The 144179-nt window shown below is 42.8% G+C and overlaps 6 protein-coding genes and 2 pseudogenes across 7 annotated transcripts; 2 read left to right on the top strand and 6 right to left on the bottom strand.

The window, feature by feature from the left end:
• Nucleotides 1-42863: 42863 nt before the first annotated feature.
• LOC130890447 (olfactory receptor 4C15-like) lies at nucleotides 42864-45793 on the bottom strand (annotated as a pseudogene).
• Nucleotides 45794-45931: 138 nt separating this feature from the next.
• Nucleotides 45932-46856, bottom strand: LOC130890446 (olfactory receptor 4C45-like; annotated as a pseudogene).
• A 5857-nt stretch (nucleotides 46857-52713) lies between these two features.
• On the bottom strand, nucleotides 52714-54593 carry Ubd (ubiquitin D). Its single transcript, XM_057751950.1, has 2 exons — nucleotides 54574-54593; nucleotides 52714-53250 (listed from the first exon to the last, which is right to left on the bottom strand). The coding sequence occupies exons 1-2, from the start codon at nucleotides 54589-54591 to the stop codon at nucleotides 52783-52785; spliced, it is 486 nt and encodes a 161-aa protein (XP_057607933.1). The 5' UTR covers nucleotides 54592-54593; the 3' UTR covers nucleotides 52714-52782.
• A 10595-nt stretch (nucleotides 54594-65188) lies between these two features.
• Nucleotides 65189-74273, top strand: LOC130890450 (olfactory receptor 2H2). Its single transcript, XM_057794362.1, has one exon. It carries the CDS (start codon nucleotides 67053-67055, stop codon nucleotides 67980-67982), a length of 930 nt encoding a protein of 309 aa, XP_057650345.1. The 5' UTR covers nucleotides 65189-67052; the 3' UTR covers nucleotides 67983-74273.
• Nucleotides 74274-74410: 137 nt separating this feature from the next.
• Gabbr1 (gamma-aminobutyric acid type B receptor subunit 1) lies at nucleotides 74411-103094 on the bottom strand. Of its 2 annotated transcripts, none has more exons than XM_057794360.1 (23): nucleotides 102849-103094; nucleotides 102348-102588; nucleotides 101501-101755; nucleotides 100583-100768; nucleotides 99500-99520; nucleotides 98120-98280; nucleotides 95162-95296; nucleotides 94677-94847; nucleotides 93643-93744; nucleotides 93297-93362; nucleotides 92628-92819; nucleotides 86597-86839; nucleotides 85741-85804; nucleotides 84524-84601; nucleotides 81762-81912; nucleotides 81166-81298; nucleotides 79945-80061; nucleotides 79755-79862; nucleotides 79092-79185; nucleotides 78364-78491; nucleotides 76786-76914; nucleotides 76509-76652; nucleotides 74411-75878 (listed from the first exon to the last, which is right to left on the bottom strand). In XM_057794360.1, the coding sequence occupies exons 2-23, from the start codon at nucleotides 102427-102429 to the stop codon at nucleotides 75705-75707; spliced, it is 2934 nt and encodes a 977-aa protein (XP_057650343.1). In that variant the 5' UTR covers nucleotides 102430-102588; nucleotides 102849-103094; the 3' UTR covers nucleotides 74411-75704. The 2 variants fall into 2 exon arrangements, with proteins under 2 accessions (XP_057650343.1, XP_057650344.1); XM_057794361.1 differs by having other exon boundaries at nucleotides 101501-101704; nucleotides 102849-103093.
• Nucleotides 103095-119400: 16306 nt separating this feature from the next.
• Mog (myelin oligodendrocyte glycoprotein) lies at nucleotides 119401-136210 on the top strand. The gene is made up of 8 exons (XM_057794490.1): nucleotides 119401-119623; nucleotides 121541-121888; nucleotides 129049-129162; nucleotides 131597-131617; nucleotides 131947-131967; nucleotides 134460-134576; nucleotides 134860-134880; nucleotides 135355-136210. Exons 1-8 carry the CDS (start codon nucleotides 119428-119430, stop codon nucleotides 135366-135368), a joined length of 852 nt encoding a protein of 283 aa, XP_057650473.1. The 5' UTR covers nucleotides 119401-119427; the 3' UTR covers nucleotides 135369-136210.
• LOC130890515 (histone H3.3A-like) lies at nucleotides 122697-123475 on the bottom strand. Its single transcript, XM_057794491.1, has one exon. The coding sequence runs from the start codon at nucleotides 123411-123413 to the stop codon at nucleotides 123003-123005; it is 411 nt and encodes a 136-aa protein (XP_057650474.1). The 5' UTR covers nucleotides 123414-123475; the 3' UTR covers nucleotides 122697-123002.
• Nucleotides 136211-136391: 181 nt separating the features above from the next.
• Nucleotides 136392-137756, bottom strand: LOC130890444 (zinc finger protein 57-like; the record flags this gene model as incomplete). The annotated part of the gene is made up of 1 exon (XM_057794358.1): nucleotides 136392-137756. A coding segment is annotated over one exon (807 nt), but the record flags the coding sequence as incomplete, so codon positions are not given.
• Nucleotides 137757-144179: the final 6423 nt, after the last annotated feature.

Genomic DNA, 144179 nt, shown 5'->3' with positions numbered 1-144179 from the left:
GGGAAGGTAGGTCAGAGAGTTTGATCCTCAGAACACACATAGAAAGACAGATATGGAGCGATGCAATCTCAGTGCCCCTAGTGAGGCAAAGCAGATAGAGACAGAAAGACCCAGAAGCTCCAAAATGTGTTAACCTGGTGTATACAGAGCATCAGCCAGAAAGTACAACAGACACCCTGCCTCCTCACAGGGTGGAAGGAAAGAACAGACTCCTGAGAAGTCCTTAATGTTCCTCTCTCTCTCTCTCTCTCTCTCTCTCTCTCTCTCTCTCTCTCTCTCTCTCTCTCTCTCTCCCCTGGCTCTCTCTACCCAAATCCCACTATCTCAGAGAAAGAGACATTCTTCCAAAGAAAGATGTCAAATCTCAGGTCCACATTCTTGATGTTTTTGGCTCCTCCCCTGAAGTTTGAAGTTGTCAACATCACAAGACCCTGACTAACAGGTACCATAATTGGGGACAATCTTTGGGTGCTGAAGGAGTCACTAGGGAGTTGCTTTGCTCAGCAAAAATCTGGTATTTTACTTTTCAATTCGGCTTGAATTAATGCTTTGGCGAAGAAATCTATTATTGGGTAGAGAAAACCTATTAACTTGGTGTGGTCATATGCAAACCATAGCAAACCTGTACCTACACACACAAACATACACTCTTGTATATATACATATATATAAACATATATATATAACAGTTATACATTAAAATAGACAACTATTAAAACATTCGGGTATTGTGCATATCCTCTAAGTACCACACGGTATCTCACTATATTTGAATTTCTGCAAAAATATACCATCGTGGGAATGGAGAGATGACTCAGAGCAAAGAGCACTGGCTGCTCTTCCAGAGGTCCTGAGTTCAATTCCCAGCAACCACATGGTGGCACACAACCATCTGTAAAAAATCTAGTGTCCTCTTCTGTACTGTAGGATACATGTAGGAAGAACACTATATACATAATAAATAAATTTTTTTTAAAAAATATGCCATCAGTTTTTTTGGTTGGAAAGAACTGAAATTCATTGATCAGTTACATAGGTAGAGAAGCCTGTAATCAATTAGCGATATCATCTGTCTCTGCTGAGGGTTCCCTACTCCTAGGTTGCATACGGCCAGTTTTTTGCCATGTTCTTGGGTAACTTAAGAAGTTAAAGGCCTGTTTTCTAAATGGACAAATATTACTTGTGTTTTCCCCAAAAACCTTGTCACCCACAAAAGACCCTACCTCACTCTGTGACTTCCTTGACAGTCAATGTACACAATCCCGTCCCTTGGGTCATCCCGGTTTGGATAACCTTCAGTAGTGCTTGAGGCCTCAGTCATCCTGACAAGAAAGGAAATGCCATGGATCATTCATTAGCATACTTTATTACTATGCCAATAATGACAATCAGGTCTATACTACTGTGAGGTTTTGGTGTTGAAATACTCATGTTTGAGGCAAGTGGGGTATGAATTATATGTGAATAAATAATAAAATAAACACAATCACACACATTTTCATGTAGACAACAAGTATTCAGACCATAATGATTTTGGCCCAAGTGTCTCAAATTTATGTCACTCTCATTTTGTAAAAGAGATTCATTCCAATAAAAAGAAACAAATCTTTATATGTTTCAGCATCAACCTAACTTGAAAGTTAAAGTTCGATCTGAAAACCATCTAAATCAGTCGCCATCTGTTCTTGGATAAATTGGGATTACACCGACTGGGAACTGGTGTAATCAAACCAAGATGGACACGACCCGACATCCCAGCACAGGAGCAGTATGAATGAAGGAAGCAGTAATGGACTCTGAGCAAGTCCAAGTGCAGACTCACCTTTATTGACTCAATTCTTTTATTTTTTAATTTTATTTATTTATTATGTATACAGTGTTCTGCCTGCATGTACACCTGAAGGCCAGAAGAGGGCACCAGATCTCATAGATGGTTGTGAGCCATCATGTGGTTGCTGGGACTTGAACTCAGGACCTCTGGAAGATCAGTCAGTGCTCTTAACCTCTGAGCCATCTCTCCAGGCCTATTGACTCAATTCTATGCCCTGTGAATTCAACAGAGCAGAGGCCTTGCCTTTGAAGCTAGGTGGAATGCTGCCTTGGTGTCTCTGGGCAGCCCTGTCTCCCAAGGCAGTTTCAGGTCATAGTCCCAGCTCAGTAGAAACTTTATTCCTTGGTCATGTACCTACAGCCATCTTGGAGTAGATGTAAATTTTTGTTCATCTATTAATCTGAAAGCTAAGTAAATCCCAAGGTGGCCTCCTGGGTGGGTTTTGTGGCTCTCCAGGGGATCTGCTGAAAGCTTCCAGTGGGAGACATCTGCATTGACCCCCAGGAGCTAGAAGACGCTCCACACCCCCCTCCCCCAGAGCTCCTTGGAGCGATACCTGGAGCAATGCAGAAACTCAATAACAGTACAGTGAGCTGAGTAATGATGAGATTGAGGAGGGCTGGGCAGAAAGGTTCAGGCCCCTTCCTTTGAAACAATTGTCATGCCCTGGCTGCTTGAGGTATGATGTGTGTGGCAATGGTGAGCATCCCTGAGAAGTGTGTAAGGTCATTTCTGAAAAGCCACTAGCCCACACTTACTAATAATCTCAGCATTGGACAGCTGACTGACCACACTTTTCTCATTTTTTGTACTATTAAGCTAAGAACCCATGTCATATTCTAATTAAGAACTCTGTCTTTGAGTGTTTTTCTATCTTTCTGCATTTTACTATAGATGTTCAGGAGAAACCTGAAACGTTTTAGAAACATCTTCATGCAAATATCCAACCCTTTATAACTCTGAAGGCTAATACTCAGAAAACATTGGAACACAGGAACAATGCAGTCAAAGTCATTTGACTCTGTGTGACAGAACCTTTCCAGTTCCCAGTAATGTGCTCCTCACCTGCACAGCTTCTACCATCCATGTTTCTGCCCACAGTCTTATCACCAGCATTTGGACAGTCTGTAATGTGATTGATTCCTTGCGCCTTTCTCCGTCTGTGTGAATCTGGGCCCATGTTAGAACTTCCCTCAGTGGTCTGTCCATGGAGAGGTATGTTGTTCACAATAGAGTAAAACCTTGTCCTATGTCTACATATTAACCCAGTCTCAAAACCACTCTTAGGCTTTGGGGTTCTGGCTAAACAACATTCTCACTCCATGGTGCAGGTTTCTCTTTCTCTCAGATCATTTGCTTTAATAAAATATTATAACGGGGTGGTGTGTGTGTGTGTGTGTGTGTGTGTGTGTGTGTGTGTGTGTGTACACAGGCATTTCTCAAAGCTCTGAAGGCTGGGTCATTCAAGTGCAAATGCCTGCATATTTGCTGTGTCCTGAGGACCTCAGTCCTGGGTCATAAATGGCCCTCTCCTGTGATTATTTTATGAGGCCCCTAACAGCGTTTAGAAGGTCTCCACCCCATGACCTAAAGACTTCCCCAAAGGCTCCAACTGTCCCCACATTGCCCCCAAATTAAGATTTCAGCAGGAGACTGGGAGAAGCAGCCCCGTCACACCACAGCCACTTCTTGGATTTATCCATGGAGAACTGGGAGAACAAGAGTGACTCCTCACCCCTGTCAGCCTCACACTCACTGAATCCACACAGCTCACACACCTACAGACAGATGGAAACCATTCCTTTGAAAAGTTAATTGCATGCCGTTTCAATATTGAGACTTCTTTTTTCAATTTACTTTTAAGACAGAGGGATAGGAAGCAGAGGGTATAATCTTTGAAAATATAATAAAAGGGTGGTTGTGAAATTTTTTATGAAAATATCTCATATCACGTAAATAGAGGAAAGGACTGTGTGAAAAAATATTAAAATATTCTTTTACTTAATGGCTGTTCTTATGTATCTTCTGGGTTGTACCAGGGTCACAGAGTGAGTATTTTCTTATAGATCTAATACATCAATTTCTGATGACACATTCTTAGGATGCAACTAAATATAGAACTATCTATGTTCACAATAAGGTCACTTTTCATAAATCTGTAAAAACAAAACAAACCTGAGGATTATTTACATATGCGACAGTAAACACTGCCAGAGGCAAACCTTAGTTACACCATTGCTAGTACTCTTAGAGTGTTCTCCGCAGCTGTACCAGGAAACTACAGATTGGGTAATTTATAAAGAGCAGATATTCATTCAGTTCATAGTTTTGCACACTGGAAATTTCAAAAGCATGGTGCTGTCATCTCAGGAGAGTCTTTGTATTGTATCACCTCACTGCCAGGGCAAAAGGTCAGGAGAGGTCAAAGGTGGGGCAGGTAGTGAGGGCGCTCCTTCCTTTTTTGGTAAATCCAACCCCTGCAAGAGTATTCTTGAGGGCAGAGCTCTCTTGATCAAATCAGCCTTCTCTGCCTCTGTCCAAGTCTCAGCACGTCCAGGCTGGGGATGAAGTTTCCAACACAGGAATGTATGGAACACTCAAACCCTAGAAAACTCCTTTTCCTTCCAGGAAGGAAAAGACTCCTTAAGCATATGATTCTATCACTGCCTGGAAGCTGTTACCATTTCGAAGAAAAGTCACTCTGTAAATGTGCAGACAACTCAGCAAATGCATGGGATCTGCTTTAAAAAGGTATCAGCAAGTAATGAATTAAGGTTCAGCCACAATAGTGCTGTTTGTTAGTATAACCTACTGGGGCAAATGTTATCTTCATTTTACAAATGATGATGCTGAGACCATTAGCAATTAAACAAGTTGCTCAAGACAGTTAGCATCATATGGGCCAAACTCAAACTCAAATGCAGGAAATGGACACATTTGAAGGGCTTGCTGACTAGCAGCACCTTGCCTGTGCAAGCAAGAGTAGCTGCAAATCGTCTTATGAGATTTGTCCACTAATGCATGGCTTACTCTATAGAAGATACTGTCTACAAACTTGGAGCATAGTTTTTAATTCTTCTTTAGAACTTCTAAACCTGCAGGTTGTAGCATCCATAAAGGCTCGAAACAACGTGAACATAGTCTGTCATGAAACTGCTAACCTACAAAGAAGTTCATGATTGTTTAAGTAATTGGGAGAGGGGTGTGAGAGTCAATTGTGTGGTTCTTGAACATTAATCTGTCGAGGATAGATAGCACTGTGCTATTTCAAAAGGTTGGACACATCTGAATATGATTTCTTTTAGCAAGCTGAGGATCTGGCATATAAAACGATTCCTAGTGGCACTTAGAGCCCCAAATTTCATACACTAAAACATGAAACAGACACCAGATGTGACTGCAGCAAGTGACTTAGGTATGAAAACCTTTCATTTCCTTTGTATTTTAGTCAAATTTGAGAAGGGTGTTTAAAATTGTCTATGTTTCCTATAGGTTCAACTGAGGAATCCAGAAGTTTCGGCTTGTTTTCTTAAGTCAGATCCTGGTTTAGCCAACTATTCACCTGCTGCCCGATACTTGGGTTCTCCCTAGATAAATTACAATAGTGTTGTCATGTGCTGTTTTTGTTGTTGTTGTTGTTGTTGATTTTGTTTTTTGAAACAGGGTTTCTCTGTAGCTTTGGAGCCTGTCCTGGAACTAGCTCTTGTAGATCAGGCTGGCCTCGAACTCACAGAGATCTGCCTGCCTCTGCCTCCTGAGTGCTGGGATTAAAGGCGTGCACTACCACTGCTCAGCTCTGCTTTTGTTGTTGAAAGCAGACTCCTTTCCCCCTCCTCCAGCATGCTCATTTCAAATATCCTCCCTTAGAGTGTAAACTGTTTCTGAAACAGGGCACTGTTATTCATCCTCACAGCATCAAAGGGTCTGCTGTGGGAACAAGAAGCCCATCCATGAAGGGACCAATGTGCTCTGCCCATCCCTCAGTCCAGAAACCCCGGCCTGATTGTTTAGGTGGAATTCCCTCACTAGTTTCTGTTGGATGTGGCAAATGTCTATCTTGATGGCGTCACTACTGTTTGCTCTCTCAGTCAGCTTACTACATCTTATCTGATAGATGTTGGATGTGACCCATTTGGTGATTTTCTACTCTCTTTCTGCTATTAGTTGTTTGTTCTAACATTTTTACTTGGTACACACTTAAAAAAAAACTTTGAGACTGAAAATATACTACTCATATATACTCTGTATTGGTTGGCAGATAGGACCTACTAAAATGAGGAAACTCAAGGTAACAACAGTAACAGGAAAAGAACTAACAACAGAGGTAGAACAAAAATGGTGTGATACAGTAAAAATAACAAAAGACAAGATAGGGTATATGAAACCAACAGACATAAAAATGGAATTAACAGATCCACAGTTGCTAAATCCAATTCTAGATAGGGCCCCCAAGAAAGAAATACCAGCAATATTGGTAAAAACAATACAAGATATTGATAAATATAGATTAATGGGAAAAAGGCTAGCCTTGAATATTACCAGACGTAGGGCAGACCTGGCCAGTCAGCCACAGTCTGAAGTCGTTCCCTCTTTTCCAGTAAGTACACTAACAAAAAAGACTCCTTTATTGGCAAAATTAAAAGGACAGTCATGGTGGGTATCCCTATCAGGGGATGGACCAAATATAGAAGATACTGCACCACATAGAGGTGAATGGGTAGAGGAGCTAAGACCATTTACTCCAGGGGAGTTAAGTGAGTTAATATGAGAATATGCCCAAAATAGCATGAAAGATGCCACATGGATAGTGAAACTGTGGGAAAAAGGTGCAGACACAGTTTTGTTGACAGAACATGAAATGAGAAAAATCCATAATATAGTAGAAAATCCGAGTATAGCAGAAGCTCTAGAGCATTGTTTGAACATAAGCCAGGGTGATACCCACCCCCTATTAGACTGGATTACAGCAGCTTGGAGACATGAATTCCCTACTATGGATCTTACCCAGTTTGAAGCAGCAGGTAAATGGATGACATACCAGGAAGATATAAAGCTAGCAAGAAAATTAGGCATATTGTATTTCATAGACAATGAAACAAACACACCACAGGCAGCTCCACTAATTCCACAATTTAAGAAAATAATAATTAAGAAAGTGCCACCACACCTCAGAATGAGTTTAGCAGGACCAATTCAAAATTGCCAAGCAGTGGCAGAAGCCAGTAATTTTTTCAAAAACTTCAGAGAGATGGATAATGATAAACTACTGTCATTTCCAGGCAGTAAGAAACCAAGAGGATTTTTGCAAAATATAATAAAAATTAAACCTCTTGGAAAGGCTAGAACAGGGCTTCCCATAAGACCTAATCAACCATAGAACCCATGGAGGGCTGTAGTAGGACAAAGAAGGAAACCATTTCCACAGAGACCTTTTTTAGGGTACAACAGAGGACCAGCAAATACTGGTCCTCGCATACAAATTCAACAAAACAGATGGCAACCAGACAGGAGCAGATCAAAACCCATACCAAGGGGGAAAAACAGGTGGCAAAACAGGTGGCAGAGACAAAATGCCAAACCCAGGAACAGCAGCCTCTAAGACCAATGATAAACCTGCCAGTAGTTAAAAAAGGAATAATAGTACCAACAAAATGGCTTTTAGATACAGGAAGTGAAATAAGTATCTACACAGAATTTACAGATAATTATAAAAATAAAAAACAGATTAGAATACAAGGAGTTAATACAGAAAGAACAGTACCAGTAATAGAAATAATTATTCAATGTTATGATGTTAAGCATAAGATAGAAGTTGCTAGTTTTTCCACACCACTAAATAGTTTAGGAATTAAAGAAATTAGTAAACTATTCCCATTATTCTTGAATCACAAGTCCATAAGGAAAAACTATGTAAATTTAGCAGAAGTAAAAATTAAACCAGTAAAATTACCAAAAATTCCTCCAACTTTTACAGCACAATACCCCATAAAAGGAGGTATGGCTGAAATTTCAGATATGGTCCAGACTCTTTTAAAAGAGGGCATTATAGAACAAGCACAATCTTTTAATTACAACTCACCAGTGTGGCCAATACTGAAGCCAAATGGAAAATGTAGATTTACAGTAGATTACAGGAGGATTAATGAAAAATACCCCAAAATGCCAGGTATTCTACCATACGTAGAAGATATTTTTTTACAAATAAGACAAAATACACCAAAATGGCTAGCAACAATAGACTTGACTGATATGTTCTTTCAGATACCATTGCATACCAGAAAGCCAGGAAAATACAACATTTATGTGGCAAAATAAAATATATAGATTTAAAAGATTGCCACAAGGATATTTAAATAGTCCAATTATAGCACATGTAACACTGATGACAACATTAGAAACATTACCAGAAGTTAAAGGTAAAATATTATCATATGTAAATGACGTATTAATTATAGCACAACTAAAGGAAGATGCTACAGAAACATTAAGAATTTTAGTCCAATATTTAAGAGATAATGGATGGACAATCAATATGGATAAGATACAAGGTCCAGCACAACAAGTGAAATTTTTAAGAGTCCATTGGAGCACTGATGGACCTAAAATACCAGACAATGTCATTGATAAGATACAATACCTAGAACAACCAAAAAATAAAACTGAGGTACAACATATTATAGGAATCTTTGAGTATTGGAGACAACACATTCCTTATTTACATCTTATTTTACAACCTTTATATAAAATAATAAGAAAATCAGAAGACTTTGTGAGGCAAAAAGAACAGGAAGAGGCATTAAAAACATGCCAGGAATATGTTAAGGAATTTAGTAAATTAACATTTATACAACCAGAACATACAGTAATATTGTATATCTTATATTATCAAGGATATGGCAATTAGAATTTTTTTTTTTTGGTTTTTCGAGACAGGGTCTCTCTGTAGCTTTGGTGCCTATCCCGGAACTAGCTCTTGTAGACCAGGCTGACCTCGAACTCCCAGAGATTCGCCTGCCTCTGCCTCCCGAGTGCTGGGATTAAAGGCGTGCGCTACCACTGCCTGGCCAATTGGAATATTTTTACAAAAACAGATAAAACTATTACACCAATAGGTTTTTATAGTAGATGCTTTCCCTGGTCTGAAAATAAATTTAGTTTATTTGAAAAAACTATTTGGACAGTATATGAGGCATTAAGAACAATACATTCATTTTTACAAAATAATGCAATAATCATAAGAACAATCACACCAATAATGGACTGGATTAAGGCACAAGGAGAAGCATGGTCAGGATTACCAATGGACGGTAAAGTCCTACAATGGAAATGGTATTTACAAGAATTTTTGAAAAATAACCAGATATCCCAAAAAGGAAACATACCTGACATTTCAGAACAAATTTTACAAAAACCAACATTAAAATTGCCAGAAATAACCAAAACCCCTGATACACCAAAGCCGATAGGACTGTGGGGGACAGAAGAATATAAACCAGGGATGATAAATGTGTGGTTTACAGATGGATCCTCAATCTCAAAAAATAATATTATACATTGGAAAACAGCAGCATATAGACCCAAAGATGGCACAATATTAACAAATAGTGGTATGAGCAAGTCAGCACAACATGCAGAAGTTACAGCTGCAGCTCTAGCTATAGCGCACTCTCAAAGAGAAAAACAGAATATTATACATATATTTACTGATTCTTGGTGTGTAGCCAATGGTATAGTGATTTGGTCAGGGAAATGGAAACAAAATAATTGGAAAATAGCAGGCAAAGATATCTGACCCAAAGAAGCACGGATAGAAATGGCAGAAGCAGCAAAAACGATGAAAATCAGTGTTACATGTAGATGCACATACAGGTAAAACAGATGAAATGCATAAATATAATGACACTGTAGATAAGCTGGCAGCAGTGGCAATTAAATTAAAGACAATTTAAAAAAACAATACCCCAGGAAGGAAACAAAATAAAGATAAAACGAGACTGGATTAAAATCTCGAACCCAGACCTAACTAAAGAGGTACACCCACAAGAAATTCTAAAATTACCTGAAGAATTGGGATAATAGGAACACATGCACTAAAACAATGGTTTGACCAACAAAATATAAAATCAAGTTGGTCACAAATCAAATCAGTAATAAAATTTTGCAATAATTGTCCATCACAAAGTAAAACATTTACACATAATTATAGAGGTACAGTGGGACCTAGATGGTACTTTAATAAAATAGTACAAATAGATTTTATAGGCCCACTAACAAAATTTAGGAACAGATATACATGTACAATGGTAGATATTTGTACAGGTCTGGGGATGGCAAAAGACGGGCGTAAACCAGATCAGAAAACATGCATAATGACAATATTAGCATAGACAGCAGCATATGGACAGCCAGATATAATACAGTGTGATCAAGGCACACATTTTACAGGAAAATTAACGTGATTGGCCAAACAATTAGGAATACTATGGGAATTTCATCAAGCCTATACACCCACAGCAGCAGGAAGTATAGAAAGATTTAATGGCTTATTAAAAGCACAACTGGTGAATAAAGAGCAACCACTATGGAAAGCCTTACATTTAGCAGTAATAGAATTAAATCAAAGACCAAGGCTAAACGGACAGTCACCAATACAGGAAGCCATTCATAAAATATATAAGAATAGAATATCCAAGCCGGGCGGTGGTGGCGCACGCCTTTAATCCCAGCACTCGGGAGGCAGAGGCAGGCGGATCTCTGTGAGTTTGAGACCAGCTTGGTCTACAAGAGCTAGTTCCAGGACAGGCTCCAAAACCACAGAGAAACCCTGTCTTGAAAAAACAAAAAAAAAAAGAATAGAATATCCAGAAGTACCAGATAACTAATTAGACCTAATCACGCCATTTACAGGAACCCAAAAAACCAGGAAATATCACCTGCAGAAATAATAACAGAAGGGCACGCAAATAACCTGTGGATATCACAAGGTAAAGGTGACCTAAAATTGGTAAGGTTAGAAAATCTTGCATGAGGAATGGGATGCAAATGGCCCTCATGGAAAACACAGTGCAGGGCACTTTACATGTGCCTGGCACTGTGCCTAATCAGCATATACCTGGTGATACCAATAATCGATGTAACTCTAAAAGGAGAATTATGTTTGAATATATGCAATCATTCAATAGAAATAAAGGGAGCAAAACAGTACATGCAAAAGATTTAGTTGTAAACATTATATTTGTTGGTGGCATTGTGTTGGCAAATAATTATAACCAGCACCAACAGTATAACAAAAACAAGATTACAAGAAGTAAGGAGGATAGCATTACTCTTTTTCAGGTGCCACAATAAGAAGAAATGGACCCTCTAAAAGGAATTTGGACCTACTAGCTAAAGGAGGTATTAGAAGAGTAATTTGGCATTATTATAATAAACACTGGAGTGCACTTGTGGACTTGTTTGATAGAATGAGAATAGATAGAGGAACAGATAGAGATAGATGTCATTTTGTAAATGTAAATATAATATGATGTTTTTAGGAACTATGAATATTAAACAACATTTGATGGCATGCTTACTTAATCATATAGTTTGGCACATGAAACATGGAGTAAAAGAAAGAGGGCATAAACACCCATTTGATCATATGCTTCTTAACTAGTCAGTTGCTTTCTTAGTAAAGGAAGTTATACACATTATGAATTAATCAGAAGTCTGATAAGACATGATAAATGGGGAGCATTTGCATTACTAGAAGGAGACTGGTATAGTGAAATAAGTAAATTGGATAGAATTCATACACCTAAGAGCTTAGAAAGTTATTGCATCAGAGCAATATCAAAAATATTTTTAGGCCGGGCAGTGGTGCCACACGCCTTTAATCCCAGCACTTGGGAGGTAGAGGCAGGCGAATCTCTGAGTTCGAGACCAGCCTGGTCTATAAGAGCTAGTTCCAGGACAGGCTCCAAAACCACAGAAAAACCCTGTCTTGAAAAACCAAAAAAAAAAATATTTTTAGAAGATACGCTTTTTGAATATTGTGCTTATTTGGGCTGGTAGGATAGATATAAAACATGGAAGAGTAGGAATTGCAGGGTTATTAGCTTCATGCCCATAAAATGCGCACAAAACTGCCATAAAGGATGCACCCTACAGAGTATACCAGCATGCACACCTGGAGATTGGAATTTAAGATCAGTAAATGACCAGATGGCCTACATAGCATATAGAAGATGACCGATAGCCTATGTAAATCCTCAGGCCGGCAAGCCTCATAGTGACTCCTTTAATGTTGACAACATGTCAGAAGTCAGGGCATGGAATGTAATGAGCATGGAAGCAGATTCCTCTGAATGAATAAAAAAGGGGAATCTGTAGTGTAGATAGAGCAGGAAATTTATAGAATAAGAATGAATGTAACTTGGTGTAATGAAGAAGCATTTCTTCTTGTGTGTGGTATGGATAATTACTAAGGTGAAATATTAAGAGAACATTTGCCCGCTTGAAAGCTGCCACATCCATCTGGCCCTGTCAGATGTGGGGTCTGCACCCAGCAACCGTAGTAATGAAATAATCTTGACACACAAGAGGGACCCCAACCCTTCTGTGGCCAGTCGATACATTCTGAAAGGGAGAGTATCTAGTCTGTTCTCAGGAGACAGACCTTCAGTGTCCACTCTCAGGGAATGAGGATTTGCATTCGGGATACAAGACGTTAAGTATCTGTTTTTGGGAGATGAAGCTCTGTACTTGGGAGACAGAGCATTAAATGTTTAGACAAGGCATTTAATATTTCTGCCTTTCGGGAGGCAGGCTAGGAGGATCTCTCTTTCCATGGAGGCCTGATGCCAGAGCCATTGTGAGAAGTGAGATAACCATCCTGCTTCAGCCACCTCTTTTAAGTTAGTTCGAAACTGCCCCTCATTTGATCCTTCTGATAACCAAGTGTCCTAGGTTATCAGTATCAACTGGCCACAGAAGGGTGGGGGTCCCTCTTGTGTTGCAAGATTATTTCGTTACCACGGTTGCTGGGTGCAGCCTCCCCATCTGGCCATGGGGATGTGTGGCAGCCTTCAAGGGGCAAATGTTCTCTTAATATTTCACCTTAGTAATTTTCCACACCACACACAAGAAGAAATGCTTCTTCATTACACCAAGTTACATTCATTCTTATTCTATAAATTTCCTGCTCTATATCTACACTACAGATTCCCCTTTATTTATTCATTCAGAGGAATCTGTTTCCATGCTCATTACAGTCTGGTTACTCAACACTCTCTGGGGAGAAGAGCACAGAGCCCTCATAGATATTACTCAAAAGGAACCTGAAGCTGAAATCCCCCAGCTCATAACAAATATCAATAATTGTTTGGCCTTTTGTTTTAAATAAGGAATTTTCTTTTTCTTCCCTTCCTCCTGACATCTTTCTCTTCCTCGTCTTTATTTCTAAAATTGTTGAGGTTTCCACATTTGTAGTGTTCTAAAATTTCATAATGATATATAAAATATTTAATTTGTACTTACTCATGTTGGTAGCGGGTCATGTGGCTGCAGGCAGCAGGCCCTCGGAGCAGCCAGTCCCAGCCAGAGATGCTGCAGTTCCCCTGAGCGGTGGCTAGTTCCAGGAAGGGAGACACATCTGCCTCTCTGGGAGGCAGAAGCGAAGCTGCCCCTCCAGGAGGCAGCCGGAAAAGAGCGGGAAGGGCGGGAACTGAGAAAAGCGCGGGAAGGGTGGGAACTCGGAAAAAGAGCGGGAAAAGCGTGAACTCAGGTCAGAAACTGAACATCAGCCTGCCTCAGTGGATGGCGGAGGGAGTGGGCGTGGCTTGCCACATGGCCTGCTTCCACCTTTGGGGACCCACAGCATTTCTGCTGCCACCAGGGATCTTGCAACAGATTTTTTAAAAAATCATAACACTATTTATTACAAAGTTCCACTGGCGTTTGTTCAACATTCTCTGAAACTATGTGTTATTTCCATTTTGGGATACTTTCATAAGGTATTTATACAGAGACTAATATTCTCTTTGATTTTTCATTCAATTTTGGCATTCTTAATATTGGGAACAGGACTTGCCAGGTAGAATAATTGTATCTATTCTTTCTCACCATTTTTTTAAACTTTTTTTTTTTTTTTGGTTTTTTGAGAAAGAATTTTTCTGTAGCTTTGGAGCCTATCCTGGAACTAGCTCTTGTAGACCAGGCTGCCCTCAAATTCAGAGATCCGCCTGCCTTTCCCTCCCAAGTGCTGGGATTGCCTGGTCCTTCTTTTTAACTCTTGTAGCACCATTGCATTATGGTTTATTGTTTTTTTAAAAAATTAGCAGACACCATTTTGATTTCTCAGTCCCTTATATTTTGTGTCTCCTTCATATTATCTCATGTATATTTTTAATGACTTGATATTTTCAGGGTATTCTACACATTTTTTTAAATTTCCTTTTTGAGAGAATTTTCACAGGAGAAAATTCTATTTCTGTTGGACAAAATTTTTTCCCATTTTTTTCCTTGTTTTTATTTACATCTCTCTCCTTGTAAGCTTTCTTCAAATGACAAATGAGTTCCTCAATTCAATAAACAGTTATCTGACCCTTGAGGCCTGAGTTCAATCCTCAAAACCCCTGTAGTGGAAAGAGAGTGAGACTTCTGCAAATTGTTCTTTGACCTCCACATGTCTGTAGAGGTGTGTACCCCTGACACACAAAAGGCTTGTAAGTTTTTAAGTCTATATGCTGAGGCAGATGTAAACCGCTCTCCACATTGGTGAGGTTTATCGGCTGGTGCAGAGAGGGTGCTGCAGTGTGAAGATCTGCTCTACCTCAATCCCAACCTGACCTCCTGCTGACTGTAGAGGAGGCAACCCTCTCTACAGGGAAAGGATACTAGGGAACCATGTTTCCTGAAGACGGATTTAACACCCACAGGGAGTACATGGGGCAGGCTCCCATAGTGCTCTGCTTGATCAGTTCTTATTTCCCATCACTCGCCTTCCATCAAAATACTGAAAATTCAAATAATTTCCTGACTGTCTACATGTTCCATCTCTTATGATGGGACATCGTCTTTTAAACATCCTTTACTGATGTCATGCTACCACATACTAAACCAGAGAGAAAATGAAAAGAATCCGTACTTAGACTGCATTCACTTCCTGAAGTTTATTGCTAGTACATTCTACATTAGGACATTTTGTATCCTTTATTACAATTGATGATTTGATGTCTTTTTGACTCTCCAGGCATGATTTTTAAAATGTTTTTAATTTTAACTGGCACATAGTAATTGCCCATAAGGGCACAGCTTGACATTTAAATACATACATATAATACACCATAATCACCTACAACCCTGGACACTGAGGTTCTGTGGGAACATTCTACATGTAATCTTGAAAATTCTCTAGTGGTTTATTATACAAAATCCTGTAAAATGCATAATTCAAGCATGAATCTAACTATTAAAATACTTAAACAACAATACATCGAAAGTCATCTCACCAGCTGACTGACGTGGTTGCCAAACAAAATTAGTAACTAGAACTGGGTTGCTAAGAGCAACAGAATTACTCATTCCTTGGAACACTTTGAGAAGTTGCCCCAAAATCTCCCCTCACACAGACCCTTTACTGAACTAAGAGAGGTGCAGTGTGCTCTGATTGGCTTATACAATCTGAAAGCTGGCCTCTGTAGACTGGGCCGATGAGAGATCCCCCAACCTCACAAGTCCAGATGGGGACCTGAACACACACACACACACACACACACACAAACCAAAACAACAAAACATCAAAAGAGGTGCTGGGAAAAGGAATGCTGAAGAGGTAACCAAAATATTCATTTATCTTCCACCTATTTATAGCAACTAATTAATTAATGGTGACATATTCAGGCTGCTGCATTACAGAGAATCACAGAAAGTATTTAGTTAACGTCACAGGATCAGTCACGATAGTGAAAAAGTCTGTTAAGACAGTGACCTTAGATACAGGGCAGGATCATCAAGAGGGAACTAGATATGTCCACATCAAAATTTGCTAAAGAATTTCTGTAATGGAGTGTGACACTGTACTTTCAACTTGGAAGACTATTGCTATGCAGCTGCTTGCTGGCAGGACCTACTCAGCCCAAGAAGAACTGAGAAGCACCCAGATGCCCTTGCTTGGTTGCAGGAAAAACTAAGAAGCACCCAGATGCCCTTGCTTGCTGGCAGGACCTGCTCAGCCCAAGAAGAACTGAGAAGCACCCAGATGCCCTTGCTTGGTAGCAGGACCTGTTCACCACAGGAAGATCTGAGAAGTACCCACATGCCCTTGCTTGGTGGCAGGACCTGCTCAGCCCAGAAAGAACTGAGAGGCACCCAGATGCCCTTGCTTGGTTGCAGGAAAAACTAAGAAGCACCCAGATGCCCTTGCTTGCTGGCAGGACCTGCTCACCCCAGGAAAAACTGAGAAGCACCCAGATGCCCTTGCTTGGTAGCAGGACCTGCTCACCCCAGGAAGATCTAAGAAGTACCCACATGCCCTTGCTTGGTGGCAGGACCTGCTCAGCCCAGAAAAAAAAACTGAGAAGCACCCAGATGCTCTTGCTTGCTGGCAGGACCTGTTCAGCACACAAGAACTGAGAAACACCCAGATGCTCTTGCTTGGTGACAGGACCTGCTCAGACCAGGCAGGACTGAGAAGCACCAGGGTGCCCCTGCATACCTTACCCTCAGATCCTGTACTTAATTTCTCTGCATCTATTGTTCTCATTACTTTGGCTCAGTAATAATGGCAAACATAGGAACCTAGATGACACAAATTAATTTTAATACACTGCAAAGAAAAGAAAGAGGGGATGACAATCATCCTATTTGGAATTGTTTTCTCTTCATAGATATAAGCAATTCTGCTACTTTGGGCTGTTAGAAATACTATATCCACATTTGCCTTGCTTTTGCTTCCTGGGACACAGGCTGTTTAATCTATATTTGGATCTACAGTATGATTAATATCACACATAGTACATATCCTGGATTCTATCACATTTTTGTTAAAATTATTCACAAATTTACACTTCTAATTGTAGGCATTTTTTTGAAAAGAAAAATACAATCTAACATAAATAAGTATGCCTGAAATTATTAGACTCTTTTGAACTCCCACTATGAGTTTTATACATTCTAATTATTTTCTGAAGTGTATCTGCTTATATTTTTGCAACATTTCCATAAGCTGGCATTTTGTATTTTGATATGTTTGTCTGAAATTTAAACTTGACTTCTGCCAGTGAAAAACAAAACAAAAAAACAAACAAAAAAACTCTGAAGACAACAGTCTCCTCTTATCGGATATTACAGTTGCTGCTAATAGCTCATGAAATTCAACCAATCATACACAGTGACAGAGGGAGAGAACCAGACAGGAAGACCATGTCAAAACTCTGCAGAACAGAAACAGAGATCCTGCAAAGGAATGCCTTCTGGGGATCATACAAAATTTATAGCACCAAATAATCTGTAAATAGAGACAAAAAAATATTTTTTGTGAGACACTGCCAGAAACTTTCACATGCATCTTTATGCTAGGCTCCTCAGTGCCAGCTCTGTCTGGCAGTCCAGGGCACAGAAGGCTGTCAGCCCAGGCACTGGGGGAAGATGACTGTTGGGGTGGGAAGGGTAGATTTGCTGCTCTTTCTATTTGCCTAAGAGGAAGCCTTGTGCTCAGCATCTCCTAAAGCAAAAGAAGAGAGATGAAATCTCTAGGCACCTCACTGCTGCTGCCTCTCAAAGATTTCCTGTCAAAACGAGCCTATAAGGGGAGAAAGGTTTTCAAAAACATTTTTTTTAAACCTGGCAGGATTTCCAAGACTGGCAATGAAAAGAGTTTGAAGGTTCTGTCTTCTTTAAAGTTGGGGGTTGAAGGAGAAGAAAAAGAAGGGGAGAAGAGCTGCCAATGTACTAGTTCTGGTTGTGTTTAAAAATAAAAGGCAACTGAGCCATATAGCTGGTATTATTTTTTTTTTTTTTTTTGGTTTTTCGAGACAGGGTTTCTCTGTGGTTTTGGAGCCTGTCCTGGAACTATAGACCAGGCTGGTCTCAAACTCACAGAGATCCACCTGCCTCTGCCTCCCGAGTGCTGCGATTAAAGGCGTGCGCCACCACCGCCTGGCTTATAGCTGGTATTACCATAGCATACACAGGGGGGAAAAGCAGCTTTGATTGATGCTTTATTCATATTTTATAGAGGTACTTATTTTTTTTCATCTGTTCAAATGCAGAAAGTGACCTTGATTTTCCTCCCCCTTAACTGAAATACAGAAAGTGTGTCTGTTGTAACTTGGTGGCTTGTATAGGCAGTGACAGCACAGGCTCCCTCTTACCTGAGGAAAGGTTAGCCAATTCTTGAGGACAGTACACAAACACCATTCCCCATCCCCACACTATGCACTTGAATAGTACAAAAGCAGAGAAGTCTGTTGAAAATGATTCAAAAGCTGATGATAAAGAAGTAACTCAAAGATGTCTTGGAATGGGACTCCCAGGGTGATCTCTGATTCCAACTCATTCACAGTGTCTCTAGTCTTCCTAAAACTGTATTGTTAGCCAAGTAAAAACTGTATTCTAATGAAGAAAAACAGGAATACTAATATGAAAATCATAGTGCAACCTCACCTCTCTGGTATTTTCTAGAAGAGCAGAGGTCAGAAGTCCTAAGGGTAACAAAGAGCACAACAATTGATTTTTATGATAAAGACCCTAAAGTCATCAAGAAAATGTTAACTCCTGTTGGCCATGATATGATATTTCATATCGTGCTATGATATGAAAACATTCCATACATCTAAGAGCCATTTTTCATGAAAATGTAGCTGTCAAAAATGGGACCATAAATATGCTTTTATAATCTTGAAATGTTCCATATGGAATGCACTTCATCCCACCAAATAGGGCAAGTGAAGCTCAATTATATGTTGGAATAAGCCATAGTCATTTTGGTAGATTTATTTCATATTATGATGTATTGCTTTTCCCACAGTTAAAATTTGAAATGTAAGGACTTTAACATGAACATACATGTTAATACACTACATAACACCCCACCCCCAAAAATGTTTCTTTTCCAAAGCAGCACAGCTGTGTAGAAAACTGACAAGCTATGGACAATGTAGGGCTTCATAACGGAGGAAGAGGGTACTAACTCACTGAATCCCGGCAGCTATAATAAGGGTTTTTCTGAGGACAGGAGCTTGTGAGGAAAAGAATGACAGATTGTCATGGAATCTCTTAGGTATCAAGTACAAGGACATGAGTGAAAACCGGAGATGACTCAGCTGCATATAGCTGTACGTATAAGCATATACTCTGTTCCTTAGAAGGGACTTGGGCCCTTGTGAAATAATTTCAGACTCTCAAAACCAACTTCATTTATGAGAAAACACTATCTTCTACTGTAACATCTGGACATAGCAATATTTTGCTAAGCACCCACATTGAAATACCTGTTATGACATCTATGAAAATCTAACGGCATTCAAAACAAACAGTACAAAATAATGTGGGGTACAATTGCTGGGTGTCATAATCAGAGCTGAGATGTCAGCAAGGACAACTGTGAAAGAGAGAACATCCTGTAAGTTTAAGTCAGCTAAGGCTGGAGAGCATGCTCAAGCCAGAAGAGCACTTGCTGCTCTTGTAGGGGACACACATTCAGTCCCCAGTACACATGTGTGCATTAAAATCTGCTGTAACTCCAGTTCTAGGTGACCCAATGCCTTTTCTGGTCTCTGTGAGCTCCCGTACATGGCGCACAAATACACACTCAGATACACATGCAAACACATAAAATTAATATTTAGTCAACTCATTTTCTAGGTAATAGCATCCTCATACACTGAAATATGTGAAATAGTACCCTAGTACTATTTCTTAGTACTCCATCTACAACACCATCTATAAAGAGGATGGGTGTGAAAATGAAAAGTTTAATTCATTGAGGGCTAAGGTCTGAGAGGGGTAAATGCATTAATGGTATCCCAGGAGATAGCTTTAAGGAATTGGAATCATGATAAACATGCCTTTGACTGTTTCTCTTTTTATGGCAAAGGTGGTATGTTAGATACATGTTTTCTTTAATTCTGATTACTACTAGAGCCACATTTAACTCTCCTCATGCAGCACTGTCAAAAACTAAAGAGGCTAATGTGCGTACCTGGACAGTGTGTATACTGGATCTGCCAAGTCAAACCAGAAGGGAGGTAGAACATCCTCCTGGTGTCCATTTGGAACCTTAATTCTTTCTCTTAAAGATTTCCTTGCTTATTTATTTTTAATTATACATATGGAGAGCAGAGACTTGACATGTGAGTGGAGGTGTCCCTGGAGGCCAGAGGCACCAAGTGTATGAAGCTAGAGTTGTAAGTTGCCCATGCCAGGTACTAGGAATAGAACTTCAGCCTTGCAAAAGCAGTAGAGCTCCCAACCCCTGAGCCTTTTCTTCAAATTCTAGATCCTTATTCTAAATACTAAGGCAACTGTTGGAAATTGTGTGAAATATACATGTGTATACTTTTACCATTTGTCTCCTAAAATTCTAAGTTTAGGAACAAAAGCTGACAGTAAACCAATACAGATTTTATAGATAGCACAGGCTTAATAAACAGCTAAAACATCTTCAGTTTCCATCAGCAGAGATTCCCAGCCCCTCTACACCTAATGTTGAAAGAAGAAAGAGAAATCAAGAGATGTGGCTTTGCCAGGTATTGTCAGTGCTTTCTTCCTCTCATTGCTCAGCCCAGAATTAATGAAATGTCAAAACCTGGCTAGTGGAAGGATCCCTAATTTTCCATGTAATGAAACAAAAGAATCTAAAAGCCACATGCTTCTCCTTTCATATAAACAGAAGACAATAAAAAAGAACATATTACACTCAGTATCATGGGACCTGAAATAATTGCAGGAGGAGGAAGGTAGTGGATGCAAGGCTCAGTGGACCCTTTAATGAATAGTAGTAAAATATTCTCCTAGACAAACCGCGTTCTTCCTACGTTAAAGATGGGAAACAGGCTGTTTCTAATCAAACTCTTGTAAAAGGATCAGTGTGGACTTTTCCCCCCACTGACTTAATATCAACTTTTGGAATTAATTGGGCTTCGTCAGAGGATGTGTGCCCACATCACAATAGCCTTTTTGATTTTCCTGGCACTTCATTTGGGATCAAGAGCATCCCAGGGAATTTCCACATTCACCTGACATCAATTTCCCTTCTCCTGCTGATATCCATTTCATGTCACAATAATTAACTTGCAGCTATTACAACCAAGTTTCATAATTAACATTTTATTTGTCAAATATTTTCCTTGCATATATTTACTGTAAAAATCTTACGACCATTAAAAAAATCCTTTCACTTTATTCTCTATAATCTTGTATAAGAATTAATTACTGTGGAAAATTTAACTACCTATGGATTTCAATTTTGTACATATTATTTACTGTTTTGATGAATCAAGTAATAATAGGAACTACATTCCTTAAATTTAAAGAATTCAATATACTTTCAATTCAACTACTATCTCATCTATCTAGTGGAAAATTGTAAGTCTCATACTATAATCTCTTATCACTTTTGATTTTGAAAAATCCTATGGATCTACATTGTGTAAATGTGAAACCCTTAACAAAACAAACATACAATTATTTAACATTCTCAAAATCTGGAAGAAATGTTTGATTATAAATTCTGACCTGTTTGGAATCTGACACACATGTGCACGTGTTGAGACTAATCTCCCTCACACCATCCATTTCATCAATGGACAATAACATAATAAAGTCTTAAGAAAGATTTTGAGGTGGCTGGAGAGATGGCTCAGAGGAATAGAGCACTGGCTGCTCTTCCAGAGGTCCTGAGTTCAATTCCCAGCAACCACATGGTGGCTCACAACCATGTGTAATAAGATCTGATGTCCTGTTCTGTACTTCAGGATACATGAAGAAACCTATATACATAATAAATAAAAATCTTTAAAAAAAAAAGAAAGATATTGAAAAGGATAAGCTCCCTGCTCCTCTGAGCTGGATGCCTAACTGACAGCCAATTTGAAAATAACCTATAAACTGACAAAGTGAAAGAATTTTACATTACAGATGGTAACTTTATTTGATCAAATGATAACCTAAAATTACAATTTTACTTTTTTTTAAAACACAGTTGTCAGCTGAAGAATGAACAACCTCTGGGCCCTAGCTTTATTTTTGTTTAATGTTTATTTGGGTCCTAGACCTTTTTTTAAAAAATGGCTGTTGCCGGGCGATGGTGGTGCACGCCTTTAATCCTAGCACTCGGGAGGCAGAGGCAGGTGGATCTCTGTGAGTTCGAAAGCCACAGAGAAACCCTGTCTCGAAAAACCAAAAAAATAAATAAATAAATAAATAAAATAAAAAATAAAAAAAATAAAAAATGGCTGTTATCTGGGAAATAATAAAGAGGATCCCTTCTCTTTCCTGATTTAGTTTAATATGCAGTCACTAGATAACAAATGTAATAAACATTCCAAAGTGTAGCTGAGTCAAAGGTTATCCTACACTTGAGCAGTCAGTACTCACTGTCAAATGGACATACAATGACATACAAAATTAGGTAGTAGAGTACCTGATTCGTAGCTACATAGGAAGATGAAGCAGAAAGATTTACATTTGGATGCTGACCTGGGACACCCAGTGAGACCGTTCCACAAAAAAAAAACTATGCCAAGATTATATATATAATATATATTATTATATTATATATTATAATATAGTTATATAATATTCAGACACACAGAATAAAAATAAATAAATCTTTGACTCTCTATCTCTGAGGGATTCCATGGTTGAAGTGCTGTAGGAAAGCAAGAGGCCCAAGTTTGTATCAACAGCAGCAGCATCAATGCCCAATACCAATGCCCAATTACAAGTGCCAGCCTTCCTGTAATTCCTGATTCAGACAGAGAAGGCCAAGGGAAAGACCAGAAGCAAGCTGCTTATGGGGACAAACTGAATCAATGAACTCTGGCTTTGTTTGAAAGACTCTGTCTCAAGGAAATAAGGTGGAAGAAGAATATAAGACAATTTCAAATGACACCTGTGTTCTACAAGTGCACATGTGTGCATATTCACACACACACACACAAAGAAAGAAAACCATACTGAAATTGGCATACTTATAGTTATGTAATATAGGGGTAAGACACTCGTCAGAAAAATGTATATGCCATTAAGCCTGATAACCTGAATTCTTTCCCTGAGACTTCTAAGGAGCCAACAGACTTCAAGTTTAACTCTGACCCACATGGATTTCGAGCCTTGGCAAACAAACATACCACACACAATAAATAAAAGCTACTACATGTAGCTAAATACTAGGCAGATTCCTGATTGTATAATGTGAGATGGCTATGCCCCCTATGTGAATCGTATAGAATGGTGAGGTGCAGAGCCACAGCTAAGTGGAAACTCCCACCACCATGAACAGCCCCCATAGTCAACCATAAAAGGCATAAGAAATATAAGGCTAACAGTACTCATGAGGACTGTGAAGCAAAACAAAGCAAATGAATAACAAGAAATGAAATTTAATTTTCTCCTTTGTGGACATATTTAGTTATTTGTTTATTTCTATATTGTTTTTATGTTTCCAATACAGGATTTCTCTGTGTAGCCCTAGCTGTCCTGTGTTCTACTCTGTAGACCAGGCTGGCCTACAACTCACAGAGATTCGCCTGCCTCTGCCTCCCTAGTAATGAGATTAAAGGCAGGCACTACCACCTCCTGACTCACATATTTGTCAAACCCATTTTCAAAATATTTTTATTTTTTAGAGGAAAAAAATCAACATTGTAAGTTTAGTGAGGTTTGTTTTCTCTCTCTCTCTCTCTCTCTCTCTCTCTCTCGTTCATAAGTGAAGGGGGGTGAGAAATGCATCTGCCAAGTAGACTTTTTCCAACTCTTCATTATTAAACAGCAATTTTCATCAGATTTCGAATGTCCCTATCAATAGCGAGGCTGTGGGAAGATGATACAACTAATATACTGCTGCTAGACAATTAATGGAGTCTGCCGTCTCAAGCCAATATTGGCTGGCTCCATGGCTCCTCTAATCAAATTCCTCAGCCTTCAATGCAGCAAGACTGAGTTTCTGTGTTAATGCTATAAGGCAGCGACGAATAAACACAAATGGCGTACTCTTCTTTAGTAGTCACAGCCTCCCACATGAGTCTATGTAATTAGGAAAAATTATGAATATAGCAGATTGTTAATCAGTATATTTACATGGCTCATATGAAAGTATTTAAATTCTCGAGCACTCTAAGATTTCCTTCAAATAATATCAACACAAGGACAATACCTGTATGTGTGTTACCAGGTCTGTGGCTTGGTGTGTTTACAGTATTTGCTTGGAGAATTGTTCTATGACAAACCCTGCTACAGCAAAAGCTGAAGACACACACACACACATTGTTATCCATATCTGCTTTGTCCATCCATATATAAAATATAAGCGTGGAGTCCACATAATCTTTTTCTTTATTTTTTTTTTTTTTGGTTTTTCAAGACAGGGTTTCTCTGTGGTTTTGGAGCCTGTCCTGGAACTAGCTCTTGTAGACCAGGCTGGTCTCGAACTCACAGAGATCCGCCTGCCTCTGCCTCCCGAGTGCTGGGATTAAAGGCGTGCGCCACCACTGCCAGGTAAGTCCACATAATCTTAAGGAAAGGGCCTATTCACATGCACACTAAAATGCAACCCCAAATTCAAATAAAAGTGAGATCTATTAAAACGCAACAGCAAGCTCGTCACGTGACACAAGTTTATAAAAAACTCATTGCTTGCTGCACCTTATGCTTTGCACCAACATAATAGTGACTTTTGACAAAACACACTGAATAAAAGATTGATAAGTATAACGGATCTCATTTGGCCAACAAACCATAGCTCTTCTTTGTCTGCCTTATGCACAGAAGCAAAACAATGGTAATGCTTCAGCATTTCAGTGTTTTAGTGACTCGCTATACTTACTTTTTAAAAATTATTAAGAGAAAAAGAATAGCAATTGACTAACAACAGTGTGATTTGTCTTACTCCCTGACACTCATGCAAACAACAAAATTACACATATATTTATAGTATCTCTGTTCATATGCAAAGGGATGTATGCCTGTACTTTCAAGGATATGTTTGCAGATGATATAGAAGAAAATTATGAAGATGACTTTTTAAGTAAAGTAGCTTTTATTTCATAATTAAAGGCATATCAAGGAATGGCAATGGCCTAAAGATTTCAAAGCAGAGAAGTCTGACCCTGAAGGAAGAGCTTGTAGGTCTTGCAAGTAAAAAGGATGCAAATTTTTTTTTAGTTTTACATATGAAAGTCTTTTTTATTTATTTTTATTCTTTTTTTAATTAAAATTTCCACCTGCTCACCGTTTCCCATTTCCCTCCCCCTCCTCCCACATATTGCCCCCTCTCCCCACTCCCCTCCCCCTCTCCCCACTCCCCTCCCCCCTTCCCCCTCCCCTCCCCCTATCCCCACTCCTCTTCTCCTCCCCCCACTCCATTCCCCCTCCCTCTCGATACTGAAGAGCAGTCCAAATTCCCTGCCCTGCGGGAAGACCAAGGTCCTCCCACTTCTATCTAGGTCCAGGAAGGTGGGCGTCCAAACAGGATAAGCTCCCACAAAGTCAGTTCATGTATTAGGATCGAAACCTAGTGCCATTGTCCTTGGCTTCTCATCAACCTTCATTGTCCGCCATGTTCAGAGGTGTCCAGGGAGATGTCCCCAGCTGGTACCTTGGGCAACTGAGGAGAGGGAACCTGAAATGACCCTATCCTATACTGATGAATATCTTGCATATCACATTAGAACCTTCATCTGGTGATAAATCGAGACAGAGACAGAGACCCAATTTGGAGCAACGGTCTGAGCTCTTAAGGTCCAAATGAGGAGCAGAAAGAGGGAGAACATGAGCAAGGAAATCAGGACCACCAGGGGTGCACCCACCCACTGTGACAGTGGAACTGATCAATTGGGAGCCCACCAAGGCCAGCTGGACTGGGGCTGAATAAGCATGGGTTGAAAAAGGATGCAAATTTTTAAGAAATCCTGGCAGAGGGCTGGAAGAGCTGGGCTAGGAAGCAGGAAAGTGGTCCTTTTATCTCTATAACCTGCACCCCCTCTTTTACCTTCCAAAGTTGTCACCATGGACTTGGGACAACAATCTGGAGACTCCCGAAGCTGTCTTTTCTCCTAATCTATTCTTTCACATAATTAATTGCCTGACTCATTTGTCCTCTGATTTTATCTGAGAAACTGGCAGGTTTCACTAATTTATACAGTTACCACATATCAGTGTTAAGGAAATATTTCATTTCCCAAATGAAAAGCAAACACTCAGAGCACAATAAGAAAGACTGAGACACTGGGAACTTAATGAGCTTTGCCACTCTTTGAGTCGATGCTTTCAAAGCCCTTAAAAAGCAAAGGCTTTGGCTCTTATTGTGCTGAAACTGAACTGAAGAAATGTTAAGCCAGGTGGTGGTGGCGCATGCCTTTAATCCCAGCACTTGGGAGGCAGAGGCAGGAAGATCTCTGTGAGTTTGAGACCAGCCTGGTCTACAAGAGCTTGTTCCAGGACAGGCTCCAAAACCACAGAGAAACCCTGTCTCGAAAAACCAAAAAAAAAAAAAAAAGAAAAGAAAAAGAAAAAAAAGAAATGTTAAGTGTTTTGTTTATTTATTTGGGATGTATTCATCCTTTTCTAGCAAGTCAGTAATGGGACTGGGAATAAGAGACAAAATATTCTGATTCCTTATTCTCCTCCCACCCACTCACCTTGCTTAAATGACCATGGTAGAAGTTAATGACATTTACTGTTCTAAACCAGGCATCATCGTGATTTCCCTAACAGATCCACAGAAACTTAGCAGCAAAAAGAAGTAAGGAAGAGAAGGGCTTTAATCTTCTCAGTTTCTGACAGGGTGGACTTCTACAGAATATCTTTTCTGACATAACCTCAGGGCTATGAAAGTCTAACCTCTTCAGGGGCTGGTAAATGCGGAGCTGGGACACACTGCCACATTGAAAGCAGCAGCCAAGTCAAGCTTGCAGATTCAGGAACGAGGTGCGCCAGGGGGCATCCACCAGAGTCGAGTTACCCATTCTTTAGTACTGTACGTACAGTCAGAAATGAAGTAAGCTGGACTGGAGAGATGGCTCAGCCATTAAAGGCTAGGCTCACAACCAAAAATATAAGAAATGAAGTAAGCTGCATTGTGAGAATGGCTTCCAGCTAACAGTGGGCTGGATTTTCTCTGGAAAGGGTGTATTTGAGTAATAAATTATATAAAAAAAATCTCCCACTCTTACTGTTAAAATGCAGACACAGGATCTGCATCCTCTGATTCCCTAAGCTCACACAGGCCTCTGTTGAAGATGGTCTCTGATCTATTCTGGATAGTTACAAACATGTTTTCCGACATACCTGAATGCAAATGAACTGGGGCAAATGTCCAGAGCTCGGCCTGGACAGTCCCTCGCTGTTTATAGAACTTGGCAAGGTGAAGACCTTCACATTTGGCTTAATTCATATAATAATAATAAAGTATTTGTTTCACAAATGAAGTAAAAAAGGGAAGATAGATTCTGGGATGGCAAGTAATACAAAACATGTGTTCCTCTTGAACACTCTGCAATGAATCTTCCATTTTAAAGGACTGTTTGATCGAGAACAAGAGCATTTTATTCTCTGATTTGTTTCTATTCATTTTTTAATGTTAGAAGAACTATGGAGAAAAAAAAGCTAAAATGCTAAATACATAGCTAAGTAATTAGTATATTTTAAAACAGAAAACAAAAGGCCGTATTTGCCGAATGTAAGGGCATCTGATGGGATTTATTTTCAGTTGTAGTTAAAATACACAACTTAAACGCCAGAAAAGTAACTTTGTTAATGGTTTAGCATTTTGTGAAACAGATACTATATCATAAAACCAAATTAATGGGATTTACTAAAGCCACAAACAGATCTCTTTGTTCCTGACATGAAATTTAATCGGTATGAAGCTTTCAAATTTGGACCAATCTGAAATTATCTGGTAACAAATAAGTGGGATTTTTTTTATTATTAGTTGTGTAAGTAAGAAGCTACCTATGTTTTTAAAATATGGGGGAATCCTCAAACTAGGAATAAAATTGACAAGATTCCAAAATCCTGCTCAAGGCTGTGGAAGAAAATTAAAAAAAAAAAAATGAAGCGAAAGAATGTGGGAAAGAACACAAGAACTAGAAAAGCGTCTAGAAGCTGCAGGTTGATCTTTCAATGCAGAAGAGGGGAACACTTAGAAGAGATTTCCTCCAGTTCCTTGAATCTTGTGTCCTCCCTAATGTAATTCACCTTCCCAGGCTCACATAATCAGTTTCCCAAAAGGAAAAGAATGACTTTAACTGTGAGACTCTGTTGCTGAGAATCACTGGAGTAAGAATACATATGGATTTTACTTATTTTTTGGTGTCACAGGCAGGCTGGCTATTTGTACTATTAGAAAAGAGACAGTTTGAATGTACATAAACTCATGCTTTTCAATTTTGAGGTTTACTTAAACATAGCTATACTCTGTTTTCATTTACATTTCTATATTTAAAAAATTCCAGATTTTACAGGAGAATTAGTCTCTACAAATTAGCCTTACGTGTTAAAAGCATTAACACATAAAATTCGACACCCGCCTTGTTCACGGAGGACCCGAAGATACTAAACTGTTTCCAGCTTATGGAACAGGCGCACAAATCATTGAAGCAGCAGCTTTAACAACGTTCCTTGGAGCCTTTAGCCCTGTTTCCTATATACCAGTATCTCTCTTTCCTATCACAGACTAAAACAAAGAAAGCGTGCCATCCACAGTACTTAAAAAGATTGATACACTTAATTGTTAAAATGCTGGAACCAGAATAAATAGCATTCAAATTATATTAAAGAAGAAAGTAAAAATCATTCGACCACACATCTCTCCAATGTATCTGAAAGGCAGAGTACATTACTAAGGAGTTCCTCTTTCTAAAACCCTCTATACCAAGCCTACACCAGCACGAAGGATTCTCTCTCAATTCTGACTACTTTCAACAATTGGTGGGTTTCCGGGGACGGGGAGGTATGGTTGTTCGTGTTTAACAGACTTCATTTCATGTAAATCTCAAAATTATTAAACCCCAAGCCTAAACACATTAAAGTCTGATTTGAATGAAATCAGATATTGTCTGTGCCACAGAAAAACAAAACATCTTATCAGAGTATCAGATATTAGCCACCCGCCTTGTTCGCGGAGGACCCAAAGACACTGAACTGTTTCCAGCTTATGGAACAGGCACACAAATCACTGAAGCAACAGCTTTAAACACATTCCCTGGAGCCCTTAGCCCCGTTTCCTCTACACCAGTATCTCTCTTTCCTATCACAACAAATTCAAACAGGTAAACGGGTCTCATCCACCTTAAAGACCAGTGCACTCTAGTATTGTTTGTTGCTGACACCTGGTTTTGCCATGTATCCCTTCACTCTGGGGACACTAGAAGCAGGTTCGCTTCAGCGTGCAAAGGAACCAGGGCATACCTTCCTTCCTATGTATGAACATTTGACCGAAAGTAAGAAACAACACCCCGGCACCTTGTCATTTCAATTCTTCACACTTTGGTCTGTATGTGTTTTGTATCGCAACAAAGACTTATCTCCCCAACCCTGCCACAGGATAATTCTCTGTGACAAAGCTCAGTCTGAGACTCCAACCATTTGAAAAAAGGCCAAATTCCCAAAGAGAAATGTCATGGTCACAGCCATTAATACGGGTCCCAATCACAGGGAACCTATCAGAGTTCAGGATGACCAGAACTGGGCAGGGGAGGCCCCAGAGGCTTTGGCAGCTCTGTAATGGGATTTGGTGTGAAGAATATGTTTCTAAACCCTCCAACAGAGACCGCTATGACATGTTCATACTGCCAATATTATGAACAGTCTGTTCTCCCCCCATCCCTCTTTGGGGACACCTATCCACAACTCTCATCCACTTATTCATTTATTTCCAGATAATTCTTAGGAATAGCCCTTTATAAACTACAAGTTTCCCATTGTTGTTTCTTTATGCCATTTCCTTTATTCATACCTTTGACCCATATAATTCTACCCACTCAAAGGTTTTCTCCTTCCTAACTTTGCATGAACAGCCTAACTAGTCAGTTCCGAAGCAGGGAGAGTCTGAAGTGTGTATACTTAAAAACATACTGAAAGACTGAATGGTACTAAGGTGTCACGGCCATGTGGCAGACTCAAGTCCAAAACAATGAACTCCGGCTTGAAAGTAAGACCACCTCACTATGAGGAAAAGAATCAGAGAACTGAGACTCCCGGGAAAAGATGTTCCTTACTCAATACCGTTGTGTATGCCTGAATGATTATCAACTCCAGATGCAATATGTTCACGTTAATAAAAGAGAAAACTTTAAACATCTCAAGTATGAGAATAATGAAATCTACCAGTCCTCATCTCCAACATTATAATCAAAAGAGTCTGCGAATACTTTCCAGTGTTATTTCTACAAAATCATGTTTCAAAATCACAAAGCTTCCACGGCAGTAATTAAAGGTATAACTTTTGCATTTATTTTGCAATTTCTGTCTCTGGAGGCTAATTTAGAATACTTCTCCACAACAATATAAATTTCTTTGTGCCCCGTCTTACATGATTTAAAGCTAACATCTAGGTTGCCCTGCTTTCAAATGTAGATCTTTGCCTTTCTAAATCTTGCTTGCCAGTAGGGCTGTGTAGTGAGTGCATTTACAACCTCTTACACACTATTTCCAGCTACCTCTCATTTGTACCCACACCACACTAAGTGCACAAAACATCAGCAACAGTACTTCAGTGTGACTAATAACATCTCTATGTTTAAAAGTTACAAAAAAACTAAAAGCAAACACCCCACTGAAAAATCCCTTGAGACCATCATGCAAGCTTCAAAAATACTCAAGGTAGCCAGGCGGTGGTGGCGCACGCCTTTAATCCCAGCACTTGGGAGGCAGAGGCAGGCAGATCTCTGTGAGTTCGAGACCAGCCTGGTCTACAAGAGCTAGTTCCAGGACAGGCTCCAAAACCACAGAGAAACCCTGTCTCGAAAAACCAAAAAAAAAAAAAAAAAATACTCAAGGTAGTCTGACTGCTTGAATCAGTAAAAAGGGATTGTTTGAGTATATGGACTTTATGAACAGTAATTAAATCAATTTCTACCTATGGTAGTTGTGTACAAACAACACCATGAGATCAGAAAAGAAAAGGGTGGCTAGACATTAACCCCACATGCTCCTATGTGGAGAACTCATTTCAACATCTGTCTTACCTTGGGAGCAGTACAGTAGACCAGGAATCTGTAGGGGACTTTGGTGACTCTGACGGCCTTTCCCTAGGACTGTGGGTGAAAAGTAGCCTAATTAGCATATCCTTTTGCATGTAAAAACAGATACAAACTGTAACAGGAGGCCAGGCCCATCTTAATTAACATTTCAAATCAAGGACTCTGAGCCGCTATTTTAGGACTGGGGAGGGGGACACACACACACACACACAACATGCACAAACCCAGTAAAACAGCAACAACAACAACAAAGGAAGGCAACTGACTGGATGGGGTAAAGCCAAGACTATGGAGGCCTAATTTACTGAGCATTATTAGACAAAGTTTTTTTTGAAAAGGATAGCAAAGAGAGAAATGGATTTCTATACAGAGTGATGAGAATTAAGAACCTAAGCTCATGTCTTTTATAATGGGAGCAGCTGGGTCTCATTTTATTTTCCTAAGTAGGTTATTCTACAGTGAGAAATCAGACAACAGCTCTAATAGCGGCTACTTCTGATGTCTTGCAGAAATACTCGTACCATCCTTACACATAACCACCTCATCCAGAAAAAAAAGAAACATCTTCCCTTAACCCTTTGAATTGTTAACGTGCTTATCTATAAATGGTATGAAATAGGAAAGCACTGAATAATTGGAATCATTAAGTGTATCTATACAGAAATCAAACTGGATTCATCAGATCCTGAAAGGCTTTGTTGGTGTTTTTTATCTCTAAGTGTTTTTGTTCTATTTTCCTATGCCCAAGGAGCCTCAGAAGGAAGAACCTGGAATGGTCTTTGAGTCATCAGTCAACTTGAAGGGAAAGGAAATACTATACACCAGTCATTGACATAGCATATTACTGTCCATGTTAACATAGTGTATTCCTGTGCCTTCAGTACCAATCAAGTATAGATTATTGTAACTTTTTCTTTGTTGTAACACATGTTTTGAGCCAGGTGGGATATGAATTATACATTAAAAAGTAACCAAAATGTTTGTCTCTGAAGGTTTGGAACTTCTAAATGTTTTACTCTGGGTCTGATAAGCCCACAATCATAAACACAGTCACTACCCGAGGGAATAGTCCTGGAGAGAGCTTTAAATTATTCAGTTCCCATAACAAATTTAGCTGCTCAGGAGTTTCTCCCACCCGATCTTATGGTGATCATAATTCAGACAATTTATAGATTGTGTACTATAGTCAAAATTATAAGAACACAATGCCTTTAGTTGTCTTTAGTACGAACGATGGTCACAGTCCCTGCTCACACACTGACAATACTGACACCAAATGATCTTGCATATTTTGCTAAGATCACATTATTGAAGAGAGTGCTTATGCCAGAAGGGCTATTGAGCGTGCTCCAGCTCACCCTCTGGAAGGATAGAAGCTGACAGACTCTGAAAACACAGAAGGTATCTACTCCCTTCGCTGTGCCTCTTATCATCTCCAGTTCCAGCAGAACAGCTGAAGCAGGATCTTAGATGCAGGCATTTCTTTGGATTACCAAATTGTAAAGAACAAGAGTCTAGATGTGACTCACACCTGCCAATGTGCTTTTTGGTCATTACTGTACTGTGACAGGCATTCCTCCCTATGTAGAGGGTACGGTCTCAAAAATCTAGTCAATCACTGAACCATTATGCAAATTTTCATGCTAATGGTAGTATTTGTCTAGTATTGTTGATTGTCTCATTTAGTTATGTTCCTTAAGAAAAATGTATATGAATGCTTAATATCCATGAAATCATGGTTTAAACATGTTAGACATGGCTGGGAAGATAGGTCAGAGAGTTTGATCCTCGGAACACACACAGAAAGACAGATATGGAGCGATGCAATCTCAGTGCCCCTACTGAGGGAAAGCAGACAGAGACAGAAAGACCCAGAAGCTCCAAAATGTGTTAACCTGGTGTATACAGAGCATCAGCCAGAAAGCACAAGAGACACCCTGCCTCTGAACAAGGTAGAAGGAAAGAACAGACTCCTGAGAAGTCCTTAATGTTCAGCGCTCTCTCTCTCTCTCTCTCTCTCTCTCTCTCTCTCTCTCTCTCTCTCTCTCTCTGTCTCTCCTCCTGCTCTCTCTGCCCAAACCCCACTATCTCAGAGAAAGAGACCTTCTTCCAAAGGAAGATGTCAAAAGCTCAGTTCCACATTCTTGATGTTTTTGGCTCCTCCCCTGAAGTTTGAAGTTGTCGACATCCCAAGACCCTGCCTAAAGGGTATCATAATTGGGCACAATCTTTGGGAGCTGAAGGAGTCACCAGGGAGTTGCTTTGCTCAGCAAAAATCTGATATTTTACTTGTTAATTTGGCTTGATCTCTCTTAATGCTTTGGCAAAGAAATCTATTATTGGGTACAGAAAGCCTACTAACTTGGTGTGGTCATATGCAAACCATAGCAAACCTGTACCTACATACACAAACATACACTCTTGCATATATACATATATATATATATATCAATTATATATTAAAATAGAAAACTATTAAAACATTATGGTATTGTGCATATCCTCTAAGTACCACATGGTATCTCACTATATTTGAATTTCTGCAAAAATATACTATCGGGGGGATGGAGAGATGGCTCAGAGGTAAAGTGCACTGGCTGCTCTTCCAGAGGTCCTGAGTTCAATTCCCAGCAACCACATGGTGGCTCACAACCATTTGTAATAAAATCTGGTGTTAGCTGGGCGGTGGTGGCGCACGCCTTTAATCCCAGCACTTGGGAGGCAGAGGCAGGCAGATCTCTGTGAGTTCGAGACCAGCCTGGTCTACAAGAGCTAGTTCCAGGACAGCCTCTAAAACCACAGAGAAACCCTGCCTCGAAAAACCAAAAAAAAAAAAAATCTGGTGTCCTCTTCTGTACTTTAGGATACATGTAGGAAGAACCCTGTATACATAATAAATAAAAATCTTTTTTTTTTTTTTTTGGATTTTTCTTTTTCTTTTTTTTTTTTTTTTTGGTTTTTCGAGTCAGGGTTTCTCTGTGGTTTTGGAGCCTGTCCTGGAACTAGCTCTTGTAGACCAGGCTGGTCTCGAACTCACAGAGATGCGCCTGCCTCTGCCTCCCGAGTGCTGGGATTAAAGGCATGCGCCACCACCGCCTGGCAAAAATCTTTTTTAAAAATGTGCCATCAGTTTTTTTGGTTGGAAAGAACTGAAATTCACCAATCAGTTATGGAGGTGGAGAAGCCCATAATCTTTAGCTATATCATCTGTCTCTGGTGAGGGTTCCCTACTCGTAGGTTGCACACAACCAGCTTTTTGCCATGTTCTTGGGTACCTTAAGTAGTTAAAGGCCTGTTTTCTAAATGTTCAAATATTACTTATTTAGACTCTTCCCCAAAAACCTTGTCACCCACAAAAGACCCTACCTCACCTGTGACCTCCTTGAAGGTCAATGTACCCAATCCCTTGCCTTGGGTCATCAGGGTTGGGATAATCTTCAGTAGTGTTTGAGGCCTCAATCACCCTGACTAGGAAGGAAATGCCATGGATCATTTATTAACATACTTTATTACTATGCCATCAATGACAATCAGGTCTATACTACTGTGAGGTTTTCTTTGTTGGAATACTCATGTTTGAGGCAAGTGGGGTATGAATTATATGTGAATAAATAATAAAATATACACAATCACACACATTTTCATGTAGACTACAAGTATTCAGATCATAATACTTTTGGCCCAAGTGTCTCAAATTTATGTCACTCTCATTTTGTAAAATAGATTTATTCCAATTAAAAAAAAACAGTCCCCAAATCTTTGTATGTTTCAGCCTCAACCTAACTTAAAAGTTGAAGTTCAATCTGAAAACCATCTAAATCAGTCTCCATTTGTTCTTGGATAAATTGGGATTACACCGACTGGGAACTGGTGTAATCAAACCAAGATCGACACGACCCGACATCCCAGCACAGGAGCAGTATGAATGAAGGCAGCAGTAATGGAATCTGTGCAATTCCAAGTGCAGACTCACCTTTATTGACTCAGTTCTGTGCTATGTGAATTCAATAGAGCTAAGGCCTTGCCTTTGAAGCTAGGCAGAAAGCTGCCTTGGTGTCACTGGGCAGCCCTGTCTCCCAAGGCAGTTACAGGTCGTAGTCCCACCTCAGTAGAAACTTTATTCCTTGGAGTAGAAGTTTATTTTTGTTCATCTATTAATCTGAAAGCTAAGTAAATACCAAGGTGGCCTCCTGGGTGGGTTCTGTGGCTCACCAGGGGATCTGCTAAAAGCTTCCAGCGGGAGGCATCTGCATTGACCCCCAGGAGCTAGAAGAAGCTTCCACACACACACCCCCAAAGCTCCTTGGAGCTATGCCTGAAGCAATGCAGAAACTCTAGAACAGTACAGTGAGCTGAGTAATGATGAGATTGAGGAGGGCTGGGCAGAAAGGTTCAGGCCCCTTCCTTTGAAACAATTGTCATGCCCTGGCTGCTTGAGGTATGATGTGTGTGGCAATGGTGAGCATCCCTGAGAAGTGTGTAAGGTCATTTCTGAAAAGCCACTAGCCCACACTTACTAATAATCTCAGCATTGGACAGCTGACTGACCACACTTTTCTCATTTTTTGTACTATTAAGCTAAGAACTCATGTCATATTCTAATTAAGAACTCTGTCTTTGAGTGTTTCTCTATCTTTCTGCATTTTACTATAGATGTTCAGGAGAAACCTGAACCATTTTAGAAACATCTTCATGCAAATATCCAACCCTTTATAACTCTGAAGGCTAATACTTAGAAAACATTGGAACACAGGAACAATGCAATCAAGGTCATTGACTCTGTGACAGAACCTTTACCAGTTCCCAGTAATGTGCTCCTCACCTGCACAGCTTCTACCATCCATGTTTCTGCCACACAGTCTTTTTGTTTTGTTTTGTTTTTGTTTTTTCGAGACAGGGTTTCTCTGTAACTTTGGAGCCTGTCCTGGAACTAACTCCCTTTGTAGACCATGCTGGCCTCGAACTCACAGAGATCTGCCTGCCTCTTCCTCCTGAGTGCTGGGATTAAAGGTGTGCGCCACTACCGCCCGGCCTGCCCACAGTCTTATCACCAGCATTTGGACAGTCTCTAATGTGATGGATTCCTTGCGCCTTTCTCCGTCTATGTGAGTCTGGGCCCATGTTAGAGCTTCCCTCAGTGGTCTGTCCATGGAGAGGTATGCTGTTCACAATAGCGTAAAACCTTGTCCTACGTCTACATATTAACCCAGTCTTTTTTTTTTTTTTTTTTTTTTTTTGGTTTTTCGAGACAGGGTTTCTCTGTGGCTTTGGAGCCTGTCCTGGAACTAGCTCTGTAGACCAGGCTGGTCTCAAACTCACAGAGATCCGCCTGCCTCTGCCTCCCGAGTGCTGGGATTAAAGGCGTGCGCCACCATCGCCCGGCTAACCCAGTCTTAAAACCACTCTTAGGCTTTGGGGTTCTGGTTAAAGCAACATTCTCACTCCATGGTGCAGGTTTCTCTTTCTCTCAGACCATTAAGAATGCTTTAATAAAATATCATAACTGGGTGGTGTGTTTGTGTGTGTGTATGTGTGTGTGTGTACATGCATTTCTCAAAGCTCTGAAGGCTGGGTCATTCAAGTGCAAATGCCTGCATATTTGCTGTGTCCTGAGGACCTCAGTCCTGGTTCATAAATGGTCCTCTCACGTGAGTATTTTTTTTTTTTGGTTTTTCGAGACAGGGTTTCTCTGTGGTTTTGGAGCCTATCCTGGAACTAGCTCTTGTAGACCAGGCTGGTCTCGAACTCACAGAGATCCGCCTGCCTCTGCCTCCCAAGTGCTGGGATTAAAGGCATGCGCCACCACTGCCCAGCCTCACGTGAGTATTTTATGAGGCCCCTAACAGCTTTACAAGGTCTCCACCCCACAACCTAAACTCTTCCCCAAAGGCTCCAACTTCCCCCATTGCCCTAAAATTAAGATTCCAGCAGGTGACTGGGAGAAGCAGCCCCTGTGGCTTGGGTTTATCTGTGGAGAACTGGGAGAACGAGTGACCTCACCCCCTGTCAGCCTCACACTCACCAAATCCATGCAGCTCACACACCTACAGACAGATGGAAACCATTCCTTTGAAAAGTTAATTGCATGCCGTTTCAATATGGAGACTTCTTTTTTCAATTTACCTTTAAGGAAGAGGGATAGGAAGCAGGGGGTATAGAGTTTGAAAATATAATAAAAGGGTGGTTGTGAAATTTTTTATGGAAATATCTCATATCATGTAAATAAAGGAAAGGGCACTACTTCCCCAGCCAGGTATCTTTGGACCTGGAAGCCCTGGATGAGGTGTGCACCTTCCCAGTCCTGGCACAACACAGCCTGTCCTGCCCTGGGGAGGCCAACCATGGATGAGTAGGCCCAGCTTCCTCAGGATGTCACCACAGGGCCTGGCTTGCCCTGGGGAGGGAGACTGTGGAAAGAGGGCACAGATTCCCAGGCCTGGCACCCCAAGGACTAGACTTCCCTAGGGAGGCCAGCTGTGGATGATGGGGAGCAGCTTCCCCACCCTGGCACACCAGGGCTTGGCCTAACCTAGGGAGGCCAGTCGAGGATGAGGGGGCACAGTAAACTCTTGAACCACTCCTGGGTCAAGGAAGATAGAAAGAAAGAAAGAAATTAAAGACTTCCTAAAATTCAACAAAATGAAGACACAACATACCCAAACCTATGGGACACTATGAAAGCAGTGCTAAGAGTAAAATTCACAGCACATAAAGATAGTGGAGAAAGCTCACACTAGTGACTTAACACCACATATGAAAGCTCTAGAAAAAAATGTAGACAGGCCCAGAAGGAGTAGGAGATGGGAAATAATCAAATTGAAGGCTGAAATAAATTAAATAGAAACAAATAAAAAATACAATGAATCAATGAGACAAAGAGCAGGATCTTTGAGAAAATCAACAAGATAGACAAATCCTCATGCAAACTAATAAAAAAAGCACAGAGAGAACATCCAAATTAACACAATCAGAAATGGAAAGGGATACCTGACAACAGACACTAAGGAAATACAGAGAATCCTTAGATCATACAACAAAAACCTGTATTCCACTAAATCAGGAAACACAAAAGAATTGAACAATTTTCTGGTTAGATACCATATACCAAAATTAAATCAAGAACAGGCGAACAATTTAAAGAGACGTATAAACTCCAAGGAAATAGAAGCTGTCATCAAAAGCCTCACAAACAAAAATATCCCAGGGCCAAATGGTTTTATAGTTACCCTGATACCAAAACCTCACAAAGACTCAACCAAGAAAGAGAATTACAAACTAATCTCACTCATGAACATGGATGCAAAAATACTCAGTAAAATGTTGGCAAACCCAATCCAAGAACACATCAAAATAATCCTTCATGATCAAGTCAGCTTCATCCCAGAGATGCAGGGATGGTACAACAGTCAAAAATCTATTAATGTAATCCATCATATAAATAAACTGAAAGAAAAAACATATGACCAACTTATTAGATACTGAGAAAGCATTTGACAAAATCTGATACCCCTTCATGATAAAGGTCTTGGAGAGATCAGGGATACAAGGAACATATCTAAATATAATAAAAGAAATATACAACAGCCTGACTGCCAGCATCAAATTAAATGGGGAGAAAAAGTGATTCTGCTAAAATCAGAAGAAAATGAGACTGTCCACTCTCTCCGTATCTATTCTACATAGCTCTTGAAGTTCTGATAGAGCAATAAGACAACAAAAGGCAATCAAGAGGATTCAAATTAGAAAGGAAGCAGTCAAACTTTTGTTATTTGCAGACAATATGATAGTATGTATAAGTGACCTCAAAAACTCTACAGGGAAACTCCTACAGCTGATAAATACCTTCAGTGAAGTGGCAGGATGCAAGATCAACTCAAAAAAATCAATAGCCTTCTATATACAAATGATAAAGGAGCTGAGAAATAAATCAAAGAAACATCACCTTTCAAAATAGCCAAAATTACATAAAATATCTTGGGGTAATGTGGAGACACAGAACTGGCTTAGAGTGCAGGCTCCTCCTGGGACAGATGAGACAAAATTGGGAAATGGTTGTTTGGCAAACCAAGCATAGATGAAAGCAAACTTTCTCTGCCCGTTTCTCAAATGTTCTGTGAGAATCTGTACCCTGGATAAGGAAGTGGCCTTTGAGCTCAGTTCTTCACACTCTACCAGTTACAATAGAGTGCTTTGTTTTTGTATACTTTCTGCCTTGTTTCTATGTACTTTTTATTTTTATTACTGTTATTAATTGAGGTATTGTTTCTTGCAAGGAGAGGCAAGAGTTTCTCATGATCATGTACATGAGTAAAGGGGGTTTCAGAGTTGAGGTAATGCTTTTTAGACTGTATAAAAAGCCATACAAAATCAAGCTTGTTATGCAGTTGTTGACAACCTACCTGCATCCCCTGTGTCCTGATTTGCACAAGACCCTTACCCAAGAACCCCAACACACTAGACGTTGACATATGGCACCCAAAGAGGGACCCTGAAGAGGAAAAGTTAGGACGGGTCAGAAAACATTAACCAAGTAAGTAATCTTTATTACAGGGTAATGGGACAAGCTAAATCTTCTCCGTATCTTGCTATACAAAAACACTTAATAAAAACTCATAGTGTTTCTGTTTCTTTTTCTGACTTAGAAATGTGTTGAAGTAGCCAGGCGGTGGTGGCACACTCCTTTAATCCCAGCATTCGGGAGGCAGAGGCAGGCGGATCTCTGGGAGTTCGAGGCCAGCCTGGTCTACAAGAGCTAGTTCTGGGACAGGCACCAAAGCTACAGAGAGACCCTGTCTCGAAAAACCAAAAAAAAAAAAAATGTGTTGAAGTAATTAAAGAATATAATCCTTGGTTTCCAGACGAAGGCACCTTAGATATAGATACTTGGCAAAGAATTAAAACTAATGTTGAAAAAGCTGTGAGACAGTGTGAGAAAATATCTGTTCGTTTATGGTCTATATGGTCTATGATTTTTACTGTTTTCAGAGCTATGATGGAAGAGCGGTTAATGACAGATCTGGGAAAGGAGGTTACTCCACCCGTAAAAAAATTGAACATGGATCAAAAAACTAAAGAGCAAATTGTGGAGGACCAAGAAAGCTTAATCAAAACAACTAGTTTGGATTTGCAATCAGTTTTGGAGAAACTTAATGGGCTAGAAAAGCAAATGAAAAAAAACGGGCCGCTGAGTAGAAACAGAAAGTAGTGTCTGCTGCACAAGTTATGACCATGTCTAAACAAAATCTAAAAAATCTTTTGGAGAGCCGGGCAGTGGTGGCGCACGCCTTTAATCCCAGCACTCGGAAGGCAGAGGCAGGTGGATCTCTGGGAGTTCGAGGCCAGCCTGGTCTACAAGAGCTAGTTCCAGGACCGGCACAAAAGCTACAGAGAAACCCTGTCTCGAAAAACCAAAAAAAAAAAAAAATCTTTTGGATTTGGCTTATTTGTCAAGGGGATCAGGAGTTACATAGCCCTCGATCTCTTTCTAAAATTGCTCAGGTAGAATTAAAATTAGTTGACGGACATATTAAAAAATGATTTTTTTGAGTAGAGTACAACCTAACATTCCTATTAAATTATTAATATTGGATACTTTTCAATATCCTACAGGTATTTTAGCTCAAGGTATTTTTCCCCTTCAGTGGATTTACAAAAACCATACATTTTCTAAAACAGTAACAACTTATGAAGAAATGTTATCCTATATAATTCAAGAAGGGAGACGATGTCTTACTTTGTTTGACAGGTCTAGATTGTTCTGCTATAATTTTTCTATTACCAATTGAAAAAGCTGAATACATGTGTCAGCTTTCAGAAGCTTTACAAGTTTCTTTAGTTTATTTTACTGGAAACTTTGAATATCATAATGCCAAAAGCAAATTGTGGGACTATTTACAAAAACAAGAATTTGTAATCCATGATATTGTATCTGTCAATCCTTTACCTGATGTATTAGCTATTTTCTGATGGTTCCAAAACTAAAAGTGCTTATGGGACAGAATCTAAGTACTGGGTAGAATTTACAGATTGTTCTTCTGTACAACAAAATGAATTGTATGCTGTTATTAAAGCCCTTCAAGATTTTCCTCAAGATCTAAATATTCAGCTTATGTTGTAGGAGTTGTACAAAATATTCCCCTATTCTTATCAACAGGGTGAGTTCTCCATCATTGCCCTAGGCTAGTTCATGCTATATAATAGGGAGTAATGGGTGTTTCTGATTCTCCTGCTTTCATGCTCTTAGAGATGATTCACCCACATCTATACCACCAGGACTAGCACAACTATGTTGTCTATGCAAGGAGCAGGGGCTGCTCTCCAAAGTGCTACAGCTAGTGAGGGTCAGGGACAGGTCTCCAGTTCATGTTCTCTCCAGGATTGGTGGGATGGTAGAAAGATATGGGAGAAGATACGGGAATGGAAATAATAAGAAGAATATACTGTCTGAAAAAGTCACTTTTCAACAACAACAGAAAAAGACAAGATAAATACAGTACAGGGATAAATAAGCTCAGAGATAAATAGAGATCAAGATCTGTTACAACATCTCTGTATTTCTAAGTTCTGGAGTCTCAGGATGTCATTTAAAAACTTGCTTTTTCTTGGAATGATTTCAAATGCACATTTATTTTGCCAACAATTTTTAATGAAACAGTGTTAACAACAGCCATTCAAATAGTTAAATGTTCTCAAATATTTAATTAAATAAATGAGAGGATAAAATTAAACTGGCTTGCCGGGCGGTGGTGGCGCACGCCTTTAATCCCAGCACTCGGGAGGCAGAGGCAGGTGGATCTCTGTGAGTTCGAGACCAGCCTGGTCTACAAGAGCTAGTTCCAGGACAGGCTCCAAAACCACAGAGAAACCCTGTCTCGAAAAAAAAAAAAATTAAACTGGCTTTAAAAAAAACAATGTTGACTGGTATTTTAAGAGTGATGGTGTGAACTCTGAAACATAAATTCTCACTCCCACTATTGATGTCCACTGTATCTAAAGATGCCATCACTTTACAAGGAGTCTAGAATAAAGTATTAGCCCAAGAAAGCATTGATTTCTTTATTTTTTTGATTGAGGTTTCAAGGGTACTTCTTTATGTTGGTGTGTATGAGGTATGTGCATGTGAGTGTTATAAAACATGTGAGTTTGCCGGGCGGTCGTGGCGCACGCCTTTAATCCCAGCACTTGGGAGGCAGAGGCAGGCGGATCTCTGTGAGTTTGAGACCAGCCTGGTCTACAAGAGCTAGTTCCAGGACAGGCTCCAAAACCACAGAGAAACCCTGTCTCGAAAAAAAACAAAAAAACAAAAAAAAATGTGAGTTTATGTGAAAGATAAATAGTATATATGACTATTAACATTGATACAGAGCCAAAAACAGTCAGTTGCTATGAATATCTATTGTATTCTACTACATTTCCTTAAAACAAATCTCCATTGAACCTTGAAATCACTGTTTCTCAGATAAATTCACAATGAAGCAAAACTCTGGGATCACAAATCTCCTGTGCACCAATACTAAATTAAAAATGTGCTTCCATGTTAGTAATAGCATGAAGGTTTCTGGGAAGTAATCTCAAACCATCATGTTGCCATTGTAAGGGTCCTTACCCAATAAAAGTGGAATATTTTAAAATTTATCAGGAACCACTGTAAATGTCTTCCACATTTTTCTGATGGCATTCATCATTTCCTTGTTTCTGAAAGTATAAACCATAGGATTGAGCAATGGTGTCAAAACATTGACAAATGTAAGTATATTTTTCTCAAAGGACAATGCAGATGTAGGTCTTGCATATATTAATATACATGGGACAAAGAACAAAAACACAACTGTAATATGGGATCCACAGGTGGAGAGAGCTTTATATCGACCTTCAGAACTGTGGGCTCTCAGAGAAAACAATATAACACCATAGGAGACAAGCAATAATGAGAAGATTATAATACAAATAGCCCCACTGTTGGCAAACACCCAAAGGACAAAAATGTGTGTATCACTGCAGGCAAGCTTCAGTAATGGGAACAAGTCACACATGTAATGGTCAATAATATTGGTTCCACATAAAGGCAGTTGCAATGTGAATATAATTTGTATGACAGAATGCAAAAAGCCTCCTGCCCAAGATACCAACACTAAAACACCGTAGAGCCTTTGGGTCATGATGGAAGAATAGTGAAGAGGCTTGCAAATGGCCACATAGCAGTCTTAGGCCATGGCTGCCAAGACAATTACTTCTGCCCCTGTGAAGAAGTGTACTGTAAACAGTTGTGTCATGCAGCATTCAAAAGAGATCGTCTTCCTTTCATAAAAACAGTCTATAATTATCTTGGGTGTAACAGTAGAAGAAGTACATTGCCGGGCGGTGGTGGCGCACGCCTTTAATCTCAGCACTGGGGAGGCAGAGGCAAGCGGATCTCTGTGAGTTCGAGGCCAGCCTGGTCTACAAAAGCTAGTGCCAGGACAGGCTCCAAAGCTACACAGAAACCCTGTCTCGAAAAACAAAACCAAAGAAGAAGAAGGAGAAGGAGAAGGAGAAGGAGAAGGAGAAGGAGAAGGAGAAGAAGAAGAAGAAGAAGAAGAAGAAGAAGAAGAAGAAGAAGAAGAAGAAGAAGAAGAAGAAGAAGAAGAAGAAGAAGAAGAAGAAGAAGAAGAAAAGTACATGCACCCAGGAAAGCCAGAAATGCCAAGTAAAAGTACATGGGTGAATGAGGTAGTGAAGGGTTGTAGATGATATGAATTATCCATACTCTAATTCTGGTGCAGAGTATAATTGACTACGTCAATTTAAATTACGTATGGAAAAGAAACCTACATAAAATGTCACTAGATATTCCTGTATAAACACAGAAAATCACTGGACTTCTTTTTTTTTTTTTTTTTTTTTTTTTGGTTTTTCGAGACAGGGTTTCTCTGTGGTTTTGGAGTCTGTCCTGGAACTAGCTCTTGTAGACCAGGCTGGTCTCGAACTCACAGAGATCCGCCTGCCTCTGCCTCCCAAGTGCTGGGATTAAAGGCGTGCGCCACCACCGCCCAGCATCACTGGACTTCTTTAACCAATATTTGACCTTATTTGACCCAGGAGATTCTCTCTTTTTTTTTTTTTTTTTCTTGGTTTTTTTTTCGAGACAAGGTTTCTCTGTGGTTTTGGAGCCTGTCCTGGAACTAGCTCTCGTAGATCAGTTTGGTCTCTAACTCACAGAGATCTGCCTGCCTCTGCCTCCCGAGTACTGGGATTAAAGGCGTGCGCCACCACCGCCCGGCTGACCCAGGAGATTCTTAACAACCTTCTTGATTTCCTCATTTTTGAGAATAAAGATTAAATGATTCAACAGAGTTGTCACTAGTATGAAAAACAAACTCACAACTTTGTCAATGGGAAAGGAGGTCATTGATCTTGCAAACAAATATAAGCAAAGTATAAAGAATAAGAAAACATCATGGACATGATAAACACAGGTAGAGAGGCTTTTGTGATGCCTTTTAAAACTGTGATTCCTCAAAAAATGAACAAGGAATGAAGATTGACCACAGAAGAAGCAATAAGCATACAAAAAGTGAGTAAACAGAGTGACCCACTATAGGCAGCAATCAGTGGCCCAAGAAAGTTTCAGGGCAGGCCAATTCCAGAAGTGGCATTGTTGAGCCCTAAAGCCCCACCAAGGAAGAGGTCGCCCCAAGAGACACTCACAGCAAGGTTGATGCAATAGCAAGAGGAATTTTTATTCTGCAGCGGCAGAGGTCCCCCAGCCTCGAGAGGAGAAGGACGCCTGCTTTGTCTATTACAAGCTCTTTTAAAGGAAAAAACCACAAAATCAGGGAGGGGGTAGTACAGAATCAAAGGGAAAGTCCAAAAATCATTTGTCAACTGTTTTGAGTAGTTCATTTAACGGTCAGCTAACTCTACTTGATCAATGTTATGGCGGTTACAAGGAGGGACACCTGCAGGTCGTCTCACCCCAGTTCCAGGGTCCGGGTCTATTGAAGAAAGACTACAATGGGGATGGAAAGTACTCGTGCACGCGTGGTTGGTTACCAGGGTCCTGGTTCCCAGGAAGGGGGGTGCAGTAGTGCTAAGGTGCCTCTAAGTCTTTCAGCATAAAATCACACATAAAGTGATCACTAATATTTGGACCAAAAAATAGTAACTGAGCCAGGAATAAAATCTTTATTTATCCATGGATGATGTGATATAAGGGAAATAGCCAAGCACAGAAAGCCAAATCCTGGAAGTTCTCGCTCAAATGCAAAAGCCATAAAGTTTTATCCCATTAGAGTTGAGAGTAGAATAGTGCTCATAGACAATAAGATAACAGAAAAAAAAAGAAATATTGTAAGGTTGAATAACAGAAACCAAAATACATGTATATCAGCGGAGCATGTACTAAACACTGGGCTAAACATGGTTCACAACAATTTATTATATGTTTTATAAAGAACTAGAGAAGAGTTTAAAGGTTTAAAGCACAAAGAAGCCATGGTCATTTAATGGGATAGAAATGTTTATCACCAAATTTCACATACATATTATCTACATGGATTGTCACACTGAACTCCATTGAGAGATATAATTACTATTCAATAAAAATTTGGTGTAAATAGGATATAATTCACTGTCATCATTTTAATCATTTAAGAAGGAGAACAAGTGTCCATAAAACAGCTCTAGATGCTTTTAAACACACAAATCCTCAGGTTTATGCATCACTAGCTTTGCACATTTGACCCCAGAGCTTCTTCATAACCTTTTTGACCTCCTCATTTCTGAGGGTATAGATTAAAGGGTTCAACATAGGTGTCACCAGGGTACAAAATACAGTCACAGCTTTGTCAGTGGGGAAGGAAGTCATAGGCCTTAGGTACAGGTATGAACAAAGTACAAAGAATAAGACAACGACAGTTATATGAGAAGCACAGGTAGACAGGGCCTTGCGATGTCCTTCTGAACCGTGATTCCTCAGGGAGTGAAGGATGGCTATATAGGAAGCAACCAGCATAGAGAAAGTAAGGAAACACAGTGACCCACTGTTGGCAGCAATCAGGGGTCCAAGAGTGTGTGAGTGTCAGTGCAGGCCAACTCGAGGAGTGGTATTAAATCACACATAAAGTGGTCAATGATATTTGGGGCACAGAATGGTAATTGGGACATAAATAAAATCTGTATTCCTCCATGGATGAATCCCAGGATTACAGCAGCCCTCACCAGGAATATACACACAGGTCGGCTCATGATGGTTATGTAATGTAACGGCTTACAAATGGCTGCATAGCGATCATAGGCCATGGAAATTAGCAAGATGATTTCAGCTGCAGCAAAAAAAAATGCTCAGCAAAAAGCTGAGTCATGCAGCCATTGAAGGATATGCTGCTCCTCTCAGAGATCAAGTCATAGATCATTTTGGGTGCTATGGAAGAAGAGTAGAAACCATCTATGATGGACAAGTAGGACAGAAAAAAGTACATGGGAGTAGCCAGGGCCGGGCTGATGAAGATGGTGACTGAGATGAGTGTGTTACCTGCCAGTGTGATCAAATAGATTACTAAGCACACAATAAATAAGAGTTTCTTCAAATCTGGGTCTTGAGTCAAGCTCAGAAGGATGAATTCTGTGACATTGTTCATTCTTTCATTGGTTTTGTACAGGCTGTGGCCATATGGTCATCTGAAAAAAACATAGTGCCCCATTAATGTTATTGTAAAACTAAACTGAAGTACTTTGTTATCTCCTTGTTGTAACTGCTGAAATAGAAAAGCTACATTTACTTTTACACTTAATATCACTTTGCAGGCAATTTTGTAGATGGGAGTAGGTTAGCTTACTACTAATACTTTATTATAACACCACAACCAAAGAAAATCTTATTATGCTTGTTGGCTGAAGGTTAGGTGTCAACCTTAAAAAAAATAATCCTAGGAATAATCTCAAACTTGACTTTCTTCATTGTTTTTCTTTTCTTGTGGGAAAATATGAATCTCAACTTATTTGAAACTACATTTGCACATGAATGCAAATGTTAAAATCTAGGAACACACTGTGCATGAAATTTATTGGGACTCTAAAGAACAAAAGCATCACTGGATGTAAGACTCCTGTATGATTCCTCTGTACTTTATAAGGTACATGAACCAGGGACAGACAGAACTGCAGGGAGAGTTACTTTCTGGATGACAAAAGAACATCTTTTTACAGCTCACTGAGTATAATTAATTCTAGAACAGCAGCTTTTTTGCCTGACTTCCAACGTTCCTTCTTTCATGATCCCACTCTTTGTACATGTAAAGGCTCCAAAGTCCTTCTGCGTCCTCACAGTATTTCATAAATTTTTCCCAGATGTTGAACTATTTCCTCATTTAGGATTATGTTCAGGGTTATGTAAAATTCTGCTGGGCACTCACTGTTTGTAATAGAGTTACATGAGGTGAGCATGTCTAGAAGAGGACTGCCTAAGAAAATAGATTTTCTGTTTTTGGTATACATCCAATCAAATCAGTGAATTTAAAGTTTTTATTGATAACTGGTGGAAATATTGATGTTATCCAAAAATGTTTTCTTTTAATTTCTATAAATGTGGACTTTCACTAGCATGGCAGTGTTTCTACAAAAGAGGAGAGGTTTTATTCTTTCTCTTCCCTTTTCTGCCTCTTTCCACAACACCCGCCAAAAAGCAAGCAACATAATTTCCTTCCCACAACATCCACATTCTGGATGGAGAGGTCAGCATCAAGGCCTCTCAGTCACAAAATGAGTGAGGAAAAAACATTCGGTTTTCAGAGAAGCTTAGTCTCTGAGTGGTTCCCTTTTATTCATTGGACGTGTATATGGGGACTACGTTGTTAATCATTCTTAATGTATTTAACTTAAAGTTCTAACTTCAAACTATCAATGTGGAAAATGGAAAAGGCGAAAAGTCCTCAAGATGTTACAAATAAGACTTTAGAATCAAAGTATTTAATGACGTTACTGAACATACTAATTTAAAGTTGACTTCAGCCATTCTCAATATCACCTATTTGATTATTCCTACAGATTACTTAATGTTACTGTTTCATGTTTTCATTTTCATATCAAAATATTATGTTTTGAATCTACAATAAGATTACAAGTTCCACTTCAGTAACAATAAATTGTTCAAATCAAGTGAATCACCTTAAAGTATGTAAAGAAGTGATGCAGATGTCCTTGTGTGAAGTTTAGTGTAGTTATTGTTTCTTCTCCTTTGAATATACGCAGCACAATTATCCACAGACTCTGTGAACTGACATCTCTCTAGACAGTTCTCCAGTGTGTATATTTTCATTCATTTTTATTACCATTGTCACTCTGAAACAAGCTATTTCTGAGATATATTTATAGACATGTGTGTTTCTATAATATGTAAATATACTTCAAGTTAAATAAAAGTACTTGAAATAAGGCCAAATATTTTAAAGCAGAAAGCATTTGTGTATTGCACTATAAAATGTGTAAGTGCATAGAATAGCTAGAAAGGATCTGATTTCCTTTACTTCTCTGGGCGCCTGCTTTGCTTCTTAGTAGCCTTTGAACATTGTGTAGAGAGAATTTCTTTCAATCCTAACTCAAGTTTTCCTGTAACTTACCTTTGTATAAATTCACTGAGAACAAGCAGTGTTTCTTAAATCTTGTTATCACATCTCTAATCATTGGCTCACAAAACCTGTGGAATTCCTTCTTCCTTGATTCTAAACAACTGTTTAAATAGACTTCCAGATATAATATAGGATCTGATAATGTTCTGGCCTCTCAAATACTCAAAGGACTGATAATTGTTTCTGTTGAAATACTTGCCAAAACAGAGTCAAGGTCATCTGCACAATTCCTCTTGTTGCCCACAAACTTCATTAGCAGTGACTTATTTTAGGAACGTACTTGGGTGGGTGTTAAATTGGTATGTATATTGAAGTTTAAGATAAGACCTGAGTGCTATACTTTTGAAAGCTCCTTTATTAAAATTTTGTAAATTTCTCTTGTTAATTATAGCTTCACTGATACTTGCCTAGTATATGGAGTAGTTTTAAGTATAGTTTATAATTCAGAGAGTGGACTTATCACAAAAAAAATGTGATTAGGTTAAAGGATACTGTTACTTAAAGATTGAAATGACAGTACCCAGGAATTAGGGATTTTGATATTTTCATTAATGGCCCATTTAGTCAACAAAATAAAACAGGACACTTAGCTACCGGACAGGAATTTTTTAAAAGTCAGAGACACCGTTTTTCATCATTATGATTGCCTACCTCACATGGTGCCCTGTGTAACTGAGAAGCATGAAAATTTTATCTCCACTACAAAAAGAAAGGATACTCATTCTTAAAGTTAGGTGCCATATTCTCAATAAGTAGAAATTGAGAAAGTCACACACATACAAAAGGATTTATGTATGAATATATGAACAGAGTTATGGAAGAGAATAACTCTATTAAAAAGGTTCCAGTAGCTCCTGAGGTGATGTCAAACTCACTGAACCATCACATGTAATCATATTTCTGTAGATGTTATCAGTTTTTGAATTTAAACAAGAGCAATATGCTTCTGAATTCAAAGACCAATGAAGCAAAACAAATCTTTCAACTGTATTGTTAAAAGTCAACTTTTGGTGCCTTTGTTTACCACCAATCTCATTCATGGTCCTCTCTATATTTAACAAATTCAATTACAAAGTTTAGTTTGGTGCCATTAAGCATATTCACATTATTATAAACTATTTTCATCATCAATATCTATGAAATTGTTGAGACTGTGATAGACTATGGGAATTTTTGAAAATGGACTAAATACATTTTGCATTATGATATTGTTAGAAGCTTATAGGAGCCAGGGAGTAGAATGTGGTACTTTGACTGTAACTGGCCCCATAATCTCACAATGAGTGGTACTATTAGGTGGTATGACCTTATAGAAGTAGGTGTGGTTTTGGTGGAGGAAATGTGTCACTGTTTAAGCAGCTTTGAGACTGCATATAAGATCAAGATACCACCCAGTGTCTGAGCCCACTTCCTGTTGCCTTCTGATCAAGATGTGGTCAGCACCATGACTGCCTACACTCTGCCATGGTCCTGTGATTGTGGAGAACTGCCTAAGTTTGGGTGTCCTGAAACTGGATCTCTAGACTATGCTGGCTTCAAACTCAGAGATCCACAAGCCTCTGCCTTCTGAGTGTTGGGATAAAAGGTGATCACCACCACACCCAGTACTAATCTTTTCTTTAGTTCCTTTTTGCAAGTTGGAAAAATAGCTGGTTGGGATCTTGTCCTGAGGTCACCACTCCCTTTATTCTATTTCTTAATCTGCTTATTTCCTTGAACACAACACTTAGCTCCATTCAACTTCCTGGTACTCTTTCTCCTCAAAATTTGTATTTTGGAATTTACCATGCTCAGCTTTCTCCTTTTCTTTATAAATCTTTGTTAGAGTTACCACTAATAACCACTCTACATAGTTTATACTAGGCTGTTTTGAGATTTCTGCTGCCAGTGGAATTAATTCAAAACTCTTCACAATTGCAATAGTTACTTGTTATTATAGTCTGGTCTTAATATATATAATTTTAAAACACTGAAATTAGTAAATGTTAGAGAATATCTGTTTACACTGTAAAGACATGTCTTTACCAAGATCCCTTCTTTCTGGTTGGTTTAATAAAGAGCTTAATGGTCAGTAGTTAGGGAGGAAGAGGTTAGGCAGAACTTTTGGAGACAGAGAGATCTCTGGAAAGAAGAAAGGTGCATCAAATCACAGAGACAACTAGCTATCTGGGCAATCACCCAAGGTCACGTTTGCAGCGTTGAAGCAACCAACTTTGGCTAAGGCCTAACATGACTGACATACCATTTTCAAAGGCAAAATACTTGTCAAAACTATCTTACCCTGTCTTGGCCGCAGCGCCACCGAGCGCCAGATGTTCGCCGCGCGGGTGGCCATCCTGTTGGTGCCTTCTGCGGTCATCCTGGTCTCCTACACCGCCTTGGGCCGCGCGGTCTGAGTATGCGCTCCCGCTCGGGCCGGCGGAAAGCAGCGAGCACATGTGGCTCTCACTTGACCGCCGTCTGCCTATTCTACTGCTCGGCCACCTACACCTACCTACAACCTACACATAGTTACAACCAGGGCCGCGGCAAGTTCGTCTCGCTCTTCTATACGGTGGTCACACCCGCGTTAAATCCCCTCATCTACACACTGCGCAACAAAGAAGTGAAGGGGGCGGCCCTGAAGTTCGAGGGAAGTCTGGGGAGGCTGCAGGTCCGGCACTGCAAGGCTAAGAAAGGCGCAGGGTCCCGGAACTAGGATGCCCATATTGTTTGCCTTTGCATGAGACTCTGCAAATTTTGTTCTCGAGGAGTCCAGGATTAGTAAGAGGGAGATTACCGGCTAAGGTTTGGATTCTTGAGGAGAAATCCCTGAAATACATAAACACACATATATAGTGATGGTGTAAATGGATCCCAAGCCTTTCTACAGAAGGAAAGCATGATGAAGGAGGGGGCCATCCTCATCCTCCAGAGACTTTGTAACCACCCCTGAACAATTCACATGGAGATAAGATGATGAACACCTGGTGCTGACCTTCAGCCTTCCATACAAAAGACCGTGAGAAATCCCATGGCCTCAGTCATCAGGTGCAGTCCCTCAAGTTAACAAGGAGGCCAGGTGCCTTACCTTACATAGAGAGCTTCCAGAAACAGGATGGGGTTTCCTTTCTTGGGGAGCCAACCGAGCTAATATAGAACTAGCCAGGTAACCAGTGCCCACCACAGAACACTCAATACTTAAAACTATAAAGAAAATCGGCTAGTATAAGGCGATTGTGTCAGGCCTGGTTAAGCTGGGAATCCTGTCTGCAGGGCATGGCTTGTGAACTAGTTTTAAAAGAGAAGGGACTAGACTTGGTGAAGGTAAAGGCAACCATGGTCAGGCTGTGAGAAAAACCTGCATGTGACCAGGATAGAGACAGAGGAGCAAATAGATGGCAGATGGAGAAAGTTATCCTACAGCAAAGGAAGCTCTATCATCAGAAGAAACCAGAAGTTAACCCATTCCCTTCCTTACCCAGAGATGAACATTTTGTTAGGTGTTAGGTGGAGGAGGTACTAGATTTTATTCCATACCAATTATCTTTAAATAAGAATAGGGGATGATGATTGAACGGATTTCTAAATCATTTACTAGTCTGTGATGCTGTTGGGGTTTTAATAAATCATAACACATTTCTTCTCTAATCTCTATAAGTAGACCTCAATTTGGTTCAACAATTACTCATTGATCCACCTGTCCCTGCCTCCCAAGTCCTGAAATTAAAAGTGTGAATCACCACACCCACCTAACCTTTCAGTTTCTTCATTTGGCAGCAATCCTGCCACACGATGAACTATGTCAGAAACAAGCAATCACAGGCTTGACAAATAGTTTTGATTCACCACACTCATCTCCAATCTTTATTTCATTCTCATTAGCTTTCGGAAATCATCAAAGGATGTGACTGGTAAGAGCTAAGGGGAGTGGGCTTGGATCCTCTCACCACCCATCCAGTCACCCCCCAATGCAGTGCCCTGTCAGAAAGAGCAAACTGCCCCTCCTGATGTTGTAGTCAGCCATGATCTTTCCATCTTCCAGCCTCTTTCCATTGCAAGTCACAATCTGAGCCTTGGGGCTCACGGCGGTCGCATTCTCGATCATCTCTTTCACCTGGGACACTGAACTGGATCGTCGAACTTGGAGAAGGTGCCTTTGCCCCTCATTGCTTGACTCCACCAGAAACAAGGGCAGCTCTTCATCGCTGGGCTTCACCACCTTCAGGGTGAGGTGGATGGTTGTTTCCTTGTCAATGCCGTAAGATGACAGCTTTCTCTGGGGCTTGAGGACCTTGGAGCCTAGCAGAAGGACCTGGTCCTGCACAGAAACCTTGGTTTTGGATCTGATATGTTCGTTTATCTTCTTCACTTTGTCACTCTCAGTGGTGTCAAAGGTCATTGATGGCCATTGCTCAGAATGGACAATCTAAGCAAAGAAAGCAGAGAGAGTCAGCCGGAATGCTTGCTGCCCTCCACACCTACTCCTCACCTTCATTGTTCTGTCTGCTTGGCCCTCCAGCTCCTACCCAACAATCTGCAGCTCCCCCTCTCTTGAAACTTTCATTTAATTCCCATATTATAACACAAATTAGAACATTAGTCTCATTCCTCTTGAGATATGTATCCAATATATCTCCAACATAACTATCAATTTCCTACCTTATTAACTTGCCTTTCCTAAGCCAGATATTAAAAGTAAAGACACTACAGGGCTTCAAAGGATGTACACAGGTTCCTAAACAACTCCAAAGCAGATTTTCAAGATTTGGCAACCTCATAGGATACTCTCAGCCATGTTTTACCCTCTGTGACTAATTCAAAACAAACCCTGATTAAGTCATAATCTCCATGCTGCTATGTTCTTATTAATTCCCTGTTAGCTTCTGATAACGCCCATGTTGTGGTGATGCAGTGTTTAATGTTGTTAATCTGTGATTTTGTATTTTCATTACTATTGTTATAGAGCATGATATCCTCTTTTAATTAGACCAGAATCCCAATTGCAGAAGACAGAAAGTATAGCTGAGTTTAATTTCATTCACTGCGGAATTCTGGAAGATGGGGGAAAATCAGGTCTGCAAACCTCCTCATACTCCATTCAGAATCATTTTTCCAACCTGGATGTTTCAGACGCTCCTTCAGTGAAGGTTTCATCCTTGTTGGGTACTGCCCTGGTTACAGGTTCTCTTCATGAGGACATATTTTTGTTTAAGGTGATGTGTTTGATCACTGATAACTTAAAACAAATGAGATTTGTGAAATTTTTCTTTGAAAAGAGAGAAAAGCTTGAGGTTGAGAACTCTGAATTATTTCCCTAATTTCACATCTTGCTAACCTTGTTGAAGCACAGTGCCCTACCATTTCTCTCAAGTTTGGCTGGCAAAATAGCTTATCTGGGAAAGGCCCTTGCCACCGAGCCTCACCAACTGAGCTTAGCCCCTGTGACCCAGGTGGGAGAGGGACAGAACAGACTATGGCAGATTACCTTCTGACCCTGGCCCTGCATATACATGCACTCAGATAATAAATACATACATAAAATATCATAAATGTTTAACAAGCCAAATAACCAACCTCTCTCTAGAGTACTTCCTTCCGTTGTGCAATCATCAATGTCTGCCTTGTCTCCTAAATCGTGCCCACCAACCCCCTCACCTTCCAGGCATTGACCCCTCCAGCACTGTGGAACTATATTCCCAATGCATGGAAATACTTTCCCTCCCCATTCTTTTACCAGACCCCAACTTACACAGATGCAGGAAGCCATGTCTGCTGTCAGAGGCGGAGTGAAAAAAGAGTCCTCGGGTCCGCTTATATGTGAGAAGCTGGGTTGGAAATCCCCAAAACTGCTGCGATGTCCAGTTTAGCAACAACCTTTGTTCTCAAGAATTTCCTTTCACTTTCACTGAGGTGGAGTTACTAATGAAAACTCTTTGTACACTTTCCATCTGTACTCCAGATTCTGAACATAAAATAACTCCTCTATAATAAGGGCTCCTAACCCTGCCTTGTTACTGCCCAGCCACTAACCTAGACCCTTATAGGCTTGATAATTCATGATGTATGGTAGCCCTCTCTCACTGTGTTTAAGAGTACCAGGCCTCTCTAAGAACAAGGATACCCAGAGGGGACAGGTAGGATTGGTGCTGACTGAACAGGCTGTCCGGAGCCTTTTCCCACTAAAGGGGAAGACTGTATGAAACCCACATGCATGAGATACAGGAGAAAATGAGCCTGGATTGCAGAGTCATGACTTGGTGTGCTGGGGTACCACTTGCTACATACATTATAGCATGGAAATATGCTACCCTCTTTAAACATAGGTCTATAAAACTAGATAATAGTAGGCCATTCCTAATGTCTCCCTACCTCTAAAAAACCTTTCTTATAAAATTTTAAACACACACACACTTTTTGGGTTCTTGGTTCTTCTCTAATACCTTGTCAATCCTGACTCAGGACCTGCAAATCAAACATTCTACTTGAGAACAATCCAAAACCCATAGTTAAATTCTGACTCCCATTTTTTCCATATGCACACCACAGTTCCTGGATTTCCCCACCGTGATTCTTGGATACCTCCCTCCTCCTTGAGCTCAGAGACACATGAAGGTGCCACTCATTCCCTCACTCTCGAGATTTGGTTGGACGAGATCAAGAATGTGACTGAGCTGTGTGTTCTCAGGAAACTTAATCACTCAGAATATTCCAAGTTTGTCATTGGATTCTCAGGACATCCCATGGAATAATTTTTCAAAATTGTTTATTAAAAGTGCTTTTTTCAAAGAATTCTGTAAAATTTCAAAATTATTCCTTTTTTCTGTGTTTGCTGAGGCTATGCACTGTACCTTCACCCATTGAAATTTCTCTTTCTTCTTTTTGATCATAAGAGAAACCTTCCCTCAGTTCCTCCCAAATCCTCCTCTTCACCTCCTACCCATCCAACTTTATGTTCTTTCTCTATCTGTGTGTCTCTCAAAAAATACACCTACATACATAACACACACACACTTTCACACACAAATAAACAACACAAAAACAAGAACCAAAGCAAATAAGCAAAAGACCAATGGGACCGAATATGCCAAAATAAAGCAAAATGAAGCAAAAGGTCCACAAAAATAACAATTAATTAGTTTTGTGTGTGCAAACTACTGAGTATGGGGGCTGCCTGCGCTAAAGTATGGTTAATTTGCCCAATGAGACTACATTGGAAAAAACTGGTTTTTCTCTTTGTTGGGCAGTATCAATTGCATATAGCTTCTTAGTTAGGGGTGGGATCATTCCCCTTCTCCTACTGAAAGATCTTAAACTATTTCATTTTATTCTAGAAGGTCCATTCTGAATAACTTGGATTTACAGAGTACCTGTGTATGGTAAGGCAATCCAAAAGCTGACTCAAATATTTTGAAATCCTATTGAAAATTATATTGAAGCTCTTATTAGGTCCAGGAGACCCTACTCCTTCCATCCAGTTCTGGGTTATCCTCCCATTCTTGCTTCTAAAGTCTTTTGAAGCCTTTTCATCTAGCAATGGGATCATCTGCTTGTCTAACATCCCAGTGGCTCATGAAGACCATGATTGTGTTTTAGTTCACTTGTATGCCCAGCTTATCTGGCACAGAAAGATGCTCAATAAATATATAGTGTGAGAGTAAATTAGTAAACTAATAACAAAAAGTAATATTTAGTGAGAATTTATGTTTCAGAAACTTGCCTAAGATTATTAAACATGATCTCATTTGTTGCTTCCATATTGTGTTGACGTTTTGGTATCTTTAGGGATAAATAACACCAACCCACTAAAGTCATTCAAGTACTAGCTAGTCAGTAAGATTTCAGGGCTCATCTTTGATACTGTAGTCCTTGGCTTCCAGTCATATTATTGTTGCCTCCAAAGGAAGGAAAGAGCAGAGAAAACACCCAATGCAGTTGGGGTTTTCCAGACTGTGAAGGCAAATCTGGGATACTCCTAGAGGAAACTACCCTGGGAGTTTCCCTCCAGAGAGCACTTAGATTCTGAGAAACAGTGCCTTTTCAAATAACACAAACAATAAATTTGGACTCTGATCCCTTCTCTTTCTTCTTGTCCCCCTCCAGCTCCACCACTTTCTTCTCATCATCAGATTTCATGGATAAGAGCACAAGACCAAAAAGACTGTATGAAAAAATCATGAAAAACTATAATACCTAAAATAGAGAGAGAGACAAAATATTCTGAAAGTCAGGCTGTGTCCACCTAACAGAAGTGAAGCTGAATCTAAATGCTATGAGTTACTTGAAGACATTAAAGAGGAAATAAAAGCCTCCAAGTCACACTAACATTTCCTCATCTTATTCTACTCAGTTAAGTTATTGTCATTAACCAACTTATTGTTTTTATTTTTATTTTTTTATTCTTTTTTAATTAAAATTTCCAACTGCTCCCCGTTTCCCATTTCCCTCCCCCTCCTCCCACATATTGCCCCCTCCCCTGCTCCCCTCCCCCTATCCCCACTCCTCTTCTCCTCCCCCCAGTCCATTTCCCCTCCCTCTCGATACTGAAGAGCAGTCCAAATTCCCTGCCCTACAGGAAGACCAAGGTCCTCCCACTTCTATCTAGGTCCAGGAAGGTGAGCATCCAAACAGGCTATGCTCCCACAAAGCCAGTTCATGTATTAGGATCGAAACCTAGTGCCATTGTCCTTGGCTTCTCATCAGCCTTCATTGTCCGCCATGTTCAGAGAGTCCAGTTTCAACCCATGCTTATTCAGTCCCAGTCCAGCTGGCCTTGGAGAGCTCCCAATAGATCAGTTCCACTGTCACAGTGGGTGGGTGCATGCCTCGTGGTCCTGATTTCCTTGCTCATGTTCTCCCTCCTTCTGCTCCTCATTTGGACCTTAAGAGCTCAGACCGTTGCTCCAAATTGGGTCTCTGTCTCTCTCTCGATCCATCGCCAGATGAAAGTTCCCGTGCCATTCTCCTTGGCCTCTCGTCAGCTCTCATTGTCCGCCACATTCAGAGAGTCCGGTTTTATCCCATGTTTTTTTCAGTAGCAGTCCAGCTGGCCTTGGTGAGCTCCCAATAGATCGGCCCCACTGTCTCAGTGGTTGGGTGGCCCCCTCATGGTCCTGACTTCCTTTGTTCTCTCTCCTTCTGCTCCTCATTATAACCTTGGGAGCTCAGTCCGGTGCTCCAGTGTGGGTCTCTGTCTCTATCTCCATCCATCGCTAGATGAAGGTTCTATGGCGATATGCAAGATATTCATCAGTATGATTATAGGATAGGTTCATTTCAGGTTCCCTATCCTCAGGTGCCCCAATGAACTAACTGGGGACATTGCCCTGGGCATCTGGTAGCCATTCCAGGTTCAAGTCTCTTGCTAGGCTTCCATTCGGGGACACCCCTGACACACACCTGGCCTCAGCAGCTTTCCTTAGTTTCCCCTTGATACCAAAGTCAGATTCACATAGGCAAAGCTGCCAAGTTCTGATGCTTGCTGGGTCTGAAACATGGCCCACTTGTTCAATTACCTCTTCACCAGCTTCCTGTTTTCAATGGCTTCCTTGACTGACTAAACTTGGCTATTCTGAAACTTGCTCCATAGACCAGGCTGACCCCAAACTCAGAGATCTACCAATCTCTGCCTTCGTAGGGCTGGGATTAAAGATGTGGACCACCACACCCAGATCTAAGCTTTTCTTTAATTCCTTTTCACAAGTTGGAAATTTAGCTGGGTGGGATCTTGCCCTGAGGTCACCACTCTCTTTATTCCATTTCTTAATCTGTTTATCTCCTTGAACACGGGATTTAGTTCCATTCTACTTCCTGGTGCTCTTTTTCTCCTCAAATTTTACATTTTTAATTTTTTTCTTTGCTCATCTTGCTCTTTTTTATTATATATCTTCATTAAAGTTCACACTAATAAACATACAACAGAGTCTATACTAGGCTGTTTTGAAATTTTCTTCTGCCAATGGAATTAATCCAAAACTCTTCACTTTAGCATCAGGCAGACTCCAGCCAAGGGCAAAAAGCAGCTACATTCTTCACCAAAATATTACAAGAATAATCTGTAGGCAGCATTCTAAAATTCTTCTCTGAAACCTCTTGAGCAAGACACTTACAGTTCATCAAATCACACTCAGCACATCTTGATCCACAGGCAACAGGAAGTGAATTAGGTCACTGGATGTAGCTTGAGCATAGGAGACCTCAAAGCCCATCCCCACAGTGACAAATTCCTCCAACAAACCCTTACCTATTCCAGCAAAGCCACACCTCCTAATATTGCCACTCTCTTTGGGGGGCATTTTCTTTCAAACCACCACAACTCTTATTCTGAATATTGTTTCTTAGTCACTAGAATGATTCTTGTGGAAAAGATCACAGATATGCAAAAGATATGTGTTTTGTAAAGGAGTTTTGATATAATCATGTCCTAAGCTTTATTGTAATTACTGTCATGAGGAAATCTTTTCACAAAGTTGTCCTGTGTTTAAATATGTCAAAAAATAAACTGCTTGGAGTCAGAGTCCAAAAGTTTGACCCAACTTGGCTAACTAAGTCATGCTGAATCAGGGTTCCTTCTTGCCTTTTTCTCTGCCACCAGCAGAGCTTTTGGGGTCCTCCCACGGTATCCTTCGACAGTAGCCAACAGCCCTCTAGTTGGACACAAGACCCATTCAACAAGATAAAGATCGTGCCTGGAACTGGTAACCTAACCAGCTACCCAAGGCTAATGAAATCATGGATCTTGGAGAAGAACCAACAACTACCACTTTACTAAATCAGAATAATCCATAACTACATTCTAAATGTTTGTTCTTATATCCACAGATAAGTGCAGTCCTCATGCCTTATCTTTGAAACAGACAGAGACAATAATATAAAAACAGAACCAATCCGCCTGCAGAGTTGTGGAAACCTGTCCCAATGGATACATCTACGAAACAACTCCTACATGCAGGGCTAAGGGAACATTGCAGAAGAAAAGCCAGAAAGGTTGTAAGAGTCAGAAGATCACCGAGTTTACTGTGAGATTGTGTCTCTGAGTAATGTCAGAAATTGTACCCATAAAATCTAATCAACATGACTACTGAAACATGAGCTGATAAAGGACGGGGAAAAGATCAGGCCTCAGCCTTACACAAAGAACTACAAGCAGCTAAGGAATGCTGAGCGTGGGAGAAGTTATCCTCCCCAGAAAAAAACACACCAGTTACCAATTATCAAATACCAAATAAAAACTGACATACAGGTAACATTATACAGACTGAGAAGGCTATATATAGAAACACATATGATATACATATAGGCTGATAACAACAAGTAATGAAAAAAGAGGCCATGAATCTGAGAAGAGCAAGGAGAGGTGTGTGGGAGGGTTTGGAGAAAGGAAATAGAAGGGAGAAATGGTGAAATTTATATCATAGTCTCAAAAAATTATAAAAAATAAAAAAAGATAGTAACTCTTTTTAAAGAAACTGAAAAGCATAAGTATATCACTATGATATCAATATTCTTTAAAATTTACAAATTTGTTATATATATTATTTATGGTACCAAAGTTTGTGATAAAATTAAATTTAAATGTATTTATGTACAGATCTTCTAACCCATACTATTATTGTTATTATATTATTATTATTATTAGCAATTCCATACTAATATTAACAATATATGAAATGAGAGATACTTATATGGTATTATTTGTAATAAAAGTGAAGGCAAAGCATATCAAGATAACTGAAGTAATGAATACATAGAGAGAAAGCAACTGAAAAAATCATGTTTAAAGTGTATATATCATACTAAATGTGGAAAAGGGAACAGCCGTGGGTTTAACTAACTCTGTTTGCCTCTTTAGCTTTCTTTCCTCCTGAGTCACTTTCTTCTGGTAAGAAGTTGGATTCCAGGAAGGACAGGACTGACCGATAAATATCTTTATGTAAAGAAACTGAAACTACTCTTATGCTACAGCAAGCCTTGCAAATAGCCCAGGATGACATCATGCTCCGAATGAGGGTGACAACTGTGATATCAAGGCTGCACCCTGAGCAACAGTCATTACCCCGTGAGAACTAAGTTCCCCTGAACCCGCTGACAAATCAGGGCTATAATTGACACCTCTACCTGAACAATCTCACCTCCTCTGCCACTATCACAGCTCCTGCTTTGCTTCCTTGGTCTATAAAATCTCTAAGTTTCTGTCAATTCCTTAGAGGCCATCATTTGTTCTTCCTAGTAGTACCCACAATGAGTTGTACACCCCTTTAATCCTAGCAGTCAGGAGGCAGAGTCAGGTAAATCTCTGAGTTCAAGGCCACTCTGGACTACAGAACAAGTTTCAGGACTGCCAGGGCTACACAGAGAAAGCCTGTCGAAAGAAAGAAAGAAAGAAAGAAAGAAAGAAAGAAAGAAAGAGAGAGAGAGAGAGAGAGAGAGAGAGAGAGAGAGAGAGAGAGAGAGAGAGAAAGAAAGAAAAGAAAATTCACTACCTATATATGTTAGTTTTTGTGATTCTATGCCTTCCCTATATCAAAATAAGTATGTCCCACTAAAGATTTTTTGAGACAAGGTCTCACTATGTAGCTAGTGCCGGTCTTGAACTCATGGAGATCCATTTGCCTCTGCCTCTGTAGTGCTGCAGTTACAAATGTGCATCATCATGACCAGGAAACTAATATTTTACTTACCAAAAGGGGAGTTGATCATTCATCAATTAGCGTTATATAAAAGCAAAAGAAGCTAAAATTGGCTAAAAAAAAATAAGTTCAGCATTCAACAGTCACTTATTCTCAGCATTTTGACCAGTTATGATTTTCAACAGTTACAAGTTACAGCTGCCTACTGCCAAAAGAAGCTGGCATTATTCCATAGGCATAAACATAACTATATAAAAGGTAATAAAATGAGTACATCATGACCAGTTAACAAGTCAATAGCAGTTACTTCTCCATGAGGGCTTGTGAAGTCTCCAGGCACAGGCTTATGAGGTTTATAGAATCAGTATGAATTCCCTCCTGTGGAAATGGACCTCAAGTCTGAAAATAAGTGGTTAGTTTACTTAGATAATAAACCTCCTGCCAATATTGCACAAATGGACACATCTTGCCTGGCAGGAGGGTAGCATGCAGGGTCCACAGCTGAATAAGACTGTTGATAACAATTCTCCCTCAATAGTCTGCATGGGGGCCGGGCAGTGGTGGTGCACACCTTTAATCCCAGCACTTGGGAGGCAGAGACAGGTGGATCTCTGTGAGTTTGAAGCCAACCTGGTCTACAGAGTGAGTTCCAAGACAGGCTCCAATGCTACAGAGAAACTCTGTCTTGAAACCTCACCCCCAAAAAATAGTTTGCATGGAGTCTTCTAGCTCTATAAGGGCTAGCCAGCAAGAAGGTAGCTTCCAACTCAGGTTCATCTCAATTTCTCTATGGCTTGTAACCAGTGTGGTATCCTTACTAATGTAGTCTTATCTTCTTGTTTTAGTTGAAAAAAAATAAATAAACACAAACCAGCAATAGCAATTGTCTGTATTGTTGTATTACTGCATTGCTAGGAAGGTCCCAGAGCCTCCCTGACCAACATCACATAGGGAATTGGTCGACCCTGCCACTGAGATTTTCATTTAGTAACTTTATTGCTTCAAGATCTGGGAGACTACTGGATTTTCTGTTTCTTTGCTAAACATGCATACCAAATTTGCTTTCTGGTAGAGTAGAGTGCATGGGTCTTTTAAATATAGGCTTATATTATCTAGGAATAGGGATAATTTTATTTATTCCTTTCTTATTTGTATCTTTTATGACTCTTCCTGTTTTGTTGCTCTAGCTAAGACTTCAAATATCATATTGCCTAGGAGTAGGAAGAGTGAGTACCTTTGTCTCATTTTTATTTTAGATGAAATGCTTTGAGTACCCCCCACACATTAAATGTATTTGCTCTAAGTTTGTCATATAAAACTTCTGTTATGTTGAAGTATGTTCTTTTTATTCCTAGTTTCTGCATAGCTTTTACCATGAATGGTTATTAAACATAGTCAAAAGCTTCTTCTGTGTCTATTGAGATTAACATGTGATTTCTGCCCTTGAAGCTACTTATGTGTTGTTAGAGTTCCTCTAGAGGTTATGGTCACAAAGTTAGCAACTTGCCAACCTTAGAAAGCCTGGACAAGGCTGAAGGGAGCCATCTTAGGGTTGGCAAGAAACTTGACTCTAGAGGGGTTCGCAGGTGTCCAGGGAGATGGCCTCAGCTGGTACCTGGGGCAACTAAGGAGAGGGAACCTGAAATGACCCTATCCTAAACTGATGAATATCTTGCATATCACCTTAGAACCTTCATCTGGCGATGGATCGAGCTAGAGACAGAGTCGCAATTTGGAGCAATGGTCTGAGCTCTTAAGGTCCAAATGAGGAGCAGAAGGAGGGAGAACATGAGCAAGGAAATCAGGACCACGAGGCATGCACCCACCCACTGTGACAGTGGAACTGATCTATTGGGAGCTCTCCAAGGCCAGCTGGACTGGGACTGAATAAGCATGGGTTGAAACTGGACTCTCTGAACATGGCGGACAATGAAGGCTGATGAGAAGCTAAGGACAATGGCACTAGGTTTCGATCCTAATACATGAACTGGCTTTGTGGGAGCGTAGCCTGTTTGGATGCTCACCTTCCTGGGCCTGGATGGAAGTGGGAGGACCTTGGTCTTCCTGTAGGGCAGGGAATTTGGACTGCTCTTCAGTATCGAGAGGGAGGGGGAATGGACTGGGGGGAGGAGAAGAGGAGTGGGGATGGGGGAGGGGAGTGGGGGGAGGGGGCAATGTGTGGGAGGAGGGGGAGGGGAATGGGAAACGGGGAGCAGTTGGAAATTTTAATTAAAAAAGAATAAAAAAAATAAATTAAAAAAAAACCTATACTTCACAAAATTGGAAATCTTATAGGAAATGGAGAATTTTCTGAACAAATATCACTTACCAAAATTAAATCAAGGATAGATAAGTTTATTATCAGTAAACCAAATCTAAATATTTTTATATATGTGCAGGTATGTGCATATTTACATAATTGTACACATGCAGGAATGTACTATGTACATGCATATAGAGGCCAGATATCAACATCTTGTGTCACCTTTCTGGTACCAACTACCCTGATTTTTTTAGACTTTGCCTCTCATTGCCATAGTGTACTGACCAGACAGGGTGGCTGACCAGCAGTCCTTAGGGATTTGCCTATCTTTGCTTTCCCAGAACTGGGATTGCCAGCATGTGCCTAATATTCTCTTAACATGCCGGCTGATACAAAAGATATATTATCATGCTTATCTTACAAGTACTTTGCAAAATGAGCTTTCTCCTCAGCCCTTTCTGCTGTTCTTTAGCAAGAGAAAGGAAGGAACGGAGGAACGAAGGAACGAAGGAAGGAACAAAGGAAGGAACGAAGGAAGGAACGAAGGAATGAAGGAACAAAGGAAGGAACGAAGGAAGGAAGGAACAAAGGAAGGAACGAAGGAAGGAAGGAACGAAGGAAGGAAGGCAGGAAGGCAGAAAACATGACACTTTAGCATGGAGTAGGATGCATTGACATGAGACAAAACATGTGATACACCCAAAAGAGTCACACAGATGAAACAATATCATTGTACCATCCAGTGACAGAGAGGAACAGATGGTAACCTCTTTGTTTAACACTGGGTAGTGAACCTGCTAACAGATTTCTTCTAGATTGTCTCCTTCACTCACACATCATTAACACCAGTGGCTAATTAACTGTCTGTGGGCAGAGACCCCAGAGTCCTCGCAGAACTAATGAGGAACTGGTATTCCTCTGGGATGGGAGCGCAGGGATCCCTGCCGTTCTGCCCCTTTCTATCTCCGGTGCTACCAAAATGATACTAACTCCCTGGACTCTAGCAGAACGGTGTTGGTGGAAATGGTGCATGTGGAATGACTACAGTAAATCTCCTTTGGTTCAAGGCTCAGCTCAGATTACATTGGCCAAACTAAACTACTTAACCTGCCTGTGTCTCCATCTCTTCATCAGAAACCAAAACTAATTGCAGTAATTATATCCAGGTAACGTCACCGACGCGAGGTGCTTTGAGAAGTACAGTGTGGCATTCCCAGCCACACTACTGCTGAGCCCTAATGCCAGTGCTTTCAAAGGAGCACAAGCCATCAATTTGCTCTCAGTTTTCATGCAGTGAAATCAAGTGGAGACTCCACTCAAACCAGAAGTTCCTTATCTTGAGCAAACCTTGGCGGCCACAGGATGAGAAGTTTCTGAACTGACCATGGTAAGTTCTGGGATTTTTCTTCTCCTATCATCCATCAAAATACCCCATGTCTTCAAGAGTGGAGTCATGTCTGGCATACACTGTATTGTCCTATTTGAATTCTATTACTGCATTGAGGGACTATCTTGTAGCAAATCATACTGAAATATGATGGAGGAAAACAGCATGGTTTCCGAAATAATGCTAAATAAAAATAATATATAAGCACATTAAGAGAAACCAGTGGTATATGTCTTTAATCCCAGCAGTCAAGAGGAAAAGATGGTGGATCTCTGAGTTTGAGGCCACAGAGAGATCTAGGACAGACAGGGCTACACAGAGAAACTCTGTACTGAAAACCTAAAAGACAGGTGGGGGTGAAATCAGAGTACAAATGAATAAAAACACTAAAAATTTGTTAATAGCAATGATAGTGATACAGGACTCATTGCAACTATCTTGCAGCCTGATTGTAAATTTGAACCTACCTCAAAATAAAAGATTTGAATTTTTAATATGAGTGAAATTAGCCAAGAATTAAGAGAAACCAGAAGTGTGTGCTTCTGGTTGGATTAGTAAATTAAGCATAATGATAATGAAGCAGGATGATCTCAAGTTCCAGGCTAGCCTGGGATACATAGTCTAAATGAGATCAGTACCAATAGCAATGCAACACTACCTCAAAAAGAAAGAGAGAAAATCATGTGTTTAAGTTACTAAACATACAGCTACTTCAACTCTCTATTTCTAAGTTTCTAATGTTTTAATTTTTGAAAAATGACCTCATTACCGAGACCTGGCTGCACATCTTCACAGCTCCTCCTTCCTGAGCCAGTCCAGTGCTAGAATTCTACGTCCTTAAGGAACTGTGTCATTATATGATTAGGCAGTGATCATGTAGAAGCAACACTGTGTTTATCCTGGCTTGTTCCACATTTGTAAGATAAAATGTTGAGGACAGAGGTTTTCAAATGAGGAGAAGACATCTGCTTTCAGTTTAATAATTCATAAAGATCTCTTTTAAAGGGTAAGATCAGTCTACAGCCTTACCACCATGAATGTGCGTATCATCTCTGATAATGAATAAAATAAGTCGATTGATCTCTCTGGGAATGAGTCATTTCATGTAGGGAAAAATCTCAACCACAGAACAGAACTCTGAGTGAATCTCCTGAAAAAGTGTGCTGGAGACAGAATATGAGCCATCAACAAATCCATGTCCACACTTTAAAAATAAGCCCATGAGGAGTGGATGGGCAGGGGATAGAGGAGATGGGCGGGGGAGGATATGGGAAGAGAGGGGGAGAGAATGGAAGAAGATGGGGAGGAGAGAAGAGAAGGGAAACTGTGGTTGGTATGTAAAATAAATGAAAAATGTTTATTAAATAAAAAGAAGATACAAAGAAGCCATCTATCCTTCAGACAGTAACCCACAACTAGAATAGAATAGTAAGGTTTAAATCTATGAGACATTTGAATGACACATGAAAAAAATCAGCCTTTCAAAAAAAAAATGAGACCAATTCTACACTGTTTGCCATCAAATCATTGATCCAACCACATAGTTCCTCATTACTGCCAATACCCATAAGGATCAAAGTCAATATCTGAAGAGTGTTCAGATCATACATTTTGCTCAATAAATGTTTATTCAAACAATGAAAACTCAGTGATTAATTCATATTTTTCATCAGTTTTTTTTTTCTTCAGCTGAGAAGTCAGAGGTCAGTGTAAGAATCCGTCCATTTACCAGAACATTTCTGGTTTCCTCATAGGCACTAGAAAACATTTGACCAGGAAGAAGAGGGAAGAGGAAAGGACTTGATGGTGAGCCAGGAAAAGGAACGTGAAGAGTAGAGGAAGAAGAGAAGCATCCACCTCAAGTGTACTGACAAGTACATAAAGTGAGATGATACAAAACAGTGAAATACACTGTCCGGCAGCTTCATCCCTTCAACTAGATACAAAAGGCCATGGTCAACCATGGCTCCCCCGTGGGCTTCATCCTGCTGGGTTTCTGTGAAGACCCACGCCTCGAAAAGATTCTCTTTGTGGTGGTCTTGTGTTCCTACCTCCTCACCCTCCTAGGAAACACACTCATCCTCCTGCTGTCCACACTGGATCCCAGGCTCCACTCTCCAATGTACTTCTTCCTCTCCAACCTCTCCTTCTTGGACCTCTGCTTCACCACAACCTGTGTGCCCCAGATGCTGGTCAACCTCTGGGGCCCCACAAAGACCATCAGCTTCCTGGGATGTTTTGTCCAGCTCTTCACCTTTTTATCCCTGGGAACAACAGAGTGCATCCTTCTAGCAGTGATGGCCTTTGACCGCTATGTGGCTGTCTGCCAGCCCCTGCACTATGCCACCATCATCCACCCCCGCCTGGGCTGGCAGCTGGCAGCTTTGGCCTGGATCATTGGCCTGGTGGAGTCAGTGGTCCAGACACCATCCACTCTTCGCTTGCCCTTCTCTCCCCACCATCAGGTTGATGACTTCGTGTGTGAAGTTCCTGCTTTGATTCAACTGTCCTGTGAAGATACCACCTATAATGAGATCCAGATGGCTGTTGCCAGTGTCTTCATCTTGGTTGTGCCTCTGAGCCTCATCCTTGTCTCTTATGGTGCCATTGCCAGGGCAGTGTTGAAGATAAACTCTGCAAAAGGGCGCAGGAAAGCTTTCGGGACCTGTTCCTCCCACCTCATTGTGGTCACCCTCTTCTACAGCTCAGTCATTGCTGTCTACCTGCAACCCAAAAATCCCTATGCCCAAGAGAGGGGCAAGTTCTTTGGTCTCTTCTATGCAGTGGGCACTCCTCTTAACACTCTCATATACACCTTGAGGAACAAGGATGTCAAGAGGGCCTTCAGGAGGCTGCTGGGGAAGGAAGTAGAGCCCAGCTGACACACACTCTCAGTGTGCTGGAGATTCTTCATGCCTTTATCAAAGAGTTTATGTCACCACCCTCCCCCTCTTCAGACCTACCCTACCACTGGAGCGGATGAGACAACACAAGACACAAAGATGAGAAATTCAGTAGAGGAGTATAGCTATACCACATGTAATTACCACAGGAATCAGACGGAATCTATCTGTCCATCCTCTTGTGCCCCATTTCACTGATTTTGCTTTTAATTCCCTTCCCTAGCCAGAATGCCGCTATCTTTTTGAAATTTTACCTTTATGTCTTTGTGTGAGTGTATGTGTGGATGTCTGAAGCAGGAAGAGGGTGTAGATGCCTTGGACTGGAGTTACAGACAGTTAAATTGTTCAGCATGAGCTTTGTAGTTTGAGCTCTGGTCCTCTGGAAGAATACAACGCTCTCAGCTGCTGCGCCATCTCTTGCCTCGCGTCACTCTCTCCTCGCTTCACTCTATTTCCGTCTGTAGTTTTGCTGCATCTCCTTTGTGAGGTTCTTGGTAATTCTTTACGCCTCCTTCTGTTTTATTCCCCAAATATCAGCAAGCGTTGAGGGGAGACTGAAACTTAGTTCAGAAACCCAACCGAAAAGCGTTAAGACATTTGCCTAAACTTTAGCCCCTGTGACTTCCAGTCAGACCATTCCCAAATGCATTCTGCTGTTCCTATACCGGAACAAAACATTCCAGTATTCTTACTTTTTTTTTTTTTTTTTTGGTTTTTCGAGACAGGGTTTCTCTGTGGCTTTGGAGCCTGTCCTGGAACTAGCTCTGTAGACCAGGCTGGTCTCGCAGTATTCTTACCTTGAGGCCAGAAAAAAACCTTGGGGAGCAACCTGAGCTGCACTCCTAGTGTTCCCCCTTACCAGGGCTAGACAGGCAGCTCACAAAAAGAAAAGGCTTCTCATTAAGGTGGGCAGGATATTTTGAGCACTGGGATTTTGGTGCCATCTACTGGCCAGATCTGGAACAGCATGGATCTAACGACAAGTCATAGGAGCGCTGTTCAGGAGATAATTAATGTAGTTAACATGATATACTTGGATGTCTTGTGATGTTTCAGGTACCGTTGAAAGTATTTTACAACCCTTGACCCATTTTATTCTTGTAGCATTACAAAGCTTTTTCAGAAGTAAAAACTAAGAGTTCATTACCATCTCTCAAAGTTCTCAGTCAGGACTGGCACCCAGGAGGGCAGAATCCAGATCCATCTCTAAGTCCTGCCTTAATATACATAGAGCCCTCCTAGCCCAAGTGAGAAGCCTCAATGTGTCCTCAAACTAAAGAGGAATCAGTCTTAGCTAGCCGTATGTCCATCTTCAGACTTGCCTCCCTGTACAAAGTATCCCAAGTGCCTTAAAGTGCTCTGTGACAACATCAGAAACAGACAACTTTGGCAAGAAATTTGAACCTGTATGTGGAAGGCTTGAGTCAAGAGGAGTCACCGTAAATTTGAGGCACATTGTGTCAGGTCTGGTTTACTTCCGAGCCTCCAGCAAAGCCAGCCTTTCAAGTCTCACACTACACAATTAACCATCTCCCACCCAGATCTGTACTACAATAAGCCCTCAAAATACACAGCTTTATCTTCTATATTTGTATTTTTGAGACAGGGTCTCATTTTGTAGCCCAGGCTGGCCTGAAACTCCCACTTCAGACTTCTGAATAGTGGGGTTAAAGCCATGTCTACCACACCCAGCACAACACACACCTCCTTTTTGTTTTTAGACAGGGTTTCTTTGTGTAGTCCCGGCTGTCCTGGAATTCACCTTGTAGATCAGGCTAACCTCTGACTCAGATCTGCCTGCCTCAGGGCTGGGTGACCTCCCAAATACAGCATTATTTCATTGCTCCTTCATAACTGCAATTTTGCTGTTATGAATGGTAACGTAATATAAATAATGGTAATGTAATAATATGTAATAATGTAATAATATAAATAATGGTAATGTAAATATCTGATATGCAGAACAGCTGATATGTGAGCCCTGTGAAAGGGTCATTTGATCCCAAAAGGGGTCATGGTCCACAGGTGAAGAACGATGCACAAACTCCCTGCTCCGGAGGAGCTATAGAAGTGGATATAATACAAACGGTGTCAATGTACTTTTTTGTAAATCACATGCTTGAGAAGCAGCTTGATGTGGAACCCACTTTTATGATTGCATTTTGGTTAATGGAACACAAAGGACAAAATAAAGAATACCCTGCTCTAAAAGCCTTGGTGAATAAGCCAAAATTTGCCTGTCTCAGGTGCCCTAAGGTTATGGAGTATTGTGAGGGGAAGCTGCAACTAGCAGAGCCACCTTCAAACAAGACAGGCAGAAAGGGCGGGTCTGGGGTGGCAAATGGCCCTGAAGTCTCCCCAAAGAAGGGCCTGGTGAAATGCTGAATATCAGATGAACAAGACTGGTTTGATTGGGCTGGGTACAATGATACACACCTGCTATCCCAGCAATCAAGAGGCACATGCAGGTGGAGTTCTGAGCTTGAGGTCAACCTGGTCTACACACTGAGTTCTAGGCCAATCAGGGCTACTTAGTGTGGGCCCTTCTCAAAAAGAGAGAAATACAGAGACAGACAGACACACCTGGGTGATCAAGAGAGAAGATGCATGCTATAATGAACACTGTCTTTGTAGAAGGCAGATAAGCCTCAGTGAATTATGTTTCCAGATAAACTCTGTTCTACATTGTTTTCCCCAGAGTAACAGTCCAGTCTACCCCTGAAACATAGCACAGTAGAATGCAGCAGAAACAGTGCTGTGTGACTTCCAAGGCTCTGCTGAAAAATACGTATTTACCAGTCTCTCCCACCTCCAAAGACACTCACCTTTTGGAATCCAGTTTACTATATCAGAAGAGTCAGATCACAAGGAAAAGCCCTGTGTGGTGGTTTAAGTCCACACCTCAGCCACAGAGCCTGCTAGTCCCAAACAAAATCCACCTCTACGGGTTATAAAGGACTTAGAACCTGGCTCTGTATCTTCAAACCCACAGGGTGCTGTGTGGTGTGGACTTCCCTCACTGTGGCCTATTTACTGCTTAGCCCACAGAAACAAAGATGTTGCTGTTGTTTAAGCTGTTGTGGGTACCAGGCTACACAGCAGTCAATGCATAGTCTGGATGTTGGCTCCACTTCCTATCGCCAACAAGGTTCTCCCCATGTGAAGTCTTCTGGCCAAGTAATGAGCCTACAACCTTAGTTTGGGTAAAAAGTTCCATCCCAAGCCCCCCCCCCGGGAGTTGCCCCAGTCCAGACTCCATTCCACCTCCCAGAAAGCCCACCAAACAGTGACCCCTCCCCAGAGGGGCTCAAGACCACTCCCACAGGGTATTTAAACTGACCCCCAGAGAACAACACGTGTTTTTTTGGCTTCCTTTTCAGTCTCTATCCCTGGGGGGCTGGAAGGCCCCATAAAGATGGAATATACAGAGAATCTGGATTATGTATATTATTATGTTTTCTTTGAATTTTTTTGACTGTGAAGGAGCTAAGTACAGAGACATTTCATTGTATGGGCTGCTAAGCTAAGCCAGCACATATACTATAAAGGTATCTTGATTTCAGAATTTGGGGCTAAGGTTATGTTGCTTTGGAAAAGAAGTTCCAAAAGGATGAGAAGCTGTGGAATCCTCCCAGACTAATGTGGTTTGATGGACCAAGACCCCCCAAAAGGATGCCCTGAACACCCCTCAAAAAAATTACTTCACCAAATAAACAGCAGGAAACAGTTTTGCAGAATAACTACACCCATATTCCCAAATATTATTTAAAATGTTCTTTTACAGGCTCTGAGTTCAATTCCCAGCAACCACATGGTGGCTCACAACCATCTGTAATGGGGTCTGGTGCCCTCTTCTGGCCTGCAGGCATACACACAGACAGAATATTGTATACATAATAAATAAATATTTAAAAAAATAAAATAAAATGTTCTTTTACATTTAAAGGGGGATATCCTATATAGATTTGCATTGGTATGGATCTTGGTTTACTGATACAAACTTAAAGTCAATTTTGTTATATGTATATTTCTGCTCTTGATTAAGATATTATAATTGTGTGGTTCATTTAAAATATAATGTATAATTAGGAAATATTGGTTAATAGATAATCATCAAGTTTGTCGTCATGTTAGTTTTTCTAGATGTACAGAAATGTATTTCAGGTGGATATGCATTCTTCAAACCTTTCAAAGACTACAGAATATGGCATTTAAAATGTTTCAAAACTTAGAACTTTTCATGACAATGAGACACATCTGCTCCTGGCAGCACCAATTACTTCAAGAGGAAGATCGGCATCGAAGAGGCTCCTTATGAAGTTGGTTAGACATTTGGGCAAGAAACTAACAGAGAAATGACTGCTGAACTTGTCTAAAGGTGAGACCATCCTTCAGGGTTCTTGCTTCATGAAAAAGTCTGCTAGATGGATGCCCCAATGGTACAGAAGAACTTTGGGTGACTGTGCAGGTAGCCAGAAGTCTCTGTCAATTATAGAGTTTTGGAAATTGCTTACAATGCACTTCCTGTTTACTTAGGTATTATATCCTTCTGGAGTCTTTGATGGAGTTGAAGAATTTATAGTTATAGTTTCCCTTAGTTATAATAAAAGATAAAGTAGATATAAATATAACTGTAATTCTTGCTTGACACCTGTTTTTCTATATGTAATTTTTCTATATTAAAGTTAAAACCTTCCTTTTTATTTAAACAGAAAAGGGGAGGTGATGCAGGATTTCCCTCTGTAAGCAGTGATTACCGTTGGTTAATAAAGGAACTATAGCAGAGCTATAGGGGAACAGAGCTAGGTGGGGAAAACTAAGCTGAATGCTGGGAGAGAGAAGGCGGAGTCAGAGAGAAGCCATGTAGCTCCACTGGAGAGAGAAGCCTGTACTTTACCTGCTAAGCCACAGCCACATGGAGATACACAGATTAATAGAGATGGGTTAAATTAATATGTTAGAGTTAGCCAATAAGAAGCTAGAGCTAATGGGCCAAGCAGGGATTTAATTAATACAGTTTCTGTGTGATTATTTTGGTTCTGCGTGGCTGGGATGAACAAGAGGCCCCCTGCAACACTTCTGTCAGCTCTGCCATTTGGCTGGGATCCTGCACTCCTACTACAGAGTCTGTCTTACCCTTGGCTATTATGGAACTTTCGACCCTTGATTTACTTACTATTCACACCCCACTGATGTGCAATGCAGTTCTGAGAGGGATAATTTTGGTCTACCCAGAGCTGGCCGGTGCCTTGGGCAATAGTTTCTGAAGCCAACTATTAATTTCTACACTGTAGGTTTCTCTACTCCACAGGCCTCCTCTTCCTTTCTCTGAAAAAAATTCCACTGCAGGAAGAAGGGAAACTCAAATTAAATCCAATCGGTCCAAGGTAGATGATCACTATGGGCTGTTTTCAAAGAGGGCCTAAGATTTACCCTGCCATAAACAGGACAGTGAAATGACAAGGCCCCTCTAACCCTTGTAGCTTTCATGCAGAGATGGGGAGGAAGAACCATCATCATAAAACAAAACAAACCAGCACATGAAAAGCTTCAAAAAAGCCAAAAGGACACTAAGAAATCCATTCAGGTTTTTTTCTTCCCAGCTTTTCAAACTTTCAGCTTGATCAAAAAAAAAAATCTTCCCAAGATACTCAGAATCCCTAGATGATGATTTTTAAGTCTGGAGGCACTTATCTAGAACCTGGCAGTCATTGTTCAGTTGTGATTTCTGCTCAGCCAACTGCTCCAGGTCTCCAGACCATGGCCACCATTGTCGGGGAATCCAGGAAGCAGCTGTAACAAAGGCTTCCATGGCCCAAGCAGATCCAGGCAGCGGAATGTATAATTATCCTAGCTCTTGTATGCACTCCATGGAGAAATGCATCATCATTACTGTTATTACCAGATTCCCAAACGTGGAGAATAGAGATTAGGAGACATTTCTGCATGCGGTACAGGCCTGGCGCTGGCAGTCTGACTCCAGAGCCCACACTTTAACCACCAACGTCATCACCCACTAATCAGGGCCTTGATCTTGTCCTGCTTTGCCCTGCGAAATCCTGCATGGATCAGTCACACATCTCTTTGAGCCTCTCCACTTCAAAGCCTTTTCATTAACTTCAAGCCTGAGAACCTGGGCTTCTCCCTTCCTGGCCTGGAGTCCATTCAGTTCACTGGCTGGAGGGAGAGGTGCTGCGTCGCACTGTTCACTGGCTTATTGAGATTCAGGGAGATCCTTCCCCAAGACACAACACAGTGTGAAAGGGACACTGCCTCCTGCCCCTTCAGTCCATCTGTCCACACCTTCATTTGGTTAGGATATGGACCTCCTATCCACTGAAAATAGTCTCCAATCTGTACCTGTTTCTTTTCCCTTAGTTCTGAAAAATAACAATAATGATAATAAAGAAAAGAAAACTACGATTCAGTCTTGAGAGATAATTATAAGTACAGACCGAGGGTGGTACACATGAGAGCAAAGAATCCAGGGAACATTGAGAGGAAACATAATGCCAAGGAGAGGGATGGATGGCCCAGAACACATGAACTGGGGAGAATGTGCTTAACATGTGCATGTTGGGTGCACATGACTCTGGTGGGAAAAGACATGATATCAGAGAGGCAGACGACGTAATCCAAACACTCAGAAGGTGGATTAAGAAAGAGGACTGCCATGAAGCCAGCCAGGGAAACACACATACACATGATGTTAAGCCAGCCAGGGAAACACACATACACATGATGTTAAGATGCAAATAGGCCAATATACAATGCACTGAGTCGCACAGGTAAAACACAGAAAGACGTGACATGTGCGCATGAGGAAGACAGCATAGTGTGTTCAACACATCATGCACACTTACCTGAGCACACCACAGCACAGAAAGACGTGACATGCGCACATGAGGAAGACAGTGTAGTGTGCCCAACATATCACACACATCCAAGCACACCACAGCGCAGAAAGACGTGACATGTGCACATGAGGAAGACAGCATAGTGTGCCCAACACATCACACACACCCAAGCACACCACAGCGCATATCCACAACCATTGTCACTCACAGGTGCAGGGTATTCAGAGAGCACAAGTAATGAGAGGCAGCATGAGAAAGCACTCAGGAAACACCACACTTGGAGGATGGGGTATGTGTGCTGGAAACCCGGAGCACACAGAGCAGAGGCAAAGAGCATGTGGACCTGGGTAAGAATGATTCTCCTGGAAGAGCAACATTTAAGGAGAGGAAAACATGGGGACGTGTAGAAGGACAAGGACAATGGAAGGGGATTCTGATGCTGAGAAACGGAGAGGGTCCTACTAGTGTGGGAAGAACACTTGTGGGGAGACCCCTGCTGCTGAAATTGCAGGAGTTTTCATGATCACTACATGAGACAGGACGTGGGAGAAAAATATGGTGAGCTGCCCCTCTGGGGTTATGAGCAAATAGCTTCAAGCAGGGTTCGAACCAAACTGTGAAGTAGCGATACAAAATTATATGAATGAATAAGAGAGAAAACAGTCTGTTTCCCAGGGTATTGGAGACTCAAATAACTCCAAATGCACAGAGTGACATATATTTATGAGGGGGATTGGAGCATGTTCTCCCAGTTGGAGATAGGAGTCCTTGCCCTCCTCCCAGTCCCCCACCCTCTTCCCACACCCTTCCCTCCCCTACTGGCCTTATCCTTCTTGATACCCCCTCACTTGTAAAGCAAATGCACTCGACTCCCATCACAGCTAAGTCGGTCAGGGGGCTCCGAGGGTCCCCTGGGGAGGCCCCCAGAGGGGTCTGGGGGTGTTGGGGGGTGGCGCCGTGAGCGGAGCTGTTGCCGAGACTGGAGCTGATGGCGCAGTTCGGAGACACGCTCCTCTTTCTGGAGGAAGAAGCACAATTGGGAGTGTGGGAGGAGGGTGTGGAGTGGAAGGAGGGGAAGGGAGGAGAGGCATTGAAATGGGATGTACAGTGAGAGAAGAAATTAAAATTCAAATTAAGAACAAAGAAAGCCACAGAACGTAAATGCACCAAGAGACTAGATCAAGGAAGTAAGTGAATTAAAAAATAAAAGGAGAATATATAAAGATTGCATCAACTAAGTTGGAATGCCACCCTCCACCCCCAGTACCACACTGGTCTCTAACTGCAGCCTGGACACAGTGGACACTGTGGGCAGCTGCCTAGAACCGATATGCTATGGCCATATGCCCCACCCAGCACCTGTGAGTGTGGGCAGTAATGGCTCACAATGGCCTCCCCCTAACTACTGCCAATGGCTGCTCTTTTGTCACAGGAGGGCTGAATCTATAGTCCCCACTTCAGAGCCTCCTCCCCCTCCTCAGGCTAACACTAAATTTTCTTGAGACTGAGTCTCAACCCTTTCCCTCTCCCGCCCCTGCTCCCTTACAGGTTTTATGAGGTCTGTAAATCACCAACACTTGAACCTGTATCTCAGGCTCCACTTCAGACAACCCAGCCTTAGACCCGGACCCTGGTAGTTACCACATACCTCAGCAATGATCTTTTCCAATTCACGGTTCTCTTTCTCCAACAGTCGGGACTTCTCTTCCTCATTGTTGTTGGTGGATGACCCTGTCTTCATGGTGTCCTGGGCTTCGGACTGCCATTCCCCTCGGGTGATCAACCTACGCATCTGGGGGCAAAGAAGCTGTGTGAGCGAGCACCTGGTAAAGTGTTGGGAGTAAAGAGCAATGGAAAAACCCAATAAGGACAGAATGGAAGTCCTGGTTCTATCTAGGGAGGGCAGGGGGAGAGCCCAGCCTCACCTTGGGCACAAAGAGCACAACCAGAGTGATGTAGGAAGAGAACACGATGGCCAGAGAGGCAAAGGCAAAGGCTGCATCCTGCTGGCTGGAGAGAATCATGGTGACAGGAGCAGTGATGAGACACAGGACCTGGAGAGACAGCATTTGGGAGCCTCAGATCCAACACCGGTTCAAGTGGAGTGCAGGGTTTCCTTCCCCAAAGACAGAGTTCGTGAAGATGAACTCCTGGTGAATGCTGCACAAGTTCAGGACGATCCTCAACTTTAAATAGCTAAGACCCAGAAATAATCTTCTAAACCAGTTCTCAGCTCTAGATCAATGCTTCCCTCAGGATCTCTGCATTCAGTCCTTAAGACTACTTCATTAGGTAGGTGTGAAATGATATAACGTAGTGTATCTTTCCAGCTTTTTTCTTATCTGTCTATATTATATATGTGTAGCACAGGAGAACATGTATGGACAAATGTATGTGAATGCATGTACATATGGAAGCTAGAGGAAAACCTTAGCTGCCATTCCTCCTCCATTCCGGTTTTTCAGAGTCCTTTGCTGGCCAGAGGCTGCCTGGTCACTGAGAACTGAAGACCTATGTGTCTGCATCTCCTCAGCACTGGGATTACAAGGACATGCCATTACACCCAGCTTTTTCTGATGTGTGTTCTAAGGACCAAATCCAGCACAGTAAGTTGTCTTGGAAGCATCAGAACCCAGCCCCAAAGTAGTGTTCTTTCTAATCTGCTGTGTAGTTATATCCTCTGAATTGGAGCATCCCTTTCCCAAAGAGAGGAAGACCTGTGAAACTCAATTAGAGGACTAAGAAGGCCTATCCCCAAAGTTATAAAAGCAGTAACTAATTCCTGGAGAAAAAAATGCTGTCTTATGGAACTGACTGCAAGTTGGGCAGCTAACTCTAGGTATGCAGTTACCGTGAGCCATCATCCATGCTATAGTGGGCTTTTTAGATGGCATAAATGCCATTAACTCCTTCATGCTCCTAGGGTAACCCAACAAATGCACAGATTCGTCAAGTGTGATGGTCAGCTTTATCGATTTGACAGTGTCTAGATTCTAAACTCTAGAATCAGTCAGGCGATTATAAACGAGGGATTGTCTAGATCATGTCAGCTTGGTCTGTGAGCATATTGGGGGGATTATCTTGATTTCTAAATGATTGCTAAATGATGTGGAAGGACTCAGTCACTGTAGAGGGCACCAAACCCTGGGTGTAAGCTCACATGCATTTATTTTTTTTTTGCTCTTGGCTCTGGATGACTAGCTCCTGTGTTGACATCCCTTGTTGTGGAACTTTAACTTGGAACTTTGACCTAAGATAAGCCCTTTCTCCTCAAAGTTGCTTTTTGTCAGGGTATTTTATCACAGCAACAGAAATGACAACAGGATGCCAAGTTAGACTTTGATAGAGTCACTTCCTTTGTCTATTGCAGTGCCCTATCTAGAGTGAACTGACATTATTTTTCACGTCTCCTCAGGAAAGCAACACAACAATGACATTATAAATCAGACATTAAACAGTGTTTTATGACTTCTCAACTAACACCAGGTGTCAAGGGAGCTTACCGCAACATTGTAGATAGCCATGCCCACAGCCCTGTGGTCGTTGATCTTTTCAGTGGAAACACTTTTGGTCTCATAAGCAAGAAAGATTCCCAGCAGCAACAGCAGCCCCTTGTAACCATAGAAAATGCCTAGGACAACAGGAAAGTGTCCTGGGCAACAGGACCGTCACACTCCCAACTCAACCCTCCTCTTCCTTGTCTTTCATTTACTTCTGTTTTGTGTAGCTCCTCTGTGCAAAGGAAGCTTTCCTCTCCATTTCAGCCCCTCTGACGTAGCAAATTCTCAGCGTGGCCCCCACCCATATGGCTCAGACCTTACTTCAGCTTCCTACGGAGCAGCTAGAAATGATCCAATGGATGCTACACAGTGTCTCACTCTTAGCCCGTCAGGCAGGAGCATGCAATCCTGCCTAAGGGTTTTAGTTCACCGTGTGAATTTGTAGAACAGAGGAATGTTAGACAGGCTGAAGAGAGGCTAAGCCTATGACCTCACAGCCTTGGTCCTACTCTCAGGAGCTGACCTATAACAGATGGGTGGGTCACCCACCTGCACTGGCCCTTTGCTGGGCATCACTACTCACAGCAAAAGACCAAAGCTCCCCTACTCTAGTGCAGTGACAAGGGCATTGAAACTGTCTCCAATGGTCCTTCTCCCCTGGTCTCCTGCTGTTACCCATTCCTCCTGCTTATGCATCCTCCTTCCCCTCCTCCCACCCACAACCCACACACCAAGCCATGTATTCATCTTCCTGGAGCTGCAGTGCTCCAGCTGGGGCAGGATGGATACATCGATATCTTCCTTTGGCTCCTCTTTGGCAAAAGTCTGACGGAGAAAAGGAGTGAGTGATGAGTGACCATACTCTTCCCCAGCTCCTGAACCCCCAGCCCTGCCTGTTTTCCCATGAGACTCAGTACTGCACCAAATCCTACGCCAAGCCTGGAGACATTTCCCTGAACACACCAGAAAGGCTTGTTCCCCACTTTTCCCGATGTTTGGAAACCCTACACATCCTCCCAGATCCCTGACACATCACTTCTCTAGATAAACCAAGAGGTTTTGATAGGGCTCCATCTGGGAAAGACAGAAGAACCCTGGATATAAAGAAGAACAAGAAGCTCCCTCCCTGAGTAGCTTCCTTTTCTTTTTAAAGTCAGGGTCTCATTATGTAGTCCTGACTGGCCTGGACCTCACTATGTAGACCATGCTATGCTCAAACTCAGAGCTCTGCCTGCCTCTGTCTCCAGCGCTTTAGGATTGAAGCTATGTGCTACCACACCTGGCCTTCACTAAGTAATTATATACTTCAAGACCAAACATAGCCCTGAAGATGCCAAGTTGATGGGCCCTGTCCAGCTTCCTGATCCCAGAAACTCCTCTCAAGTGGTAGATACCTCGATGGTTCGGTGCAAGGGGTCCACAATCTGCCAGATGGCAAGAGTCAAGATATCCATGCCCACCAGCAGGCCTACAGTGGCATACAGTTTCCAGGGCTCTAGGGTCTGAGTAGATATCCAGAGAAGGCAGGTCAGAAAGCTCTTCTCTACACTTGGGATCAAAGGCTGGGTCTGGGAAGTCACTCACCTTCCTCCATTCCTTCTTCTCCTCCTTCTTTGTGAAGACGGTGTGGACCCACCAGATCTTAGTGAACATAGAGCCATAGCCCAGACTGAAGCCCAAGCCCAAGAGCCAAAGGCGGGCCTAGAAAGGGAGAAAAGACACTGGTAATAGGTGGGACTGGGCCCATGGTGGAGGAACTGCAGGAAGCAATGTGAACAGTGACCAGATGACAGAAGACAAGCAGAGTATGAAGAAACAGAAAGGGGAGGCTAGGACTCCATCCTTCTCTACTGCTGCAGCACCAAGGTATTCTTGCTAAAGACTACTGGTCTAGTGCCTACAGTTACCACCTGCACACCTCTGAATGTGACACAGTATAGCACAATCACTAGCCAGGACTTCACCATCCCTGTGCCCCACCCAGCTACGCCGAGCCACTAAGTCTCCCTCATCTACTCTCTTTCTGATCTCATGCACCGTCCTTCAAGGCACAAGCACCACCTCCTTCCTGGGGGCCACTCAGACATGGACAGTGAGCTGCTTCCCTTCTCTTCGCCCACAGCGCTTTCTACAGATCCCTCCTTAGATGTATCTCCTAGTTGTCTCTCTCCTGCTGCATGCTGATCCCACTAGGAACAGACACGTCCTGAGGACATCAGTGCATGTGTGTGTGCACAGTGTGTGATCAGGACAGAAACACAGTGGAGGAAAGAACGGCATTGGAAGGAACCGGGGAAAGAGTGGATGCTTCATAACAGTAGAGAACCAATCAACATCATTGAAGCCAGCCTAGCCCCACAGTCCCAGAAACTCCATGAGCCAAGTGTCCCCAGAGACCCTCCTCCCTCTGCAATGATACGTCCCTTGCCCCGACTCTATCTGTTTTGATTCTGCTTTCATCCTTTCAAACTCCAACCAAGGCTCCCACGGGAAAGCCCAGTTTTGTTTCTTGGCCCATACACCACAAACAAGCCACTATTGTTCGTAAGTTCTGTGTGAGGACCCCTCCCTTTGTCTTCAGTGCTTCACCCCTCTCCTTTGAGAAGCATGCCTAGCAACCTTGCAACCAGCCAGGGAACCACAGAATGGAAAAGGTCTGGCATCCAGAAAGAAGGGATGGAGCCAGAGAGAAACCAAAAGGGTGACGTTAGGAGGGAAGGCAGGGGGGGGGACACTGGTCAGGGAAAGAGAAGAGACAGGAAAGCCATATTCTGCAAGGTCTACACTGGCCCACTGTCTACTCACCTGGCAGACAAACGGGAACTGGCCTTTCTTTATGTGGTAACCGTCCAGCCCAAGGGGGAAGACAGCAGCTAGTGCCAGCGAGCAGCCCACGGCAGTCAGATTGTTCAGGTTGGGCTGGGAGTTCTGGATATAACTAGGGCAGAGGCGGAGAGGGTGGGAGAAAGAGCAGAATTACCCACCCCATCTCCTCTAGGGAAGATTGGCTCTCCAAAAATGCCATCAACAGTAAAACCCTATCCCCAGGGTGGATAAAGGAGACAGACTGGGAACAGACAGAAAGATACTCAGGATGGTTGCTGGGCCACAGAGCTGAACCTAGGGGGGCACAGGGCTTTTGCAGCACAAGGTCGTACGGGCATACTCTAGTTAGAGCCCAAGATTGTCCTCTAGGCCTCCAATGTATTTTTTTCTAGCTGATTACTCTGAAGCAAGGGTAGGGGGTCATGCCTAGCACCCCCTCACATTTTTGGAGAGTCATCACACCACTCTTTGTGACACATGGCCTTGAGAGTCCCACTTTTCTTACTCTTCAGGAAGTATCGTCAGTACCTTGGAGAGGCAGCCAGGCCAAGGATCAAGTCAGAAGGGAGACTTACCGAACGTGGGAGTTGTAGATGTTAAAGGACAGACAGACAACAGCAAGAACAATGCCCAGGCTGGAGAGAACTGAGACGGAGATAAAGAGTTTCTGTGACAGGAAGCGGAATGTCTTGATGACCAAGGTCTGGTCAGCTGGGGGAGACCCTCCTGCATCGCACAGGGGAGGAGGGGGAAAGAAAAAGAAGGAAGGACAGTGGCATGAAGGCAGGATAGGAGAAAGGGGTGAAAGGCAAGCTGCTGGGGGACACTCAGTGTCAGCTGAAGACACGAGGCCCTCAAATGCACTAAGGGGCTAAGGCAGGAAGAAGGCTGGAGGCACTGGGGACCTTGAGAAACAACCAGAAAAAGAGAAGATAGGGTCTGTGCTGAGGGTCTCTTTGATTAATTACATGTTCTTTTTTTTGGTTTTGGTTTTTGAGACAAGGTTTCTCTATGTACCCTGTGTCCTAAGACTCCCTTTCTAGACCAGCTGGCCTGGAACTATCTATCCGCCTGCCTCTGCCTCTTGAGTGCTGGGATTAAAGATGTGTGCTACCACGCCTATCTTTGATTGTTCTTTTTGCTTCTCCATCTTACAGGGAAAAGACAGCTAAAGAGGAGAACAGCTGAAATAATCCTATACAGCATCATCTATTGCCCCATTAAAGGTGCAAAAGACAATTACAGACGCAGAAAGCCAGGAGAGTCTCCAAGTATCCAGTGTGTTCTTCTAACCTCCAGCAAAAACACAACCCTAGCAGGGTAGTACTCCCAAAAAGTGTTTCCAGTTACTATTAAGAGAAAGCTCAAATTTGTCAGGGCAGGGGGGATGATGATAAGCAAAACACCTACTTAATTTCAATTTGCTTCGTTTAAAAAAAAATAGAAAGCCAATTTAGGCCAGGCAGCATTTATAACTGTACAGAATACTGCCCTAAATTCAAGCTACAAAAATAAATAAATAACAAAAATGAAGCAAAGCTTAGACATACAAGCTCACTCAGTAGTTGAAGCAATGCTTGGGTGCTGAGGCAGGAGGATTGACACAACTTTGAGGTCAGATTAATCTACAAAGTGAAAACCTGTCTCAAAATAAGTAATAAAATAAAGTAGGGAGCTAAAGAGATGGCTCAGCAGTTAAGAGGACTCTCTGCTCTTCCAGAGGACCCAGGTTCAGTTCCCAGTACCCTCGTCATTGGTCGCAACCATTTGTGATTCCAGTTCCAGGGATTCTGATGCTCATTTCTGGCTCAGGCACACAAATGGTACACATGCACACATAAATGTAGGCAAAACACCTATAACATATAAAATTAATTAAACTTAATGAAGCTGGACTAGAAAAATGACTCAATTGATAAAAGCAGTTGTTAAATCTGGCAACATTAAATTTAATCCCTGGAGCCGGGTAAAAATGGAAGGAGAAAATCAACTCCACAAAGTTGTCCTCTGACCTCCATAAGAACATCATGGCAGCCGGGCGGTGGTGGCGCACGCCTTTAATCCCAGCACTCGGGAGGCAGAGGCAGGCGGATCTCTGTGAGTTCGAGACCAGCCTGGTCTACAGAGCTAGTTCCAGGACAGGCTCCAAAGCCACAGAGAAACCCTGTCTCGAAAAACCAAAAAAAAAAAAAAAAAAAAAAAAAGAACATCATGGCATACTGGCCACACAGCATGAATGTGGACGTGTACACGCGCACACACACACACACACACACACACACTCCACTGGGCAAGGCAGGTGGCAGCTGCCTTCAATGGCCTTATTATCCTTCCTCATCAGTAAAAACTTCCTTTTTGCTAACCTCTAGTGTCTTTCCCATTTCCTGCCATTTAGCATACCTGGATTAAAAAGTGCATGGCAGGTTAGGTGTTGGGGGTACACACTTTTAATCCCAACACTCAGGAGAAAGAAGTAGGTGAATCTCTCTGAGTTGGAGGGTCAGCCTGGTCTACAGACGAGTTCTAGGACACCTAGGACTATGTAGTGTGACCCCACCACTCCCACCCCCACCGCCAAAAAAAAAAGGAAAGAAAAGAAAAGAAACTTGCAACATTGCAACATAAACCAGGCATGGTAGTATACACCTGAAATCCCAACACTCTTGAGATCCTGAGGCAGGAAGATCATCCTGAGGTCAAGATGAGCCTCGGCTTACATAATGAACTCAAGCCCAGCCTGAGGTACAGGATGAAGCTCTGACTCGAAAAAAAGGAAAACAACAACAACAAAAATAAAAAATAAAAAACCAGAAACAAAAACTGGTGAGATGGCTCAAGGCATAAAGGTCTGATGATCGAGTTCAATACCCAGGACCCACACGGTGGTAGTAGAGGCCTCCTCTGAGTTGTTCTCTGACCTCCACATGCACACAAAATGAATATATAAAACACAAGGGGAAAAGAAACAAAACAAGTAAAAAAAGCAAAGCACAAAACAGTCCATAAGAAAGGAAATTTTGTTTCCTCTACTACAGTTAAGCAGCTACTTTCCTGACAAGGACCTGGAGTCCCTGTTCCTAATGTACCAAGGCTGGAAGAGAGCTTCCATTTCTCGCTGCTTCTCATTCACTGCAGCAGAGCACTCTTAGAAACAGGGTGACCCCGGGCCTCCCCTTCCTTCTTGGAGGCCATGTTCACTCCCAATCCCTGCTGTGACCCCTCTGCCGCTCCAACCCATCAGCACCCCCTCCCGCCACTCCCCATCTCCCGTGCCCCCATCCCCGGCCCATTCAAAAGTCTGACAGTGATCGTTCAGAAGGACCAAAAGAGAACTTACCAATCCACTTATCTGTTTTGGACCAGGAAAGGTCATCCTTGGTGCTGTCGTAGTAGCCAATCTTCTTGTAGCTGCCACCTGAGCAAAGGACTGGGGTTGTCATGGGTTGGGAGAAGACACCCAGCCATTTTCAAGCTCCCATTTCCCGCAAAGTTGCCCTCCATGGTTGCATACAAGAACCTAGAACCCAAGGTCTCCTGAACAGGTAACTTAACTTCACCAGCAACGTTAGGTGCTTCCCGGGGCGATCTGAATACACAATAGAGCCCTTAAGGCATTTAAGGCTCTTCCCGGAGGAAGGCTCCTTGCACGGGTTACCACCTATTCTACAGCCTCACACCTCTCCAGCAACGTCTCTCACTTTGATTCAGGCTTCCAAAGCTTTAAACAACTTCTGCCTAGCCTCCCTCTTATGATGGACAGAATCTTTTTTTCACAGTGGCTTTAATTTTAGAAACCTCTCTCCCTTTGGCTTGGGTTCTAATGCCTTGGATAAGATACATCTGTCTCTTAAAGTGCCACTAAGGGAAATGCAGTCACTCCTAAGAAAAATCTTCCAGAATGACCACAGTTAATACAACTTTCCTTCCAAACACCACCTCACACCCACTTCACCCTGACGTCCAGTCTCACTTGCCCCACATACTGAGAGGATTTGGTTCGAGAGGTGTGGAGAGAAAGAAACTTTTTACAGGAGGCTAAGAAATGGGTCTCTTGGCCACACCACAAGGAGCTGAGTCAGGTGGAACTGGAAGATTAACTCACAAAAGTTCTGTAGACTCCTCAGTGCTAAGTTATACGGAAATGCCATCTAGGAAAGGCCAGCTATATGTATGACTGGAACATTGTTCTCTCATAGCAAGGAACTGAGAGAATTCCCTTTAAAAAGAACCAGCTTCCTAGGTTCATCTTTCCTTAACCTTTCAGAACACACTAAGAGCCCTTAGCTCCTCAATCTAGCCTGAGGCAGGCAAGTTCTGGGACTAAAACTGAAGCCACTGGGAAGAAAGAACGGCTCTTTTTAATCTGCATCGCCCTTTGAAAGAACAGAATCACTGCAAAAAACCTACCCAGGACTGTTCTTTTTATCATTGTTGAAAGCCTGATGAACACAGTGCAAGGCAGTCTTGTTGAGATGCACAGTTGATCTCCTCCCATGTGAGCACTCAGCCCAGCCCCTGCCTGCCCCTTCCCCAGCCTCTCAGGCCTGAGCTCACCCTGCAGCTGCTCGATAAGTGTCCATGCCATCCGGGAGCCGCTGGCATCAAAGACCACATGGCCCTGAGGAGAAATATGTGGAGGAAGGCAGAGGGGATGAAAGCAGGAGGAAAAGAGAACATCAGGGACTCTGAAATCTTCTGTTTTTGATGTAATTGAGCTTCTGAATGAAGGCTATTTATGGCATCTGCTGCATATAGGACACACCCCAGATGCACAAATCCTAGATTCTGGAAACAGTTTTCTTTTGAGAAGAAGCTTCAACCTTGAGATCTGAGTGAGACAGTCCCCAGAAAGAGGGACAGGAGCAATCATCAAACCTTATTAGGCACTAATTTCCTTACTTTAAAAGGAACGAGGAGATTAATTTTCAAATTGCTATCTCTTTTAAAAACCCTACCCGCGCCGGGCGGTGGTGGCGCACGCCTTTAATCCCAGCACTTGGGAGGCAGAGGCAGGCGGATTTCTGTGAGTTCGAGACCAGCCTGGTCTACAAGAGCTAGTTCCAGGACAGGCTCCAAAACCACAGAGAAACCCTGTCTCGTAAAATCAAAAAAAAAAAAAAAAAAAAAAAAAGATGTTTCATTTAAAAAAAAAAAAAAATAAAAAAAATAAAATAAAATAAAAACCCTACCCTTCTCATCTGACCTGTAAACACCTGGACCAGGTTGAAAAGCACTAGAATACAGTAATTCTTTTCATTGTCATCTTTTATATGGTTCTCTGGTTTGGGGAACCCTCTTCCCATGGTCTATGACTGACTTTACAGAAAAGCAACTGAAAAAACAAGAGAATGTGTACATCTAGGGACCCTCCAAGGTGTTCCTTTCCATGACAAAAGCTGCTGTAACTCACAGAAACACCCTCAAAGGATGAGGAGTTCATGGCCCGGTAGATTTGGTCTGTGATGGTCTGGTTGTTGTAGTTAAAGTCCTCCAGACGCACACCCGACCGGCCACCTCCTCCAGAGGTCTTGTTCAAGGCCAAAGCCAAGGCCCAGATAGCATCATAGGCCAGTGGTGCCTCCTGGAAGCCTCCAGTCTCCTCAGGATGTCTTTTCAGCCTCTTGGTTAGTTTCTCCACAAATTCCTGGGAGGTCTGGATGAAGGAAGAACAAGAGGAAAGCATTGGAATATGCGTGGGCACAGGGGGAGAGGCCTCAGTTCTGGCTCAGACACTGTGACTCGAGCGGATGGTTTGTGTTCGTGTTGTCGGGTAGACCATATGTACAGATAAAATCGTTAGCTATACCCATGTGTCTATCTTGGGTTGGAAGCGACAAGACTAAAGCGGAATTAGCTGGGTCCAATGGTCTTAAGAGTGTACAGCTGCTAGCTCAGAACTACAAACAGAGAATGCTAACTCAGAACTACAAACAGAGAAATCTGATGAATAAACACTCTGGAAAATGAATGGCAAGGGAGAGAAGCAGAGACAGAGCCAAGGAAAAGATGGATATCTCAACAAAGAGTGGCAGTGCTGGCATTCTCCCAACCTTCAGACTTTCACAGCAGAGCTGACCCAGGAGCTAACAGCTCCTCCAATTTTGAAAGATCCAGAAAAGGCGACGCCACAGCCTTTCACACTCTGCCTGCCAACCAGGAAAATTGTTCTTTAGGGTGCTAACTTCTTGCTATCCTGGTATGACTTCTGTTTGCTGCCTCCTTAAGACTGGTGACAGTCATCGGAAATACCCTTCACATCGCAGAGGTCCAGATTCAGTACAACTCACATGACTCTTGGTACTCAACCTTTTTCCAAGAAATCTAAAAAAATGGCAATCCTTTAACTCTCATAGATGAAGAAACCTGGCTGTGTATATATTACAATAACCATACTTGACTTCATACTTATGGGTGAACGAATTCCTGAACTGCCTTCCACATAACAGAGAATAATCGCACCCTCCCTTCCTTACCACCCAGAAATACATAGGAAAATGTTTAATTTCTTCTTGGCAAAACATGTGTATGACTTAGAATCACTACAGATAATTGTTTGGATTAGAACATTCACAGGTATGCTTTAACAAAAGAAAGATATATAAATGAAGAATCTTTGCTCCTGGACAATGAGATGACTCAACACACAAAAGCACCTGCTGCCAAGCCTGAGCTGGAGTCCTGGGACACACACAGTGGATGGAGATAACCAACATCCAAAGGTTTCCTCTGACCTTCATATGTGCACTTTGGTGTGGCACACATACACAAAATAAATGGATAAAATGTAATTTTTAAAAAACATTGACGGGTGGTGGTGGCACATGTCTTTAATCCCAGCACTCAGGAGGTAAAGGCAAGTGGATCTCTGAGTTCGAAGTCAGCCTGGTCTACAGAGCGAATTCCAGGAGAGCCAGGGCTATGCAGGGTTATCCTGTCTTGGGGGAAATTTTTTTAAGCCTTGTTCTCATGCCCCCAAAACATTTTTTTCCTGTTGGCTTTTTAGAAAAAGCCTGGGCCTTGAAACACAAAGGTCTAGGGTCAACTACCCTACGACAGGAATAATCTCCATTCCTCTCATCAGCATTAGTAACTAGCATCATGCGCAGCTCACAGTGAACACTAAAAACACCCCTAGAACTCTGTGCACTTCATATGACACCGTGAAGGTCGACACATGTCACATGTACCCATAGAATGCAAAACACCAACAGCTGGCCCTGATATAAGCCATGGGCTTTGGGCAACAATGGTCAGTTGATGAAGACCAACTGCAACCAATATACTCATTGTGGTGGTGGAATCTGACAATGGAGAGGTTTAACCAATGAAAAAGGTATACATGGAAAATACAGGAACTGTGAACCCTTCAATTCTGCTGTGAATCTAAAACAATAACATTTTTAAGCAAAAAGAAAGTCCACTGGATGGATAAGTAGATGAATGGGTTCTAATTCTAATTAAACCACTTACCTACTAAGAAATCTCAAGCAAGTTATTAAATCTCACTAAACTGGCTATTCAGCTTTAAAATGGGAATAATACTGTGTTAAAGAGCTCCTGTAAGGATTAAGTAAGAACACATAAAATGCTGGGTATGAAGTATATTACACTTCTCCCTGTGAGTTTCCCTGGCTGCACCCGCATCTTTGTTCCCCACGCTCAGGCCTGTAATTCTGGCCCAACACCTTAAATATTACAGGTCTCATTTCTCTAACACATTGTAGTTATATATGACCACTGATCTCAAATTCAGAGAAACAACAATGGTGACAGCACCTGTAGTCCAAGCTTCTTATGAAGCTAAAGGAACAGGGTGGGGGTGAGAGGGGCACGGGCACCTGAGTCTGAGACTGTAGGTTCAAGATCAACCTGAGCAACACAGTAAGACCCACCTCAGAGAGAGACAGACAGTCCACAATGGTATATACCTGTAATCTCAAACTTAGGAGGCACACAAAAACAGCAGGATCTCAAATTAGAGGTGATTCTAGTGTACACAGCTAAGTTTAAAGTTAACCAGAGCTACCACATAGTAAGACTCTCATCTCGAAACAAAAAGATGGGCTGGAGAAATGATTCTGTGGTCAAGAGCGCAGATGCTATTGCCGAGGATGCGTGTAACTCCAGCTCCAGGGGACTGATATCTCTGGCTTCCACTGGCACCTCCATGCACATACTCAAACAAACTTATAAATAATAACATAAAATAAAGACAGAAGTAGAAAAAACAAGATACAAAACTAAGCTCTCTTTTTCCTCACTCCCACACTCTTCAGTGCATAAGACAGAAAAGTAAACTACATATTTCCAAGTCAGCAAATCCTCTTAACCTGTTTGTTCTAATGTCTCCTTAACACCATCCCTCTATATACAGGAGGAGGAAAAAGAGGCTGATGATGGTGGTAACGAAGGTGGTGATGATGCTGAGAAGGGGTGGTAGGGGTGATGGTGATAGCTAACATTTGTATAGTCCTTACTTTTTTCCAGGCACATAGATCAATGTATTTAATCCTCAAATATTTCAATGAATGGGCTCTATTATTGTATCTATTTTAGAGATAAGGAAACAAAGGCGCAGGGTCCTGTAACTTGCCTGAAGTTACATTGTAGCAAGTGGCAATGGTGGGACTCCAGCCCAGGGTGTCTGGCACCAGCTGCTGAGCTTATTGTGCAGTACCCTGAGCTCCTTCTGTGCTGAAAGCCTATGCAGGTACAAGTGCCCACAGACAGCAGAGAACGAACACTTTCTGAGCAGTTAGTCCTTCAGTTTTCAGGTCTAGCCAATCCTCAGTTCAAAGTAAAGATTACATCAGAGAATCACCATATTAGGAAGGGATTAATCTGCTCAGCATGGTATTATCCCTGCTTCTCAGCTCACTCAGGACAACACAGCTAGCCAAGAAGAGCAACACCAAAAATCATGACAAAACAATCCTTCCCCTTGAGTAGGCAAAGATTATGGTTCTCTCTGTCTCTCTGTCTCTCTCTCTCTGTCTCTCTCTCTCTGTCTCTCTCTCTCTCTCTCTCTCCCTCCCTCCCTCTCTTTCTTTCTTCCTTGGTGGAGGGTGTGGGGTTGGATATATATATGACCTTACACCTGTAGCTAAGGCTGGCCTCAAATTCACCATCTCCCAGATATGGTACTTAAAATTCTTTCTCTAAACCAGGGTTTCTCAACCCCCCTGTGCTGTTGACATCCTTAGCAGGACAGTCTTGTTGCTGGGGGCTGAACCATGCATCACAGAACGTTTAGAGGTGCCCTCGTCTTCACCCTCCAGACATTTTGCAACCTCTTTTGAAAACCACTGCCTTATAGTTCTCATGGGTGACTGGATCAGAAGCATCAGAAACTCCAGAAACGAAACCCTCAGATCCCACCCCAGATCTACAGAAAAGGTTCCGTCACCTAGGTACTAGCCTAATTTTCCAGGTGGTTCTGATGGAAATCTGGGAACGGATCCAAACACACCTGAGGCCATGTGGGATAAAGGCAATGGTGCTGCTTCTCTACGCCTCTATGGTCCCACTCTGACCCTCAGCCCACCCCTTGCCCTGATCCACTTCTTTTGATGCTACTTGACTCACCTATAATCTTCCTAGTCACCTGAAAAAGCTGCTTTTCTCCTCTATTGAAAAATCTAGGCTTTTCCATGTGACATTTTTAGCTGGGGATTCAAGAAGGTTCTGTGTGCCTTTGAAAAAACATACTTTCTCTAAAAACGGAAAACCAGAAAGGACCTCTGCCCCCAACATACCACCCCGAGACCCAAGATCCCCACCAACTCTAGGCTCTCGTCAGTTCCTTCTCTCTCCTCAGTGTCAGGCAGAGTCCTAGGGTGGTAGGCTGTGGACTTAGGACACTAATAAATCTTTCTGACTTTGGTAACCTGCTCCACCACTCTGGGTTCCAGAAAATGACTCAGCTTTCTTGTCCTGTGCAGGGAAGTGGTTGACCAGTGCTTCTTTGATGGAAATTAAGATAAATTAAACATTACATCCCCTTAGAACATTTTAGAGCACAGTTTATAACCAGAATGTACGTGGCAGCCCGCCCTTTATCACAATCTATTGCCAGAAGTAGATTCTCAAATCTCTTTTCTCCTTTGCTAAAACACTACCATTATCTGCACATTATTTGCACAGAAAGTGTAAAGACTTTGGCCAGGCTTTGTGCTTTTCCATGGGAAATGATGGAACAGAGCAGGTTGGAGTTCAACACAACAGAGCCATGATCCCAGGACAAGTCACTAAACCTCCCCAGTTCTAATTCTCTAGCTCAAAAGATATAAATAACAAATCTAGTTTAGAGTATTGAGGTTAAGATCCTGAAATTAGATAGAGCATATCCTGATTTTCCTCATAAAATTAACCATTATTAAAAGCTTCATTAACTCACCTCTCTGAAATCAGATATTTTGCCACTGGAGTTATATCAGGTATAATAAGCAGACATACAGGTTACCCCACTAACCTATCGAGATCCCTGCACTGTGGGGTACAGTGCTGCATACAGAAACGGTCTCTTCCACACATACCCATACCCACTCCCACTCAAGGCTCCACACACAGCTACCCTGATCCTCCCAAATCAAGAGAGAATACCTTCCAGCTTCAAGTACTCTCACTAGAAAGTTATCTGGGGTTAAAGGGTTTCTGAAGTCTCATTTACATCCAAAATCTTAAAAAAAAATTATAAAACTAATTTCACATCAATCAAAGTGAACATTAACGGTGGGCAGTGGTGGTGCATGACTTTAATCCCAGCTCTCAGGAGGCAGAGGCAGGAGGATCTCTGAGTTCTTGGCCAGCCTAGTCTACAGAAAGTTCCAGGACAGACAAGGCTACACAGAGAAACACTATCTTGAAAAAACTAATTAACTAACTAAATAAATAAATAAATAAATAGTGAATATTAAAGCCAGACATGCTAGCACATGCCTTTACTCCAAGAACTCGGGAGGCCAGAGGCAGGGGGATCTCTGTGAGTCTGAGGCCATCGCAAGCAAGTTCCAAACACCCAGAGGTACAAAGAGAGATTCTCTCAAAAAAAGGGGGGGAGTGAATATTAAGCAACTCTCTAAGTAAGTCACATACACAAATAATAAATAAAAACAATAATAATACATAAAAACACACCTGTGCCAAGAGAAGCTCTCTGGAAAAGGTGTGCCTTTGGTGTAGGTACAAGCTTCTATATTACCATTAATGCCTCTCCCTCACTTGGCTCCTTGTCTCCATGGTAACAGCCCTTCCGCTTGTCAGAAGCCTACTGTACATGCCACTACTTTCCTCTCTTGCAGCACAGGCAGAACTAACGAAACAGGCGCAAACAAGTCCAATATGGGCACAGGCCCCTTTCTGCCACCGGACTCCATTGCTGTCCTGTCTCCCCCTTCCCTCCCCTTCCACCCCAGTGCCAGTTTCCAAGCCCCCACCCTCACCATGTTGGAAATGCTTCGGGTGTTGGCAGGGTTCAGCATGACGATCTCAGTGGTGATGTGGCCCTCCACCGCCTCAGTCATTTCATCCACTGTACAATTGATTGACGGGTCATAGGTCTTGAACCAATTGTCAGCATACCATCCGATGAGGAACCAGACATACTTCTTCCCAAAGAGCCGTTCCTTATAGACCTGCATTCGAAGGGGGAAGGGAGCGTTTGAGGTTTGGTTTTGTTCTGAGGGAGGCGGTGTTATCTCTCTAGATGCTATTTAGCCTCTTGAAAATCAAAGAACAGAGCTTTCTTTTTTAATCTTCACTGAAACCTATTACTTTCTATGCTAACCTAAAAATTTAATTATATATATATTATTGAAATAAATATATATATATTGAAATAAATATATATATATATATATTGAAATCTTCAAATCACAGGGAAGGCCCAACAAGATGCCTCCATTAAAACACAAAAGAGGCAAACGAGAAAGTGTATGTGCATGCTTGAATGTAGACAAGCGGTGGATCAGAGCCTACAGGCGGGCTTGGTATTCATTATCACCTCAGGTTCTCTGCTACCAATCTGAGCAGAAATGCCACAGGGAGGACCCACGAGAAAACCACCACAGAGAGCCTATCCAGCCCCTCCCTGCTCCAGATTCCATCTCCACCTCACAAAAAACTTTCCGGGCTTCAGTCTCATAGAAAAGTCCCACGATGATCCGAGCATCTTGACGCTATAAAACAGAAACAGAGCTCCTGAGGGATGCTGAAAGCGCCCGAGGGTTAAGCCAGTGCTTTTTGAAGCGTTGATTTCCCAGCTCCCACTGCTTAGTGAAAAAAAAAAATGTTCAATGGGCAGTGGATAAATGTCAACTGGAGATGGAACTAAACCTTCCCCAGAGACTCGGCTGCCTCGCCGAATGAACAACTGCCTCTTCCAGAGTCTCCTTTCCAGCTGACCACCTCCCACCACGACCCCTGGGCAGGTGGAGCCCACCACCCCTGCTTGCCCACCTTCAGGTTTTTAACAGGCACAGCTGGATCTGAGAAGAAACTCTGGCGGAAGGTGATCTCGATCCCAGCCTCTTTCACTCGTTCCTCGAGATCATCCAGCGTCTTGGGTGGGAATAAGAAAGAAGGAGGGAGATGGGGTACAGCATACAGGATAGAGCAGAGCTCATGAGTGAGAACTGGCTGTGAACGCACGGCAAAGGCATAGTATCTGAGCCTTAATCCAACAGCCCCTGGGCCCCATGAGGAAAGAATGGAATAAAGCACCCCCAGTCCAAGATGCATGATGAGCCCTTCCTCGGGGTCTGTAACCAGGGACACTGCCTCATCCACCCCACTCATGACACTGAGAAGAAATGAGAGGAAACAGGAAAAAAAGCAGGGCAGGGTGCAGAATAGATAGAATGATGCCAACTCAAGAGGCAAGTGGGAAGGCAGACAAAAGGATCACAGGAAAAATGGACTGAGTCACTGAGAAAAGGTGGGAAGGGTGGACTAAAGGGTCACTGAACATAATCAGTTCACAGAAAACCCAAAGAGAATAATCAGGCTCCTTCCTTCAAGTGTGGAGCCCTGCATTTCCTCTCCACCTCTGCAAACTTGCCATCTCTCTTCAGATTATCTATGAGCATCTCTCCGTGTCAACTACCAAACCCACACCTTTGTCATGTGTCTCTTATTTGTCTGCCTGTGCCTTCATCCTCTTCTTTCCCACCCCATCCAATAGCTCCACACCCAGTTGCCAAGCACCATCCATCCCTGAAGGCACTGGAACCCACTGCCTCCCTGGTTCATATGCCCTCTCATCTCAACTCGGAATTAAACCAACTTCCATAGAGCATAATCCTATCTGTCTGGGGAACAAAACAAAATGATGGAGAGGATTCCAAAAATCCAACTCATGTGTTCCCCAGGCTACAGAAAGAACAAGCACTTCGCCCACTTGGAATGTGTTCACTTTTGAAAAACCATCCAGATCTCCCACAACAGAGCAGATGCCCCTGGGACCTCACGTCCCATCCCCTGTCCGGACTCACTGAGGTGAAGACCTCTGTGGTCTGCTGGATGGTGGCAATCTTCTTCCAGCCCCACTTTTCAAAGAGTTTCACCCGGGTAGGATTGTGGAGTGTGGCGGATGGATGTGTTCGGAAGAACGTTGGAAAACGCTGCCGGTTTGACAGGGCTGGTGAGCTGGAGCCGTAGGAAAGCTGAGGCAGAAGGATGGGAAGTGTCCATGAAAATGGAGGATGCCAGGAGTGTCTTTAGCCCCTTCTAAGCTTGCATTTTCCTCCCAACTCTGCAAATTTCCCCACCTTTGTCCTACGAACACAAACACACCAACCCTCATCATGGATCTCCATAGCTCCTTCAGACAATGCTCCTAGAAGGTCAACCAGCTCAGATTCTCTGCTGGCCGAGTCCTGGCAATGGGTCTCTCTCTAGTCTTCTTAAACATAACCACAATCCCTCTACTTAGCATAGCCCAAAAGGAGACGACCCTCCCTCCCACCCCCTTGCATACCACAATAAGATTCCACATCCGGGCAGCCTCGGCTACAAGTGTGGACACAGAACTGCAGCCTGGCATGAGGATGATCTTGATGGGGTCATTGTAGAGCAGTTCGTACAAGTACTTGGTGGCTTGCCCTGGGTCACACTGAAGGAAGGAGGAGGAAATGAAGCTGGCTCCCAGTCCCCCCACCTCCGCAAAGACACACACATCTTGCAATGCCTACTGTCTTGGACAACCTAGCACCTTTCTCAGTTACTCACTTCCATCATTTTCACCACCTTCTACTTCCTCTCAGGTTTCTAGTTTTCCCTCTTTCACTGAGCTCCCTTCTCTTGTCTTCCATCTGGAACCTTAGCCCTACCCATTATTGCACATTCTCCCTTCCATATCAATGCCCATTCTACCCTCCCCTTTTCTGCTCATCCTCAATCATCCCTAAACCTATTCTCTTTGGTCATCTCTGCCCCCCCCGCCCTCCATCCCATGTTTACAGGCTCTGCACATCTGCCCAGAAAGTCTGCAGGAACACACACATCCCAGAGCCCCAGACAGCTTTCTTAATGAAATTTTCACCTTCAATTTCAGAGAATAGGAACAAGATCAATAGGGAATCTGCTCAGCACCCCATCCTTTCCTGCTGGGCCCTGACATTTGACAAGTCAATTAGAAAAAGGGGGGTTAAGGAAGACTCTAAAATGAGGAAAATAAATAGAATGGAACTCTCCACAAGCAGAATGATATTAGAGGTGCCTGAAAGAGACGCAACAGGAAAGCTGGAGAGCAAAAGAAAGGTAGGAGGAAAATTGGGGGAGGAAGAACCAGCCATGGATCCCCCACTGTCTGTTCCCCTCCTGCTGAAGTATGACATTTCAGAAGCTGCTGGAGCCCCCAAAAGAAGTGGAGAAGAAATGGCAACCAGTGGGGAGTCAGAGCAGAGGGTCACAGGGGACTGGAGAGAGTGAACTTAGCGGAAGGGGTTAGAAAGGAAATAAAGAAAGCACCTGGAGTCTGCTTGCTCCCCATTGAGGCCTGACATTTGAGGCACTGTGGGAAGTAGGAGACATGAAGCCCAGGGAGCCAGGGGGAGCTGGCAAATCTGAGCACCCAAAAAATTCACTCTGAATTGCGAGCTGCTCTGCTCTCTCACCCTGTCAAGGGCAGGGCTCACCTGTAGGTTTGGAACACTTCCATGCCTCCTACTTAGAGCATCTTTGCAATCTTTTTTACCATTGTGAGGTCCTTCCCAACTTACATTAGGACAGAGACTGCCCCCAGCTTCTCCCAGCCCCATGAGTGTCCCTCTGCCATTTGTCTGAAGAAATTACTTAATATGAACAATAAGGATATTCAGAAACCTTCAGTTACATAAAGCAGGGCATGTGTGGACTAATGTGTGTGCCATTTTCTGCTTCATTTCCTCCCTTCCTGTTCTTACATACTCCCCTCCACACCACACTCATCACTGCAAAGTCCCCCTCCACGGGGTTCCCCTCTTACCAACCAAGGGCCTAGACCTGTCCTCTGCCACACCCCCTCCTTCACTTCTGCCTTCTCCGAGCCCCCTACCCCAGACTCCCATGTCTTCCTGCCATGCCCCATCCCAAAGCCTGCTTCATCTCTGTCTCTTTCTAGTTCCTTCTCACGGCCAGTTATCTGTTTTGCTCTCTAAAGAGATCAAGACCCTCTCTCTTCCTGCCTTCCTACCCTCACATGGCATTTTTTTCCCTGTGCCCTGCCATACTTCCCATGGGCATCCTGGGGTAAGCCACAGGCAAGCATTTTCTAGGCAGGATTTCTGTGGATGAAAATGAAGATATACTACTTGGGATTCCTTCCCGACTAAGTAGTTTGAACTAGTGTTTTAGACGAATGGAGATTCTTGTTTGTTGATGCTTGAGACCCACGGAGAAGGCAACAATCCAGGGAATTTTAAGTTTTCTCTCCAAACCCCTACCAACCCATCCCCTAGCACTCGGCTTGCAGGCTCATTTCTGCCCTCTTTGGAGGTCCATGTCTATGTTCCACACACCCCAAGTATAAAATGGCCAAATCTCCCACCTGTACTGTTTTCCCTAATCTCAAGTCTCTGGAGCCACAAGTCAGAAAGGACCCAAACCTCCTTCCTTCTGTCCTGTCAGTTCCCACTTAGGGAGAAACCTGGTAAAGAAATCTTATCATAGACCAGACTCTAACACCAAAATTTCTTCACCACGATCCTCTCCCCTCTATCCTTTTCCCAACCCTACGTGCTGTTTCTCCTTTCAAATCCACTAGGCCATGATAATAAACCCAGAACCCCAAGTTCCACAGGAAGCCCCAGGGTTCTTCACTGTCCCCACCCTCCTCCCCGCCCCCTCCCTTCTCCATTCTTTTCTGATCTCCCTGAACACTGACTCTGCACCCCCAATGCTGCTGTAGGGACTCCTTATGGACCCCAATACACTCTCCCAGTGCCTAAGCCCACCTCTTGACTATTATTAGTCTTTCCCAGAGCCGTAGGCCACACATTCTCACAGGAATCCCCCACAAGGTAGATGAGGAGTCATGCAGCCCTACCTTACTGTTTGTTTTGATAAAGTAGAACCCTCTTGTTCCTCAAAATCCTCACCCCCCCCCCTCCTATTCCTTTAAGCCCCAACCTACGCCAAGATTTACCTTGTTACCATGGTAAATGTAAACCCCTGAGCCAGCTGCCCAGCTCTGACGTTCCTTCCAGACCCCAAACATGGCCAGGGATAGTTTACTTCCAAAGGATCAGTACCTAAGACCCCCCCCACCATTTTTGCGAATCTCCTACTGCCTGCAAGAGAGTCGGCCTTGAGAACCACTGAGACATCCCTAAGCTCCTGCACCTCCTGCGCGTCTCCAGCCAGTCACACTCGAGAGGGGTCTGCTTCGCAATCCCAAAGAGGATTCACAGCCCTGGCCTCCCACTACCCCAGCCACTCTGTCCCTCACCCCGACTACCTTGCTGTCGTGGTGGATAAGCTTGAGCTCGTAGTCCGGCAAGATGTCCCTGCGGCTGTTAACGTCCTCCAGCGCCATCTCCACCGCGGGCTGGCAGGCCTGGCCCCCCGGCCAGCCCCCGCTCATGGGAAACAGCGCCCCGATGTACACTGCACGCCGTTCTGAGGAGGGGTGCGGGGGGACCCTCGGGTGAGGCCGCGGGAGATGGGGGGAGTGGGAGGCCCACACCGAAGCCACCACAACCGCCATCACCAGAAGAAGCGGCAGTGGCCACCCTACCGGAAGACAGGGGCCCCCCGAACCCATGGCGAGGAGGGGCGGGGGCGGCCTCCTTGGGGTGGGGGCAGCTCAGGGGGGACACTTCTTCTGGGAAAGGCTGCTGGGAGGGCGTCGGGGAGGCGCCTCCATCCCAGATCTCATGGGGAGGAGGGGGCCAGAGCCCCAGGAAGACAGAGACGTGGGCTTCCTAGGGCCAGGCGGCGCTCGCTCCCGCCACCGCGGACTCTCCTCGCCGACTGACCGACCGACAGAAGGGAGGAGGGAGCAGAGGAGCTGGGGAGGGCTTGACGTCACGGGCTGGGGGCGGGGATAGGAGCCAGCACCGAGGCCCGGAGGGGAGGGGAGAGGAGGGAGAGAGCAAGGAAGGGAGGGGTTTCCTCCGCGAAGGAGACTGGAGGGGAGGAGACCGACAGGATTTGGAATGTGAGAGGCTAAGCACAGAGCAAAGATGAGAAGCAAGAGTGGGTTGGATAGGAGGGGCTGGTGACAGTTCTTAAAGGGGCTATGGGGAGATGGAGCGAAGGACTAAGGGTGGGAAGACCGAGAGTGATGAGAAAGGTTTTGCAGACAGATATGGGTTGAGAAAGTGAGGACTGGGATCGAGAAGTGAGCATTAGGGGAAGGATAGTGTGGCTGAGGGAAGGCTTGAGGAAGAGTGATGCGAGAAAGGGTCTAAGGAGGATGCGAGGCCTCGCATGGGTGGGACCGGTGAGCAGGGCCCATGGAATCTCGCCGGTAAAACCTAGGTAGTGGGTGGCAGGAATAGGTCCCCGAGGTCTGAAGGAACCCCACGATGGAGAGACCTGGGATCCCCAGCACACAGCTGCCCCCTACCGGGCTTCGCGCTTGGAAGCTGAGTCCGAGAGGAGCGCGAGCCCGAAGAGCGTGGCCAAGCGGGGAGATGGGAGGGAGCCCGACCCGCGGAAAACCACGATTTGGCGGCAAGAAACAGGTGGGGAGGAGGGCGAGGCTGCAAACTAGAATGGGTTGGGGAAGATGAATAATAAGACACCCACAACCTAGGGAAGGAAATCCTGCGGGTAGAGGGTGAAGTTAAGGGATGGGGGCGGCAGTGCACGTGGGAAGGGTTTCTGATCTCACCTGAGTGTGGCGTTCGATTCACTGGCAGCAGGAAAGACGGGGATCAGAGAAGAGTTACCAGTGGCGCCCAGCTTCCCAGGCCTGATCCCCAGCCCCCTCCCACACCTGTTCATGCGGAGCGAAGACTGCGTTGAGGGAAGGGTGCCTGGGGATAAGAGCAAGGCGGGGCTGGGGGTCAGGACTTGGTGTTTTCTTTATTTATCAAAGGACAACAGAATTTGTGCCAGCAAGTAAAGAAGGTCGGGGTATAGCTTGTTTTGTAGAGTTTGAATGTTATAAATATCTATAGTCTCTTTAAGAAAAAAAAAACTACAAGTACAATTGGTTTTAAATGATTGCTGTTTAAATACCTTAATTTAGAAAATTCTCCCAAAGTTAGCTAGCGTATGAACACATTCTTAAAAGCTCAAAACAGAGGCTTAGTCAAAACTGAGGAACCCTGAAGCTTAATTTTCATTCCAGGAGAGAAGACAATATACAAGAGTTTGGGTGCCCAGAAAAGGGAGATGTTTGCAGAAATAGACAAAGAGTAGGGCAAAGAGGTGGCAATCACAAAAGCAATTATTTCCTTCCCATCTGCCCTGAGTTGTGCCTCTTCCATATGTGTCCAATTCCAGATCTCACCGGTTATTTTTTCTAAATGTAATGTGCGATTTAATTCTGAATATTTACAGTAACTCCATTATAGAATGAATAACGAAGGATCAATACTAGAAGAGTGATATATAGGGTGTTCTAAGTCTACAGAAAGGGGAAAAATCTGAGTCATTAAACTTTAAGAAGGTGAGGGAGGGTGACATTCGTGAAGAAAAAGAGAAAACAAAAGGCCCAGGACTTGAAAGCAGGAAGAACACACTAAAGGGAAACGGAGTAGAGCGAAGCCCAGCAAAGTGAGTACAAAGGATTGTGGGACAAGTCTGAGGCAGGTGCCATGGAGGGTTGGGCTTTCACCTCTGTCTTCCCAAAGTCCCCCCAGCATTCTTCCTAACACCCATCCTTCCTTCCCCTCTATCCATTCCCACCCCACTCCCATTCTAGTGCAAGGAATCTCATCAGCTGCAGGCAGGCAGCTGTTCCCCTCACCCTGGCAGTGGGGCTTGGGGGTGCTCCACTGGCCCTGACTACAGATGCTCCGGGAGCTGCCCACCAGATGGAAGTCGGGGTCACATCGGAAATCCACCCGGGCTCCATCCAGAGCTGGGAGGTCCCCACCCGTCAGGAAAACCTTCCCATTTTCCAGGGTCAAATAAGACTTGGAGCAGATTCGGACTGTAGAGAGACAGGAAAATAAGAAAGGCAAGTTGTAGAGGATTTCCCCTTGGGAGTACAGGGAACTCAGGTTTGGGTCTGGGTTCACAAGTGCCCTGCTCTACAGGAAACCAGGTGTACAATGGCTATGCCTCCCTACCTCTCCCTTTCTCCCCAGTCCCTGTATCCACATTCCTACCAGAAAAAAAGAAACAGCAATTCTATTGTAGGAACCCAAGATGGAGCTATACACACACAAAATAGAAATTGCTCACAGCACCGTGAAGTGGGTAGTTCTCTGCCTTTAAAATGTGTAGATGTATGTAAATTTGGATACATGATCAGGTTGCTTTTCTTATTATGGCTGGTCTATAATACTACAAAACTGGCTTATATGGTCATTAAGTTGGAGACAAAAGTGTCAGAAAATGTAATGAAATCGTCTTATAACTTAAAAAAAAAGCCTCACTAATGATCCTCAAAGAACTCAGATGAAAAATCAAAGTTATTTCATCCAATGATCAGTACCCTAATAAAGAGGATGAAGTGAATGTGCTGGCTGCTGGCTTGCTTCCTCCCACTAACTGCTTACAGCAACACCCCTCCTCCTACATAGTACTCATTCATTAAACGTATTTGTGAATTTGTTTCCACCGTATTTAAATTGCTGACTTACAAAATAACTATGGTTGGTTTGCAACTTGGGGAAGGAACGACCTGAAGGGGGGAGGGGGCGCTTCCCAGGCTACTCACCACAGCGGCTGGGTGTGTCCATATCCGTCCAGGAGCCGTTGGCCAGGCACTTGCGCACCTTGGGCCCCACCACCTCGCGCTCCCCCCGGCACACATATTCAATCTCATAGTCCACCGGCAGGAAGTTGATGGCCTTCACCTGGTCGCGAGTCAGGCCGCGATACCTGATGCCCCCTTCCCAAGGCGGGTGTATGATCTGGCAACCTGAGAGGGAGTGGGGAGGCACAGGGGAACCGTGGGAGCGGGAAGGCAGCGCTGCAGTGGAAGGAGGAAGAGTAGGGTGTGGTCAATGGTAGGACCCGGGATGGGGCAGAAACCCGGTGGGGGTTGGAGGGGAAAAGGTAGGAGTGAGGACAGTTAAGAACCCTGAGCTGGAGAACCCAGAGTCATGGGTTAGGGCTAACGCTGATGCGAGATTCCACCGATAGAATGTAATGGAGAAAAATAGCTAAGAAGAAATCGTAAGGGCTATAATGTTCGGTGGTTAAAATGGGGGAATAGGACTAAAGAAGCATATCGGAGCTGAATGAGAAGAGGACCATACAAGCCCATCTGAGCAATGAAGTGGACCACGGAAGGGGGGCGCTGTAGTAATGTGGGGCCCGGAAAGGGAGGTGGGGCTGCGAAGATAATTCGGGGCCACAGAAAAGAGGTGTAGTGTAGCAACGTGAGGCAGAGGAAATGGGTGCTGGTGGTGATGCTGGGTGACAGAAAAGAGGTCAGAAGTAGTGAAGTGGCTGCCAGGCGGTGGGGGTGGGGTTCTGACGCGGGAGTGATGAGGAAAGGAGACGTGCAGGGAAAGGGACTCGAGGGTGGAAGAGGTCTGGGGCGCCGGAGGAGGGTGCACCTTCCGAGGTGGCGTTGGGGGTCTGCGCCCCGCCTGCGCCCAGGGGGCGGAGGAAGAGAGGCACCAGCAGCAGCAGCAACATCTGAGGAAACGGCGGCCGTGAGAGCACGGCGGAGCCCGCCGGCAGCGGCCTGGACCAGCCGACAGACAGAGCTCGGTCTGCGCGCCTCACAGGCTCCGACCGCCCGGTTCGGGACGCGGAGGGCGCCCCGCGGAGGAGGCGGAGGCGGAGCCGCACGGGCTAGGGGGAGAGGAGGAGAGAGCGCCTGTCCCCACCCTCCTCCGGCCTCCCTCGGCCCCCCACCCTCCCGGGACTCCACCTCTCTCCACCTCCTCTCCGCCGCCCCGGTGGCTAGCGCTAGCCCAGCTTACCCACGCTCCGGGGTCCTCTGCCCCATCGCTTGCCACTTACACCCGACTCCAAACCCTGGCCCTGCCCTGCGTCCACCGGCCTCCCTGCGCGCCCATCTCCAAGCCCTGCTCCTGGGGCCCTGCTCTTACCTCGGCGCCCGGTCCCGCTCCCCGGCTCTGCCCGGGCCTCAAGGCCCCAGGCCCGGCCGCTGCTCCCCGTTCTCCCTCCCGGTCCTCCAGCTTCCCCTCCCCCTGTCCTTCTTCCCTAGGAATCCGGGCTCCAGCCAGCCGGGGTCTCTCCCCTCCTTTCTCACTACCCGCAAACCCCACCCCCGTCTCTCCTTCCCCGGGGCGACGGCGGCCGCGAAAGCGCGGAGCCGGGAGGGAAGGAGGCGGCGCCGGGGACTGGGGAAGCTCTCGGGCGGAGGGAGGAATGAGGGTGCAGGGGAAGACGGGGCGGGGGGAAGGGAGGGGGAGACCGGGAGAGGGCGCCTCCCACAACCCGAGCCCCGGGAGCCGCCCCGGATCCCGGCCCCTCCCTAGACCGCCCATGGCGCGGGAGGGAGTAGAGGTAGGATGGAGGGGACAAGGGGTGCTCACGCACACGGGCGGGCGGGGACTGAGCACTGCCGAGAGATCTACGGGCTAGATTGCAGAAGATGGGGCGGGGGGGGGGTGAGGCGACCGGAGCCTAAGGGAGGGGAGCCGGAACGGAGATAGAAGCCTGGATGGAGGTGGAGAAAAGGATGTTTGGACGAAGAGAAGGGCGACAGACCTGAATCCTGCCAAAAAAGAGGGAAGCAGATAGCAAGGGCTTGGAGAACAGACCTTGGAAGAGAAAGGAGAAGCCAGGGTCAGAAGGGCAGCTGAAGGTGGAGGGGGCACCAGGAGCCACCTAAGCGGGAGAAAAATGGGGTAGGAGAGTCGGAACTGGGACCTCAGGATGGCTTTGTGGTCCAGCAGTAAGCTTCTTGTCGGTCAATGGCAAGGGAGCAAAAGACCTGGGGCATCAAGGAAAGACACTGAGGTAGATGGAGAAAGGAGGGGACATAAAGAAAAGAGAGCCTCCAGGTGAGCTGGAGCCTATATTATCATCCACACTCGGATCCTTGACGGTAAACTGGAGGCCCTGGCAGAGAGAGGTCTGACAGCCAGGGTGCCTGTGTTGCGGTTGTCCTTAATAATGATGATGGATGGAAAGAAGAGAATGGGAGTCCTGCTAAGAAAACAGGAGGGACACTCCTCTGTGGCTAATTCTTCCAGAAAGGTGAGAGGGAACCACATATTGTGAGACCCAAATTGAGTCTCTCAACCTTCAATCCTGTATTAGGAACAGATATTAAACTACAAACTAATTCCCATAGATGGATTACATCACTTTCATAGGGCACGTGACTATAAAGATCAAAATATTTCCCCATCTATAAGGAGGAAACAAAAGCATAACAATTTGTAATAAAATAACAGTCTTTTGGTGCATGAGTGCTGTTTCATTCGAAGCAGGAAGATGCTTAAACCTCTCCATAGAATCACAGAGATGGAACTTCTACAACACACACTGATACAGGTGCACAGCCAGTGACTCAAATACCAACGGCACATTGCCATCAATGAAGTGACTTCAGGAGATGTTGGGCAACTCTTAGTAGCAAAGTCAAGCTTCCCTAAACTCACACAGAACTGTAATTGTATTCCTAGAAAGTTCGCTGCATATTCAGACCATTAAAAAAAACTATTAAGTTCTAGGCTCAGATAATTAAATGAAAGTTTTCACCTACATGAATGTCCTAGGGGACTTCCAAAAATCTGGATAAGAGAGAACTCTCTATCTGGCAGAACGATAGCTTTGACACCTGCTCTGCCCATGAGTAAGTGCACCACCCTCACACCACTAAATACAAACAAAAACCTCACAAAGTTTTAAATATCGCCTGGAGATAGACAGAGAACCATTGTACTAGACAATAAGCAAAGGAGAGTAAGGATTCCTACCCACTGGGAATGACAGTCGCCCTCCTCTGAGAGGTCTGCCCCCTCGAAATGACAGAACCAAAGAAATGTTAGTCTAGTAAACTTAAGGACACCCGCAAGAGAAGCTCAGGCTGTCAGAAAGAAGAGCTACCTGGCTCAGGGTCAGGTCTGAAGGCTAGTCCTTCTGTCTGGGCATGTACTTATGTTGGATGTTACTGTGTGATCCTGGTGAAACTAAGTTCACAAGACCCCTCCTCAGACCCAGCAGGACCCTGATAAAATGGGACATTTGAGCAAGCATCTCAGGGATCACAAACCCTTGTATAAACACTCTGACATGCTCACCTCTAGAACACTCTGTAGCTGCCATTTTCCTCTTTCATTCTCTGGTATGATTTCCAGAATTCCTTAAACATACTCCTCAGGACATCTGTTTAGATCCTTCCCCCAAACCACAGCATGTTAGCCCTGCTCTTCTTACAGATAATGTGTTTAGCAGGAGACACAGTGCTGGGAATGAACTTAGGGCTTCACACATGCTAAGTACTCCCTTATACCTCTAGCCCTCCACTTAACAAATACACAAACTTCTCTCTTCTGGAAGGGTCCTTGGGTACAATCTATTCTACACAGGGTGTGCCTTTGCAATGCTATCTCCTTTTGCAGATTTTCACCATTTTCCATGGAAACAGAGGAGTTTCTATTTTGATTCCCTGACAATGGTCAATCTTCTTGTTCATTTTGTTTCCCATATTCCCCTTCCAATTCCTTTTCTCCATTATTCCTCTTCTCCTGCCCACCCCAGAGAGCACAAAACTTAAAAGTATCAGAAGCCATGAAAACATAATAACCAAAGTAGTCTGATTTGATAGCCTATGAAATGCTGGGCCCTTCGGGTAGATGCCATCTGATCCTCACACCACCCCACAGAGCAGATAGATGTTTATGCTCTTACACTGAATTCCTTTAGGGCGATAAAAAGCAAACTGAGGGTAGCACAGCTAGAATCAGCAGAGCCAGTATTTGAACTCCAGCTCATTGTTCTACATCCAAATTGTGTTTTTTAGATGGTCTCACTATGTAGTCTTGGCTGCCTTGGATCTTGTTGTACAGAACAGCTTAGCCTTTGACTTGTAGTGAACCTCCAGCCTCTACTGCCTGTGAGCCGAGGTTACAGTTATGTGCCAGATTCTTCTTCGTGCTGCATTTCAAAATTTAGTTTTGCCCAGCACCATTGTACATGCCAATAAGCCTAGCACTTGGGAGGCTAAGTCTGGGGGATAACTAGTTCAAGCCAGTCTGTGTGCCCAAGCTGCCCTTAAAAATAAATAAATAAGCCGGGCAGTGGTGGCGCACGCCTTTAATCCCAGCACTCGGGAGGCAGAGACAGGCGGATCTCTGTGAGTTCGAGACCACCTGGTCTACAAGAGCTAGTTCCAGGACAGGCTCCAAAACCATAGAGAAACCCTGTCTCGAAAAACCAAAAGAAAGAAAGAAAGAAAGAAAGAAAGAAAGAAAGAAAGAAAGAAAGAAAGAAAGAAAGAAAGAAAGAAAGAAAGAAAGAAAGAAAGAAAGAAAGAAGGTTGAGAGTTTGTCTTGGGTTTGTTTGCTTGTATGGTTGTATTATTTTTCTGTTTGGAGTATTGTTTTTGTTTTATAGTGGTCTTAAATATGTAGCCCAGGCTCAAGCTCCTTTTCCTACACCCCCTTTAGCCGAGGAATCCAGGCCAGACCTTGTGTGTGCTAGGCAGTCATTCTCCCACAGAACCAAATCCCCAGCCCAAGTGGGCTCTCTCTGTAAAAACACTAATCACCTTTCAAAATGGCCCACCTCTGAATACTGCAACATTGTATGCATCAGGTCTTAACATGCGAAGTGGGGAAGCAGGGGACGCAGACCATGGCAAGTGTGTGTTCTTGACACTTCTGGCCTCTGCTTCTTTGCTCCAGGACATAGGAAGATTAGTTACTGCTGTTGTGTCTTCGCAACTAGACACAAGTGAGCCTAGTCTAGAATTCACAAACCTCCGTGAAATAAGGAAACCACACCATGAAGCCCTTTCTCTAACTCACATTTCCCTGTCCCGGGGGCAATCAGAGCTGATAACCAGGTTACCAAGTTGGCAGTGTGAATTGCCTCTATAAATAGTGTCTCTGCAAGTAAACTCTTATGTAATAAGTGAATGAACAATGTAATTAAGTGTTAGAGTAACCAAAGCAATAATGAATCAGTAAAGCCTATCTTTACAGGATAGACGAGTGTAGGCAAACTGACCTAGAGCAGGCTCAGTTTTTACCAATACAGATTAGTAAAGGTGGTTGATGCCAAACCTGAAGACTTGAGTTCAATTCCCTGATCCTACAAAGTTGGAGAGAAATAAATCTCAAAAGTAGCAGGCAGGCAGGCAGAATCTCTCTCTCTCTCTCTCTCTCTCTCTCTCTCTCTCACACACACACACACACACACAGAGAGAGAGAGAGAGAGAGAGAGAGAAAGAGAGAGAGAGAGATTAAATATATAATTAAAATGTAAATAAAAATCAAACAATACACCAAACTAATAATACTTAGAGCACTCAGAGTAAAAGCAAAAAAAGAAAGAAGAACTCTATTGTTTTCCTATTTTCTTTCTTTTTTCAGTGTAGAAGATGTACTGAGTTTATTACAGAGTAAAGTGGGGCTCAAGGGATGATACTAGAAAATGTCCACAGGATCCTCTTACGCAGTGCTCTCTCCCGGAGCTCTGAGAATGTGCCTGGCTAGAGGGACCATTGTTACCCTCAGTCCATAAATAAAATACTGAGGTTCCAGTTGCGCGTTACTACCAACACCATGTTCAGAGACAGGAACTGAATCCTGAAGATGGGCTTTATCCAGAGAGCAGGCTGTATGGGAAAACTGCAGACTGACATTCTAAAGTGCTGTCTTAGAGCCCCTTTCCAGCGAGCAGACTTGATAGACAATGGGAACAAAGACCAGCCAGTCACTGCAGAATGCAGTCTGGTCCCTATGGTTAGGTAGTTGACCTGTCTTTGAAATTCATAACACTGTCCACTCATTATCCTTCTGTGCAGTCTAGTCTGCATGCTCCCAAGGCCTCTCAGCCTTGCATCGTCCTTAGGTACCATCTGAGTTAAGAGCACACAGTGTGCTCTCATAATATAGAATATAGAAGTGCTTTATCTAAACTTACAGAATGTTGGTGGAGGAACCCTCATTTAAGGAGACTAGAGATGCGATGGTTAAGAGCATTTGCAGAGGACCTGAGTTTGGTTTCCAGAACCCACGTCAGGCAGGCAGCCCACAGTTGCCTGTATCTCCAGTTCCAGGGGATCCAAGGCCCTTTCCTAGCCTCCAGGGACACCTGCATACGCATGCATGACTATATACAGACATACACTCGTGTACATAATTAAAATTAAAGTAACCAAACATGGCGGCACATACCTTTAATCCCAGCATTCCTTAAGCAGAGTTAGGCTATCTCTGTGAGTTCAAAGCCAGCCTGGTCTACATAGAGAGTGCCAGGCCAGCCAAGGCTATATAGTGAGACCCTATCTCCAAAAAATAATAAATAAACAAACATATGTATCCAAATACGAAGCCCATAACATGCACAGTTATACTTCTGCATTAAATATAAGACTCTTCACTTTTTGGTGGTGTAAATAGAGTCTGTAAATAGCTTCATACATGATTTTGCCACAAAATAAACGCAAGTCTGACTAGATTTTGCCACCAAATATGTGAGAAACAAAATTTCAGTTTTTAGATTATATGGCAAGTTTGGAAATGCAGAAAACTACATGTGAAACTAAGCTTATAAATATGAGAAGTTATTTGCAAGTGGATATTTTAGGAGTCAAATGAAAAAAGCCGAGGCAAGAGACTAAAATTTCTATTCAAGGAAACACCATAAAGCTTCCAGCAAGGATCCCACACAGGCCTTGTCTGTGAATTTAACCAAGTCCACACTGATAAGCCTATCACAGCAAAGCAGACAGGTCCTACCCAGATCCAAAGAACCACATAAGCCATTAGGATCCCAGCGGAGGAGAAAACCAGGAACAGGTGTGCCACGAGCTCTGCTTTAGCAATTGAGAGTAAACAAACACCTGTTGGGTTTACTCTTCTTGCCTGTCTTTCCAAACCGTCACTCTGGAACAACAGTATGACTCATACACACCTTCAGACACTTTCAGTATTTGTTACACTTGAATCTGTGCAGAAACAGAATACCTTAATGGTGCATGATTTACATTATGTTCTCTTATAATTCATCCTCTCCCTCCCTCCCTCCCTCCCTCCCTCCCTCCCTCCCTCCTTCCCCCCTCCGTCCCTCTCCCTCCCTCTCTCTCTCTCTCCCTCTTTCTCCCCCCCTCTCGTGTGTGTGTGTGTGTGTGTGTGTGTGTGTGTGAGAGAGAGAGAGAGAGAGAGAGAGAGAGAGAGAGAGAGAGAGAGAGAGAGAGATCGTGTGATTGTCTGTTTTGCTGGAAATAGAACCCAGGGTTTTACTTATAGCCCAGCACTCGGGCAATGAGCCACATTTCCCAGCCCCATTTGTGCTGCTCTTTTGTTTCTTTATAATAATATCCCCACGTATCAGATGAGAAAACTGGAGCTCAGAAATTTTAAATAGGGCCCGTGAGAGCACTTCGCAGGTAAAGTCACCTGTCACCAGGTCTGAAGACCTAATATCAAGGACGTACATGTTTGAAGTAGAGAAGCAACCCCAGCAAGTTTTCTTCTAACCTCCACATTCCTACACACACACACACACACACACACAATAGATAGATAAAAAAATATGTGAAAATGGATCGATGCGTGGATTAATATGCTAGAGAGACTGACTGCAGAAGGTGGTTGTGGGAGCCACTCCAATGTAAGTTTAGCCCCGCAACTTTCTGACATAGATACACTATTTCCATTCTATTAATAAGAAACTCAAACTCAAATTTATATGACGTGGGGAGATGAAAATACTGACTCCAAGACCCTACTTGACCTGAGGTGCAGCCATGGTAAACATCACCATGGCTCCTAGTCTGTCTTCCTGAGACATTTCTGTGTATCTGTAGGGCTGCTGTAGATAAATCCACTGGGGTCATGGTTACCTGGATAACAGTTCTTCTGGGAGGAGATTCATCTTTCCATAGAGCAGCCAGCAGTGTGGCTGGGCTGTAAGCAGAGTCCTTCTCCAGCAGATTTCTCTGCTGTTTACCTGAACGTCATCTTTTATCAGTCTTTGCTTACTTGCCTCATTTATAGATGCTATCCAGGATGCTGTCATGCCCAGTACCTGTCTTCCTGCCCAGCAGCTTTTAGGAAACTGAAGTTTCTTCCCAGCATTGGAAGTGGCAGAATCTCTGGGTTATGGTCTATGATACCTACACAAGCTCTACTCCACACTGCTGTGCTAGTTGTGGCCCATGTCAGATTTCTACTAAAGTGAGACATCACTGTAGAGGGCCTAATCAATCCTCCTCCTCCTATTCTTGGCCCTGTTTTTCCTCCTCCCACTTATCTTCCCCTCCTCTATTTTGGTTTTGGTTTTGAGGGTCTGATGTAGCCCAGGCTGACCTCCATCTGTAGGTCCTCCTTCCTCAGCTTCCTGTGTGCCAGGATTATAGATGTGCACCACTGTGTCTGGCTATTATCACTCTGAAAGGATCATGTTCCTTGATCTTATCCTAAGCTCCTGCTCCAAAATCAGAAGCATGGGTAGTGAATTTTCACCTGTGCCAGGGTCCAACTTTCATTCTCTGTGAGTAAGTATTGCCAGACGATAAGGAATTACTGGAAAAGAGGAATGCCTTCAGTTGATGGACCCTAGAAGGGCTGTCTGCCAACATGGCAGGAGGAATGTACCACACGAGTGTCCCTGAATCATCATCTTGCCATTTCCTAAAGAAGTTAAGGGTGGTGTTGTTCCTATCTCTACAAGTCTATGAGTCAACAGCACAAAGTCAGTACTGGTTAATGTGTGAGGGATGAGGAGATGAGCTAGACATACTGCCCCTTCAGAGGACTAGAGTATGCTTCCTACAAGTTATGCTGTGGGCAGCTCACACTCCCCTTGTAATTTCAGCTCCAGGGGATCCAACACATTCTCCTAGCCTTGCATACAAGTGCACAAACTCCACACACATATAATTTCATTTTATATATAAACCTTTTTATTATATTTTGTACAATCTATTTTGATCTTAGTTTCCCCTCCCCCAGGTCTTCCCCACCTCACTACCCACCAAATTTTATTTTCTTTCTTTTCTTTATATTTCTGCCTGCCTTTGTCTGTCTGTCTGTCTGTCTGTCTCTCTCTCTCTCTCTTTAAATAAGAGAAAATCAAAACAAACCCAATAAGATTAAAAATAACAAAAACAAAATAAAAAGTGCACAAAAAAAGGAGTCTGTATTTTTTAGTTCTCCAACTACTTCTGGACACAAGACTGCCCTGGAGTGTGACAGATAAACCCAATGCCACTCCACTGGAGAAAACTGACTTTCCCTTTCTCAGCAGACACCAACTGAAAGTAGCTTCTTGTTTAGGGAAGGGACTTTGTGTCCATGTCCCCATCTTAGTGCTGGGATTTTGTCTGGTTTGAACCTGAGAAGGCCTGTGTGTGCTGCCATAGTCCCGCTGTGTCTAAAGAACATTGTTTCCATAGAGTCATCCACCACTTCTGAGTCTCCCAGTCTTTCTGTCTCCTCTTCTGCATAGATCCCTTGACCTTAAGGAGAGGGCTTTAATAATGACTTCTCATTTAGGGCTTAGTGCTCCAACGTCTCTCACTCTCCACAAATCGCCCCGTTTTTTTGTCTCTGTGTTAATTCCCATCTACAACAAAAAGAAACTTCTCCAATGGAGTTGAGCAATGTACTAATCTATGAGTACAGTGATGTGTTACCATGAGTCATTTTGCTGCCATGTTCTGTTAGCAGAATTAATAGTTGTAGGTTTTCCCCCAGGGTCTATGGCCTGTGCATTTCAGGTTCTGGGTCATGTTTTTGTCAGGTATGGGTTCCATCTTATGGCGTGGACCTTAAATCCAAGAAAAAAAGTAGTAAATTACTGTCTTAGTCACTGTTCTATTACTGTAAAGAGACACTATGACCAAGGAAATTCTTATAAAAAGAAAACATTTAATTGGGGATTCACTTACAGTTTTTAAGGTTTAGCCCATGATCATTATCTTATGGTTTCTTTTTTGGGTTTTTTTTTTTTCTTTCTTTCTTTTTTTTTTCGAGACAGGGTTTCTCTGTGGCTTTGGAGCCTGTCCTGGAACTAGCTCTGTAGACCAGGCTGGTCTCGAACTCACAGAGATCCGCCTGCCTCTGCCTCCCGAGTGCTGGGATTAAAGGCGTGAGCCACCACCGCCCAGCTATCTTATGGTTTCTATTGCTGTGACAAAACACCATGAACCAAAAAGCAAGTTGGGGAGGAAAGGGTTAATTTGACTTATACTTCCAGCTCATGGTCCATCATTGAAGGAAGTCAGAACAAGAACTCAAGCAGGTCTGGAACCTGGAGGCAGGAGCTGATGCAGAGGTCATGGAGGGGTTCTGACTTGTTCCTCCTGGCTTGCTCACCCTGCTTTCTTTTTTTTTTTTTAAGATTTATTTATTTATTATATATGAAACATTCCTTCCATGCTTCCATGTATGCTTGCATGCCAGAAGAGGGCACCAGATCTCATTATAGATGGCTATGAGCCACCATGTGGTTGCTGGGAATTGAACTCAGGACCTCTGGAAGAGCAGTCAGTGCTCTTAACCTCTGAGCCATCTCTCCAGTCCTCACCCTGCTTTCTTATGGAAGCCAAGACCACCAGCCCAGGGATGGCCCCACCCACCACGCCCTCCCCTATTGATCACTAATTGAGTCGATGCCTTTCAGCTGGATCTCATGGAGACCTTTCTTCAAAGGGGGCTCCTTCCTCTCTGATGACTCTGGCTAATGTCAGGTTGACACATAAAAGCAGAATTATCCTGGCAGGAAGCAGATAAGCATGCAACAAGCAGAGAAAGAGCAAGACACACACCTCCTCCAACAAGGTCACAACTCCTCCAAGAAGGGCACACCTCCTAACCCTTTTCAAACATTTCCACTAACTGGTGACTAAGCATTCAAATATATGAACCTATGAGAGTCATTCTTGTTCAAACCAACACAGTTGCTCCCATTGCATGAGCGCCACTATTACACTAGTTTATTTAGTAGACAAGTTGCTGTTGTAGGTAATGAGGTTTATAGCTAGGTGATAGTGATGATTACTTTTCTCCTATGGTAGCATGTAGAGCACCTTCTCACACCATGAATGCCAGTGTATAGATGAAACTTCTAATTGGGCACCGGCAGTATTGCTCCATATTCGACAACAAAAGTAAGTTGCATCTTCAGCAGCAAGGAGCTACCATCAGATTGTGAGGAATAACCAAAATAGCAAGGGACAATAAACAACCTGTGATGTTTGGAGTGGTATTTGGGACCCCTTTGACCAATAACCAGAAAACATGTAACCCATCTCTGGCACTTGAGGCTTTACTTGGTGACATATACACATAATTTAAAAAGTTTTAAAGCAAGTATTGACAATAATTCAATAAACTGGATCCTCAAACATAGTTACCATGAGTATATATAAGTAAAACCATTTTGGGGAAAGAATGTCACATTATGTGACAGAGGATATTTTAAGTCCTCTTTCCTGGGTCTCAGTTCAGGTACTCACAGTGAATATGGAAGAGATGTTTCTGCAGAGAAACACTTTGAGAAGAATGCCATTCTGGTGACCTAAGGTCTAGGGCCCTAGATCTTGCAAGGACAATAATTGTCTGACTTATGGTCTCTTCACAATCCCTCTAATCTGTGAAATTAGAATAAATATAGCTTATCTACCATTATATATACCATTGTGAAAAATAAACACATTGACAGAAAATGTGTTTTATGATCTAAGGCTGTAAAAATCTATCTGACACATATTAGTGATGAATATTTCCTCTCTTGAGTGGCATGCAGATGTTGGTATGCTTTACCATCATTCGGTGGTCTAATAGCCCATTAAGTACGAACTCTGCAACTCTAGTGAGGGATTTTTGTTGTGTCATGGTCCATCTTCTCCATTGAAGTCTTCAGCATTCATGCATTTTTTCTGTGCTCTTGTACAACTGAAAGCAAGAATGTGTGTGTGTGCGTGCACGCAAGCGTGTATCTTTAAGATAAGGTCTTACTATATACATCAAACTAGTCTCAAACTGTAGGCAACCCTTCTGCCTCAGACGACACCAGGATGCTGGAATTGCAAGCGTGTGCCCTCCGTGCACAATTCAATTACTTAATTAGCCCATTAGATGGCATTAGTTACAAGCCAACTCTAAATGAGATGGAGCAAGTCTACAGAGCAAATGCTTTTTCAGTTGTGTTTGTTGTATAACATTTTTTCAAAAATCATTATTATAAAGTCCATATGTTCACTGTGAAAATATATCAAAAACATTAAATGAAATAAAAAAAATAAATCTCTCATTTCTAGTAAGCTTCAGGACAGCTTCTAGCTCTGATTTAAATACAACTGTAAATTCCTAGTTAAACCCCTTTTAGCAAAGCTCTGACATTTCAGCATGATGACAAAAACCTGTACTCTCAGTATTTGAGAAGTAAGGAAAATCAGAGCTCACAATGAGCTTTAGCTAAAATCCGATGTTAGGGCCACCTAGGCTACATTAGACACTACAGAGAAGTGGTGGTGGGGTTGTACTGATTGGTCTAATAAAGAACTGAATGGCCAATAACAAGGCAGGAGATAGGATAGGCAGGACTGGCAGGCAGAGAGAATAAAAAGAGAAGGGAAAATCTGGAAAAGAGAGAGAGAGAAATAAAGGAATGGCCAGTCACCCAGCTACATAGCAAGTCAGGGAGTAAGTAGTAAAGAGGGGTCTACAGAAATAGGGAAATATAAAAGCCCAGAAGCAAAAGATAGATGGATTAGCCAATAAGGGGCTGGGAAAAGAAAAGATAGATGGAATAATTTAAGTTACAAAAAACTGGCTAGAAATTAGCCTAGCTAAGGCTGGGCATTCATAAGTAAAATAAGCCTTTGTGTGTGATTTATTTGGGAGTTGGGTGGTGGGTCCCCCAAAGAGTAAACAACAACCATCTACAGGTGGTCTTAACAAGGCAGTCATAGGTAGTTGTGAACCTTTTGAAGCAAAGGTAGGGTTGTTAGATGGTAATAAGCAACTTTTCGAAACAAAGACATGATTGCCATTCCTGGAAGAGGCAATACAGAACCACTTTGTAGTTAAGGTTACAGGTGGGGCATAGCCCAATCCTTGAAAAAACAGATGTTTAATCATAAACAGGAATGAACTTAGTTTGTCTTTACTATAAGATGGCTTTTAAGCCTATGATGGGGACAGGCTGGCTCTTCAATGGTTTCCTAATTTATAAATACATGAATTAACATTTCTTTAATCCATGTGCAGGACCCTTTAGCTAGTCTCAGATGTTCCTCAGCCAGCTAGGAAGGTGTAGACACGGAATCTCCATCTGAGAATTCCACTTCTGACATAAAGAAACAAGGTCCCTTATATTAGAATAAGAATTCAAAAAGTTCTAGAAATACCAGGTCACAAAATTACCCCATTATATAGTTTTTCTCCACTAGGAATATGGACTGGGATGGACCATAATTAAGAGGTAGAGTGCCTGCCTACTCTTTCAGGTCCTGGGTCGACCCCCAGAAAAGAAAACAGGGAGAGGCTGTAAGGTTCCAAGACGGTCTGCAACTTGACAGCTGCTGAGCTTGGAAACCGCCCGCCCACACGGTTTCTGGCGTCAGAGCCACGGTGGTGACTGACAGCTCACTGCCAGTCGGTCCTCCCCAGCCTTGCTGGTCCCCGGGTCCACACTGCACAGAATCAGAAACGAAGAGGGCAGTAGAAGAAAAGCAGGTGACCAGAAGCGGCCAGTCTGAAGTGAAAAACCCAGCACGGTCTTGCCTGAGAGAAGGGACGGTCATAGTGACGCTGGTAGACGCTACAGGCCCCTCCTAGCAACCAATTCTGGTGGTCAGGCCACGGACATCAGCTGTTGCTGGGCAGGCTAGAAGTGTCTTCTCGCCCACTCCCAGCAAGGGCCTGCAGTAAAGATATCCCGTTGGAAAGTTCCTGCACCCCGATAAACCTCTCTGCAAACGCAGCAATCCTGATCAGACCAAATCAAATCGAATCAGAAAAAGTCCAGGTTTAATGGATAAAACTCCCCCAGATGATTTTGCAGTCCCCCAGAGAGGAGACGGGAAAGAAAGACCGGAAAACCTTACGTCTGCTTTCCGGGGTGGGGGCAGGGCAGTTTAAAAACCTGTGGGAGTGGTCTTGAGCATCTCTGGGGGAGGGGTCATCATTTGGGAGGCTTTCAGAGACGTGGCAGGTTTGGAGAGAGATGGAGAAGGGAACCTGGGGCGCAACTTCCACCAGCACTTTCCAGACTCTTTTGGGTATACGGACGCCAGGGGTTGGGTAAGCTTCCACCAGAAAACTCAGAAATGCAAGCATGGGGAGGAGAGGGTAAAGATGCTGAAGGAAAACGTTCTCGGCTGGCTTTCCAATCCAGAATGGTAAATTCTTTCCCGCAGTCTTTTCCCACGGTGACTGCAGCTCCAATAAAGAAATTCCTCTTTTGTTCTTTTGGTTTTGTTGTTTTTGTTTTGTTTAGAGACAGGGTTTGTCTGTGTATCTCTGGCTGTCCTGAGACTCGCTTTGAAGACCAGGCTGAAGAAATTCTTTACACTGTGATAAAGACATAATAAAATGTACTTTCGAATTCTCATACTCAGCTGCCCTGGATATTCCACCCGTACCCCTCCCCCATCTGCCAATCCGGTTAGAGGCGGCTTCTACAGGACAGCTATTGATACCTAAAACCAGTACTCCACCCCTCCCAGTTTAGAATGGGATCAAGCCAGTGCTTGGCTCCCCTGATTCACTAAATGCTAAAGTGATTTTCTCTTTAAAACATAAAAATGTGATAACTTTCCATAATAATATTATTACAATAACAGAAGACACGTAAGAAATTTCTTTTTTGTTTTCATTTGTTTTGTTTTATTTGGGGTTTCCATATTGTTTAGGGCTAGGCTGTTCTTGATTTCACTGTACTTTGTAGCCAAATAGCAGCCTGTCTGTACCAAGTGCTGACATTATAGTATACACCACCTTGTCTGCCCTGCTGAGCACACTTGAAATGTAACATTTTAATAGTTAGTGGATGTGGTGCTTTGAATACGATTGACCTCCATAGGCTCATACATTGGAATGCTTGGTTGCTAGGGAAAGGCCCTAATTGATAATAATTAGAAGATGTAGCCTTATTGGAGGAAGTATGTCACTAGGGGTGGGCTTTGGGGTTTCAAGTTCAAGCCAGGCCCAGTGTCTCCTTCTCTCCACATGGATCCAGATGTAGAACTTTCCGCTACCATGCTGCCTGCCATAATGATCATGGGCAAAACCTCTGAACCTGTAAGCAAGCCTCATTTAAATGCTTTCTTTTATAAGAGCTGTTAAGAGATGGAAGACTTTAGAACTGGACTCCTCCTCCATAATAAACATTTTATAAAGTCAATGACTGGGAACTTCAGGACTCTAATTGCTGGACAGAGGCATGGTACCTGAGTTATTTCTGTCCCTGGGAGGAGACTGAGCATTCTAAACTGTTCAGGGGGTCACTAATGGATATGTCTCCTACCCTGCTTCTGGGAGCCCTAAACCCTATAAGATTATTACATTTCACTAACTAAGCCCAGTATATATCGTGCTGTTAAATGGTTGTTTAACTAAATACATTCTTTGTTTCCGCCTAGTAGATTAATTTTTAATGGAAGCAACCTAAACATTGTGGAATGCCTGGTTATATATGTATGAAATGTTTACATAATAAGATACTGTGCATTTGTGTAAAATAACAAGGGTATTATTTGGGTGTTGATAAGGAAAGATCTCCAAGATAAATTTTAGAAAAATCGGAAATGCAAATTAAAATAACTTTGAGATTCTATCTCACCCCACTCAAAATGGCTGTCATCAAAAACAAAAATAGCAACAAATGCTATTTTTATAAAAAAAGAGACATGCACATATAATAATAGTAATAGTAATAATAAGCAACAACCACAACCCAACCTAATTCCATGTTTGAAAAAGAAAATAGGCATGATTGCACAGACCTATAACCCTAGCATTTGGAAGACTAAGGCAGGAGGATCCTGAGTTACAAGCCAGGTAAGACCCTATTTCAAAACAACAGAACAAAAAGGTCATACCTTCATTACAGATATATTTTCAGCCGTGAACTATGCTAAGGCTAGGCACATGTCTGCATGCTGGACCTGTTCCTGCAGCCCATGTTAACTGACAATTGCTGGTTCTCTCTCTCATCAGTGCTGCCTTACTGGGCACAAGCGACTATCAGCTCTTATTGTACATTTTGCAACTTTCTCAAATATAATCTTTGAGAACTGGGCACAATGGCTCACACCTCTGCAATCCCAGCATGATAAAAGCAGAGACAGGAACTTCCTGAAAATTTGAGGCTAACCTGGGCTACATAGCAAGTTCCAGGTGAGACTATGCTACAGAGTAAGACCCTATCTCAAAATGAAACAAACACACAAAAACAAAACAAAACAAAACAAAAGCCAATTTTCAACAAGAAAAAGTCACATGCATCCTTTCCTGATTAGAAGCTGGCTAAACTCAAGCGAACTTTCCCACATCTAAGAATAAAGATGAGAGTTTGGATTTGCCACAGGACAGAGCATGTTTGGAACAGAGAAGAGAATGGTGGTGCCAGAGAGATGACTCGGGTAAGGCATTTGCCATGCAAGAATGAGGACTGGTATTCAGATCCTTAGCACCACCATTTAAAACCCTGGGCAGATATAAGGGTCCACCTATAATCCCAGCTCAGGAGATGCGTTCAGTGAGAGACTGAAAATAAATAAATATTCCTCGGTAAATAAAATGGAGAATGATTGAGGAAAACATCTGATGTCAACCTCTGGCCCCCACACATATGCACACACATTTGAACAAACCAAAAAGATACATTCATATCACACTTACAAATATATGCAAAGAGAAGAGGTGGAGCATGGTGGCACACACTTCTAATACCAGCACTCAAGACAGAGAGGCAGGTGAATCTTTGTGAGTTCAAGTCCATCCTGGTCTACTTGTCAAGTTCCGGGGAAGTCAACCAGAGGGAGGCCTTGTCTCAGAATGGGAGTTAGGGAAAAGGAAGAGGAAGAGGAGACTAGGCAAGGTGCAGTGGTTACAAGTCTTAGCATCTCGGTAGGAAGGATATAAAGACTGGAGGGTCAGTGGTTAAAGGCCACTCTGTGCTATATTAGTTTGCGACCAGGCTGGTATACATGACATGCCACCCACAAAAGACAATAGACACCACAAATCAAGACTGAATTTTTTTTAAAGCGTTCAGTGGTCACTCTCCCCCAGATAGTTCTTGGTAGCAAGAGGAATTAAACAAGCCTTACAGACTCTACAGATCCCACGACTGCATCCAGGGAGGGGAAAAGGGAAACGGCCCTTAGTACCAGTCAGCCACTGCTCCAATGCTGTGAGGGGGGAGAGGAGGCAAACCCTGGTCATCAGTGGATCTGTAGTCCTTTTGTGCAAATGTCTAGCAGGGGTGACGTGGGGCCACTCCTCTTGGCACAGCTGTGGCAATGCCTGGATGGAGGTAGGGCCAGGGCAGCAGTGCCCTCCTAGATCCTCCCAACATGCAGCCTGGGGGTCTCAGCCTGGCCTAACCCTACTTCCAGGGACTCTGTCCCCAGTAACCACAACGATGGCCAGTTTGTGGAGGCTTTCTCTGCCTAGCTGTCTCTTCTCCCTGCTTCTCCTCCTCCAGCTGCCCTCCAGCTATGCAGGTAAGCACATAGACCTGAGAACAGGAAGGGGGTGGTCTGGGCTTACCTAATCATCCTCAAATGTCTGTATGAATTTCTTGTCTATACTTGGATCTGCTGGCATGGTTTCCCTCCTTAGAAACCTTCCTGACTCCTTGTGGAATCAAATTCGGGGACTGTGTATGTGAAATTTCACCCCATTTATATGGCACTGGGAATCAAACTCGGGGCTTTCAGTTCCCTTAAGTTTATGTTTTCCTGCTGAGCTCTATCCCTAGTCCTAGTGTTGGGTTTTCACCTTTCAAATGAGAAAAAAAAACCCTAAATTCGTGGAGTTGCTGTCAGAGTTTTAAATGACAGAAATTCTTCTGCACATTACTGCAATGCCTGCTTGTGGGAAAACTCAGTAACTCTTTGCTGGGAATTAGTGAGGCAGTAAAGGTCCTTGCCTCTAAGTTCAACAACCTGAATGATAAAATACAATAGCACAAATAAAATAAAATTAAATTTTTTTAATATTTGAGTTATAGCATCTCATTAAGTTTGAGACCTTGCTCTGCAGAATCAGGCAGCAATACATTTTTATACAGTATCCTGTTCCCCAACTAGGAGGAGAAATAAAAGAAACAGAAGATAGAGTTCTATCTCAGGGAGCCATGTGATGGGTGGAGGCCTAGGCCATGCACCTCCTAAAGACACCCTGGTATAAGGAAGAACCCAGTAGCTGAACCTCCCTGGGAAGATGTTCAGAGAGGTCCAGAACTGGCGTGAGCCTGAAGGTACAGATGATAGAGAAGGGTGAAGCAGTTGTCCCCGGGGTGCACGACTTCACAATGGGTAGGGAACAAGGTGTGAGGACTGGGAGGGAAGAAACAGAGTTGAAGAGTCAGAGATGAACACAGCTGGTAGAAAAGCAGAAGCCATTGTACAGATGATTTCATGTTAGAACATTCTGTCCTAGACATTCAGAACATGTCTTTAACTAGAGACTGCTTGCTTTGTATATGTTCAAAGTTTAAAAAATAAGGCTAGCTGAAGCTCTTGTATTCCATTTAAAACTCCTCAACCTGACATCACGGTCCCTGCAATCAGAGCATTCAGAGATCAGAAATTCAAGTCACCATGAGCTACAGAGAACACTAAGGCCTGCTTGGGCTACAAACACGATGACTCAAAAATGGGGAGGAGGCATTGAAGAGATGGCTCAGAAGTTAAGCATGCTTGCTACTTTTGCAGAGGATCCAGGTTGGGTTCTCAGCACCAATATCTATGGGGAAGCTCATAACTACCTGTAACCCCAGTTCCAGAGGACTTTATCGCCTCTTCTGGATTCCATTCACCTGCACTGGCACAGATACAAAATCTTTGGAAAAAAAAATTGATTGTCCTAAGTCAAGCATGGTAGCACATGCTCATAATTCCAGCACTTGAAAAGTTGCGACAGGAGGATTGCCGGGAGTTCAAGGCCAGCCTGAGCAAGATCCTGTCTCAAAATTGATTCATAAGGATCGGAAAGGATGGCTCTGTAGTAAAACATATGTACTTCTCTTAAAAAAGACTGGATTTTGGTTACCAGCACCCACATTCATGGGGTGGCTCACAATACCCTGTAACTACAAAACCAGGGGACCAAATGCCTTTGTCCTCTGAGGGCACCTGCACTCATGTGAGTGCTGATGTAGACACACACACACACAATAAATCACTGGGTGTGGTCGTATACAGCTTTGATTCCAGCACATGGGAAGCAGAGGCAGGCAGATCTCTGAGCTCCAGGTAAGCCAAAGCTACATACATAGCGAGACCCTGTCTCAAGCATAAGTAAAATAAAAATTAAAAATTGAGTTTCCTCTCTCTTACTCTTTTTTGAAGTAGCTTTTCTATGATGAACTTAACCACGTCTGACTCTTGGTTTCTTTTCTTTGGTGTCTTGGACAGGACAGTTCAGAGTGATAGGACCGGCGCATCCCATCCGGGCTTTGGTTGGGGACGAAGCAGAACTGCCGTGCCGCATATCTCCCGGGAAGAATGCCACGGGCATGGAGGTGGGGTGGTACCGCCCTCCGTTCTCTAGAGTGGTTCACCTCTACCGAAACGGCAAAGACCAAGACGCAGAGCAGGCACCTGAATACAGGGGACGCACAGAACTTCTGAAAGATAACATCGGCGAGGGAAAGGTTACTCTCAGGATCCAGAAGGTGAGGTTTTCGGACGAAGGAGGCTTCACCTGCTTCTTCAGAGACCACTCTTACCAAGAGGAGGCCGCAATGGAGTTGAAAGTGGAAGGTGAGTCTGCCGAGGTAATATGCAGTGTGACCTGTTGAGTAGTTGACTTCTCCTTTAGCTTCAGTCATTCGCTAAGGTCTGTCTCTCCATCCAAACATGTCACTTCTGAGATCAGTTCCAATAAACAGGGACTCCTATGCTGTGGCTGTTGGCTATTTTGTTATTTGAATTGGGAAAGAAACTGGGATCAAAGTCAGTGTGTTCATGAATTAAGAAATCAACATTAGATAAAAGATGATATCTAAGTTAGACAAATGCTTTTGTACTTCAGTTTTTTGTTTGGTTTTGTTTTGTTTTATTTTGTTTTTTGCTTGCTTGCTTCTTTTGTTTTCCTTTAATGATGGCTTTTCAGTATGTAGCCTTGGCTGACCTGGAACACATTATATAGACCAGATTGGCCTCAAACTCACAGTGATTCTCCCTTCTCTGCCTCCTAAGTGTTAAGAGCTGGGACTAAAGGCATGTGCCACCACAGCTAGCTTTGATATATATAACTTGGGCAACCCTCCAGCCACAGCCTCTGGTGTGCTGGGACTAAAAGATGAGTCACCCTGCTCGGCTTGAAGTGATTGTTTTATTTTATTTATTTATTTATTTATTTATTTTGTTTAATGTATTTTAATAGCAAACTTACAGGAACAGCACAGAAGACAGACAACATTAAAAACATGTACTTGCATGTAGGACAACTCAGTTAGAAAAGTATAGTGAATGATGGTATCTACTGTATGATAAAAATGCTACAAACACCATTTAGTTGCCATCAATAAGAAATTTACTTATTTTAAAAAATCCAAATGCTGGCATTGTCCAGAAAATTTTAATAGGTTTATTTATAATTGTTATAAAGTTGAACTGTTGAAATGTGTTCACTGAAACATTTTGCTTGCATTAATGCTTTACATCTTGCATTTATATTAAAAATTCACACACAAATGAAAATGGAAAAACTGCCAATACCTGATTTCTGTCCCCTATTTTTCCACTCGCAATCATATACTTAGGTACCTTTTGACCCCATGGAAAAAATATCTAACATTCAGAACTACTGATAACAGGAAGAAGAGGAAAAAAATTTTTTTGAGAATGAAATGTTTCCCCTCATAGTGGACTCTTAAGCACGTTCTCCGCGTATGCGGCGTGCTAGCTGGATATCTTTTGGCATAATTGTTACACGTTTGGCATGGATAGCACACAGGTTGGTATCTTCAAAAAGGCCAACCAGGTAGGCCTCACTTGCCTCCTGCAAAACACCAATAGCTGCACTCTGGAAGCACAGATCTGTTTTGAAGTCCTGAGCAATTTCTCGCACCAGACGCTGGAAGGGGAGTTTGCGGATCAGAAGTTCAGTGGATTTCTGATAGCGTCTGATTTCACGGAGTGCCACAGTACCAGGCCTGTAACGATGAGGTTTCTTCACCCCTCCAGTAGAGGGCGCACTCTTGCGAGCGACTTTTGTAGCCAGTTGTTTCCTGGGTGCTTTACCACCGGTGGATTTACGGGCAGTCTGCTTTGTACGAGCCATGGTATGGGCACCTCCTTACTTACCCCCCTTCTCCTTCGGCTGGAGCTCGGCAAGCGAGAGGCGGCGCTCGAAGTGATTGTTTTAGAACCATACCAGATAGCTTGGGTGTTTCCCCAGAGAACTTGTTGAGTGACATAAGCAAGCCATAGAATATAGGGAACAAAAGCATGGACCCGTGTTTGAGTGCATATTTACATACATGTATGCACACATATATACTCAATATATGTGTATGTGTTTATATGTGTGTGCATTATATGGCAGGAATATAACTTGCGTGTGCGTGTGTGTGCGAGAGAGAGAGAGAATATATGACAGGGATAATTCAGTTAGTAGAGAGCATGCCTACAATATAAGCAGACACTGGTTTAACCCCTAGCACTGTATAAACTGGTTTTAGGACCTGAATCCTGTAATTCCAACACTTAGAAGTTAAAGTCAGGAGGATGAGAAGTCAAACACCGGTCTAGGTTATAGGAGACTGTCTCAAACAAAACAAAACAAAAAAAGAGGCTGGAGAGATGGCTCAGTGGTTAAGAGCTTTTGCTGTTCTTGCAGAGGACCAGAGTTTGGTTCCCAGTACCCACATAACTCCAGCTCTATGAGATAGGATACCTTCTTCTGGCCTCCAAAGGCACCCACACATACATACACACATTAATAAAAATAAAATAAAAATTAAACACACACGTGGGTATATGTAATTTTCACATAATTGCTTCATTTTCATGACTCTATTTTCAGTCTGCTTTGTGTAGTAGCTGATTTTGGAGTTATTTATTATTTATCCTGCCTTAGAGTGGTTAAACTGTGGATAGGGAAATAGACAGAGCTTTGAAAGTTGATTGCTATATAGTTGAAGATCAAGAGTATTCTGAGTGCTGAACCTCTCTGATCCTTTCCCTTCCTCCTCACCACCTGCGGCATGAATATCAGACAATCCATCATTTTTGTGTCTGAGGTGGGGGTGAGTGTTGCCAGGCTGAGACCAGAAGATGCATTGTACGCCCAGTAACAAAGCGCTATTTCTAGAGACAGTTTGCAGGGACATGAAAATAGCTGTGTGCCGCAGAATGTTCTTCAGACAGTTGTTTTTGCTGGGAAATTTTTACTCACAAAGAAGTGGGGAGTCAGAACTTCAGCATACAGATTTTCCCTCATCCTGCTCAACAAATTCCCAGTTCAGCTGCCAACTTCAGCATACTCACTGGGGCCCAGCACAGAGAAAGATGGAGAGGGGCAGAACACACGGAACACTTTGTCTCAAGAGAGAATGCTTTTCTTGGAGGGGTTTCCACATTCCAAATCCCTCCAGTCATCTCCTATTTTACTCATCTGAGAGAAATAGGAAGGGCTGGAGTTCCATTCACAACACTGAATAAAATTTGGGAAGCAGCCGGGCGGTGGTGGCGCACGCCTTTAATCCCAGCACTCGAGAGGCAGAGGCAGGCGGATCTCTGTGAGTTTGAGACCAGCCTGGTCTACAGAGCTAGTTCCAGGACAGGCTCTAAAACCAGAGAAACCCTGTCTCGAAAAACCAAAAAAAAAAAAAAAAAAAAAAAAAAAAAGATTGGGGCGCATAGCACAGGCCTGCAATCCCAGCATTTGGGAGCTGGAGGCTGGAGAGCAAGGAGACGGAGACATCAAGAACAGACTTACCCTGTTTGAAAAACAAAACAAAATCAATGTCCACATTATCCTTTCTCTAGAGACAAGCCTGCTGTACCATCAAAAATAAGGCCAACCTTGTTTTTCCACTGTTACCCTCTTTTTTGTTTGTTTGTTTTTGTTTTGAGACAGGTCTTGCAGGTTGGCCTCCTGCCTCGGGTCCTGAATGCTGAATTACAGGCTTGTGGAACCATGCCTGGTTGTGTCAGCATTTTATGTAGTTGGACTTTTTCATCGAGGACTGCTGGCTCCCCAAATAATGACCTATTTAAATATATTATTAATTATGAAAGCACAGCCGGTAGCTTAGGCTTATTACTAACTAACTCTTACAACTTAGATTAACCATTTTTATCAAACTATTTTTTGGCTTGTGGCTTTATTACCTTTACTCTGTACTTTCCTTGCTGTTTTTTCTCCATCCGACTTATGCTTCTACCCTTTTTCTTCCCAGTGTCCTCTGTGCCTAGAAATCCTGCCTAGCTATTGGCCATTTAGCTTTTTATTAAACCAATCTGAGTACAAGTCCTCACAGTATACAGAAAGATTATTCTACATTTTCCAGTTTTTGTCTAAATAAAAGGAAATGTTTTAACTCTAACATAGTAAAACTATATACAATAAGAACAATTATCAAGTTTTATCTAAATAGAAAGATCTTATTGTGTATACTTTTGTATTAGGCTTAAAACTCTCTTATTAAACAAAAAGGGGAGGTGCTGTAGGAAATCCTATAGCCAGTAACCCTTAAGTTACCCGCCCACTGGGGCATGGCATCTTATACTGTTTATCCTGATATAAAGCATGTGTCCAGCCTCTTTTCTGGCTGCAGGATTCAGTTGCTGTTCTCTGTTACAGCAGAGGATATTGATTTGTGAGTCTAACCCTAAATAAATAACCCTCTATTATTCTCAAGTCTGAGCTAGTGTGGGATTTCTTTTAAGTGTCCATCTTCAAAAAGGTATTAACTTTAAAAAGTGAAACAATAAAAACAATTATCAAGTAAGACTTACATTACAATATCCAGTCCATTTATATTTGATAAATTTAGAGAAAATACTCAATTATCTATCTTTTCTTGATGAGTCTAAAGTTTTGTACCTAATTTACTTTTTTAAAAATATTTTTATGGTTTATTTAACTTTATTTTATGTGCATTGGTGTGAAGGTGTCAGATCCCCTGCAACTGGATCTTCAGACAGTTGTGAGCTGCCATGTGGGTGCTGGTAATTGAACCTGGGTCCTCTGGAAGAGCAGTCATCTCTCCACAGAGTCATCTCTCCAGCCCCCTAATTTACTTTCTATCATAACTAAGAAAAGCTATAACTATCTGATCTTCAATTCCATCGAAGACCCCAGAAGGATATACTATTACCTGAGTAAACAGGAAGTTCAGAACAAACCACTTGCAAAACTAAAAAATGACAGAAATATTTGGCTGCCTGGGGAGCCACTCGCAATGTTGGGGCATCCATCTTCAGTCTACAGGCCTAGAATATCTGGTAGTTTTTTCTGTGAAGCAAGAATTTTGGAGGACTATCTCACCTTGTTTGAGCAAAGTTTAGCAGTCACTTTCCTGCAGACTTTTCTATAAAGCAGGAATTTTGAAGGACTTTACCTTATTTTGGCAAAGTTCAGCAATCTTTTCCTTTGTGTCCTGATTGTCGAGTTTGCACAGCATACTGTAAGCAGTCAAGACAAGGGAAGTTCTTGTCCAAATGGCTAGTTTTACCACATTGAAAGCAAATTCTATATGGAGTTCCTTCAATACCCATCATCTTATCTGAAGATGCTGGCAGGAACAAACATGTCTCATTGTCATGAAAAGCCCTATGCTAATAAAACATTTTAAATGCCATATTCTGTAGATCTTTGACGTGTTTGAAGACCATCTATCTATTAAAATATATCTCTCTTTGACCCTGAAAAAATATCTAATATGACTACAAATTTGATTATTATAGGTGACTACTAACCTGTATTTCTTTATTATAATTTGTAACAATAACGTTCAAGGATAAGAAACTGACATTACATTGTTAAATGAGCTTTATAGCTACAATAACTTAAACAAAGGTAGAAATGTATATACAGTATGCTCTTACAAAAGTAACTTTAAATTTGTATTGATATATAAAAATACCTTAAACAAGCATAGAAACAGTATATACACAGTATAACAAAATAACATCAAATTTGTATCAATATACGAAAATCCTTACCAATGTAAAATATTTGTGACTAGTAGTTGCTTTTTTAACAACTTGTGACCAACTCCTCTAAGCAATGATAAACATCCAAAAACCAACAAATGGCCAAAAACCATCCACCCCAATTCTTGGGAATGTGGGTGTTGGCATCTCTAGACTGCTTCTTGTTGTCTGGGGGCACTGGAATCTTTGAGGGGACCACAAGACAATTAGGATAATGGTGAAGTCCTGGCTAGAATAGTCTGAATAGTCTGTGAGCCTTGAAGCTGGTTTGGATACAGAACTCTGAGGAAACTGCAATAGAGACACTCTGAGAGGCTGGGTTACTTGGGTCATCCGTTCTCACTGGTGTCTGGTCCCTTGCTCTGAAAACACATAAACTTTAAAAGGTGGTATATATATCTAAATTAACACAAGTATGGACTGTGCATTGTACACAGCCAGTTAAAGATGATTTATTTTTGTTTTATGCTTGAGCAGGTAAAAAGCATCTGTCAACCATAAGTCTGTTAGGAAAAAAAATCAAACTTTAATATTAACCTCTATCCATGCAATATTAAAGGATGACATGTAATAAGTCAAGAGGCTCCTGTAGCCAACAAGATTTAGCATGTCTCATCTCATCTCAGAGCTGTTCCCATGTGAAGAGATTAGTTTACATGTTACCTCTTTTGTAGTCTTTTTGGCGTTCTCCCCCATATCTGTAGCCAAGATTCTCAGGAGGTCTTCCCTGGTCAAATCTGATCTCTATTAATCTGAAAGTAATCCACGGCCTTTTGTTTACTGTGGAAACAAAAGCATAACCTCTCCCCAACACAAGAAAAGCAACTGCCAAACTTTGCCAAGACATGGTAGGACAGTACTTCAAAACTTTCTGCTTCACAAAACATTTGTCCAATATTCTAGTCCTCTAGGCTGAAGATGGATGCTCCAGTGTTGCAGAGGAAACTTGAGTGGCTGTCACAAAAAAAAAAAACTGCTTCTCTTGTTTCTTTTAGTTTTGGAAGTTGCTTGCTCTGCACTTCCTATTTAACTCAGGAAATATTATATCCTTCTGGGGTCTTTGATGGAGATAGTCACAGTTATAGTTTTCCTTAGTTATGAGAGAAGGTAAATTAGGTCAGAGCTTTGGATTCAACAAGATAGAATAAATAATGGAGTATTTTCTCCAAATACACCAAATACAAATGGACTGGACATTGTAAATGTAATTCTTACCTGATAATTGCTCTTATTGTTTATAGTTTTATTATGTTAGAATTAAAACCTTTCCTTTTATTCAGACAAAGGGGTAAATATGAAATAATCTTTTTGTACACTGTGAAGACTTGTCACTCAGATTAGTTTAATAAAAAGGTGAACGGCCAATAACTAAGCAGGATTTTCAGGACAGCAAGGACACCGGGGGGAAGAAGGGCAGAAATGTGGAGAGTCATGAGACAGAGACAGAGGAGACAGGAAAGGAGCATGAGCAGTGCAGAGTGAAGGTAATAAAGCCACAAGGCAGAAAGTAAATTAATAAAAAAAATAGATTGTTATAAGAGCTAGTTAGAAACAAGCCTAAGCTATCGACCAAGCTTTCATAATTAATAAGTCTCCATGCTGTGATTTGAGAGCTGGCCAGAGGGACAGAAAAATCCACCTACAATTTTGTTAATCTTAAGGTTGATTCCCTTATTCAACCCACATTACTGCAGCACAGTCTCTGAATAGGGTGCTGGGAAAGCAAGCTGGGTGATGCTCATTCTGCCTTTCAGATCCCTTCTACTGGATCAACCCTGGGGTCCTGGTGCTGATCGCACTTCTGCCTGCACTCCTCCTGCAGATCTCTGTGGGCATCGTCTTCCTCTTTCTGCAGCACAGACTCAGAGGTATGGGCAGCGGTTGGGTCTGTTGGGATCCTTTCCTGGCCTTCAGGGATAGGTCACCTTTAAGGCTTCTGAGTGTAGAACTACATAACAAGTTTTACTGGACCCTTTCAAAGAGGACTTTGCATTTCCCTGGGAAATAAGACTGACATGTAACAGTTTCCTAGCTGAGGAAGAAATTGAGTCCACGGATGGTTCAGTGACTTGCTCAAATGGCATGTTACAGGCAGTAGAACTCAGCCCTCCATAGACTTTAGCAGCTTCATGAAACCAGGCGAGTAATCTCTTCAAAGTAAGCCAGATCAAAAATACTAGAAAATAAAAAATAAATCTTAAGGGCTGGAGGGATGTCTCAGTGTTAAGAGCAATTGCTCCTCTTCTAGAGGACTCAGTACCCACACCAGAGAGCTCACAATCATCTGTAACTCCATGGAATCTAACATCCCTGGCCTTCTCAGGCACCTGCACTCATGTACAGATACCTACATGCAGACATACACACCTACACACAATTTAAAATAAAATAAAGCAAAATTTTAAACTTTCAATTTTATTATTATTTGCGTGTACTTGTTTGTCTGTATGTGCACACATATGTATAGGAGTTCTAAGGGGGAGAAGAAGGTGTCAGAGTCCCTGGGACTGGAATTATAGGTGGTTGTAAGATGCTCTCTGTGGGTACTAGGATCTGAATCCTGGATCCTCTGCAAGAGTTGCAAGCATTCTTAACCCTTCAGCCTTGTCTCCCGCCCCACTACTTCACATTTTAATAAGAATTCTGAAATGAAACTCATTGCCATATAGAGTGTATTGAAAAAAGTGTTTCCCCTGTCTCTCACATTAAACTGTGGACAAAAGTTCAGTTGTTGATGAAGTTTTCTTTTGGGTCCGGAAACTCCAGGTAGAGTCTTCTTAGACTGTGTCCTTCCCAGTACCACAGCATAAGGTCCCATGTTCCCACCTCCTCCTGCTATTAAGAGTATATGGCAGCAAAGGGGGTTTGGGCCATGAGGAGAGAGGTATCAGATCAACAATGGTCCTGCACGATAGACAAGTGCTCCACACTGTACTGTGTCCCCAACCCCATGAGAAGGAGACAGGTATCAGATCAACAATGGTCCTACACTATAGACAAATTCTCCTCACTGTACTGTGTCCCCAACCCCACAGTGAGATCTTTTTAAAACCATCTCAAATGTTTGGTTACTTGTTCCTTGGCAAGGAAAAGGTCCTCTGCCATCATGGCTGAGTAGAACAGGAAGACAGAGCTAGGCAGCCTAGGATACAACTCTATTGTAGAGACCAAACTGAGGAAAATTCTTAGGTTCTTCAAGTCTCCGAGTAGGGATAGTGTTTTCCCTCTTAAACTCTGGGATGCTTACAAGAGGATAGCATCATGGAAAGCACCTGTGGTAGATGCAATCATAAAGTAGTATCTCAATAAATGTCTAGTTCTTCATTCAAGTGGGATTTGGCTTTATATTTACAATATGTGATCTACTTGGCCATGTGAACTGAGCAAGGAGTGATAGAAGAAGTAACAAAACCTTATGATATAGAGCTGGAAAGACAGCTCAGAGGCTAAAAGTCTGTACTGCTCTTACAGAGGACTTAAGTTCCATCCTCAGCACTCTATGTCAGGCATACAAACACACACACACACACACACACACACCTCAAAGAGAGAGAGAATTTAAAATAAAATTAGAAAAAAAAAAACTTGATGTGGTTTGAGTATTGCTGGCTCCTGAGGAATAGTCCTGAAGACTTCTGCATTCTTAAAAGTTCTTTTGGAGGTGGCTGGAGAGATGGCTCAGAGGAATAGAGCACTGGCTGCTCTTCCAGAGGTCCTGAGTTCAATTCCCAGCAACCACATGGTGTCTCACAACCATCTGTAATAAGATCTGGTGTCCTCTTCTGTACTGCAGGATACATGAAGGAAGAAACCTATATACATAATAAATAAAAATCTTTTTTTTTAAAAAAAAAAAGTTCTTTTGGAGGTTCTAGCTATGAAGACAGTTGTTTGTATACCTTTAACCAAAGAATAGTGGGCCCTGCTCTTCTAGATCATTCTCTCTGATCAAACAAGCAATTTTGGAGGGACACATATGGGGCTGTAAGGAAAGAAAAGAAGGGAACACTCACCTCGCCCGCTGAATCAGCAAAATCGACTGTGGCAATCACTGGGGTGATAGGCAGCACAGCCAGACTGCCCTCACATCCGGGCTTCTCTTTTCTTTTTGTCGTTTAATTCAGACAACACCCACAGGAAAAGCCTGAATACTTAGTTTTAAATATAGAGCTCTTCCCACTCCCCAAAGACACCCCCAAACTATCAAGGAGTTGTCCGCACAGAGGTCCAAGGTGCTAGGTGTAGAAGGGTCCTCACACAGTAGCAGACCAGGAACTAAAACATTGCCTTTTTCTGTTCTAGGAAAACTTCGAGCAGAAGTTGGTGAGTTCCAGGCACCCTCCCTCCCCAATTCCTCCTGTCTAGTCTTTTAGTTTAACCAAATTGCCCCTTTCTTCAGAACATTTCTGCCTCACCACCAGGGCTCTGTGCTCCCTCCAGTTGGGAACATCAATATTTAAAACTAAAAGCAGCTGAGAATTAGAAATCTTATTGGCTCACCTGAGTTCAGTCAGTGCAGACATAAAATCCCAAACTTGCTTTATGTTTTACTTTTTATTTTATTAACCAGCTTTAAGTGATTGAAATAGATCCAGGGCAAAGATCCCTTCTCTGTGCCCATCTGAATCCACTTTCATCTGTTCCTCTTTCAGAGAACCTCCATCGGACTTTTGGTAAGTTCAGACATCTCCCAGCCTCCCAGGGCACTGTGGAATTTCACGAGCAGCCTGGGGAACTAGGACCAGTGGCTCTTTTTGGGGTCACTCCACCTTTTCTCTTTACATTTAAAACCTGCAGGAATATAGCAAAAACTTATGTACCACATTCTAGTGTGAGGTACTACACTAAATTCCACAAATGTAAACACATTTTTTCTATCCTGTGAATTATAAAAGGTAGGTAAACAGATCCTTTTCACATAAACTGGATTGCCTAGTGGAAAAAAATCTATTTGGACAAGACAGAACTACTGGAGGTAGAGGCATGGCTCAGTGGTTGAGAGCACTTTCTGCTCCCCTAGAGGACTAAGATCTATTTCCTGACCCACAGCAGACATCTGTACATACAATACATACATACATAAATAAGAAAAAAATTGTGAAACATGGTGTCACTATGCAACCCTGGCTAACCTAAAATTCACTATGTAGATCAGGTTGGCCTTGAACTCACGGAGCTCTACTTGCCTCTGCCGCCCCCCGCCCCAGTACAGGGGTTAAAGACATGTGCTGTCATACCCAGAAAATTACATTTTTAAGTCATCTACTATACTTAAATGGCAAAGTTAATTTTCACGAGTACAACCCGAGCACATGGCTTCTCTGAGGAAAAAGTAAAGCTACACTAGTACCTTCCCTTTTCTGAGTAAGGATCCCATATGGCTCAGGTTGGCCTCAAACTCTCTACATCATGAAGAATGACCTTGGCTTCCTGATACCTCTGCCTTCACCTCCCAAGTGCTGGTACATACATATGCAACCATGCGTGCACCAGCTAGAATATTAACCCCTCAATAATCATCTCTGCATTTTCTTTACATCAGATTGCACAGTCCCTAAGGACAGCGTCAACAAAAGAATGCCCAAATGTCTGTTGAATTCCATACAGATTAGGAAATAGAATTAAGCTGAGCACAGAAAATTCCTCCTCTAAGCAATCTTCCTGAGCAGCCTTTCTTTCTGAAGCCAAGACTAACCCTGTTCAGTTCTCCTGGTACCTGGCACACAGGGCTCCGCCCTAGCATTTGACATTGGGCTAGCATGTGAATGTCACATGTGTAGTCTTTGATCACCCAAAGAGAAATAAAATATTTTTAGTGTGGAGGTGGGGGGATAAATGTGTGAGTGTGAGCAAGTGCTCACACGGAGGTCAGAGGACAATCTGTAGGGCTTGGTTCTTTCTTCCATCATGCTGGTTCTGGGAATCAAACTCAGGTCTGCAGGCTTAGCAGTAAGTGCCTTTACCAGCTAAGAAATTCCTGTAAATGGAGATGGGGCTTTCATTTTCCCAGCTGCCCAGACCTGAATAATCACACAGAAATTGTATTAATTACAACACTGTTTGGCCAATAGCTGAGGCATATTCCTAGCTAGCTCTTACATCTTAAATTCACCCATTCCTATTATTTTATATTTTACCATGAGGCTCATGGTTTGTTATTCACATCTTGCTTCTTGGGCAGCTACATGGCATCTGCCTGACTCCACCTTCTTTTTCCCTGTATTCAGTCCGGCTTTCCCACCTAACTATATTCTGCCCTGCCATAGGCCAAAGTGCTTCTTTATTAACCAATGGTAATGAAACATATTCATAGCATAGAGGGGGCATCCCACGTCACATCCCACTGACCCCATTCACTTATTCTGAGACTCTCATGTATTTCAGGCTGGCCTCAAACTTGCTATGTAGCCAAACATTACCTTGAATTTTGATCCCCCTGCCTCTATGTCCTATATTTTGGGATCATAGGTGTAAGCCACCGTGCCTAGTTTATGCTGTGCTGAGGATGGAATTCAGAGTTCTGTGCATTATAGACAAGTTACAAGAATTTGCTCTACAAACAGAGCTACATTCCCAGCCCCCAGGACTTTACTTATAAGAGTTGAGTGACTAAATTCTTAACCATTTTTTTGTATCTTGAAATCATAAATACCGACAGTACTAACACTGTGTGTTTCTGATAACTGATCCTAGGGGCCTCAACGTGTGAGATAAGTACTCATCCCTAGCCTGCTGCTTGTATTTTTACTATAAGAAAACTTTAGGAATAGCCAGGTTGGTGACCTGTAATCCGAGTACCCGGGAGGCTGAGGCAGGATTTCTCAAGTTCAAGAACAGCCAGGGATACATGGAAAAACACCCTATCTCCAAAAAAGCAAACAAACACGCTAGGGATGGGAGTAAGGGGGTGTTAGTGAGTAGCCGAATATGAACAATGTATGAAAGCGTCATGCAACCCATTGTTTTGTATGTTAAATAAAATCAGCTGAAAAAGAAAAGCTGAGTTCAGTTAGAAGTTAATGAAATTAAAGGTACAGTGCATCTCATCCTAATTCACAGACTCTATAGTTTGTCCCCAGAGTTCTTTGGTGTTTGGGGGATTCAGGTTAAAAAAGAGTGGGTGTGGCACAGAAGGAAAGAAACACTCTTTTTCTCTACCATTCAGATCCTCACTTCCTGAGGGTGCCCTGCTGGAAGGTAACACTGTTTGTTATTGTACCTGTTCTTGGACCTCTGGTTGCCTTGATCATCTGCTACAACTGGCTGCACCGAAGACTAGCAGGTGCCGTATCTGGACAGCACAGGACCACTGTGCAGCAGGGAACTCAGGCAGACCAGAATGGGGAAAAGTGGAATCAAGGTTCTACATTCCAGGGCTGGGATTGCCTTCCTCCTGTGTCCCCATGCTCACATCAGAATTCTCAGAAAAAACAAAACAAAACCTGAGAATCAATGAGATGCATGGGTACCTTAGTGGAAAGGGAGGGTCATCTAGTGAGGATATGAGGTGTGTTGGGGGGAATCTCCCACTGATCACCCACCTACTCATTTCTCTTTGTTTGCAGGACAGTTTCTCGAAGAGCTAAGTAAGTTCTCCCCAACACCCCTCCCCATTCTTGAGACCAGTCTCAGTATGCGCCTCTGAAACTCACTGTGTAGACCAGCCTGATCTGGAACGTATGGCGATCCTCTTGCCTGTCTCCAGTTCTAGGATCATAGGCATGTGCCACCATTCCCAACCTTTCTCCACTCTCCTAAACTGAACAAAAAAAAGCCAGAGTAGGGAAGATGGTTACTGAGGAATCATAATCCCAGGAAGGACTGGAAGGAATCCTCCTTGAAGGAAGCGGGAAGGGAACCCCTTGGCCAGAATCCCACTTCTGCATTCTCCTCTGGCATTTTCCATAATAGTGATCCTGAACCTCACTTCAAGACCAACAAAGGAGGTGGGAGAGGCAGGGATAACATGACCCCTGAGGACTGTCTGTCTCCTAGGTTCAATGACATCATGAAAGAAACCACTGGCAGATTTTTTTTTAACTTACTTGTCTTTCTTCTAGGAAACCCCTTTTGAGTGATGGTGCCACTTCCTGGAATGAAGGGGAGCCTGGCAGGCCAAGAGACAGGTCGTTGGGGACATCTCTCATTAGCCTCTGGGCTACAGGCACCTTCCAATCTACAGAAACACCCTGGATTCCAAATAGAATTTGATTTCCCTTCTTCAACTATTTCCCTTTCCTCAGCTCCTTCCTTCCTCTAATTTTTGCCTCCCTCATCTTTTTGCCCCTATCTCAGTCTTCCTCCAGGAAGCACCCACAGCTAAGGGCAGGCAGTCTGTCAGAAGACACCTGTGTATCAGAGTAATGCAGGAGTGATTCTGTCAAATAGAATACCAGCACCTCTACATTCTACATTACAAACTACAGAACACCAGCTGAACAAATGGTGGATGTTTCTCCCAAGACTGCAGCCTTGTCTAGGAAGAGCAGCAATGTAGATAGTAGGGGGCAAGGACAGAAGAACTCACAATATTGGGGAAGCTAAGAGAGACAGAGTATGAATATGGAGCCTGAACCCACACCCACAGATGGGATCTAAAGAACTCTGAGAAGAACACCATCCTGCTTGGGCAGCCTGTGGAAAGGAGGACCTTAGGAAACAAGGGTTGAGAATGGGGTGCCCTGTCTTTTCCCTTCTGCTTCCCTTAGCGTCCTTTATACTCCCTGCCTCTATTTTCTCCCATCTTCATTCCTCTCAGAACATGCACTGTTTATTCAGCAATTACTACTTGATGGTCTACCAGACACAAACAAGCTAGGTGCTAATTAATAATACAAGTTTACTGTGCACACTTCTTTTCCTTTCCTTGTTGAGTCTTTTGTCACCCACTTAACTCTCCTATCCAAACCTCCTGAGCCAGAGGCCAGTCTTCAGAAAATCCGAAATGCAAAGACTAAGATGACCCTTTTAGTTTTAAAAATTATATTTATTTTGTGAGGTGGGGAGATATGTGAGAAGGGCATGGGTGAGGTCAGGAGGTCATGGTGAGTGGCAAGCGCCTTTGCCCACTAAGCCATCTCACCAGCCCCAAACAGGCCTTTTATTTATCTTTCAGGAATTCTCACTGCATGCATAATTCATCCTAGATTTTATTTTTTTCCAAGGACCCCTTTACTTTTGAAATATTTTCTAGCTTCAAGGGTGTTAGAGTCCAAGAGAAGCCCCAAGGAAAGATCAACAGCCACGTATGCAAAACAAGAGCACTTTATTAATTCTAATGTTGGGATGCCACCTGGTGACCCCCAGATAAGATTAAAACCTCCTTTTAAATGGAGTTAGGGGAATTCCAGAGAGGAGGGATTAATCTGGGGGCTGGTTGGTAGAGGAAATATTAGTCTGTGGGCTGAATGGTTGGAGGTTCTAGTGGTTAGGGACCTTCAGGCAGCAGGCTAGGGAAAGCTGTCTTTAATTATCAGGAGACTGGGGACACCTGGTGAGCCAGTAAAGGGGCTTTGAGGCCTGCTGCGTTAGCAGAAGGCTGTGGGCACCTGATGATGGGTTGCTCTTAAATTGTGGTTTTTCTGAAAAAAGCTGCCTATTTAATTCTGTCCCATTTTGGGGAACCAAAAACTAAAGCCTGGTCTCTGTCAGGATACTAAGAGAGCCCGGTCTGGACCCCTACCTCAGCTGTCTCAAAGGGATCATCAAGAGAGCCAAGTGTATGACCAAGGAATTCCCAGCACGTACTGGGTCTGCCTGATTCTTTATAGCACATGTGATCCAGCAGGCTTTCCTTTTCCCTAAAGCAGACATCGCAGACAGGGCAACAGTAGATATCCTGCTTCCTGTGGGTTTTCTCTTGGGAACCTACCACCACGGATGAGTGGGAGGACTCTCCGCCACCGAGGTATTGGTCGGGCTCATTTTTGAAGTGGAGATTGAGGTAGGTTAAGAAGCACCTCTTGGTAAAACAAATAGAACAAAAGAGGCAATGAAGGTTACTTGCGCATCTTACTGGAATAGAGATGGATCTGACATTCAGAGATGAGTCTCTGCTGCAGCTTGCCTTAGCCCTGACCACTGGCCTTTGGATCACTTTCACATGCCTGACGTTGGAACCTTGGGATCCAGCTGTTGTAAGTGGAACCTTCTTCACCTCATGCTCCTGGTTGTCAGTCACTGGTTTCCTGTTTTCGTGTACCTTCACGTGGCGTTTGACCTCAGACTGATCCCGGAAGCATTTTCCACACACAGAGCATGAACTGGGCCTATAACCTAAATGAGTGCGTCGGTGCCGGCTCAGTCCAGAAGGATCGCGGTAGTTCTTGTTACAGAGCTCACAAGTGAAAGACCAGCCTACAGGATACTGAGGCCTGAGGCCCCGACTTTGTGACTGGTAGTCCACTGGGTTGTAAATTGGTGGTGAAAGACGTTGATGTACGTTTGTAACATCTGCCACAGGTCAGGCAGAAATAGTGTGGTCCACCTTTGAACATCCCTGTACAAGCAAGAGAGCCCTTCTCTTTATCATTGTTCTCTTCATCTTCCAGATTTGAACTAGGTTCTTGAAATTTCCTCTTCTTGCTTCCTGTGGTGGAGGAGGGAAAATACACAGTTTGCCACTGACAATGTCACCAACACAAGGTTTTCACTAAGTAGGAGTCATTTTCTATTTCCCCAATCTTTAAATTCAACCATTCATCCTTGGATCTTATAGGATAGAATTAGGAAAAACCAAAATAAATAAATAATAATAATAATAATAATAATAATAATAATAATAAAAGCTAGTAAAAATAATTTCAAAGGAATCTTCTAAGATAGAAATATCTAAATACTAGCTCAATATTGCTCATATTCTCTCAGATGACAAGACCACATAGTAAGCAGTAATCTCTCCTCATCCCTGACTTCACATGTGTCTGTCAGAGTTCCAAAATATTAAAGGCTGAATTCCCTACTGTAAGACCACATTCACATAACTTTCTAACATAGATTATAATTATCCAATTTTACTACTATTTTAGTTTAATTTATTACTGTGTCTAGTATAAAAAATCAGAACTCAGGGGCTAGGGATGTAACTCAGCAGCAGTAGGGCACTTGCCTAGTATACACAAAGCCCTGGGCTCAATCCCCAGCTCCATAAAAACAAAAAACACATAAATTGGGCCCAGAGCTAATTGTGGCTGTAGCTTTGGAAACCACTGAAACAAAATCCCTTATTCTTCTCCACCTCAACATTGTTTCTCCACTTTCTCTTGGGAAGACCTTGCTAACCAAAGGGTAACTAACACCGCGACCCACATGTGATCTCGATTCCTAGAAACTAGATTCCTTGTTTTGAAAGTCTTGGCTTTCCATTATGAAGTCAGTGGACTTAAACCCTTGATCTCAAGGTTTCTTCAAGTCCCAAGTCTAATCAGGATGAAAAGGTATAGATATTGAGATGATTTACTGGACCTTCTAGGACAGCTCTCCATTCTGTAATTGTCCTCGGTCTTTCTTACCGTCCTCTCTCCTTTGGCATTTATTTTAAAATTACACTTTTATTATATTTTATGCATGCATATAAACACTACAGTATGCTTATGGAGGTAAGGAGACAGCTTGTTGGATTGATTCTTTCCTTCCAAGCACATGTTACTTTCCAATTGCAAGCATTGGTGGCAGGCATTTTTAACCACTGGACTGTTTTTCCTGGCGCTTGGTTTTGTGAGATGAGAGGGCCTCAAACACACTATGAGGCTGAGGTGTTGTGGTTGCAGATGTGAGTTACCATATTCACCTTCTTTTGCCATTCTTACCTGTTGTCTTTGGGGGACAGAGACCTGATCTCTTCTGTCCTTCTTTTTTGCGTGGTGTTCTACTACATCCAGAAGCAGGGGAGAGGGTAAAAGACCTCATAGAGTCTAAAGTCTCCATTTCTCCACCCGATCTTCTCTCTTCCACTGTTAGATTTCACTTAAGATCTCTCTATTATAGGTTTATATGTCTTCCGTTACCTTGGTTTTTTTGAGAAATCTCTCATTGAACCTGGAGCTCACCAATTCAGCAAGAGTATCTGGCAAGAAAGCCTCTGGGATTATCCTGTTGCACCTATTTTTCTGTGGGATATTGTTTTGTTTTATGTGGGGACTGAAAATCTCAGCTGTGTCCTCATGTTTGTACATCAAGTACTTTATACACTGAGCCATCTCCCCTAATCCTCCACAATAATCTCTCTTCCAGGCTTCTGTAGAGAGGCTAACATACTACCTATTTCAAGGTGGCATGTCTTTCTTTAGCTGTGTCTCTTTCTGGTTTAGTCTCTTCTGGTCTGGTCCCTAAGACTAATGGAACTCCTTGTGACTCTCTACCTCCCAGGAACTGGGCAAATAGGGAGGTCCTACAAGGCCCCAGCATTTGATACTGCTTCTTGTAACATAGTATCTACTCTAAAAGACTGTCTTCCTTGAATGGTCAATGTACAATTCTCCTCTTTCACAGTTGGTAACTTTAGTTCTCTCAAAGCCAGGCTGTACAGTTCAGGGCTCTGATTGCCTGTTTCTTGCTTCCCATTGCTTGATGATGCCAGGCTGGTACTAGGTGTTTGATGTCTATTCCAGACTACTCCTAGCCACTATTTGTTGGTTCCCACTTCTAGAAACCTGAAGTTACAGGAAAATATACAATATCAGCAAAAGGATAAGAAGCCTATGCTTCCTTAGCACACAGTCACTAACTTCCTCTACTGGGATGGAACCTTCTCAGCAGGACCATTGAAGGTAGCTGATAATGGTTCCATCTTCCCAAAACTCAAGTAGAGGGGCATTCAGTCATTCACTCAAGGATATTTGACCCATGGGAGAGTGAGTTCTTTAGTTCTAGCTACAGTGCTACTGAAAAGCACATACCAGAAATTATCACAAACTACTGAGTCTATCTCTTCATCCTCCCTTACTTGATTTCACTGGAAACATGGCTCTTCCAGGACCGAAGATTAAAACATATATTCTGTTACCTGAATATGTGTGTGGTCCCCCTGGGCTCAGACCCAGGGTCTGGTCCATGCTAAAGAAGTGCTGTACCACTGAGCATTGCACACACTCCAAGCTCTATGACTTAGATTTTAATATATAGATCTGTTATTTACATTATTCATAATCGATTTATCCCCTGATGACTTAAGCTAAAAATATGATTAGGTCAGAAATGCAAATAGTGCACCTTGTCTACAGAACCTCATAGCTTAGTACATAGCACACTGTAGAGTGTTTTGTTTCCCCTCCTAACCTGCTAGCTGTTTGGAAACTGCAGCCTGTGACCCCTATCCAGCATGCAGAGAACCTCAGAGTACCCTTATGTACCAATACTGTTAGCCTAGTACAAGTTAAATCAAACCCCACAAAACAAACTGAATGAATGTTAAGACTTTCCCATTATTTCGAACCATCTTAAGTCTTGGCATCATGAGTCAGCCATCGTTTCTACGACCAGATCCCTGTATAGCACAGTGATAATAATCCAACAGCATTTAAGTTCCCTGTTCACTTGGAAAATTTTACACTCATTGAAGAAAAAAAAAAGGCCTCTTCCTATGGACAGCCACTCACCTATTCCTCCTCTCTCTAGATGCTAAGGGAAGCATATAGGGATAAAAACAAGCAGCCCTTTCTTTGCTGCCCACTTCTTTGGTTAAGTGAAAGCACCAGGCAGGAACAAGGCATTCGAGTAATTGCTAACTGGATCCCCAAAATGTTGCCAGGAAAGCTGCATTCCCAGGATCTGAAGTTGATTTTCTTCCTTCTTTCTCTCTTGCCTTTCATTCCCCTTCCCTTTCTCTTAAAACCACTCAAGGCTGATGCTTGAGAGGTGCTGACCAAGCTTCCCCTCCCATTTTTTCAGCCATTAACTTCCAAACAGCTCTATACTAGTGTTCTCAAGGACCTGTCCTTAGTTTTCAGCAAGGAAGACCCCTGCTATCATCAAGTCTTCACAATTGCAGGAAGATGTAAGCGTGGTGTCCCAGTCTATTACCCGAGAACCAGGAAGACTAAGACAGAATCGCCACGAATTGTGGGTATTGTTTACCTTCCCCCACCTCCTCCCTCTTTTACCTCCTTTTGTACTTTACTGGTCCAGGACCCGAGTGTGGAAGGAGACTGAATAAGAAGACTTGGTTGTTAATTGCTAGGAGGTTTCAAGTGGGTTCACTTGTACCCTGGCTTTGCTCCATCCTTCCATAGAGTGCATTTCTGAAGGAAATGCGCGGGCATCTCTCAATCCTGATTCCACTCCTCCACCTAAATTATTCATGGTTGCCGCAAATCTGAGGAGTCCGACTGGGTGCATGGCACATATGCGTAATCCCTGCCTCAGGAGTTCAACACATGAAGATCAAGTAGCCTTGCCGCGTGACAGGTCCATTTCTCTCTAACCCTGAGGCCCGGTCTCTCTCACAAAAACACAACCTGGGAGAAATGCCTGCACGCTGTAGATTTTGTTGGATGTGGACGACCCCAGCCGTGAAACACCCGGGGATCTGACCCGTGAGCTTTTCCCTGCTCGCTCATGGCCCTCATGCCCTCCCAGCGTCCATCAGCCCTGCCTGGAGCTTGGCAGTCCAACAGTGCCTCGACTGGCTTAGTCTTCCCCAGCGCTCATCCTCAGAGGACCACAGTCCCCTGAATGCCCGGGCTCGATGGGAACACAGCGGCTTGAACTCTGGCAGGCACTTCTGCCTCATGTTAGGAATCCATTATGCAATGGTCACACTCGCAGTCGCTCTGATCCCGCTATGCCTGTAGCCCACCCACCTCGGGTGGCTGCCCGCCAAGGTCAGAAACTTAGTTCTTAGGAAGCCCAACGCCACAACTTCTTTCCCCGCCTACGGTTGATCATCAATGGTATCACCTGCCCTAGGAAATCCAATTTTCCAGAATTAAGCATTTACTTCTGTGATTGGGGGTGGGGAACAGGGAAGGTTCCTGAAAGCCTAATTCAACTTTGCTAATTCTACGGTGGAAGTGAGTTTCAGGCCAGCCTGCACTATACAGGGGAAAAAAAAAAAAGCAAAAAAACAACCCTACATATAACATAAGACACACAACTGCTCTCAACCTCTGATCCACCTCTTCAATCCCAGCAAGGCATTTCTTAATTAGTGATAGATGGGGGAGAGCCCAGCTCATTGTGGGTGCTGCCATCCCTCGGCTGCTGATCCTGGGTTCCATAAGGAGGCTGAGCAAGTCATGAGGAGCAAGCCAGTAAGCATCATCTCATAGCCTCTGCATCAGATCCTGCCTCCAAGTTACTGCCCTGTTTGAGTTCCTGTCCTAACTTTCTTCAGTGAGGAACACTGATCTGGAAGTGAAAGCCAAATAAACCCTTTCCACTCTAACTTGCTTTCTGATCTTGGTGTTTCATCATAGCAAGAGAAAATTTGTTTGATTTCCAGACAGGGTTTCTCTGTAGCTTTGGAGTCTATCCTGGAACTAGCTCTTGTAGACCAGGCTGGCCTTGAATTCACAGAGATCCGCCTGCCTTTGCCTCCTGAGTGCTGGGATTAAAGGCGTGCGCCTCCACTGTCAAGCCTAGCAAAAGAAACTTTAAGAGAGTACCTTTGTGTGTTTACCAAGTCCTAAGCAAATTACTGCAGCCCCAGTGGCTCTAGTGTTGACAGTATTTAGATCACAGGCAAGCACAGAAAGTCTGAGATCTAAAATCTGAATATAGCAGCTAATGCAGGGAGTGCAGAATGTTTGCCTAACATACAGCCCTGTGTTCCTTACCCAGTACCACAAAACTCTGAGCATAAACTCTATCCAAACTCCAGGTTGGCTACCTAAAAAAGCATTCATGATTGTAGAAAAGCCAGATCGTGCAGGAAGTCTATCCTTAAAAGGCAGAACCCGTCTTGGTGGGATTTACAAACCTGCACCTTTGTCCCCTTCCCTCCAATCAACACAGACTAAAGCAGAAAGTCTTGATGGACAGTCAGGTGCTTTCAGGGATCTAATAATCTCAGCACTAGAGATAGGATTGCAGCACACTTGCAACCAGTCTAGGTTACAGAGAGAGAGAGAAGGACCCTGCTGAAAATTACAAAACAAGCAAAGAACCCTTAATAGCATAAATCACTAACATCCAGAATTCTTAGCTGATAGTATGCTTGGAAATTTCGGAGAAATTACAGAAACCAGATGATGATAGGTAGGGTAGGCACAAAGCTTGAATAGAAACTGACCAAATACTTCTTGATCACTAAATCACACAGACGTAGAAAAGAGACACTTATATGTCCCATTTTAAAAGTAGGAAAAATGGAGCATGCTCACCCCGCACTGCTCAGCCAAGGATGGCATAATGGGGTGCAGTTGAAGCAAGTACCACTATGTTAAAAGAAAACAATAACAACAAAATAAAACAAACAAAAACGGCCTGAGGATGTAACTCAGTGACGGCATTTTCTTAGTGTGATGTAAGATCTCAAGTTTGAGACGTGGCTACATGAGGACATCTTGTCAAAAACAAACAAAAAACAAAACAAAAATAAACAAAACCCACCAACACCAAACAATCAAAGAGACTATCACAAAGTTTCCAGATTTGTAAAATATAAAAGTCCTGAGGACTGGAAAGATTGCTTAGCACTTTTGGGAGCACTGGCTGCTCTTGCAGAAGACTGGGGTTAGTTCTCAGCACCCACATGGAGGGTCACAACCCTCCATAACTCCAGTTCCAGGGGGTCAGACACCTGCTTCTGCCCTTTAAGAGTACCAACCATGCAAGTGGTGCACAACTGCAGATTCAGGCAAAATGTATTCCCACACACATGAAACACAATGAAAAAAATTTGTTTAAAATGTTTTGATATCTCTTGCCCTCTCTTCCCCTTCCTCTC

This window comes from Chionomys nivalis, chromosome 19 (assembly GCF_950005125.1).
Source record: "Chionomys nivalis chromosome 19, mChiNiv1.1, whole genome shotgun sequence".
Classification (NCBI taxonomy): Eukaryota; Metazoa; Chordata; class Mammalia; order Rodentia; family Cricetidae; genus Chionomys; species Chionomys nivalis.
The sequence above is the reverse complement of the archived record's forward strand: the minus strand, read 5'-3'. Positions and strand labels throughout refer to the sequence as shown.

Bases quoted from the DNA above. Each gene is read 5' to 3' on its own strand.
- Mog (XM_057794490.1), top strand. From the start codon at position 119,428: ATGGAGGTAGGGCCAGGGCAGCAGTGCCCTCCTAGATCCTCCCAACAT. The intron at 119,624-121,540 runs GTAAGCACATAG...TGTCTTGGACAG, and splicing joins GCTGCCCTCCAGCTATGCAG to GACAGTTCAGAGTGATAGGA. The intron at 129,163-131,596 runs GTATGGGCAGCG...TTTCTGTTCTAG, and splicing joins TCTGCAGCACAGACTCAGAG to GAAAACTTCGAGCAGAAGTT.
- Gabbr1 (XM_057794360.1), bottom strand. From the start codon at position 102,429: ATGTTGCTGCTGCTGCTGGTGCCTCTCTTCCTCCGCCCCCTGGGCGCA. The intron at 100,769-101,500 runs GTGAGTAGCCTG...GTCTCTCTACAG, and splicing joins GGACACACCCAGCCGCTGTG to TCCGAATCTGCTCCAAGTCT. The intron at 92,820-93,296 runs GTGGAGATGGAA...CTTCGAATGCAG, and splicing joins CCCGGAAAGTTTTTTGTGAG to GTCTATAAGGAACGGCTCTT.
- LOC130890450 (XM_057794362.1), top strand. From the start codon at position 67,053: ATGGTCAACCATGGCTCCCCCGTGGGCTTCATCCTGCTGGGTTTCTGT.
- LOC130890515 (XM_057794491.1), bottom strand. From the start codon at position 123,413: ATGGCTCGTACAAAGCAGACTGCCCGTAAATCCACCGGTGGTAAAGCA.